This window comes from Pecten maximus, chromosome 5, assembly GCF_902652985.1.
Source record: "Pecten maximus chromosome 5, xPecMax1.1, whole genome shotgun sequence".
NCBI classification, from domain to species: Eukaryota; Metazoa; Mollusca; class Bivalvia; order Pectinida; family Pectinidae; genus Pecten; species Pecten maximus.
This window is the reverse complement of record NC_047019.1, coordinates 13,341,391-13,485,569: the sequence shown is the minus strand read 5'-3', so window position 1 is coordinate 13,485,569 and position 144,179 is coordinate 13,341,391. Positions and strand designations below refer to the sequence as shown.

The 144,179-nt window shown below is 35.6% G+C and overlaps 5 protein-coding genes across 8 annotated transcripts; 2 read left to right on the top strand and 3 right to left on the bottom strand.

Moving 5' to 3' along the window:
* Positions 1–24,133: 24,133 nt before the first annotated feature.
* LOC117328316 lies at positions 24,134–58,610 on the bottom strand. Its single transcript, XM_033885839.1, has 31 exons — positions 58,564–58,610; positions 57,765–57,913; positions 57,164–57,418; positions 56,110–56,328; positions 55,510–55,656; positions 55,243–55,341; positions 54,688–54,782; positions 54,029–54,214; positions 52,778–52,849; positions 52,419–52,533; positions 51,786–51,887; positions 51,138–51,213; positions 50,156–50,273; positions 48,303–48,349; positions 39,759–39,882; positions 39,244–39,347; positions 38,571–38,673; positions 38,000–38,150; positions 37,496–37,565; positions 36,876–36,948; positions 36,596–36,681; positions 36,004–36,130; positions 35,518–35,559; positions 34,962–35,054; positions 34,732–34,792; positions 34,073–34,419; positions 33,144–33,395; positions 32,575–32,664; positions 31,674–31,742; positions 27,083–27,091; positions 24,134–25,046 (listed from the first exon to the last, which is right to left on the bottom strand). Exons 1-31 carry the CDS (start codon positions 58,608–58,610, stop codon positions 24,672–24,674), a joined length of 3,903 nt encoding a protein of 1,300 aa, XP_033741730.1. The 3' UTR covers positions 24,134–24,671.
* Positions 46,116–49,730, top strand: LOC117327219. 2 transcript variants are annotated; one of them, XM_033884091.1, is made up of 2 exons: positions 46,116–48,209; positions 49,177–49,730. In XM_033884091.1, the coding sequence occupies exon 1, from the start codon at positions 46,121–46,123 to the stop codon at positions 47,807–47,809; it is 1,689 nt and encodes a 562-aa protein (XP_033739982.1). In that variant the 5' UTR covers positions 46,116–46,120; the 3' UTR covers positions 47,810–48,209; positions 49,177–49,730. The 2 variants fall into 2 exon arrangements, with proteins under 2 accessions (XP_033739982.1, XP_033739981.1); XM_033884090.1 differs by having other exon boundaries at positions 49,174–49,730.
* On the bottom strand, positions 58,563–89,030 carry LOC117327218 (protocadherin Fat 4-like). 2 transcript variants are annotated; one of them, XM_033884088.1, is made up of 28 exons: positions 88,783–89,030; positions 87,191–87,407; positions 82,802–82,923; positions 82,160–82,358; positions 81,581–81,721; positions 80,279–80,550; positions 78,891–79,101; positions 77,999–78,087; positions 77,148–77,370; positions 76,374–76,514; positions 74,186–74,433; positions 73,152–73,359; positions 72,263–72,369; positions 71,527–71,743; positions 70,471–70,632; positions 69,035–69,285; positions 68,365–68,575; positions 67,739–67,854; positions 67,219–67,423; positions 66,650–66,796; positions 65,891–66,117; positions 65,064–65,265; positions 64,610–64,725; positions 63,937–64,165; positions 60,631–60,792; positions 59,970–60,252; positions 59,063–59,184; positions 58,563–58,622 (listed from the first exon to the last, which is right to left on the bottom strand). In XM_033884088.1, the coding sequence occupies exons 1-27, from the start codon at positions 88,909–88,911 to the stop codon at positions 59,112–59,114; spliced, it is 4,908 nt and encodes a 1,635-aa protein (XP_033739979.1). In that variant the 5' UTR covers positions 88,912–89,030; the 3' UTR covers positions 58,563–58,622; positions 59,063–59,111. The 2 variants fall into 2 exon arrangements, with proteins under 2 accessions (XP_033739979.1, XP_033739980.1); XM_033884089.1 differs by lacking the exons at positions 87,191–87,407; positions 88,783–89,030 and adding an exon at positions 86,812–86,867.
* On the bottom strand, positions 88,940–111,913 carry LOC117328315 (protein jagged-1-like). The gene is made up of 4 exons (XM_033885838.1): positions 111,427–111,913; positions 92,160–92,661; positions 90,917–91,045; positions 88,940–89,037 (listed from the first exon to the last, which is right to left on the bottom strand). The coding sequence occupies exons 2-4, from the start codon at positions 92,593–92,595 to the stop codon at positions 88,940–88,942; spliced, it is 663 nt and encodes a 220-aa protein (XP_033741729.1). The 5' UTR covers positions 92,596–92,661; positions 111,427–111,913.
* A 9,981-nt stretch (positions 111,914–121,894) lies between these two features.
* On the top strand, positions 121,895–132,166 carry LOC117327217 (ubiquitin carboxyl-terminal hydrolase 16-like). Of its 2 annotated transcripts, none has more exons than XM_033884087.1 (17): positions 121,895–122,039; positions 122,165–122,206; positions 122,659–122,688; positions 123,062–123,103; positions 124,080–124,127; positions 124,353–124,409; positions 124,858–125,030; positions 125,237–125,333; positions 125,503–125,530; positions 125,816–125,904; positions 126,373–126,432; positions 126,720–126,758; positions 127,056–127,100; positions 127,244–127,808; positions 128,201–128,289; positions 129,164–129,250; positions 129,410–132,166. In XM_033884087.1, exons 1-17 carry the CDS (start codon positions 121,941–121,943, stop codon positions 130,901–130,903), a joined length of 3,084 nt encoding a protein of 1,027 aa, XP_033739978.1. In that variant the 5' UTR covers positions 121,895–121,940; the 3' UTR covers positions 130,904–132,166. The 2 variants fall into 2 exon arrangements, with proteins under 2 accessions (XP_033739978.1, XP_033739977.1); XM_033884086.1 differs by having other exon boundaries at positions 127,244–127,820.
* The last annotated feature ends 12,013 nt before the right edge of the window (positions 132,167–144,179 follow it).

The window sequence follows — 144,179 nt, the reverse complement described above, 5'->3', positions numbered from 1 at the left end:
TGAGGAGGCCGGATCCCGGACCGAATTCTGTAGAGGGGTAAACCAGAGGGCCGTATTCTGTAGAGGGGTAAACCAGAGGGCTGTATTCTGTAGAGGGTAAACCAGAGGGTTGTATTCTGTAGAGGGGTAAACCAGAGGGTCGTATTCTGTAGAGGGGTAAACCAGAGGGCCGTATTCTATAGAGGGGTAAACAAGAGGGCTTCTGTAGAGGGGTAAACAAGAGGACAGTATTCTGTAGAGGGTAAACCAGAGGGCCGTTTTCTGTAGAGGGGTAAACCAGAGGACCGTATTCTGTAGAGGGATAAACAAGAGGACAGTATTCTGTAGAGGGTAAACCAGAGGGCCGTTTTCTGTAGAGGGGTAAACCAGAGGACCGTATTCTGTAGAGGGGTAAACAAGAGGGCTTCTGTAGAGGGGTAAACCAGAGGGTCGTATTGTGTAGAGGGGTAAACAAGAGGGTTGTATTCTGTAGAGGGGTAAACCAGTGGGTAGTATTTTGTAGAGGGGTAAACAAGAGGACAGTATTCTGTAGAGGGGTAAACTAGAGGGTCATATACTGTAGAGGGGTAAACCAGAGAGCCGTATTCTGTAGAGGGGTAAACCAGAGAGCCGTATTCTGTAGAGGGGTAAACTAGAGGGTCATATACTGTAGAGGGGTAAACCAGAGAGCCGTATTCTGTAGAGGGGTAAACTAGAGGGTCGTATTCTGTAGAGGGGTAAACCAGAGAGCCGTATTCTGTAGAGGGGTAAACCAGAGGGTCGTATTCTGTAGAGGGGTAAACTAGAGGGTCGTATTCTGTAGAGGGGTAAACAAGAGGGCTTCTGTAGAGGGGTGAACCAGAGAGCCGTATTCTGTAGAGGGGTAAACCAGAGGGCCGTATTCTGTAGAGGGGTAAACCAGAGGGTCGTATTCTGTAGAGGGGTAAACCAGAGGGTCGTATTCTGTAGAGGGGTAAACCAGAGGGTCGTATTCTGTAGAGGGGTAAACCAGAGGGCCGTATTCTGTAGAGGGGTAAACCAGAGGACAGTATTATGTAGAGGGTAAACCAGAGGACAGTATTCTGTAGAGGGGTAAACAAGAGGACCGTATTCTGTAGAGGGGTTAACCAGAGGACCGTATTCTGTAGAGGGTAAACCAGAGGACAGTATTCTGTAGAGGGGTAAACCAGAGGGCCGTATTCTGTAGAGGGTAAACCAGAGGACAGTATTCTGTAGAGGGGTAAACCAGAGGGCCGTATTCTGTAGAGGGGTAAACCAGAGGGCCGTATTCTGTAGAGGGGTAAACCAGAGGACAGTATTCTGTAGATGGGTAAACTAGAGGGCCGTATTCTGTAGAGGGTAAACAAGAGAGCCGTATTCTGTAGAGGGTAAACAAGAGAGCCGTATTCTGTAGAGGGTAAACAAGAGAGCCGTATTCTGTAGAGGGTAAACAAGAGAGCCGTATTCTGTAGAGGGTAAACCAGAGGGCCGTATTCTGTAGATGGGTAAACCAGAGGGCCGTATTCTGTAGATGGGTAAACCAGAGGACAGTTTTCTGTATAGGGGTAAACCAGAGGGTCGTATTCTGTAGAGGGGTAAACCAGAGGGCCGTATTCTGTATAGGGGTAAACCAGAGGGTCGTATTCTGTAGAGGGGTAAATAAACAAGAGAAGATCCATATTTAGTCAATCTAGAAATAAACAAATTCATACAAATACTACCACGTTGATTCCTCATTTATTAAGCTACATTTGAGAATATTTAATAAAAGAAATGTTGGAGAACACATTATTTAATTTAGTTGTTTTCTGAAGACATCTTTACATTACTGAAAGAACTGCTCTCTCATCGCGTGAAATTGTTCGAAGAATCCAATCAATGTATTTTTGCCATGTTCTTTTTTATTCTCGCAGATGTTTATGTTTTCATACGAATATATATTATCACGGTTGACCGACTTCCGTTTACTCTCAGTCAAATGACATGCTGTAATGAAGCAGAGTGCAGAATTTAATTCTATCTCACAAACACTGTCTACCATAATATTATATATCCTACATCTAGTGCTGTCAGTTAAATCTTGATATTGCCTTTTCAATTTTGATATGGAAAATCTTTACACACAATCTGGTTTTTCCCCTCTTCGCGCGGTATTAACGATTTACACAACACGATATACAAACATTGGAATTACGTCGGTAACTCTGTTTGGTGTGAAATGTGACTGCGTTTTATACCGCACCAAACCCTACCTGATAATACTTAAGTGGGCAGCGATTAATGTCTAGATCGTCCTCTGTCATACTTTGATTTGTAGTAGGGACCTCAGATTTCATGCTGGGTAGATCATTAGTAGATATGAATATCAAACAAAATACATAAGCGATAAAAAGAAAATTAATAAAACTGCTGGAGAGAACCACGCCGACCTACATTTTATGTGTATTCCGGAGATTGCGGTTCCGTCAGCTGTTTGTATTATTAACGTAAGCTGACTTCCGTCATTATGGCGGAGATGAAAGAAGTAGTCGATAACACGGCTGTTTTTCTATGGTGTCATACATTTCCGGCCATGTACACATTTAACTGCGACCTCTGTATGGCTCGCCACGAGAGCCTCTTACCCTGACGATGTTGATGTGACGGACACTCAACTACTTTAGTTAGACATTTTGGCACCCGTGGAACCTCACCCCATATTTCCAATCTTCGAAATCGAAAGGTTCCAAGGTCCGCGATCTTTCGAATCTTGCATTTACAACATATCGATGTCGAACTAATGTTATTTCTGTGAAACGCACGAGGATAGAATTATATTCAAATGAAAACAATCTCCTATCCTTCGATACTTACATTTTATCTGAGAAACTAATAACTACAATTGCATCAACTGAATATTGAGAACACTTGCGTCAGGGCCCTCGGATCATCTGGCACTTTGTCCCGAATTTCACATTACAATAATGTAGGTCGTAGACTGGGTTACCTGCCGCAGTTCTATTTTTCTCCACTAGGTTGCGCTCAAGTCGTATTTTCGATGTGCTTGGTTTGGTTTGGTTTATTTTGTTTAACGTCCTATTAACAGCTCGGGTCATTTAAGGACGGCCTCCCGTGCGTGCGACATGCATGCGTGTGGCGAGTGCGTATGTGTGTTTTGGGAGGCTGCGGTATGTTCGTGCTAAGTCTTCCTGCGATAGGCCGGAACTTTTGCTGATTTGTAGTGCTACCTCACTGAAGTATACTGCCGAAGACACCCAGCCACACACCCCACCCGGTCACATTATACTGACAACGGGCGAACCAGTCGTCCCACTCCTAATATGCTGAGCGCTAAGCAGGAGCACCTACTACCATTTTTAAAGACTCTGGTATGTCTCGGCTAGGGGACAGAACCCAAAGCCTTCCTCACAGCGGCGAACGCTCAACTAAAGGCCAAAAGTGAGGTATTGTCAAGCGAGACATTAGGAAGAAGAAAGTTGTTCAGAAAGAAGAGAAAAGATAATATCCCAAATTTAGTCGCCTCTTACGATCATGCAATGGGGACAGCAGGTACAATTCGATGTGCAGACATGCGAAGAGTAAAGGAAAGTTGATGAAACCACCAGTCTAAAAAGATCAGTTTTCCAAATCAACAATTCTACACGAGGAACATTCCGTCGACTAGACTGGATTATCTGCGTTAGTGACATTTCCTTCCACTAGGCTACACTCACGAATACAATAATGTTAATAGTATTTTCTACGGCAGGTAACCAGTCTAACCGCCGATTTGACGAAGATTTTCGGAATGACGTCGCCTTGGATAAAAATTTTCAAATATTTTCAATTGTATCTTTTCAGAATAAAATTATCATTACCAAATGTTGTTTGTTTCAAATAGCATTTAATTGTGTGGACTGAATGGTAAGTTATGCTTTGGTGGTTATGTGCGTGTCCATTCCTGGGAACATCCTGTTGACCTCCGAATATAACAGCAATGATTTTTAAAATTTAAATTTCAAGATGATTTATTGCTGCATTTGTGCAAATTGAGAATGCTTAAAGCGGAAAATCTCACGGACATACTCACAGGTGCATGTCAACGCGCAAAAACGCATGTCCTGCATGTACACTATAAATAACTAGTGGGACGCTTCGCCGATAAATCATATCAACATGGGGCTGACAGGTTCTTGTTAAACGTCGGCCACGATGACAACTTTGTAGCACTTTAAGAAAAAGAAAAAAAAAAATCAGAAAAAAGGTGAAATGGCGGGAACAGGAAACATATATTTGAGACCCTCATAAATTATTCAAATTTCAATGGCCTTGTAGAGTATATTGTATTTTGATTGTAAGACGATCTATATGCAATATGGTCACACTGACATAAAGCACGCTCGGACAATACAGGCAAGTATTGGTCACTTAAGAGTGTCCAGTTTGAGCATACCTGTTGTACAGGTGTTCCCATAGGAGATGCTGACCAAAGGTGACAGTAACGAGCTACAGGTAAACTTTATCACCTCATCTTTGACAGGTACACAAAGATTCGCACCTGAGCCAAGACGTGTTGTGAAGTAACAATAGATTTTTGGTCATTTAAACTTTGATACTTATTACATACCCAGGGAACTATAAGCGGCCACTCCATTACCGCTAACGAACACCATAAATCTCACCTGTATAAATGGCCGACTTTCCTATGTACCTGCCTGACAACCTCTCATTACTGACTCCATTAAGCGAGCCATTCCTGTAATTTTCGACATGTAGCCAAATTAATTTGTCCTTGCCTGTGTTGGTGAAGGGGCCGTATAACAAGGTAATGGTCGGTTTGTGGGGGTCGGTTACATACCTAATGATCCCCGTGCTCGCTAATGTGTGTGAGAATGTGCACTCACCTTCACTTCTACCTACTTAAACATTATTGTGTTACCTTTGTCGAGATATTGACCGTTTACTCACCTAGTAAGCCAAGCGTATTGACTTTCACCTCGGGGATATACTTAATGTTTAATCATCGTTATCACTATGGCAATAATCAAAGTAATTACTATAAACACCATTATTTCCGTCCTTCGTCATCCTCTTCATCATGATAGCAGCATCATCATCAACACCCTATCTCTGGTCATTTTATTTCCTATTAATTCAGTAGAAAGAAGGAATAGATCGATGTGTGTATTTCTCTGGTAATATGTTACTTTCTGACCTGTCTTTGATTGTCCCTAATGAAAATACGTCATCGAATGCTTGAACAACACCTACAGAATACATCATAAACACGAGGTCCCTGATGTAGGATACATCAAAATATGTACGAGGCCAGCTGAAGTATAAATAGCCAACATACATGTAGCCACATACAGGCACACTAAATCAAAATCAAATCAATTTAAATCACATCACACACTCAAGTGATAGACTTGTGGCCCTTCTACAGCACACATCACCACATACATGTGGCCCTACTACATCATACATCACCACATACATCACCACATACATGTGGCCCTGCTACAGCATACATCACCACATACATGTGGCCCTACTACATCATACTTCACCACATACATGTGGCCCTACTACATCATACATCACCACATACATGTGGCCCTACTACATCATACTTCACCACATACATGTGGCCCTACTATATCATACATCACCACATACATGTGGCCCTACTACAGCATACATCACCACATACATGTGGCCCTACTACATCATACATCACCACATACATGTGGCCCTACTACAGCATACATTACCACATACATGTGACCCTTCTACATCATACATCACCACATATATGTGGCCCTACTACAACATACATCACCACATACATGTGGCCCTAATACAGCATACATCACCACATACAAAATGTACATATATGGCCCTGCTACATCATACATCACTACATACATGTGGCCCTTCTACAGCACACATCACCACATACATGTGGCCCTACTACAGCATACATCACCACATACATGTGGCCCAACTATATCATACATCACCACATACATGTGGCCCTTCTGCAGCATACATCACCACATACATGTGGCCCTACTACAGCATACATCACCACATACAGGTGGCCCTACTACATCATACATCACCACATACATGTGGCCCTACTACATCATACTTCACCACATACATGTGGCCCTACTACAGCATACATCACCACATACATGTGGCCCTACTACATCATACTTCACCACATACATGTGGCCCTACTATATCATACATCACCACATACATGTGGCCCTACTACAGCATACATCACCACATACATGTGGCCCTACTACAGCATACATCACCACATACATGTGGCCCTACTACAGCATACATCATCACATACATGTGGCCCTACTACATCATACATCACCACATACATGTGGCCCTGCTACATCATACATCACCACATACATGTGGCCCTGCTATATCATACATCACCACATACATGTGGTCCTACTATATCATACATCACCACATACATGTGGCCCTTCTACATCATACTTCACCACATACATGTGGCCCTACTACATCATACTTCACCACATACATGTGGCCCTACTATATCATACATCACCACATACATGTGGCCCTACTACAGCATACATCACCACATACATGTGGCCCTACTACAGCATACATCACCACATACATGTGGCCCTACTACAGCAGACATCACCACATACATGTGGCCCTACTACATCATACATCACCACATACATGTGGCCCTGCTACATCATACATCACCACATACATGTGGCCCTGCTACATCATACATCACCACATACATGTGGTCCTACTATATCATACATCACCACATACATGTGGCCCTTCTACATCATACATCACCACATACATGTGGTCCTACTATATCATACATCACCACATACATGTGGCCCTACTACATCATACTTCACCACATACATGTGGCCCTACTACAGCACACATCACCACATACATGTGGCCCTACTACAGCACACATCACCACATACATGTGGTCCTGCTACAGCGCACATCACCACATACATGTGGCCCTACTACAGCACACATCACCACATACATGTGGCCCTTCTACAGCACACATCACCACATACATGTGACCCTACTACATCAAACATCACCACATACATGTGGCCCTACTACAGCACACATCCCACATACATGTGACCCTACTACATCATACATCACCACATACATGTGGCCCTACTACAGCACACATCACCACATACATGTGGCCCTACTACAGCACACATCACCACATACATGTGGCCCTACTACAGCATACATCACCACATACATGTGGCCCTGCTACACAATACATCACCACATACATGTGGCCCTACTACATCATACATCACCACATACATGGGACCCTACTACATCATACATCACCACCTACATGTGACCCTTCTACAACACACATCACAACATACATGTGGCCCTGCTACAGCATACATCACCACATACATGTGGCCCTACTACATCATACATCACCACATACATGTGGCCCTACTACAGCATACATCACCACATACATGTGGCCCTGCTACAGCATACATCACCACATACATGTGGCCCTGCTACAGCATACATCACCACATACATGTGGCCCTACTACAGCATACATCACCACATACATGTGACCCTTCTACATCATACATCACCACATACATGTGGCCCTACTACGGCATACATCACCACATACATGTGGCCCTACTACATCATACACATCACCACATACATGTGGCCCTACTACAGCATACATCACCACATACATGTGGCCCTACTACAGCATACATCACCACATACATGTGGCCCTACTACAGCACACATCACCACATACATGTGGCCCTACTACAGCATACATCACCACATACATGTGGCCCTACTACAGCACACATCACCATATACATGTGGCCCTACTACAGCATACATCACCACATACATGTGGCCCTACTACAGCACACATCACCACATACATGTGGCCCTACTACAGCACACATCACCACATACATGTGGCCCTACTACAGTTTACATTGACACATACATGTGGCCCTTCTACAGTTTACATTGACACATACATGTGGCCCTTCTACAGTTTACATTTTCTACACCTAGTAATACCGATAGTACATATCATATTTCAACGTTATGTTTAACATTAACAAATCGTAGAAGCTTATTAGATTTGTTTACCAATACATGGAATTTACTATTCTCGCCTCACAGATAAGTATTCGGTAGTTAAGCCGATGTGAAATAACACAAACAAATAAAATGTCATTAAGGACGATGCATGCACATTCTGCCTCTTGAAATCATTTTTGTAACTTACTTAACCATATTTGCTATTCATTGTCAATAGGACGTTATAGCATTCCAAATCAATGAATGGATCGTATTAAAGTATAATTAACAACAAGAATCTGTAACATTTATAATCAGTTGTATCAGAAACATTTAATTGTAATCAATAATTCATTAGTCATTCAAACTGTTTCTAAATACGCTGAGACTAAGCGTATGTCTGTCTGATGTATTACGTAATGTACCATTCCAAAATTCCCGTTTTATCTCGGTCAACAAAAGTAGAACAATATTAACTCACGCGGGAACAATCCATTGTCACGTGTATGTAGTGTGTATGTCCTCATTCTCTGACATACATCATTATCCTGCTGCTGACGTACATGTCAACATTTCATATTTGGTCGTGGAGTGGTACAATTAACATTTAGATATTTTCATTGTTATATTGCGTAATTTCAAGCATCTATCGTTCACGTGCATCAGGACTAGCCAGAGATTTACTTGAATTTTAATGTTAGGGCTATAATACGCGAAGCATTTTTGAGAAAAAGTATTCTCCGTTTTGTGTGGTATTGCTACAACACATAAAATAATATATATATATATATACAAGTGAATCATTATCATTCATTCTTCTAAGGGCAATTTCGGTGAAAATCCACTCTTTAGGTGAGATATTTTCTCTTAGAAATGATTACGTCGCGGTATTACCCAAATAAAAGCGACGTTGCAAACGATGACTCATTTTTACGTTTATGGGCTGATAAAATAATTTTTTAAGCAATCGAAAATGTTTGTTTTAAAGAAAATTATTAACCAATAAGCTGGTTTCGCATTATTGATGTGAGTTTCCGTAGTTTCCGGCAGATGCCAATGAACCTACACCGTTCTTGTCTTGATAGCGTAAAAACACTAAATAATCCACGTCCAATTCAAGAGATTCGCTTGATTTTGAAATGAATCCTTCATTAGTCTATAAACAATAAACAACAACTGTTTAAAATGTATATAGTAAGGACCGTTTCAGATGTGTGATTTGGTAGCGTAGTACAACGATATTAGCCCGATATGCAGTATTTGTTATATTTATGTAGACAATGGTGCACCAAAGCGAAATCACATGTAATTTACACGGTTTTGACCATTCTTTTAACCTATTGATACCGGTGTTGATACACTCTATACTGTAAATCACTTATATTTTGCGTGGGATTTATTTTCGCGTTAATACGCGAGGAAAGCAATCGCGAATTCAACTCCTTCGCGATTATTTGTACGGAAATAACACCTTGGGATGGAGACCAAACTATCGGTTACCGATATCAGAATATTACAGAGTCCGTGGTTCTCATAACTACTACTAATCATTCGCGAATTAAAAGTCATTTCTAGATAAGCGTTCGCGAAAACATGCACTCGCGAAAAATATGATGAGGTAAGTTTGCGAAATAAAGTATTCGCGAAATCTAAGTGATTTACAGTAATGCAGCATTCCATTTTTAAGGAATATTCAAATTTGCCCCTGCAATCTCTGGAATATCAAAATTATAAATACAATTGAGCTGCTTCGTCATTTTGATTTCTAGGATATGTCTGATCCAATGTTTCAAACAAAGGGGAGATACTCTAGTATTTAATTCGGCAATGTCATTCTTTAAATGATCCTGTATATAGACTAATTCGGAACCCAATGTAACGTTACTGTGCTTGAATTGTATGCTGGGTATTTGTGGTCAAAGAACATCATTGAAATGCGCCAAAGAATAAGTCCATTTTGAGGCATCACAACCTTCTAATGGAGCAAAAAAAATAGCGCATGAATATGAAATCATAGACTAACACACACACCCCACGTCTCTAGAATATTGAAATTATGCTAAAATTGACCTTTATGATTTTTTTGTCTCTGCGATATATCTGGTCCTAAGATTCAAACTAGGGGGATGTAAGTTAGAATTAGAATTAAGCTGAGGCGATCATTAAGAAAAAAAAAGAAAAAGAAAAAAAAACTGCTGGCTTGCTCCTGTCCATTGCGAACAATGAATACGAAACTGCAACATAAGTTATCCGCAAGGGATTCATAAAGAAGGTTTAGAATTATCATTGCTTATTTAGTCAGTCCTTGATGTTCACTAGATTATAATATGATGTCGCTTGCTTAAAAGATGGTTTATTGGAATCGATGTTTTTATCATTAATGGGGAACTCTTAAGTAAGGACGCATATATACTTAGAATCGTTCTGATTCAAATACTTAGAGTTTTCCAACACCAGATCACGAGGAGTTTAACACGAGTATATCACATAAAATTTATTTCATCCAAAGTGAAATTTGACCAAGTATGTAGCCACTGATAGTGTGACAAATATAGATAATGATAAAAAAGATAATATCGCTTTAAAACCTGATCTCTTTCACAGCTATGAAATAGTTAAGAGCCATCCGGACGATTAGTAATCCTTTGAAAATTAGTCGTACGGACCAATAAAGCTATCGACTAAATGTAGTCGGTAGAGTTCCTCAATTTCACTGATTTGCCAAAATATAAGAAAGTCTTGTTTTCCTCAGTTGCCACAGTAATTTAATAACGAAAACCGATATGTATAAACAAAAGACATCGCCCGGTAAAATGACCTACTACTCTCGCCGAGTGCTCGCGGTATGTTATTTATTTTACGTTTTTGATTTAGCCGGCTTCTATACATTGGGTATACAGATATCTTCTTGCATGACACACACCCATAAAAAATTGTAAGTAAGCGTCACCGGACACGTGGTTCCGTTTTGATAGCAGCGTTTCAAGCCTCATTTGGTAGCCATCATGTTTCACAGGGTCGTGAACCTTATACTCTCCAAGTAAATCATGCCTTATTATTGCCATAAAACGGGAAGAAAATCCAATCATTGAGCCTTTTCCATCAAAGAGGGTCGACTGTGGGTGATCTCATAGATCATACTCGAGCAATCACCAGAGTGAATTTGTAGGTTCCATGGTGACAGAATGAGTATATTATTAGGTCCGGATACGAGGCCGTTTATTCCGGAAGTGAGAGAATAAGCAGCTGTCCTTGTACATACGCTTTGATACATTTGCCATTATGGCGACCTAAAGTCTTTTCCGTATTTATTTACATGCTAGTTCTCTTAACTACATTTTCCTTTACAACATTAAAAGATTTTTGTTGCTAGGGAAAATCAACTGTTTATTCTTACTGTAAGCGTTCAAATGATATCAAAGACGAAAAAAGTCGACAATGCTGAATCACCCCGACTTTTATGCAAGTATAGTTCCACTCTATCGCAACAATATCAAAAGTAGCTTCAACGTAGCTTAGCCTATTGTTCTTCAGTATATTGGGATGTCCTGGCGTCATTGACCTCCATGACCTTCCTATACAGCCGAGGCTCTGCTTTGGAAATGTGCAATTCGAGTGTTAGGTTCGAGTACTACAGATCAATTTCAGTACTGTAAATGGGGTAATTTCCGCGAGGATTTAATATCGCGATTTCCATAGGTAAACTATTTTGGCGATGGATTTACATGCACCTTAAATTATATTATAGGAAAATTTGTCAGTTCTATAAATACATGTACCATAACATCATGAAATGATACGCGAGGGGGCATTTTCGTAACCAAATGGCTTTCGTGTATTAAGCTTTAATTTCCCACTCGCGAAAAAGTCCAAGTTTACAGAAAGCGTATCATTCAAAAGGTATAATACGATTTGATGGATTCCAATTGAAATTGCAAGTTCAAAGAAATTAGAAAACATTCTGAAACGAGAATATAATGTAAGGTTGTTAAATGCCTAGTACATACATAACTCTGATATTAAACACGATCATTGACACTGTTCACATACAGTGTATGAATATCGGCAAGTCAAATAAGGCTATGAGGTTCACGTTCACTTCACATCCAGAATAGAGCGTAAACAATAAGGTTGAATCTGTTCAAAGGAAGAATCAGACCGACCGAATCCAGTAGTATCATTACTCTTTTGTATTTGAGTCCATCGCGATGACATTAACTCTCTCTGTATCTGGGTCCATCGCGGTGACATTAACTCTCTCTATAACTGGGATCATCGCGGTGACATAAAATCTCTCTGTATCTGGGTCCATCGCGGTGACATTAACTTTCTCTGTATCTGGGTCCATCGCGGTGACATTAACTCTCTCTATAACTGGGATCATCGCGGTGACATAAAATCTCTCTGTATCTGGGTCCATCGCGGTGACATTAACTCTCTCTGTATCTGGGTCCATCGCAGTGACATAAAATCTCTCTGTATCTGGGTCCATCGCGGTGACATTAACTCTCTCTGTATCTGGGTCCATCGCAGTGATATAAAATCTCTCTGTATCTGGGTCCATCACGGTGACATTAACTCTCTCTGTATCTGGGTCCATCGCGGTGACATTAACTCTCTCTCTCTGTATCTGGGTCGATCGCGGTGACATTAACTCTCTCTGTATCTGGGTCCATCGCAGTGACATTAACTTTCTCTGTATCTGGGTCCATCGCAGTGACATTAACTCTCTCTATAACTGGGATCATCGCGGTGACATAAAATCTCTCTGTATCTGGGTCCATCGCGGTGACATTAACTCTCTCTAACTGGGATCATCGCTGTGACATTCCACTCTCTCGGGATCTGTGTCCATCTCGGTGACACTAAAATCTCTCTGTATATGGGTCCATCACGGTGACATTAACTCTCTCTGTTATCTAGGGTCCATCACGGTGACATTAATTCTGTCTGTATCTGGGCCATCACGGTTTGACATAATTCCTCTCTGTATTCTGGGTCCATCCACGGTATGACATTGACTTCTGCTCTGTATCTTGGGGACCATCACGGTGACATTAACTCTCGCTGTATCTGGGACCATCACGGTGACATTTATTCTGTCTGTATCTAGGTCCACCGCGGTGATATTAACTCTCTCTGTATCTGGGTCCATCGCGGCGACATTAACTCTCTCTGTATCTGGGTCCATCGCGGTGACATAAAATCTCTCTGTATCTGGGTCCATCGCGGTGACATTAACTCTCTCTATAACTGGGATCATCGCGGTGACATAAAATCTCTCTGTATCTGGGTCCATCGCGGTGACATTAACTCTCTCTATAACTGGGATCATCGCGGTGACATAAAATCTCTCTGTATCTGGGTCCATCGCGGTGACATTAACTCTCTCTATAACTGGGATCATCACGGTGACATTAACTCTCTCTGTATCTGGGTCCATCGCGGTGACATAAAATCTCTCTGTATCTGGGTCCATCGCGGTGACATTAACTCTCTCTGTATCTGGGTCCATCACGGTGACATTAATTCTGTCTGTATCTGGGACCATCACGGTGACATTAATTCTCTCTGTATCTGGGTCCATCACGGTGACATTAATTCTGTCTGTATCTGGGACCATCACGGTGACATTAACTCTCGCTGTATCTGGGACCATCACGGTGACATTTATTCTGTCTGTATCTAGGTCCACCGCGGTGATATTAACTCTCTCTGTATCTGGGTCCATCGCGGTGATATTAACTCTCTCTGTATCTGGGTCCATCACGGTGACATTGACTCTCTCTGTATCTGGGTCCATCGCGGTGACATTAACTCTCTCTTTCTCATCCTCACCTTATTACTCTGTAAAAATTCTCAACATTCTCAACATTCTCTTTGCTGTAACGTATTCTTTTAATATTGCTCTCCCTTCTTTTACTTTTGAATTGTCTCTATGAAAATGAATACTTACTTTATACATAGTTTCCCATTGTTTTATTGACTGTGAGATCATATACAATACCTTTTAAGACCACTTAAACGATCTATTTACATTTCATGTTTCAAATCCCATTCGGCATTTCCCCCTTTTAATATTAATGTATTTAAGACGTTATCAGTTTTTTTCGCGATTCAAAACAATTGAAAACTCTTGTTGGACTTAAACCATTACAATGATATATTGTTATACTCTACATTTCATATTTTTAATCTCTTACCGTATTTGCTTATCACAATCTACGCTTATGTAATTTCACTTATATCAAGGGTCGTGGCTATTAACTTCAAGGTAAATGTCCTTAACCTAGATCTTTTCGACTTAATACCGACAGGATTCATAATTAAAACGCTGAGAGTGATATTAAATATTTTATAACATACGAAACTTATTTAGAAAGGGAAACGAATATAGATAAATGTCTATCGTGAAAAAAACCCAGAAAAGATTTAAATTCATAATACTGTATTATAAAAGCGAAAATGACTTAAGGGGCATATAAACAGCAAAGCCAGTAAAAACAGTGATAAGACTACAAGCCTATAAATTCCTACTACGATGCAATTTAACTTGATCAAAGTTTATTACGTATCATGGCAAACCTTTGGAAATGCTGTTGACATGAAAGTTGTTTGTAAATCAACAAAACATGCGAAAAGGGCATATTTCAGAGGGTAACAATTAGCTCATTTGTATCACATATATTGTACAAAATAGTCATGCCGTTTTGCTCACAAGTGTCTAAAGCACACAATAGGAGCATTGGTTTAACCATTTTTTGGTATAAACACTGATTCTATTTTGACCTTGAAATGCAAATGGCGGTTGTGAATAACATCGCACAAATATAACATAAAAGGAGGAATTTAAACATAGAAAATGATCTTATTAGGGATTGAAGAGAGATCAAATACTTATCATTTCGAGGTACAGACACGTGTTGCTTCACAAAACAATATCAAATTTCTCTGCTTAATATGATCAAATTACGACATGTTAAACGTTTTAGTGAGATAAAGTAAAATAGACTAATTTCCCGTGTTCGAGAACACTGAACAATGATCACAAATGACTTGAAGACAATAAGATTGAGACTTTTATTACGAATACATGTACAAGTATACGGCGACGTATTTATCAATATCGAGACAAGACCAGGTAGCATAGACGTTTGACGTGAAAGCTGACACTGTTTCAAGAGACATCCTAAACAAGTAAGCCGATGGTATGTCTACGTTGACCCATAAATTGGTCGTCTGTCTTATCGTCGTCTCTCCAGCATCTGTGATACCATCCAACTCCCGCCATCAAACAATTAAATGTCCATCAAATCCTCCAGTCATATAATTCGTCATTTCACACAGCTTTCATTGAAAAAGAGCCATATCCTATTTAAAAACCTAACAACACGACGTTTTATGTGCCTTTTCAGACAGCCATATCGTCTCTTATTTTATTATCTACATCAAAAAATGATTTTATCTTTTTCAGATCGCTAATAATCAAACTTGTGTCTTGTAATACAAGAATGATTAACATTTTAATCGGTGGTATTCTAAAAGCATTAAACGAGCTGTGGTGACATAAATGTCGGAGGTGGGGGTAATTAATGGTCCATCGACAGTACGGGGCATGGCCCTCTGCCGCCACAACTGAGGCCGAACATCACACGCCCACCGCCTTACTGAGATGTAGACTTTACTGGAAATGTATCATATATTTTGAGGAGAATCCTGAAAATGAATGAATTCTGAGAAAATGTCAATACTAGCAGCATGTACTGTAAAATTACCAACTAACTCTGAAACAGTGGTTATAGTGCAATGGCAGGGCCATATTTGTGTAAGGTTTGGTTTTGAGTAGGTTTAAAACATAAAAATAACTATGTCTGATACTCCTTGGAAGCTCCTTTATGTTAAACTACAATAAGATATGTTAGAAATATGAGAGTAGTAAATATTAAGTACTAACGAGCTTAATTTCGCAAACTTCACAAAAAATCCGAAAGATATGTGCTGGAATGACACCAAAATGCAATGTTTGCGGACAAATTCATAAAAAAAGACCATATTGTGTGTGTATATATAGAGAGAGAAATGAATACGGAATGTAATATATAGCAAACCACAACTGACATCCCATGTAAAATTAATTTCTAGGAAACATTTTGGATTCTTGCCGACACCACAAGAGATGAGACTGTCTTTGTGGTAATGATTAAGTGTTAATATATCATTCAGTTTGAAAATAAATCACAAATCATCGTAAACGTCGTGTATGCGACAAAATCTGAATACCAATTCACAACTCTTCAATGTGCATGTTATTGTCGCGAAAAAAGGTTTGTTTATATCGGACATACGCGTATAAAATACAGACAGAAGATTGCTGTTTTTAGATAAATAAGAATAATAATAAAAAAAATCTTAATAAATAAAAGCATGAATAAATAACTTAAATGATTGAATACATAGATATGATAGCTTCTCTATATTTGAATAAAACAATGTCAAAAACGAAATTGGCTCATCTCTATAAAGTGTCTGTAAACAATATAAACTTAATGCTATACCATGGCAAATCAAAGGTCACAACAGCGTTCATCCTGTGTAATGTTAAAAAATAAATCGAATTCAACGACACATTGACACTTCATATAAACCGCTTACCTCGATATTTACTTGCAATATTATTGGGGAATACACTTTTCCTTGTGCGATAGGAAATACCGTGTTCCGTGCTCATCAATATCAACAATGGTTCCGCAGTCACGATCTCATAACCCGGATTTGACGTAGATGTACATCATACATATATGACTGACGTCGTCGATGAAGCAGAGGACGTTATTCATTTAGGAACACTTTGTTTTATTCTAATTGTTCATTGTGAAGAGTATCAAAGTTGTATTATTTGAATGATTTCGAGTTATAATCTTGCATTTTGCATTCTCTTGTAAATAATAACTGAAATGCGAGACGTACCGAATGTGGATTAAGCTGTTGTATCACTATAAAGCTATGTTAAAGTGAACATGATTTAGTATTTTATAAAATAACAAACCATTATCTAAGCTATGTATCATTTTGTTTGTGCTAGAGGACCAGGTACATTTAAAAAAAATCCCACGTTTTGCTACATCGTATAAGTGGGATTTTTAAAATATATAAATCCAGCATAAAAACAACCACAAACAAACAATAAAAACATATACTCTGTTAGTTTTTCGTTACGTAAGATTTCATTGTTGTTTTATACCACAAAGTGTAGACTGTTTGGAATGAAATAAATATGAAATATATCAAAACGAAATTAAATTAATTAGATATGAGTAGGAAAACGTATCTTGGTTGTAAAGTTAATATTTTAGGAAAACATTTTCTCATCGTATCCACATTAATATCAATTAGTTTTTGCAGGAGGTTAATTGGTTTGCTTCATTAATCACGCTGAATATAAACACAAGTCGAACACCTGCCAATTAACGTTACGTACCGCTTGTCAGTCAGATCCAGCCTTGCAATACCGAACCATGCCAGGCTGTGATGGATGCTCCCTGCTACAGATGGACGTGTTTTGACATCAACAGGTGCCCGTCGTTCTTGTGTGAGAAAAATTAATTTGATATATCTGCACACATTGAGATGGAACTCTGACAAGGTAGATAGATGTGAGGCGTACACATGTACTATTAAAATATAAAGCAAATCCCGTTGAGTAAATATTGATTAATCGAGTTTTAATTACAAAATCAAATTTTCTTATACATATATAATATTATACTGTACATCAAACCTTGTCGTAAATCATTTTTTGATGTAAAAAAAATGGAGAATAAACCATATGTACTGTCACAATTAATATAATTATTACAAGCTTGTATTTAAAAAGTATGTACTCCGAGTGATTTTGTGTAGTGGCCCGCCTGGCTTCAGATAGAAGTGGATTAGATGCTTGATGAAATGTTGATCAGTTAGTTATTAAGGAGGATGTGGTGTTGTGTGTCTGTTTAATGTATAACATTTCATCGAGTTCTTCATATCCATATGTTGACTTTCGTTTTTATATCGGACCTCAGCAACTAACCAGTTGATCATTTACTGCTGTAATGATATGTCTGTATTATTATACCATGTAATATAATGTACCTGTATGTATACTATATGTAAAAGGATGAATAAAAAAGATTTCAAAACTAAAAAAACCCCAAAAAAACCAGTTGATCAAGTAAAATGGGTCAAGTTCGGACGTTACTCCATATTATTGCTATCAAAAGTACCATCAACTTTCGATCATATTACTATTTAAGATATCACCGAAAAGTACTTGTGCTATTTCCCCTATCGCCGTCAATTCACTTGAAAGTACGCGAAACGTAAGTTATAAGGATCATTTTTTGACACACATTCGCTAACAGAGTAAATACACGTACAGCCGTTAAAGTTTACGTTTATACAGGTCCATCACTAATCGGAAAATATTTTCAGTTCGGGACAAATTCTTACAAAAATACAAAATAAACTGATCCTCTGCCAATTTGGAAATGTATATGCTTGGAGTTAAATTGCATTATTTATCGAGTTTGCCCAGGTCTACGACTTTATAACAATTAATTATAGGTTCCTGGTACATATGTATAAAACTATACGAAAGTTTTAATTATTTAATAAGCGTATGTACAATTTAGCGACTTAATGCTAAAAACTAAGAACTACGCTATTCCAACAAGCAAAAAACAAAAATATAAAAGAAGTTTGTCAATAAAATGTCACAACGCCATCGCGTCGAATGTCTCCACTTATTTGATGTTTGAATCGGGTTATTTTTGTTTGTTTGTTGATTCTGTTATGTTGCTTGTTGTTTACATTTCGAGTTCAATTTAAGCCCTTGAGAGTTGTCGCTAAAGTAGATTTTTATTCATACATTATTTTCTTGTGTTGTATCTAATTTATCAAATAATTCTGGAAGTGTAATAGCATAAACTGCCCATTGATAACTTTTTTGTTAGACAGGTATAGCTTTTTTTATGGTAAACGACGGTTATAATGAATTAACAAAAAACAAAAAAAGCAACTAGGGCAACGGACACATGTCATGGTTATCCTTGACTATACTAAAAAGACATACCTATTATACAACTATCAGGAAGGTGTATTTTAGAAGAAGAAAAAACATTTTAAGGTAGCAACAGAAAGTGCGATTCTTCATAACTTCAACATAAGACGCCTCCAGACGATGGATAATATATCGCATTTTGTAACATAATTGCAAATGTCTGATCCTGCATGTTTAATTCATACGTATTTATATATGGAAGTGGGGGACGACTGCATGTCGTCGTTACCTCACCCCCCCCCCCCCCCCCCCCCCCCCCCCCCTAAAAAACCTCTTGGCAGTTATAATAGACAAAGGAATTTGATATAATACACACTGTGTTTTGTTACGTAAGTAACGGTTGGACGGATACCATACGTGTCTATATTTGGTGTTGGTGTCCTATACTGAACACAAATGTTTTAACTAGCATGAATATTAACATAATATCTAATTTATATGATGTCTCACAAACTGTGGCATTGACAAAATTCTATTAAAATATTCCTCTTACGAAGTAGACTATTCGCCACACTGCATATAAATTTCTTTTTAATTTCTGGCCAAATGAGTCCCGTTGTGTTTCAGCGTCTATCTAATTCAATTTGCATGACCCGAGTCACTGGAGCTTGGAGAGAAGAAACGCTTCGTAACCAAGCCATCTCATTTTATTGTTAGCGCAACATTTTAAGATGTATAACACTGACGCTCATAATTAATTTAGAATTGATAACGTCGATGTTTGCGTCAATCACGGGACTAACTGCCTGTACACACTTGATCATCAGCCTCGGTGACAAGGGATGTATCGGTAGTAAAAGAAACGAACGCTCATCTTTAATTCAAAATCAATTTTATGGTCATAAGCTACAAATGATCATAAAATCAATGCGTATGTAGCCGAGTGGATGTTTGATGTCTTTGTTGGTGGAACTTGTCAAATTGACAGACACTTCCTTTGTCTTTGTTAAGGCATTTACATGCTCACGGTAAGGATATATCTGACATTGGTTTCATGTTAACACACAAAGAAGGAGGGAGCACTGATCGAACATGACAGCTACGTCAGACCTGACAATAAAGCGTTACATTGTGATGAAAGCAAAACGGACATCATTTACGTATAGTAAAACTTAATGATTTTCATTGTCAAATAATGAATGTATCACTAAATGAACATAATCTTTTCTTAATTCACAATTTTAATACTTGATCTTGGATATATACATTTTATGTATATGTTAAAGGTAAAAAGGCTATTCTTGAAAAGAAACGTTTATCTTTCTATTTCGTCGGGATCGTTTTATTATAATACCTGTAAATGTGAAGGTTGTTTTGAAAAGACATTGTACAGACAGTGACCCTCGTAAAAAAGTACTTAATACATTTCTGTTTCGCTTCATAGCTAAACCTAATGTTAATATTATTTGAAGAGAGGGTCAATGGAATTATGTGATATTTCAAAAACGTACCTTCCCACTTTTGGATGTTTGAAGTTGTAAATGACATTCCAGCTTAAGCTGGAGTTTGCTCTCGACTAGACCCAAGACTAAGACATTTGACGGACAGATTACCAGATATTGCCCGTCAGAACGTCGAGCGATTTGTGGTGAAGGTAGATGACATTTGGTCTATCCAGTCTAAATGAAGCTATGATATATCACCGATCTATTACAAAAGTTATTCCGATATACAACTGTGATACGAGAGGAAAAATAGCAGTCACCATACCAGACTGAGATTTCAACCCGGAACGCTTGAACTCTGGAAGGATACTCTATTTGCCATACCTGGTCGAAGTGTTAAAACGCAAATTCGTCAAACAAGCTAGGATTCAGCGCTGAGGGGACATTTCTAATGTCACAGCCTACATTTCGCAAGATGACGACACCATTTAATAAATTGATTAATCATAAAAAAACTGTTTTATTTTACACCAGTTAAAAACAAAAGGTATTTGCATTTCAAAATCACAAGCCAAGAACAACAGTAGTGTTACCATCCTCCCAATAGTTCTGCTAACGGTACCGATATAAACGTAATCATTTTTGCGGGCTCAATTTGGTTAGCGCTTAACCGAATTTTAACAAATTATGGCAATTTTGAATTTGCGCACCACAATGTTTGCCGTAGACTGGGCACCACACCTTAGTTTTTTTTGTTGAGAATTGACAAGCTAAATAATCATATTAGTTTATCTGTCCCTAGTTTTTGTCTTAGAATTAGACATATCCTAGGGACCAAAATCATAAAGCTCAATTTATTTATAATTTTAATATTCTAGAGACAGTGGACCAGTCTATGTTTGCCGTATAACACCACCATGAAACTTCAGTGTTGTAAAGCGCATTAATAAATTAGCGCAAAGCTGCCAACGTGAAATCAAGATAACCACTAAAATATGTATATCTTTACGGTAATATGGTCACAGTATCCCGACTATTTGGAATAACTATCAATTTGTCTCGAGGAAGATTTGCATGACATGTGTCATTGATGAAGCAAGGACTCCTACCATTCCGAAACACCTGGTCTTGTCATCCTGGTACCTTTTCAATGGTATCTATGAAGCTGTATAATTTGCTAGTATTTGTTTATTTTGAGTATACGGTTTCGTTTTGATATCAATATTCTTTGTTATCCAAATTACGAAAGCCCCTAAAATCATCACTTTTCATCTATCATGCTAGATGTTTTAAACGTTTAAAAGGATATGTGAATAACATGACTAATTGAATGTGATTACGTATAATTTCATTGATGAATTACGAAATAGACAAATTACAAACGGTATTGTGAAAAAATATTTATTTTGCCAAACATTTAAACAATTTTCTGGAGACATTAAATGAATTTGATTATCTCAGACCAATCACATGCACACTTAAAAGCTAATTATATGCATAATGTTAATCAAAGTACAACAACGAATCGCTTAAATAAGTGTTATATTTCAGCAAATAATGACAAGTTTACATATACATATACCAGAAACTACAGTGAAATATTTTATGTACCCGAAATAGAATGTACAATGTATAACCAATATAGCGTAATGATCATTTGAAAATCATAAAAATTACAATCACAATACTGTACATATATTTGATATGTAAAGTGACGCTCGTTGAAAGTGTTAGAATGTGGAATTGTATAACCAAAGGTACTTTATAAGTCTATGATATCATCTATCGTGATATATCTCCCGAAACCTTTAGACCAGATCTCGACGAAGACAATTTTACCAGCATGTCGAGTGCCTGATCATATTATAAAAGACAATTTTCGCCTTAATCAGGGCTTCTAAAATATTAAGTTTTCGCTCAGTATTAAACATCAGGGCGCACTTGTTCAAAAAGTGATAAGCTTAATCACTTGATTAGTGAAAATCTTATTTCTCCTTTACTTCACAATCTGTGTATGTATATTCCTTAAAATGGACAGGCAGGAAGAGACTGATGAGCGCTATAGTTTTATAAACTTTTGTCAAATAAGTTTTTCAAGAAACGGTTTATTAAGGATTTCAAAATTGTTGTTAAACTGTGATAAGCTTAATCACCCTTGGAACAATTGGGCCCAGATCAACGTTTTGTTAACCCATACACATCACCGAATATTTGCTATACCATCCGTGGTCTAAAATTAATAAAAATTGAACCTACACCAAGTAATTTCCTTGTGGTAATATTGACTGTACCTAATGAAATATTCAGATTTTATTACAGAACAAAGGAATCAGCCATCATAATCACAGTGGTCGACAAGAAAACTCAGCCGTCTATGTTTTTCATTTAATTCCTTGTGCATACATGTGAATACATTTGGCACATTTAACAATTTTACACTTTGTTTTTGAGAGTCATGTCATTTGCTCCAGAGTAAATTAAATATACCGGTATATAATATATTGATATATATTGAATATATATAATTGTAAAATATAATTACGTTGATAATTTATAGACATTGATGAAATTTCTCGTCTGTGATAGCGAAACAAGAAATTCATGTATTCTTCGTCAACCAAATATGAATTGAAGATGTTCAGTTTCAATTGTTATAGCCGGAATACGCCACAAAAACTTCCATATCAACAGCAAAATAAATTTGTCCGGGAAATGTTGAGTGACTTCCTGTACACCTAACTGCAATAATTAAAACTACGAGAATGATTTACAAAGAGCAAATGTATTTCGCTAACTCACATGTTAAACATGCATTTCATGTTGTACGTTGTCACCTTTTAACGAACAAAATTCCAGAGAGGAACTGCTGGGCAAAAAAAAGCAACAATTTTCCACAGGTTTTTAAACATGGTAGTTAATCATGTCAGGCTTTCTACATCCTATCAAGGAGATTCTTATCAAACACATTCCGGCCGAAAAGACAATCCATACATCTTAACTAGTTTACCGTCCTAACATTTACGTTATCGGCAAATAAACATGTTGTATATTTCCTGTAACGTCAATAAAACGACACTTCCTCAAGCAAAGATCAATTATCACCTTGATGTGAAAACACCTTTATATGCTTAAGAAAGCTAACAGGCAATCCCAGAGGTAAGCGTACACATAACGCTACAGAAAAACCTATAAAATTCGTGTTTACGTATTAACCGAAAAAAATGTTCAGAATCAAGTATACGAAGCTATGAGGAGCGAGTGAAAAAGGTCATTAGAGATAATATCAGGAAATAACGAATGTATGAGTCAAAAAGAAGGAAGATGAATATCTCTTAATGTTTTGTTGTAAAACAAAACTAATGTTGCAAGGCGTTGGTTAATGTAATATCAGTATTGTTTCCCTGAACTGAACAGCAGTCGACATACATTACCATATTAGGAAATGTATTTGTGACATAGAACAAAGAGATAAGTATATGTTCTTGTTTTTAACACGTACACACATAGGATATAATATAACTCAGGGATAATACAAACAAAATTAATGCTCAGCAGTGATATATTGTTTATTGATAAACAACTATCCAATTTACAATACCTCGAATTTAATAATGAGGTTATAAAGTAATTTCAAATGGATTTTTTGGAACCCATACAAAAACACTTCATTCATTGCTTCGAGACAGGTTAACACTGTCTCCGTAAACATGCAGTATTTAGCTAAATGTATAAATATTGGGAGTAGAGGAAGAGACAGACAATATTTACTAAAGAAATGTTCACATCTTACATTTAATAGTTCGATAACTACATAAACATAGCACTATACGTTTATTACAAAATCAGTCGAAATATCTCAATAAATACAGAGACAGAATGATAAATTTGATATAGATATGTATTTATATTGTATAAGTTTAATTAATGCCAATGATTTAATTGGTTTATAGTCTCTTTCACATATGACATGTTATGATAATAAATTCTGAATTATACACTGACAGACAGAATACATTTACTCACACAAATACACATATTTGAGGTCGTATTAAACTGAACACAGACATAGGGGTAACACTTCACCAGTAATCAGCGTATGGTTCATGCCACGGAGTAGGGTAATCGTGTCTCTCGGCAGGTCGAATATTGTCGTAGGAACGTATACCTCCGAATGGTTGAATACCCATATACTGCATGTTGATATTCTCGAGGCTCTGGTGGCGCGACCCCCCGGACTGAGGGTGGGGTTGATACTGGGATTGTGATGTGCGGTAGACTTGGTGTGTGGGGGTGGAGGGGTAAGAAGAATCCACGGCATATGCCTGGGCACGATCTCGTTGTCGTTTACTCTGTTTGGACAGTGGCGGCTGTGCTTGACTTTGGCGAGAATAGGGATCGTCTGTGGAAGCCTTGGATTTCCCCCAGTGTGGGACAGGGAAGGCTCTCTTGTGTTTCTAGAAAAATTGAAGAAACACTATTAAGTCTAACTGAAATTAAATAAATAAATAAATAAATAACAATACATAAATAGTTGTATGTTTCTACAAGAAAGTATTGCTACAAACCGCAACATTAGATCATACAATTATAAATATTTGAGCATAGCTTTTCATGTTTAGAAATTTTGCCGATTTTGAAAACACGCTGAATATTTATATTGTTCAATTTAGAATCTTAGAAGTCCTGAAAACGGGAAGCAGCTTAAAACGAAAATTTGCGTTCGAATCACAATCACGACCAAATTTAAAAAAAGAAAAGAAAAATTAAAAGATTATTTTGTACGACCCGATGTACAAGGAAACATTCAGATAAAGTTGTTAGACAAGATATATCATTGTTCATGTGAGTAGAAAGGCTTCTATTCACGTTAACATGTGTTTTCCCCCCTACTAGAGGATAACACAGCCTGACAACCCCTACAACTGGAGAGGTCTGGGTGAGGGGTTAGTAGTGATGTATATCTCGTCCAGACAATACATCATACGACACTGCTAACTCAATACGTAACAATACTAGTGTCTCCGTGACACGACACCAACACTGGCCTCTTGTTAGCAATAATTACCTGCACACGTCACATTCGTTCAGAATTCAAACGCAAATGGAGGCACATGCAGGGTGTAAGTAAAAAATGCAGATCTAGTTTGATTAGAAAATAAGAATCGATTACTAGTATATCATATATCTAGACTCATTATTAATTACTTTAACACTTTATTTACATCAATAAGTTTTTTTTTTCAACAGTTCAGAGTACTGAGTTATGTATATGTTAATATCCGTCACGTTTTCCATTTTTCGTATTTTATGTTACTATGGTTAAAATTACGCAATTTGTTTTCTAAATGTAATTACATACAGTCGAACGTTAATATACCCCTAATCCAGCCCCAATCGATACATCAATGACAGTGTCGCCTACACAGACTGGTGTGTAGTGATGTTTTTGTTGGGGAAGTACAAACGACTGTTACACACCTACAGTTCTGTTCTTCAATATTTGATCTACCTCGCCATAACAAAATAAATTGCAAACCTACGACAATTACACCTATACCCACTCATTAATTCAGCTGTCTTATTAAGTAATTTTCTACTTCCAAAGAGGCATGTGGTCTCCCACTCGTTTTCAAACATAAATTGGCAATCACTTTTGGGGTTCATTCCAAAAGCATCATAAAATGATAGGTATAGTTTATCTTAAATGAAAGAAAGCTAATGCTATTTGTGTATAATGATTAAAATATCAATGCGACAGGTGTAAAAAACATCGACATCATTAATTATACACGACGTTCATCAATATCTGAGTGCCATACTACACAGCAACACACGTGCCAAGCAAGTTCTATCCATTCATTAATCAATTTATTCATTCATTATACTTTCAAATTTCGGATACGTAATATTATCAAAAAGGAAAACATCAAATATACGAGTACATGTGTTCACATAAAATTTTAGATAAATGAAGAAGTCGTTCATGACAATTGACTTTAAGTCGATTGTATTCGTCATAGATTATATTGTACCTCTCGTTTGAAAGCGTTTCCGACAAATCAAGTGGCCACTGTTAAAATCGAGTCTTATCGACATTTGACAAACAATGTAGGAATAGTCCTTGACGGAGATTAGGGAACATTTTAAGAAAATCTAATTCAAATCATTAAAAGCCGGAATTATTTACAGCAAAAATCTCAATGTAATCTGTTCAGATTTGAAATTATCTTACAACGATCAAGAGTTAGCGAATCTATCTATCAAAACTTATTAGTTTTGTACCATTTTCCTAAATCTAACATTCAGGTCAAAGTGACATCTTGACAATAGCTCGTCTTCATTTCCTGTTTGGTCTATGCACCATACAGTTAGTTCCGGCTTCTATCATGGCAGATATAGGACTGTTATCTGATTGACAGGAGACCACTTCATACACTCATTAAACAATGGATAATACAATTACTTGGAGTAACAACCACTCTCTACTTACCCACAACAGCTAGAAAAGGTCACATGACTTATAAGGAGCATTTCGAATAATCCACACAATTGTCTCTAATGATTATTAATTAAATATCATTTATAAAACCAGGCCTTCAGGTAGAGTAACAGAAATCAGTTAGAAATGGAACAAGTACAATATATTAAGTATATTTGTAGCTTATGCATCCAAACCATGTATAAGTATACGTTTTACGAAAATTGTTTTTATAGAAACAAAACTGGGTTTATCTTTGACGTGAATTATATATTGTTGTCAGTATGGGCGATACTACAAAAACAAAAGAAAAAAAAAAGAAAAAAAACAACATTATCGATCAATCTTTAGTTGGTATTTAATCGCCGCTTATTAAAAGTTACGTATAATATATATATTACTTACACATTAAGTTACCATCAGAGCATAAGCACGTACTTTATAGAGGAGAATATTGTAAAGTCATGCCAGTTAAGAGTCTACGCCGGAGTGTCTTTCAAAAACAGGTGACGTATAAAACTTCTGCTTAATTTTTGTATCCTCAAACTTCCCTTCAAGATTTCTAATTCATATTTATAAGGGTTTATTTACTTGTGTCTTTTGTAAATCCTTCATAACATACAAATACGTATAGACTCTATGCTGAAATACTTTTAAAGCTCAATTTTATAAAGACAAAATGCTATAATAAAAAAACACCCATCAAATGATATTGGCTATAAACCTGAATACACATTAAACTGTGGCAAACATATTCTCTAAAGCTCAATATCATAAAGGCAAAATACTTAAACAGAAAATAATAATAACGATTTATCAGGAAACATTCATCAAATGTTATTGTTTATAAAGCTGAATACACATCAGACTATACCAAAGTATTCTCTAAAGCTATTTTTTATTTTTGTCTTAATTAAATATAACACCTGTTTTTGTTTTTTGTCTTACATATGACACCTGTTTTTAGTCTTACTTACATTAACACCTGTTTTGTTTGTCTTACTTACATATAACACATGTTTTTTTGTCTTACATATAACACGTTTTTTTGCCTTAGTTACTTACATATAACACCTGTTTTTTGTCTTACTTTCATATAACACCTGTTTTTTTTGTCTTACTTCCATTAACAGCTGTTTTTGTCTTACTTATAACACCTGTTTTTTGTCTTACTTACATATAACACCTGTTTTTGTCTTACTTACATATAACACCTTTTTTGTCTTACTTACATATAACACAAGTTACACCTGTTTTTGTCTTACTTACATATAACACCTGTTTTACTCCATAAGCCACATGTTCACATACATTTAACATAAATATGTGAGTGTAGAGGAATAAGTTTAATTAATAATATATTCAGTAAGTATATAATTAAAGTGGGATTATCTATCCTTAAAATAAAGTGAAATACAAATGTACATTAATTGTATTTCTTTTTCTTTAAACCAAAGATTAAGAGCAATACAAGCTTACTATTGGTGACAGATATTGGATGGTTATATATTCAGAATGACCTAATCTGTATTAACACGAAATTAGGAACGTATTGCAAATAAATATCCGTAACGCATTCAGCATAATATTTCCTGTATATTATAGTGGATTACTAGTGTTACATAAACACTTGATATCTCGGTCTGACCTTCCCTGGTAAGTGTGACACTTGAATTCGAGGTCAGTGTGATACGGTGAACATATGTGTAATCATACTTTTACAGATGTGTTATTTGATTACCATTACATGGTACGCCTCAGAAACTAGAGTATTTATCATTTCGAAATATACTGGTAAAAGTAAATACAAGTATATTATAGTTTATAGTAGTTATAGTAGCATTTATTGTATGTGATTATATAAAGTATATTGCCAATATATTAATAAAATATATACATTATTACGTAACATATCATTTTACTTACAAATATTTATAAGAATGTCATAAAGTTAATACATATATTGTAGTATACATGCACATACATGTAAATATTATCACTATGATAATTTAGTATAATAATTATATGTGTAGTGAATACATTGTATATACTAGTATTGTGCACATGGTATAGCATAAAGCAATGATTATAATATATAATATTCATATATAATTATATTTAGAGATGAACAACATGTGTGTCTATGTTGCGGACACCAAACCGACCAGCAACTGGTAAGCAATATACCTAGCTAAAACATGCTACTGCTTTTTGCCCAGACTGACCACCATTTATTTGTAAAGAAGTGCTCAGCTAAACTCTAATTCTATATTATATTTATTTATAAAGAAGTGCTCAGCTAGACTCTAATACTAGATTATCTCTCTCTTATTTGAAAATTAGCAATTTCTAGAAATCTGAAATCAGACATATTGTATCAAACAAAATTATGAAGTTCAATTTTATTTATAATTTTGATATTCTAGAGACAGGGGGACCAGTCTTCCTTTCACCTTGCCCTATACTAGGATGCAGGCTGAGAATCTAAGAACAATTTAAACCTTTTGACATGTATTGATAAGTATATACATACAATCTATACAAACATGTAATAAAGAATTCTACCACGAAGCAGGTGCAGCCATCAATCACTGTGTAACATGCATCTAACTAGCATCACTATTCTGTAAACCACTTATATTTTGCAAAAATTGAGTTTTCTGTAGATTGTGTATAGAAAAGTGATAAATAAATAACACGAAATTAAGTGATTTACAAAATATTTAAATCACTACCACCACAACCCATTTTTTTTCTTCATTCTGGAGATAGGAATAACCATTTACCAACATTTAAAACAAATTTGATGAACTTCACTGCATCCAAAAAACTTTGATAAAATTCAACATGCTCGACTACAACCAGTGATAAACTCACACCATACCCCATATACCCTTATAAAGGCCTTACTCTGTATCAAGTCTATTGGAAAATATTCCTCATTATCTATGACAAAACATTAAGGCATTCATAGTTAGAATATGCAAATATTGGAAAAGTATCTGAAAAAATCTGAGTAGATATATAAAGATAATTATGGATATACATGTACAGTATAAAGATTGTTTTCGTAGAAATATTAAGTTAATATTTTTTCTTCAAAGTAACAGACCTGTGAAAAAGGACCAACCAAAGATTATTTTGTAGAAAGGGATAGTTTCTTGGTTGTTAAATCTGTAAACCAATCTTGTATGTTTAAAAGCAAATGCATCACTTTCAGGCCCAGAACAATAATTTCACATACTGTAAACAAACATATTTTTGAGGTAATCTTATTTTAGCGGTAATATTATATTAGCACCTTCTTCTCACACTGGAAGCATTGTGCTAGATTATGATTGTGCTAATTTACTTTCTTTATACTATTCTATCGCAAATAATGTTATAATTGTGCTTATTTACTTTCTTTATACTATTTTATCGCAAATAATGTAAGTATACCATAACATCATTGTGGTAATCTGTAAGCTATATTTTTTTTATTGTGCACTAAAATATGAGTACACCAAAATAACTGTGTGTGCGGTATGCTTCTAGAATGCCAGTTTAGAAATTGCATATGAATTAGATTACGTGTACTTGAATAGAAGTATAGAGTTGAATTGATCACTGATTAAAACATTTTTCATTAGCATCAGATTTTCACAGCCAAAACAATCCAGTATACTGTATATCCATGACACATGTGTATATGTATATAAATATATCTTAGCAGTCTCTACTCAAACTTACAAATGTAAGTCGACTACTGAAACAAATCGGTGTTAGTAAGCAAAGACAACATCACATATTATAATCGGTAGTGTCCTTTTATAAACTCGATTATCACATGACTAATGGATTAAAATGGTATGTCATTAGTAAAACAGCGAAACAAAGTGTTATGCTTAGATCAGAATTAAATGATAAGCTATATGTCACTAATAAATTAGTTACAGAATTATTAAATATTTGGTACAGTGTAAATAAAGAACAGATTTGAAATAATATGATTTCAAAAAGCACAGCTACAATATCAGAAAAGTTATTTTATTATTATTAAGTTAATTTATTATTATGCCCCTTAAAGCTTTGAATATTGAAATTTTTATGATATCCTAAATGAAAAATGACAATTAATAAAGTAGCAAAGATTTCCAGGCAGAATTTGTTTAATTCTTTGTTATTTGTAGAAATTACTGTTGTAACATATACATTACAGCACTAATGCATATTACGCCAATTACTTTAATTCATGAATGATTTCAATTTCGTTTTTCCCATACAAATAATTAGTCTTATTTTTCTTTTTTAAAAGAAACAGTTGTTTAGCAAAAACCATTCTTTACTGATGAGAACACTGAACCTTTGAAATGATTCAGCTCTACTAGATAAGTAGGCTTTAAATCATTCCAATTTGTCTTCGATTTTAAAAAGGCACAATAACAAACTAGGGGATATTACTTTGTTAATTGTTAGGGTCATAACATGCCAATATAAAGAAATTTTTTGACAGCTATTAAAAGCTATGTAATTTAAAATGCTAAATTTACAACAATATCAATCACTTATTAGAAGCTGAATATAGCACTGATATACCAAAACTCTGACTGGACCTACTGACCTCATGTGTTGGTTGAGGAAGACCATACAAGTCCTGGGTAATTCTACGTGCGTCTTGTACATCTTTACTCTGTAAACCAAGTCATTTAGTGCGTGCATTAAGGTGAGATAAAAAGGAAACGAAGTCTGATCAGAACACAATGTAAATAAAGAGTAATTATTTGGGTACGGACGAATGTGTGAACAACATGATGTGATTCCAAAGTATATTTGTAGATATACAAAATCAGTAAATAAATGTTGATATAAAACACAACATCAAGTAAACAAAGTGTGATTATGCGATATTTAATACCCTATAATAAACTATGTCCGACTGGGACAACTACAAAATATCAACCTTTTGAATATATAATAACTATATAGTATCTAAAGGTTTATAATCTCATAATTTCAGTTCTCTATTAGGCCACCCCTAAAAATATCTTGGGTTTGCTGTAACCCGACCAGGGGCCTTACATATGGGTAGGTAGGTAGGGCTGAATTTTTTTTTATTCAGTTCTGAAAACAGATTTTCAACCAATAATAGGAAAACAAACCAGAACTCTTAAACAAAAGAAATACAAACCAACTTTATTTGGGTTTGAGAGACATGGTTACAAACCTGCACAGCAACTTCCGGACATAAATATCCTGAACAGTCAAATCGTTAAAAAACAATGTTGTATTTATCACAATAACATTTTTTGAGTCGGTGCATTTTTTCTGGGTCGGGTGGGTTATGCCAAACCAACTATATTTTTATTTTGGCCTTATAGACTAGTTCACAATACATACTGTACAAATATCATAGACAGTCCTTAGATTCATAACCGTGGATCCACCAGGATGACTTAGTGTGTAAACTAAAATTGGGGTCTGTGTTACATGCAAGTGTATCTGCTAAGAGTAAAATCATGTACCTTCTTTTTCTGGACCTTTTTCTTGGAGTCTGCTCGAGTATCTTTCTTATAGATACTATCTATTCTCGTCACATATTGACTCTCTTGGAACTACAAGCAAAAATCATGACAAAATAAGTTATCTACTGATGTAAGGGAAATAACTCCATTTTTTTCTATTACATTTTATTGTACAAAGTCAAAAGATGACAATACTTGACATCTTTCATCATTCAGTATCTAGACACACTTTATGGACAGAACAGAACATTTTTTCTGTCTTATTTTTTTCCCCATCACATATAAATATCTAACTTTTTTCATCAATTCCATGCAAGATTTACAAATAAAGAATTCCAAACATTTGTTAATCAATATTGTGCACTATTTTTCCTTTACTGATCAAAATGATTGTTTAATTTTCCGTGCCTTATTTTATAAATTCAACCATTCATCCCCTCTAATTGAGCTAGAATTTTGAAATTTCAAGAATTCTACTACTTCTTGATTCAGATATACAAAATGTATAGTCTGACAGGAAAAAAAAGGGGAGAAGAACAGAGTTTTCTTCTGTTCTGAATTAATTTTACCTCCATATCAGAAGAGCTGTATGGATCTACAATGGTTGAGCGTGTAGGAGCGGAGGAGAATCTTGCCGAGGATGTAGCTGGAGAGATTTGCGGGTTATAGTATGAGCCACCTGGCAGTCGACTATACTGGCTATACTGCAAAGGCTGAGACATCTGACCAGAGACTGGTCGGTGTCGTTCACGATCCGATCCTTGATCCGATCCACGGTCAGAAGAACGGTTTGGTTCAATTTTCTCATACCTGTGATATGCCTGAAACATGATGTTGATTCATGAAACAAAAATGTTATTGTCAGATTGAAATAGGTTTGTGCAATTACAATAAATATTTAGAAACACTACTTCATATATGTCTTAAATTTCAAATGTCTGACGACTACATTAATCCTCAGCAGTATATAGTGTCTAAGGTTTACTGTTACTCACACCTATATATCAAAATATTTCCAATATCACTTTTAATCACATTATTTTAATTAATTATCTCTGAGCAGAAAATATGGTCAAATGATTTCTTTAAAATACACAGGCGATGATGATATATCTGAATGCCTCTTTTAGAAGGGACCTCTGATTGACTAGACTCAACCAAGCTAAAGAGAATTTCTGTCTACACAATCTGTACATTGTGGTTAGTATTTATCTGGGTTACATAACTCCCTCTAGAGAAAAGAACTCGAGTTTTGATTGGCTACAACAATTCTTGGTAAAGTAACCGTAAGCATGATTTCCTAATCCCTATATGGGTGCCATTGCAATGGAGGTCATGATGAATTATATTGACGATGGTGTCACTGCTAGGGATCGAACTTGGAACCACTGGCTTACTAGCCTTACACCCAACTGATCAAGGTTGAAGCGAAATTCACTCTAGCCGTGCCGTATAATGCGACCATAGTATCTACAAGGGTTAGATAAATATTACTTACAGAATCAGTTCTTTTAGGGCCCAGTTGATCATACGTTGGAGGTGTGGACCTGTTTCCTCCCGTAGGATCACTGCGAGTTTTACTGGCGGATACATGACGCTGGGATGTTGAAGATGATGATGCCACTCCCGATTTCTCACTTGATGACATCGCCCCGGACTGTTCTCCAGACGTGGTATCAGTGTCTTTAAATACGTTTGTGATTTTAACATCCTCTAAACTTACAATGATATCTTTGTCGGCATTTTTCTCCTTAGTCTCACCATCATAAGCATTTAAATTATCCACCGAGAGGAGCTTGTCAACAATCTGTTGTACTTGACGATCAGCCTCCAGGAATGGATTTTCTTCAATGAGATTAAAATTTTCATACAACACACCTAACTTACACACTATTTTGTATATACATTGCTTCTCCACAGTAAAAGTACATATGTATGTCTCTTCTGGTATAACAATTATAACAGCCTATTCTTTTTTTTCGATCGCAATTTCTTTTTGTCAGAGACACTGCATCTTTACCATATATCTAATGATCATAATTACTTTTTGTCAAAAGTGTAGCATTTATACTAAACCTTACCATCATAACTACTTTTTATCAAAGGCGTAGCATCTCTACCACATCTAATACATTATCACAACTGTACGTAATTTACCTTTTTTATCTACGTCCACATTATTTTGCTTCTGCTCATAGAAATCTTTCTGGGAAGATTTCTGAAAGTAAAATAAAAGGAAAAAGTGCTAATTTCAATAGTCAAACAATCACACATGATTATAAAAATGATAACTTATCAAGAGAATTACTGACCAGTTTAATTTGGCACACAATTGTGATTTTTACACTTTGTAAGGTACTCTTGGTGCCGATGTCGGCCATACTTACTGGATTGATATTAGCACTTTGTGAGGTACTCTTTGTGCCGATGTCGGCCATACTTCTTTTACGCCTTCTGGTATGATTGATAGCATCCTTTATCTATAAACAAGAATTATACCATGGTAGTCAAAAATATTAACCTAAATATTAAATATTAAATGGCTGAAATATTAATAGGACTTCAACATGGCTATACGACTTTTAACAAAAATGGTATTCTTGTAAGTTGCAGAATGACTTATTCAACATCTAAAATACCAATGATCAGTTTGATAAATGTAAAACGTTTTTGCCCTTTTCATAAACTGTAAAAGTCCTTTTCACAAACTATGATTATCATCCCTAAACTGGTAGTACTCTAATCAAAAGTCCTTCAGTTGTGATTACCCTATGAAATCCTCTGATGTACCTAATCATCGACTGCAAGCAGAGACATATCTTTAATGAGTAATGAGAGACAACATCAAGTATAAAGATGATAAGTTAACTTAAATATGGAAGTGTCATTATAATTTGACTCCTATTTATGAAATTTTACTAGTAAAAAGTTTGAATACCTTACCTGTCTATTTATAAGGCAATGGAACAGGAAAATCAAAAATCCCTGAAAAAGATTAGTTGTGAAATTAATAGTCTTTCTTAGGTAATACAGTGTATATTCTTAAGTTTATAAAATTCAGGATTTTATTTTTATATTTTATCTATTTACCGATTGAACTGTTACATCTGGACTGTGTAATATATAAATGTGGTTTAAATATACCATTTACTTACCTGTAGCAAGTTAAATATATTACCTGTTGAGAGTTAAATATACAATTTAGTTACCTGTAGCGAGTTAAATATACCATTTATTTACCTGTTGAGAGTTAAATTATCATTTACTTACCTGTAATGAGTTAAATATATTACCTATTGAGAGTTAATATATCATTTACTTACCTGTATAGTATTAAATATATTACCTATTGAGAGTTAATATATAATTTACTTACCTGTATAGTATTAAATATATTACCTATTGAGAGTTAATATATCATTTACTTACCTGTAATGAGTTAAATATAGCAAAGAGGTATTGAAATATAACCATGTCTTCATTAACAGAGAAAACCCCAAATATCCAGGCCACGCCCATCACAGGTAAGAGGACACATAGACTCCGCATCGCAGTCCTGTCAAATGTTAAACAACAAAAGAGCATGATACAGGTTCCTTGGAATTATAAAAACTTCTTCAAAAGTGATCTGAAAATTGTCTCAACGCAAATAGGTGGTCTAAGGGAGATAATTTACTTTAAATAAATCTGATGCATCAAAATTTCCAAGAGATATACTCAATTTGTTTTCATACATTATTATTAAACTATATATATCCATATCATTCAATATGCAGTGTTTCCATTGATTTTTACTTAAGTTTTTACCTTTAAAAATAAATTGAAGTGATATTACAGTACTTTAAACTGTATTTTTTGTGTACAAAGAGAAAAGGTAAAACCAGTCTAAGTGGAGATAACTCTATCTAGCAGTCAAGGCTGGATAGACAAATAATCTATTTTTGCTGCCTTGTTAGTTTCCTTTTCCATTTAATATTTTTTTTTATCAAAGCTAAATAGGATGTAGAGAGGGAAGTCCTACTTTGCCTGTTCACGAGCGGCCTTGGTCATCATTGTGTGGGTGTTAAATAGAGCCCGTATCACAAGGAATAATATCACAGCATTTATCTGGAAAATATCACCAAAAATGAATAATATCACAGCATTTATCTGGAAAATATCACCAAAAATAAATAAAATCATGGCATTTATCTAGAAAATATCACCAAAATAAATAAAATCACAAATTAAAAATTTATTTAACTAAATATTGGAATATATTTGATGTAGAATGTACAGAACAATGGGATGTAGATACTTACAACAATAATCACAAGAACAGGTGCAACAAATGCCCATAACACTCCTGTTGTACTGTACACAGACAACCAGCAACTGTAAACAGATCAAACAAAAGAACATTTTCATAGGAGTATTTCATACCACAGGTAATGTCACACATGTATTACTTATAAGGATAACGATAGCTCAGTTATTTAGAGTGCACCACATAGCCTCAGATGAAGATCGGAGGTGCGTGGTTCAACACTTATTACCTAAATTGGTTTGTGTTACTTGGGAAGCTAAAAATCGGGCTGGTCTGTGCTATCATGGTTGTAACACTTTACACTATTTACCCTTAATGGCATTCAATTGGCCTTCTATATGTTGTTCAGTGAGGTAGTCACCACCAACAAAAAAAGGGCACCTGTTTGTTCTGGGGTAATAAACACAGCAAAAGTATTTCTTATAAGGGATTCTGTCAATGGTTTTCAGGTGTAATCGACTTTGGTATATGTATTTTCCTGTAAAATCCATGTTAACCCTAGCTAGTCCTAATCTTATTTCACCTTTTACAAGAGAATGTATTATATACTCTTCACAAGATACTCATTCCTATTACGTAAAATTGATCCGTCCCAGTAGTTAATTGAACACTTACAACTGTGAGTTTCCGTATCCCTCCAGACTGGTCGCTCCCATAGACACAGCAACAATAACAGCAGGAATTACTGAAAATATCGCAAACATCACTCTGATCTATCCTACTTCATACTTACAAATATTATAGATACGCTCGTAAAAAGTCACAAGCATAGATAAAGATAAATTCTCACTAGTGTAGTACAACAATTTGAAATTGATTCGAAAATGACAATGACGTAGTTAGATATAAACTTTGATTAATACTTATTTGACTAACTTTAACTTGTTTTATCACAAATAAAATCTTACATATTTCCAAGAAAATCATGTTTTTGTAGAACCTTGAAAATCATAATATCAACTACACTTCAAATCCAAATCTTTGTTCACATTTAACAATCCTTTTAAAAATCAAACAAATTAATTACAATGTCCCCAACTTTTAAAATGGAGACTTTTTAATGTCAAGAACTAAAAGCTCTGTAAGTATTATCTTTGTTGTGTCAGTCCATTTACTTACACCAGGACAGAGGCAGGAGCCAGCGGATACGAGAACGGGTGGAAAACACGTATAGTACTGTAAATGCCACTTCAATGCCTTCCGCCAACATTAGGAAAAATACTACCAGGAAAATGTAGTGAAGTACTGCGGCAAAACCTGTACACACATCCTGTGGAAAATTGGAAAATCAAAACCTGTAAAAATATCCTGTGGAAAATTGGAAAATTAAAACTTGTACACATATCCTGTAGAAAATTATAATTGACCGGAGTGGTAACCTGGATTACCTCCCTTTTGATTCTGCTTGTTTTATTAGCAAATATAGTAAAAAATATGGTTATAACCAGCCTTAGATGACTCACTCAACTCGATGTAGGAAAAGCTTGCATATTTGATATAATTCTCACAAGACAAGAAATGAAGTTAAGTGTGAAAGTAATTTGGATTCAAAACTTAAAAATTTTCTACAATTTTGCCCATTTATGAATTAATTTTCCACAATTTTTTAATCTCAACATTTTTTAAAATACAGAAACTGTGATAGGATTTTTTCGTTTGAGATCTATACCAAATTTGTGTTGTACTCTACCTTATTTTCTGTCCTGTTAACACCAACCAGAAATAGAAGGTAAGCGGCAAACAAGGCGACACACAGGTGCATCAGGATGGTGGCTCGGTCACTCCGCACATACCTGTAATTAGCACAGGTAATTACATATAAAAAGTAACTTCAGACCTAGAAACCATCGACCAATACCCTCTCAACCAATGACAAGTGGAAGAGAGAACGTTATGTTAGACTTATTCATTTTGACTGTACTTGTGCATCAACGAATGAGAAAAGAATAGAAAATGATACAACGATGAATTGAAGAAAAAATTATCTTTTTTGTTGGTAAATACTGCTACAGGTTATTTGATATATATGTATTACCAAGGTAAGACAAACCTTTTCAGCTATTTTTCATTCAAAGTCTAATTTCAATCTGATCATTAATCTTCTTTAGTCATTATGCTGACTTTAATATAAGATCAACAGTCTGTCAAAAAAATTATACAACAGCTAAGGCCTGCCCTGAGTGCAGATATAAGTTCTCAATGTGTCATTATTTCTTCAATAATATTTTGAAGTTCAAATCATCAATCTGTACCTTTTAAAGTGAAATCAATAACTGTTGTAATTGTTTTAATTCCATGCATTCTTAAGATGGAAATAATAAACCTGAGACACTGTTTTTAATTCCAATTAACTGTTATCTTACCTCCAGTAACACAGGTACACTACAATGGTGATGAGTAAGAACAACATTGAGATGGCACACCCTACGGCAGAAATGATACTGAGGGCCAACACATGCTGGACGGGCTGCAACAGATAAAATCTAATCACAGCTAAAACAAAAACATTATGTTTTAATTTGTTTGTTTTTCAGAGACAATTGAAATTATTTCCCGATATAAATATCACAATTCCCTCAATAATGTATCTTGGATATTTACATAATTTACATTTATTACAGTGAATAATTTCATTTTCAAACACAATACATGGGATAATTTGAAGTAAGAGGAAAATTTAGATACAGTTAATTTTCATTTTTTTTTTCTTATAAATATGTCTAGAGTTATGGCCCTTTGCCATTAAGCTGGAACTCATGAGCATAACGTTGACAGTGATGTGATTAAAGCTACATTGGATAATCATAAAAAAAATTATGGTATAGTTTCCTGAGTTTTTTTTAACAGAATTTCTCTGTCTAGAGTTATGGCCCCTTACCGTTTTGCCTGGGCTCATGAGCAGAGCAAAGTTGGTGGTGTGATCACAGGTACATGTAGTACTTGTGTCCGATGTACTGACATATCTACAGCCTCTTGTCGACCAAGCTCCATTGGGGGTATTCCTGAGTAAATTTCATAACAATCAACTGATTAAATGCTCATTGATCAAATTTGAAAAAAGCTGATTAACCAAATCAGGGACGTGTAATAGATATATGTGTAATACAATATGTCACCGACCACGCCAAACCTTAGTTGGAATATCAAACATCAAGCCAGCACATAGGACAACTAGAAAACTTACAGGCAAGAAAGTTTACTGATGGTTATATTTACTTCACTCAAATTGAGACATCAAAACAATCAATTGTACTTGAGCTTTAGTGTGCACCCTAATGATTAACTCAAGTTGGAAGTTGGACAAGATTACATCCACAGTATTAGTTAGTTTGTTTGTTTATCTCTCTGTGAAAAAAAAGGGTCATATTGAGTTGGGGATATCTTGTAGTAGTTGGTGACTACCTTACTGAACAACATAATTATGGGAGGCACATGTCATCCAGACCAATTAAGGTAAAGTGTCTTGCCGAAAGACACAACCACAACATTACAGACCAGTCCGTTTCTCAGCTTCCCGAGAAACACAAACTGCCACGTGTAGGGATCTGGAGTCGAACTACGCTCCTCAGATCTTTACCTGAGGTTAACTGACCAGGACTCTAACTGACTGACCATATTTATAGTGGCTCCCATATTTAGATTATACAATGGTGACCATAACACTGTTATACCCACAATAAGTAGTACATTCTCATCTGTTATAGAATGGTGCTAGAATCATATGCTGGTTCCAATATATCGGTTATAGATATAAAGAGTAATCTCCCTTGTATATAATTCCCCTTGTCTTTTATATATTTTGATGATGTACATAAATTAACATGTAACTAATTGATACCATAAGTGTTTTGAAAGTGTTCTGTTTAACTGCATTTTTTTTTTAATTTCAGAAAGTTTTTCAAATATTTTAATCAGGAAAATCTATGATGACGTAACGCATCAATGCATTCTGTTTGTTTCCTACAGAAACTGTAACAATACGTGACGTAAAAACCCGTGGTCCACCGTGCGAGTTATCACTTCCTCTCTCCGACAGGCACAATAAGGAATATATACACGTAGAGAACTCTGTAATCTGTAGGATGTTTATGTAACTGTCCCCAATCATTCCCAAATTTATTGCTTATTTATCTGCTGGATACGTTTTGCCTCTATCATACATGTATTCTTGATTTATAGGGTGTGATTTGATGTAGTTCGGGAGGCAGAAAAAATTGTTACATCAAGTCTCATGTATCAAACATGGCTTGTTGGTTAAAGGAATTATTCTGTTTTGAGACTCGAGGAGTGGATAGAGAATATTTTAGCCTATCCGGCAGTTTCATTGCTGTTAAGTCAAATTTTAATTGCAGTGAAACCTCAAAGTTTTTAATGGAGGAAAAATGATTGTTTAGCAATTTTGTGAAATGGCTGTACAAGTGACCTGCTCGAGACCTTGAGTTTAAGTTTTACCGAGATAAAATGATGGTTGGTTAATGTATATCCCTAAAATAAAGTAGGCATTCAGAGATAACAGTCAGTTATTAAACGCCTTGCGGGGATATTTGTATCTGGAATATTGTTTTTATGATCTATCTGAGTGGTCTGCTGTCATATTCTCACCAGTTCTAATTACATTTTAAATAATTTTTTATGGAATCTTCGAGCAAATGTGGCAGTTGAAACCAGGAATTTGCTCAGTTGAAACCAGGACAAAAACTTGGCAACAGTCTGACAAACCTGGTGCCCCTACGGAGCATGCTGTGTGCCAAAATTATGTAAAGTGCTTATGCTACATAATGAACAAACCTACAACCGATCAATTCATGATGACGTCAATGGTTGTCAAATACACATATCATTTAATTTCAGGGTAACCTTCCAAATTATATTTTAAATTCTATACCTATAGGTTTCATATGAACAATGTTGATAACCTTGTAGTGTGAATCAGTGCTCTTAATTGTAATTCAATGATGCCTGAATTCTTGAACTCTTCCATTTCTGTTAACCAGCCTAGCTAGCTAATATGGCTCAAGTTAATTTACCAGTTATGTTTAAACAAAATTCTTAATTATTAGGGGGTGTTGGTGTTGGTTGGTTGGTGTTTAAAGAAAAAAACCACATTGTGCATGCTTTGTGAAATATGAAATTCACTGAATTTAGATAGATTTTGATTTAAAATGTACAAACACATCAATTCTTGTAATCTATATTTCTAGAAAACTTAATATACTACTTCATTGTCTTCAATGTTCGATAATTAACTTCAGGGGTCTGACTGTGGGAGGAAACCGGAGTTCCCGGAGAAAGCCCACACCATTTCACACCTGATTAGGGAATCGAACCCCAGTCGCCTAGTTGAAAGGCAAGTGTGCTAAATACCACTGTGCTACCCAGCCACCCATGAACCTTCTAGGAATGTCACTTAGTAATGAAACCAATTTTTCCTTTACTACCGTTTAAATCCTGCTTATATTTTGCTAATTTAATTCACTTAAAAGACTAGCTATACATTTCTTTTAATTCAATCTACATTAGTGAATATTCTGGAAATTGTTACCCTTTCCTATATATACATATACATAAGCATGCATGTACATTACACTTTCTTGAACAGTGTTTTCATTTTCAATATAATAACACTGTACCCTTGCTGTACATGTGTTCATTCCAAGTTTTCCTTGTTATAAACTACTTTTCCTCATCATAAACTACTAAGCTTCAACACTTTGATAAAACTGTGATAATCTTTTTAATAATTTCTACTAACATTTTTGTTGTCCATATCTAATGGTATGTATTCATGGCTGAGTTTTCATCATTTTATTTGTTGGAATACAACCTCTTATGAGCTTATGTTCTTTTGTTACCATACATTATAAAAATAATTTACCAGGATATTAAAACTACAGGTTTATCTAAATTCTGACACCATCTCTTCTTTAGATTCTCTATTTAGATTAACAAATTCCTTATTCACCTTTTCCTGTTAAACAGGCAAAAAAAACCTGATAAAGAGCGTTAAATATTTATGTCCCTATAGTAAGTAGCTGTCACTGGGCTGTACATAATCCCTCTACTCGCCTGATTGTGTGTGTTTACTGTATATCCTGATCATGGTACCTGCCAATAGCCAGTTGTAAATTTCCACATGGGGTTTTCCAATGTAAAACAAAAATATCTTAGCTAGAAATTTCCAGTACACATATACTCTGTATATCATTTCCTGTACTGAAAACAATGACTGTACTAGTCTAGCCAGCCCTGATGGTAAATATATTAAACAATCTGTAGGTCTGTGCGCCAGTGGGGCTGTCCCAATGTCACAAATCCTGCACAAGGTGGCGATTCCAGCATAAATATGAGCAGGTATTTAGTTATTTTCATATTTGCATTGTTAACTTTCTCTATTTTGGCCATGCAGAGAGTTTTTTATTTTCAATTAACTCCTCCCACCACCCCCATAACTACTGAATAACCTACCTGCTAACATAGTGTACAACAAATTAATCATTTTTTGTACATTTGCATAACAAATGTAAAGGTCACTCAGATTATATTTAGCCAATTTTAAAATTTGGTCACAGTTTTCAACTTTTATTACAAAGCATTCCAATTATTCCCTACACCTAACCAAAATATTTCATACTTTTACATCAAGGAGCTTGCAGGTTAATCTGATAGGGTTAGGCAGAGTTCTTAATTTTCAGCAGTCATAGCATGTGAAAAATCAAGATAATCATAAGATATGCTGTCTTTTTATGAAATTTAGATATGTTTTATGACTTCTTTGTGAATAAGAAAACAATAAAAATATCATTATTTAACCAAGAATTAGGTATAAGATTTAAAGTTTAACATGAACAATATACAGTAAAATGAACATAGGTATACCTAAGAGCCTCTTAATGAAAACACATATAAATGAATGTAGATTTGTCATGTTAATGACATACAGAATCATCAAATTCAGGATTATTCAGAGAAAGTGATGCACTCATTATGTGATTCACATTTGTTGTTATGTGATTCACATTTGTTGTTATGTGATTCACATTTGTGGCAATATGATTCACATCTGTGGTTATGTGAAATTAAAATTGTTGATTAATATTCTTATTAGCTATAACAACGTATATTGACAGTACAATAAAAAATCATTTAATCAGTTGCACATGCAAATTAGCAACAAATAACATTGATATAGGTTTTAAACGAGTACACAGTATAAAGTCATTTTGGACATTTGTGATTTTTTTTAGGAAAACATCATAATTGTCTGTGGTTTAAATCAACACCAAAGACAGGAATTTAAGGAATTTTCACAGCATTTAAATTGAATCTTCAGGTAATGACAGCAGATTTCAAGAATTTTTCTAGGTATTTTGATTGAAATTCAAGGAATACAGCTGTACTGAATTCTAAAACTGTCAAGGCATGGAGCTGAAGACATTTCCATACATGGGCTGCACTTCAAAAACTTTTGATAGTATAAAGTAGAGCTATGCATAATGTACGAATATCCAAAACCATACTGTGTTCCTCCAACTGGTGTTGATACCATACAAGCTCTTACATACATATGATTTGGTGACATAATGTGGATTGTTTGTATCCAACGTTTCTCAATGTTAATGCAATCATATTGGCATACTTGATTACCTCTGGAATGAAGGCTGAATAATCTATTGAAGAAATCTTTTTGTTGGGTTACAAGTCTTAATTGGAACACTGCACCTTTTTTAAAGTTCCGAGAGTATTTATACATTAAGTTAATTGCTCTGTCACTGATTTTACAGCATAACCACCAGTATAAACTGGTATTGAGGGGGGAGGGGGGGGGGGAGGATTTAAATTTTAAATGGACTTTCCCATTGAATATTGTATACATTCTGCCATATGACTGAAATGTTTGATAGTATTCAATAGAAAACCATTTTTTCATGTTTTATTTCAAGACAAAAAACTAAAAACAATACATTTAAAACAATACATCTAAAAACAATACATCTAACGACAATGAAATCAGAACAAGACTTTTGACCCAAACTCTTATTCAACCTAGAACTATATATATATGTGTAACACACATTTGGTTACTATCAATAGATATATCAGAAACAAGAGGCCCATAAGGCCTGCATTGCTCATCTGGATATGTCAGTAGTTAAGATAAGTTATCACAAAAACTTTTCCTATGTTGGTATCTGCTACACAGTACCACAAATAGCAGTCAACATTTTCCTTTAAACTAACATTTAGCTTTCTGGTTCCAAAGAAAATTCAAAACAAATTAAGTTGAAAAGCACTCAACATTAATAACCAATTAAGACTATTTATGCAATTTTTTTTTCACTTCCCCCATGGATGCTTCTGACTTAAGTTTGGTCTAAATCAATTCATTAGGTCATAACTAGTAGTGATTTAAAGGACTTAAATCTATTTCGATGCTGGGCCCTGTGGGAATTGAGTAGCGATTTAAAGAAAACGCTGCACCATGGCATAAACTCACTGGTCCTTCAGACCAGATGAGCTTATTGGAAAAAGAGAATGATCAGCTGTGAACAGATGAATATAGATATGAACATTATTTCCTCCAATACCCCACTGATCAACAGTACTATACTATACAATTTATCATGGAATTTAATACTTTGAACCTGTGATTTATATACAAACTATACAATTTATCTTGGAATTTAATACTTTGAACCCATGATTTATATACAAACTATACTATTTATCTTGGAATTTAATACTTTGAACCCGTGATTTATATACAAACTATACAATTTATCTTGGAATTTAATACTTTGAACCCGTGATTTATATACATACTAACATCATCATTTTTATTACAGACAACACTAGGTAATGACTATGGGAGGGTCCTCAGGCATCCAGGGCATTTCTGTGCTTCTGTCAAGATATATTGACAAAAATTTTACTGGGACAAAGGAGACAGCAGACAACAGGCGACGGGTCCTGCTCATACAAGAATCTTCACATAATTGTGTGGATAATCCCAGAAATGTATTCTATGGTGGAAGCCACTCTGAGGGGATCCACATGTCCGGATCTGCTATAGATACAATGTTTATAGACAACGATGTGTTAGTTATTTACCCCGGACAGAGAATTCCTCCGGACAGCACACACAAGCCAGTGTTGTACATAGGCAAGGCTCCAGAGGCTAACTGTAAACCTGGCTACGTCACCTTACAGCTCGGTGATTTAGGGGAAAAACGTAATGCTATCATGGTTAATTCGCTTAAAAAAATTGGGGAGAATACATTCGTCTCCGGTGACATCTTCAGAGAGCAAATAGTCAAACAACAGAGCGATGCTGCAGGTACTCCGAGAGCATCTCCTGGACTGAGTAGTACATACCAAACAGAGGGTTCTACAAGTGATTTGATTGTCAGCTTTGCCTGTAAAAGTTGGCCTCGAGATGCTGATGAGTGGGTAACGCGTACACGTTTGTTTGGATGGCCACCTCAAAAACTCATCGACCGGATAGTGCGCAATGGTTTTCACCTTGTGCCATTACGAGGGCGACACACAAAGGATGAAGAACTACAGTGGAGGATATCCCTGGCATCAGCTGAGAGATCTTTAGTTCATGCCTTCAGCCACAGCCAACTGAAGGTTTACTGCTTACTGAAGTATTTCTTTACTCAGTTGGACAAGACACAGTTGCAAGATGAATTTACTGGCTATGATGGAATCATCAGCTTATCTGTTCTGAAAATGCTGATGTTTTTCTCAGTGGAAAACTCTCACCCAAAGCTGTGGCAAGAACAGAACTTGTTCTACTGTTTTTGGTTTTGCTTCAACATTCTAATGACATGGGTCAAGAGAGGAACCTGTCCAAATTACTTCATATCGTCCGGTGAGTTATTCCAGCAAGAATTCCTGGGTAACGATCAACAAAGATTTCTCGATATTCTAACACATTTCCACTCAAAGAAACTACAGTGCATTTCACATGAAAGATTTTTGGGACCCAAAATATTGGAAAGTGTTTGTGATGCAAAAGTTCAAGCTGAACTTTTGTGCCCATACACTGAAATGGAAATGGAATATTACCAAGACATGGGACTATTTGTACAACTGGCAATGCCAAGTCGGACGAGTGGATTAAATTTTACCCGGAATCTGACAGGGGCACTGAGTTTACTGATGAACTCAAAGACAGAAGTGGATGATGTGATTACTTTTAGTCACGCGACTAGTTTACTAGCGCATATGACACAACATGATGCCAGTCCGTATATCATGGCTGGAACCACTGGCAACAAGACTCGGTACGCGAGCTTGAGGAAATGCAAAAATCATTTGACATGTACATCCTCAGTAAGTTCATCCGAACTGTGCTACTTAGCAAATTTTCACTTTTTGTCTGGAAACTACAATAAATCACTCGAGTTGTGTAGAACTGTAGTGTCTCAACCTTTATATCACATGAAAAGTCAAATGCTTCTTCCAACGGAACAAAAAGCAAGATACATCAAAGAATACTGTGGAAAGGGATACACTTTATTTTACAAGCTGAAGAAAACCTTCACCAAATCTCTATCTTTTGAGAAAGACTGCTTGTATCTTCCCCAGCTTCATCCGGAGGTATCGAAAAGCCCTGTTGGAGTAAGGATCCCGACGCTACCCTACGCAGTGTTCTTGTCCTTCCTGTGTTGTCATGAACTTGGTGACACTTTGGGACGTGACAACACACTACGTAACTTGATAGTAGTGAAGTACGATTACTTAGAGGGAGGACACACGAGTTGGATGGTGCACACACTCCTGGGTATCTGTTACGAAACTTTGGGGGATCATCACAGAGCCATCAGGTGTTACACGGACTCAAAAAAGTCTAAGACCGAGCTCCATGAATTCAACCCAGCCTCTGAGAGAATCGAGGCTTTAAAGAAATCAGAAACAAGATAATATTCCCTCATCCTACCCCTGTTGATTTTAAACTACTTTTTAACTTTGTGGTACAATAAGAAGAGATTCTCCAAGAACCAATTTCCTGCAACGTTTATATATGTTGTGGATCATCTACTAGGCTTCGGGAGGATTCCTAGTGGAATGCAGCCTAATTAATTATAAGGGTCCTCTTAGAAAGAAGTTAATAAATGGAAAAGAAGAGGAGTAACTCCTTCAGTTCAGTTTTCAAACAGTATGTTCTCATTTCTTCTTCTATAAACTGGTTGCCGACTTATTTCACCTTAGACAGGCATTAATCGGGGCGCAGTTCACATGGTGGACATGTAGTTAGAAGTGACAAAGGAGGTCATGACATCTCAAGTCAGGAGTGGTACCTCTTCTTATTCATCGCCTTGTGGTTAGTTAAATATTGAATTTATTGCAACAAAGCCAGTGAAATCTAAGGCCTTGATTAAATAATTGACTGATTAAAGTAAAACAAAATACTCACGGTACTGTGAAGTCCCAGAACACACAGGAGGGTGAGGAATAGTTTGTCTGAAAATATAAAATAAAATTTATATCATAGAAAATACAATGACTTGATACTGATTTAAAGTTCAACGCTTAATGAATTAAAAATCAGCTAATTTGATTTATTTGTTTTTTTGAATTTCAAGTTTCAATTCATTTAAAGACACATGCTTTTCTTATCCCAATATATAGGAGGTGTTACACCAAAGCCCTGAGCTGGTACATGGTTACCGTACATACATACGACTGTCATCATAGAAATCAGCACATAATATATACATATATATATAACAAGGAGCCACAAAGTATGGCATAATTCCTTGCACCCATCTAACTCCAAATACGATACATATATACCCACCTTATAAAAGAAGTTTATATCTTGATGTAGATTTTTTTTTTTTTTTTTCACTTGAAAAACAGCACAACTAGGTCACAAGCATCATATACATGTAGACAGAAAGTTTTATGGAGTTGAGTGGAACAGTGTTGATGTTTTAGGAATTAAGTAAACAGTAATTTTGTGCTTTTGACTTTGTTGCCATGGTAACAGATAATATATATAATTGAAAAGGCATAACTGTAACCTAATAAACCCAGAAAATTTTGTGGAGTTGAATGGTTTTTAGCCCCCTCGGAAGGACAGAGCCCGATGCAATATCCCCCGCAAACAGTTTCACGGGGGATGATGAAAATTGTCAAGTATGATCTCTACAGACGAATTATTCGTCTGTAGAGATCATACTTGACAATTTTCATTCCAAAAACGATCTCAAAACGTCCAATAATATAAATAATCTCAGAATCATTAAGCTTTTCAAAAATATTTATTTATTTATTACCACCAGCAGGAACGGGCTCTCTCAGAGGATTTTGAACTCTCTGATGATGGTGTCTACCCAGGGAGTTCCCTACAAGAAAGATGCTTCTCTCTGGAAGGGACTGTGCAACAGCAGAATTTCCATGTCATTTGGAGAGACAAAGTGTGTTTGGCTTCCATTGTACATAATGAAGACTATTTTCAGGAGAAAATTATAGTGACTGTGTTGAATTGATATCTTAATTGAAATTATATTGTGGCTTGTACATTGCTTTAAATACTTTAAATATTGTTGTACATTCTGATATTATGTCCAGTAAAAGTTGCTATTTAGTTTGATTTGTAGATGCTGTATCATAGATATAATAGTTGCTATTAATATGTTCACTGATAATATTATAGTGCAATTTATTAAATGTATAACTGAAATGTTTTAATTTATAATACTTGACATTGCACTATGATCTTGATGTGAATGTTTATCATATTTATAACAGTAAAAGATGCTATTTGAGTTTGTTACAGCAAGTTGGAGTTGAGGTTGAAATGGTTTTGTGAAAATAAATTGATGATTGTCAAAATGAGGAATGTATGTTTGTAGTTTTTTCAAGTAATGGTATAAGCTGTTATTTTGTTTTAATTTAAAAGATATATATGGCAGAGAGTGAGCAAATGATTAAAATGCATATCTAATTAGAAATAAATAAAACAACATAATTAAATCTCTATTCTTAATGTCATAATTGATGATGTTTCTCGAAACGTCGCACCGCGTTGCTGCATGACATCCACAAAAGTACATGTTCAGAAAAAAATTTCAAAAAAATTTCCTCCACCCATCATTTTGAAATTGTGGTGATCCCTGGAATAATACATAAGGAAAAGATCTTGTCAAGTTTTTCTTTATAATATGATATATTTTATTTATATACAATTATTCACCAAATAAATGAATTAGATTTCCCCTAAGAAAGGATCCAAAATAGTCATAACCAGTTGACTGGACTTACCAACGAGTGCTGGAATGTGAGTTCCACTAAATTACTGACTCCAGATATGGCAGGTACTACAGCAATTTCCAGGACATCAGAGTTAACATCGTACCTATCATCTGCATCCTCAACGTCACTGAAAACAGTATTTATACACATAATATGATATATATTATGTATACAGAACCCATGTCTGAAAATTACTGCTTAAAATGCAAAGTTATCTGGGGAAAAATAGAAAAAGGTTACCTGGCCTATATGTACATGTACAGTAATCTAGCAATGTGAAATCACTTTTAAAGATTCTACACTGTCAACAAAGTATGCATTGCTTGTCACAAAATAAATAAAATGGCACCCTGGGTATACTGGGTATACTGTATAAAATGTATCTAATCAACACTAACAGGAAAAAGAATAAAGGCAACCTAAACATGATTATACTACGGGGTCTCCTTGTAGTAGTTGGTGAATACCTCACTGAATAACATACAGGAGGCACCTAGTATGCCATCCAGACCATTTAGGGTAAAGTGTCTTGCCTAAGGACACAACAACGATGGCAAAGACTGGCCTGTTTCTCAGCTACCCGAGAAACACAAACCAACACGGATAGGGAGGGTTGAACCACACACCTCGGATATTCATCTGAGGTTTCAAAGCCTTGCATTGCTTATGAGACCAAAAGTTTTATAGAAAATATATATAGAGAACAATAGAATTTGTCAGAGTCAATTATTGATTATTCCTTCATTTTAAATTTATGAAAGGAGAAGCTAAAAATTTTAAAGTAACAGTGTAAAGTATGTAACCTTTGGTTAGAGCATATGTATCAAAATAAACAACAGCCTATTACTGTTTTCAATCTATCAGAGCTAAACTTTGAGATGTAGGACCATTACAGACATAAATCACAATGAAAACTGATCTGGACAGTGGTCACCTGGTTTGAGATTTAATTACCCGTGAATGATTTATACAATATTAACATGTAACTTACTTGTCAGTGATAAGGTAGGTGTGCATTAGATTAGAGATGTTCCGGTAGAAGATTCCACTGAAACCAATCTTCTGGGCTGCAATTTAAAAGTTAATCATTCAAAGTTCATGTTTGTAATCCCAATTCAACTTTGACCTTAACCTCTGACCTATCTAATGGAACACCAAGCAAACTTTAACTGCTATTTTATCTAAAATGATAGTGGCAATCATATAGAGCACAAATACCCAAATAAAGAAATAAAAGGAAATAAAAGGAAGTGACAAAAACATCTCTTTTTTGTGAACTTTCTTACCTGTTATTTCAGTATGACCTTGATATTGCATTTATTCAGATTAGTCCTGTGAATTTGTACTGAGCTATCTAATTTGTGGAAAACATATACCGAAGAACAAATTAAGTTATCGTATATTCATTGTTTTCCAAAGGTCATTATCAACTTTGACCTTCCTGATTAATCGTAGTTGCTGTTCGTTTTATTATTTGGCCCTGGGCTCTCCCGCTATGGTGTACGTTATAAACTGTTTCACATTATGAACTAATTTGATGTTGTATCTGATTGGTAACTCCAAACTTTATTCACAACATATATTTCCAGATTTACTGGATATTGAAAAAGGAGTGCATTGTGTATTAGAGGAACCTTACCTGTACCACCTCCCAGACTACTGGTGATCATATCCTTCTTAATGACCCCTCCGGTAGTCGATGTCTTCACCCAGTCTGGTAGTGGTCGGGGTGCACTTGGCACTCAAAGGCAGGGTTGGGCTTACTTATTGAAGGTCGCGCGATTTCCTGGGGTTTCTGGTCCCACCACAGTCACATCACTGAAACACAATTAGAGCAGTCAGAAACGAACGAACGAACGAACGAACGAAGAATGAATGAATGAAGTAAATATCATATAATGAATTTCCCTGTAAAAATTACATGTGTGAATTTACATCCTTTGTGAATATTGTTTCCAGAATAATCACAATTCAAAATTAAAACTTCTGTGAATACAATCAAGAACTTAAAATTCAATGTATTTTTTTGGATCTCACTAAAAGGAAGTGATCTTTATATTGAGAAATTAAATAATAATTAAACCCTTTATGGTTAGTGAAGTATTTTAAGCCCCTATATATACATTTTCATGCTTGAGATGTGAATCCTTCCTCAGGAAACCTAGGGAAACAGGGCTACAACTGAATCACTTCAGATTATACCATAGGTCTTGAAAACAATCAGTTTTCATCTATATACTTATATATACTTAGGTTATCTAGTCATGCTTACCAAGGTTAGGTCGCTCCACCTGTTGGTTGAAGTTCTGTGTGTTGTCTCCCATCTTGGTACCAACTTTACCAAACTCTGTAGCAACCTGCATTAGCCCTGATACGCCCTTCCCTCTCTACAGGAAAATCAAAGAAAGCATTAGAAAGAATTAGCATTGAAAAAACACTTACCTCTCTACAGAAAAATCAAAGAAAGCATTAGAAAGAATTAGCATTGAAAAAAAACAATGTTGATTAAATCATTTTTTTTACTCTCAGTATCAATATTTTAGATCTGTAAATATCATTCAATTAAACCCTGGAGCTGTGTTAAATTTTTCCTGATAATTCAAAGTAATTTGAATGGGAGACTGTTCTCACTCTTCGCTTCTGTAACTCCCAGGCCGGCTTGTTGACATCATCCAGTAGATTATTGGCCGAGTTCGCAAAGGCCTGAAAATGTAGATAAAGGAATAAGTCAAATTTTCATCATAATCCTAATAAATATCAAACATACTTTATATCAAAACCAGAAGCCTGTCATCAAGAAGTTGCAAAACGTCAACTAGCCTTTAATTTGAAGTAGCTTTTGAATCAGTTGATTTGTAGACGATATATACTGTGCATGTATTGCACAAAGCTAGGAAATGTCTATAACACATGATTGGCCCCTCCCCCCTCCAATTCAACAATTCATCTCATGCAAAAGAGGATCTAATTTGACCCTTGACCCTTTAACCTTGACCAAAGACAACCAGAATGTGATGTGGGATGCTCAGTCAAATATGAGCAATATCCATAGCTTGGTTTCTTCGGAGAAGTTGTTTACATCATTTAGCCAAAATGACCCCTTTTGACCCCGCCCCTCAGCCCTGTCATTTGTACAGTTTTGAATCTCTACCCTAAGGGGATGCTACCAGACAAATATGAGAGATATCCATTGCTTAGTTTCAAAGAAGAAGTTGTTTATATCAATTTAGCCAAATTTGCAAAAGATGTGGCGTTAGAACACGATATAATGATCGATACTAAATATAAAATATAAGCCAATCTGTTGAGGGATTCTCAAGATATAATGTCCTTGATGCAGAATGGGATGAGACACAACACGGAACAGAATGAAATGGATGGACATTGGTCGAACAGAATCTTTCCCTACCTTTGGGGTGTGACAAAGAAATCTCAACCCGAGTGGGAAATTCATGAATGTCCTACCCGAGGCTTGGACATTCATGAATTTTTAATAAATGCATATCCCATCGGTGATCAAGGTCTGTCTGTAGATATTGTCATTTGAAGAAGTACCCATCACAGCTCCCAAAAAATGCAAGCCTGGCAATGTCATTACACAAGAAAAATAGGTCTAAAAATATCTCACAATATCACTAAAACACGGTATCAGTGAAACTTTTCTGATTTTAAAAACAGTACAGCTTGTCATTTCATAAACTGTGTTTCTTATGCATATCTAACATTAAATAACAACGCGGGAACTATAGTGAAAGTAGTTCCAGAAGTACTTCCAGCTCAGATCTCTCATGTTTAAAACTGGAGGAAAATCTGTGAAATGTGGGAGAATATATGCTTTTATCCCCTGTCCCCGCCCATAAAATAGGAATATTGGATGTTTACCTCTATAGCGTTGACAGTGACAAAATTGTTATCACGGTCACTAACAGTGATGACGTTGCTCAGGATGTTTACACAAGCATCCATGTCACCACTGTTGAGTGAATGGCCTTGACCTGTGATGTCAGAGAGCAACACTAGAGAGTTCTCAGGGGAGGTAACCTCCACTCCCTCCTTCATCTTGACAGTCTAGAAAAGAAATGCATTATAAGTGATTGCTATCTAAAAATGTATCAGCTTCATGTACACATCATGAGTAATCAGAGTGTATAAAGACCAAGGATCCTAAAATACGTCCATTACTTTTGTATAAATATCCTTTATAACATATCAAGATCTTCTAAAGAAACAAAAAAGTATGAATATAAGTAGCAGGGTCTTAAACATACAAAAATTAATGCTTACAGTTAATCAATATATAGATTATTTTAAGACTTTTAAATTCTGGTGCCAGATGATCAGCTCATAGTAAAAGAAATGTCTGAATTTTCACTTTAAGTATGGTTCCTGTTGAGAAGTTAACATACTTGAGCTGAAAAAGTCTAAAATAAGTATTCAAGCTGAAAATTTGCATGCCTCTTATAAGATCAACATTTTCCATCAAATTGCTCACATACTTTAACAACATCATGTTAAATGTTTGCCTGTTTAACTACATGTACCTGAACCTCCAGTTCTGAGAGATCCACTCTGACACACCCACTGTAGTCGGGCGGCCCCCACACACCTATGGATGAGCAGTCACGTTCCACTGTACCTGTAAAAAGGTAAAAATGAGGTTAACAACATTTCGTCCAGATACTGGCCTGATCATTATCTATCTCTAACTCTAGAATTATATATAATCAGGAACCAAATTCATTCCTCAATTTGTGTATGAACATGGTACAACATACATAAAGGTTGTGAATCAGGCCTTATAAGGTCTCACCGATACTAAAAAAAAATATATTCTCACTTTCACCATCATCTGTGATTTTATCTCGTGCATATGAATGACAACAATTGCAAAGGGAGAGATTAATTCTGCCAATAACTGCAAGGAAGTTACAAAAACACCCAATAGAGTTAAATTTTCAGACTAACATATGATTGAGAAAGAACTAAAACCCTGTAAAGTGGAGTCAACATGAATTCAGGGATATAGTTAATTTAATGAGTTACTTTCTAACAGAGTAAATAAAATATAAAGTAAAAATTATATCAATCCTACTTACCATCCAGTTCAGCTGGGCATTCTTGTATTTCTTGTCCTCCGGCAATCGTCTCTGTCCACATCGTTCCTTGGGGGTCCATCTCCGGGGGACAAACAATAGCTATCCAACAACACAATCATTTGTTAAGTAGAATATCAAATCAATAATTAATCACATAATTAATTTTGATGTCGTAAATGCACAAAATATAGCTAAATACATCAATTTATCTTAGTAACTAATGATAATCATATTTTGAAAACACAATCAGCAGTCATTGATACATACCACCAGGTTGCCTGATGGTCAGCTTCATGGAGAGCCTGTGTCCAGTTCCAGCCACATTGGTAGCCTCACACGAGTACTGGGTATCTGCTGTGACCTCCCTGACCACCAACATTTCCGTGTAGGATGATAGGAGCAGGAACTGGACACCTGTAACGAACCAATACTTAACACAGCTCAAATCGCCTGGATGGGTTGGACCAAAGTTGTTGGTTTTTTATAAAGACCTTTATCCTGAGGATGGGCCTAGCTAGTGATCTTATTACAGTATCTTGTGGGCCGTGACAAAGACTAGGAAGTTATTGAATTAAAACAAGACTGGTTTTAATACCTGCAGGTCGTTTCTTAAAGATTTAAGTCCGAAAAAACATTAGAAAAGTCTGAAGCCATTCAGGATAGATTAAAGGGAAATAACCCAATAAATCGGCCAAACAGTAACATTACTTAAAACAACAATTTTGTGCGACGTACTTTTCAAAGCACATTTGAGAATATTTGTTTAATATTTATTCAGCATAAAATATTAATGAAATATAAGTTTTATCTGTATTGTACCAAAAAACTTAATGTGTCATATTAAAGATGTGACACAATATACTGTACCTGGAGAACTGGTGATGCGTGATCCATCTTTATACCAGGTGAAGAAAGCATGATAATTGTGAGGAGTGAGGATCTGACAGGTGACATTCATAGGCTGACCACTGACCACTGTCTGAGTCCGAGGATAGATGGTCAGCACTGGCTGGGGAATGACCTCTACCATCTGTGACCGCTGGCTGGACAGTCCAGTGTCATCGTATACTTGACACTCATATTTTCCTACAAAGGGAAAGAAGTGATGAAAGTTGTATATCAGTATATTTAGGAGAAAAGGGTTCTACACCATATGTATCCTATAATTTGCTCTTACCTACGGTAAAGTTCAGAATTAAGTTGGGGAAAGCTTACACATATATTGGTGAACCACTGATACAGCAACAATCTAATAGAGAAGAAATCTTATTTGTATAGAAACTGCATTTGAAATAGCTAAACATGTATGATCTTAACAGTTGTATAAGGCATATGTTGCTACACCACCGTAATTCTATAAGCTCAGTCATTTTTTCAAAAAGAGATTTCTACAATGTCTAAGACTTAAAAACACCTAGATTTATCTCCCTTTAACCGCAAATTATCAAGACAAAACAAGAGGTCCACAAGTCCTGTATCACTAATAATTCTGTTAAATTAATTGAAATCATATAAAGATTATGGTTGTAAATCTTGGTTCTGTATTGACCCAACAAACTAAAAAAAGTGATAAGATTAGAAACAATGTACCAATTAACTATCAATAAAACCAAATTCGCCATTTGAGGCAAGGCTGACTGAGTTTCAGATTTCATTTTGATCAACAATATGACAAACATTTGTATTGCACAATGAAGAAGACATTTGAGCCTTATGATAAAGGCAAAATGTGTCTCAGCCTTGGTGGCCATTGGATTTTGATGGAGAATTAGAAATAACAGCATGGGATTATGGCCAAGAAACAATGGATCACTCCACTAATTAAACTGAAGAGGGATTCTCCCCTGCCAACTCGGTAGGAAGATGTTTAATTTTACTAAGGTAACATTAACAACATTTTAACACGTCAAGCAATGTATACCTGTGTCATGTGCTACAATAGGACTGATGACCATTTTGTATGACTTCTGTGACGGTCTATTTGGATTAGCCGGTTCTTCCGAGATGTGCCATCGAGTTGAAGTATTGGGCCTGATGACCGATCCGTTGAATGTCCAGCGACTTTGGACAGTCCCCACAGCCCCTATAATGTCAGCTGTGCAGATGAAGGCCACGTCCATATTGTTATAGATGTCTGTCGTGTTCACAGAGATCTCCGTAATCCTGATGTAACCGTCTGTAATAGTCGCAACAGACAACGGGACAATAAGACAGACAGATTTTTTTTATATATCGCTAATTAATGAAGAACTTGTTCTCAATTTAATTCTGCTATCATTTTTACGCATAAAAATCTCAGCATAAAGCAGAGGCATGAAATTAAGAAATCAAGATGGTGAAACTATATATCTTAGAGGCTTTGTACAATGCATTCAAACATTTAATTTCTTCATAACATTTTCAATCAGTAAACTCAGCTAAATAGAACAAAAAATGTTTTAACAGAAACAAAGTTAAAATGAAATCTTTAAGACTACTTTAAAAGCAACAGAGTCATTAAATATTTTATATACATGTATTACCTCCTGAGCTTACGACAAAATACTGAGGGTCCACGGACATGTTGCCGACCCAGCCAGTCTGCATCTGTGACTTGAAGCTATTTGACACACTGTCAATGCTACCAGACTGGTTCAGGGTCACTAATGCATCCACAATCACACTGCCTTCCCTAGAGAACAAAAAACAAAATCAATAATCTTGAAAAAAAACATAAAAATATCTGTCCAAGTCTCAAGGAAGTGACCCTTAAGATACATATTAAATGAATTTTAAAAACACCTTACATTGTTTTATTTTCACTGTCACAGTCATAATTATAAGAGATAATAATGTATTGTTTTCGAACTCATCATTATCATACTGATAATAATTACCTCCCAATTATTCAACATACAACCATTGCATTTCTTGTGTAATATTCGAGGTAAAAGTAATTTTCTTATGTTTTTTCATTACACAGTATATACTTTGTAGATATATCAATTAAAATGGACAATACATTAATGATGAACTATCTTGATCTTATGCATTGGCACAAAAAAATCAAAGTTGCTCAGAATTACTTAACTTACAGACCTAACTATCCAAATATTTTGAAATATAACTGTGATTCATACCTCTCATTATTTACATGTAAATGGAAGGTCGTTAAATCCATTTATCAAGATTTTTATAAAAAGAACCTCTTTGGACATAATATAACTAGACCCTCTATTCTTCAAAGTTAACTAATACACCTGGTTCAAGTAACATGAACAATAATAGGGAAAACTATTCCAAAAATGCAAATTGATGTAGAGTTAACAATTGTTACCACACCTGAAGGAGACCACACCCACAGACAGGTAACCAGCGATTCTCTTCATGATACCATCCAACTGAAAATGATTAATAATTATATTTATTTTAATGCATGTCAAAGTTGTATGCACAATTTCCTTTTAATTAATTAGATGCATTACTTGATTATACTGGCTCAAAAGAAGTTTTTACTTCCTTATGAATTATTTTTTTATATATATGTTCAGTAATATCATTTTACTTTTTACATTTTTATGAAAGCAGAATTTTTTTTTAATTCAAATATTTTTCCACATAATCACATACATCTATACATCACATATGTAATTGGATATATTATTATTCACATTACAACTCAATATCGTTTTACTTTTTACATTTTTATGAAAGCAGTTTTTAAATTCATTAAAAACAATAGAACAGATCATTAAAACGGCATATTCCAACAGGACTCGGTCAGATGTAATAAAGTGAAATGACATGAGATTAAATATATGTAGATTAGAGACAAACTCACATTGTCCTCCACTGATCGTTTGAAAGTTACGAAATCATACGAGTTATCGTCAAGCAAAGTTTGAAGGAATTGTTGTCCTGGCAACCGCAGTGACATCATAAAACTGGACAGGATAGGTACAGCTAGGAAGAAAGATAATATTTATAATAAAAGATATAAATAACAATTAAATTAATCTTCAGTCTATCAACAAACAAAGAGAATCTATTGTGACAGTAAGACAGACATTTGTAGTTTCTGTTAAAAATTGTACATTTATCTAAATTAAAGTAAGCGGGTACATTTGTACAATCACTCATAACTGGGCGATGAAACAAGTAGACACACTAGTTCGTTGGGAAGATTAGCATATTAAATAGCCAATATATTTCACAGACATGTCATATATACAATATTTATGACCTGAACAGATTGCATGGAAAACATGAAACAGTACACTGGTTGCATCTTTACAAAATTAGCATTTGCATTATTTTTGTTTGCTTTGTTTATTGGCCTGTGAACAACCAGGGTCATTTTGAGGTTGGGTCTTCATGTAGTAGTTGGTGACTACATCAACGAACAACCTACAGAAGACCTGCTGCATGCCATCCACAGCAATTAGGGTAAAAGTGTCTTGCCCAAGTACAACTTCTTACTATGGCACAGACTGGCCCTTTTTCTCAGTTTTCTGAGAAACACAAACCGACAGAGGTAGGAAGCAACAAACCACGCACCTTTGATCTTCATCTGAGATTATGTGGCCAGCACTTATTTATTTTCCATAAAATTTATATTAATTTAGGTATATCTATATCAGAGATACAAAACCACTGAAAGTTTGACCCATTGGGATATAAGAAACATGAAAGACTAAAACAACAAAGGATGTGGATGGACACAATGCTTGGTTTTAAGGCTGAAATACCTGGCATCACCAATGTAACGGAGGGAGAGGAAACATTGCCGTAGTTTGTGATGGCTGTAAGCTCTACAAGGTACTCCTGTCTCCGGGATGAGCTTGGTGATGAGGCTTCCGGTTACACTGGGGTCAGGCGGGGTCATGAACGAGTGTCGGTCTGAACTGGACACAGCTGCCAGGACAAAGTTTGTTGTGACCGCGTAATAGTCAGCTCGTTCATACAGCCATTCCACCTGGACTACTGTACTGTTTATGGGGAAGGCATTAAACACAGGGGTAGGGGGCAGCACTGGAACAACAAAAAGAAACAGATTAGTCATAAAAGATGGGATCAAGGACGCAGCACTTGAAAACAGAGAATGACCAATCGGAGGCTTAGAAAGTGGTTACACACTGCGGTGTGTAAACAAAAACAATAACACACTGCTACAAATTCTATCACATGCCATATCAGTTGTAAAACAATCGTAGTTATGGGATAAACCCATTTGAAAGAACTTGTAAAGATACTGTGTCTACATTTCAGTCTTTTCAAGATAAAAAATTGTCAAGTTTTAGTAGCTGCAATAACAATGGCTTGAAATATTGAAATATCATTAAAACATATCTTGAAATGCATTGAACTAATAAATGAAGATCATGCCAACATTCTAATCATAGGACTTACAGTTGACTATAACCCGTCGTAATATTTGTACAGATAGGGGTGGTGTAGCTGAGTCAGAGATGACCAGTGTGAGGTCATAGGATCCTGTCTGGACAGGCAGAAGGTTCTTCGTCCTGATGGTGTAATCTCCACCTTGTTCCTCCAGCATGAACACATCCAATACTGGAATCAAAATGGAAACTTTATTAATGTTACAATAATGGCAAAACAAATTCTATCAACTTAATTGTATAATTCATTTTTGGCTGGACGGAAGTGTGCAAGGGGTCTTAGTGTGGGAAGAAAGAGTACACCCATGTGGATGGGCAGGTGACCCAAACCGTACACCCATGTGGGCAGGTGACCCAAACCATACACCCATGTGGGCAGGTGACCCCAACCGTACACCCCTGTGGATGGGCAGGTGACCCCAACCATACACCCATGTGGATGGGCAGGTGACCCAAACCGTACACCCATGTGGTTGGGCAGGTGACCCCAACCATACACCCATGTGGATGGGCAGGTGACTCAAACCGTACACCCATGTGGATGGGCAGGTGACTCAAACCGTACACCCATGTGGATGGGCAGGTGACTCAAACCGTACACCCATGTGGATGGGCAGGTGACCCAAACCGTACACCCATGTGGATGGGCAGGTGACCCAAACCGTACACCCATGTGGTTGGGCAGGTGACCCAAACCGTACACCCATGTGGATGGGCAGGTGACCCCAACCATACACCCATGTGGATGGGCAGGTGACCTAAACTGTACACCCATGTGGATGGGCAGGTGACCTAAACCTGTACACCCATGTGGATGGGCAGGTGACCCCAACTGTACACCCATGTGGATGGGCAGGTGACCCAAACCGTACACCCATGTGGATGGGCAGGTGACCCCAACTGTACACCCATGTGGATGGGCAGGTGACCCCAACCGTACACCCATGTGGATGGGCAGGTGACCTAAACTGTACACCCATGTGGATGGGCAGGTGACCCAAACCATACACCCATGTGGATGGGCAGGTGACCTAAACTGTACACCCATGTGGATGGGCAGGTGACCCAAACTGTACACCCATGTGGATGGGCAGGTGACCCCAACTGTACACCCATGTGGATGGGCAGGTGACCCCAACCGTACACCCATGTGGATGGGCAGGTGACCCAAACCGTAAACCCATGTGGATGGGCAGGTGACCCCAACTGTACACCCATGTGGATGGGCAGGTGACCCAAACTGTACACCCATGTGGATGGGCAGGTGACCCAAACCGTACACCCATGTGGATGGGCAGGTGACCCAAACCGTACACCCATGTGGATGGGCAGGTGACCCAAACTGTACACCCATGTGGATGGGCAGGTGACCCCAACTGTACACCCATGTGGATGGGCAGGTGACCCCAACCATACACCCATGTGGATGGGCAGGTGACCCAAACTGTACACCCATGTGGATGGGCAGGTGACCCCAACCATACACCCATGTGGATGGGCAGGTGACCCCAACCATACACCCATGTGGATGGGCAGGTGACCCCAACTGTACACCCATGTGGATGGGCAGGTGACCCAAACCATACACCCATGTGGATGGGCAGGTGACCCCAACTATTTCACATCAAATCAGGGAATAAAACCCAACAAACTTCCTAGGTAAAAGGCAAGTGTGGTACCACAGAGTCACCCAACCACCATAGTGTAGTTTACAGGTATCATAACAGATCATTTATTCCTAGACTTTTCAAAGTTATTGTAGTCCTGTGTTATTCTTAGATCAATCCGAGATTAAAGTGTGTTATGGACAAAAAGACAATAACTTAGCTTTCTAAGTCTTTTTTACCAGAAAAATGAAATAGACGTCATATACATCATGTACTAAAATTCCTAACAACAAGAAATATGCCCCTCTCCTGGCTGTGAGCTAACCTGAGGGAGTATAGGATTGCTGGGAGCTTACCTGAGGGAGTATAGGTAAGGATGGCTAAGAGCTTACCTGAGGGAGTATAGGTAAGGATGGCTAAGAGCTTACCTAGGGAGTATAGGTCAGGATGGCTGGGAGCTTACCTGAGGGAGTATAGGTAAGGATGGCTAAGAGATTACCTGAGGGAGTATAGGTAAGGATGGCTAAGAGATTACCTGAGGGAGTATAGGTAAGGATGGCTAAGAGCTTACCTCATGGAGTATAGGTAAGGATGGCTAAGAGCTTACCTGAGGGAGTATAGGTGAGGATGGCTGGGAGCTTACCTGAGGGAGTATAGGTAAGGATGGCTAAGAGATTACCTGAGGGAGTATAGGTAAGGATGGCTAAGAGATTACCTGAGGGAGTATAGGTAAGGATGGCTTAGAGCTTACCTCATGGAGTATAGGTGAGGATGGCTGGGAGCTTACCTGAGGGAGTATAGGTAAGGATGGCTAAGAGCTTACCTGAGGGAGTATAGGTAAGGATGGCTAAGAGATTACCTGAGGGAGTATAGGTAAGGATGGCTTAGAGCTTACCTCATGGAGTATAGGTGAGGATGGCTGGGAGCTTACCTGAGGGAGTATAGGTCAGGATAACTGGGAGCTTACCTGAGGGAGTATAGGTGAGGATGGCTGGGAGCTTACCTAGGGAGTATAGGTGAGGGTGGCTGGGAGCTTACCTGAGGGAGTATAGGTCAGGATGGCTGAGAGCTTACCTGAGGGAGTATAGGTAAGGATGGCTAAGAGCTTACCTGAGGGAGTATAGGTAAGGATGGCTAAGAGCTTACCTCATGGAGTATAGGTGAGGATGGCTGGGAGCTTACCTGAGGGAGTATAGGTCAGGATAACTGGGAGCTTACATGAGGGAATATAGGTGAGGATGGCTGGGAGCTTACCTAGGGAGTATAGGTTAGGGTGGCTGTGAGCTTACATGAGGGAGTATAGGTGAGGGTGGCTGGGAGCTTACCTGAGGGAGTATAGGTCAGGATAACTGGGAGATTACCTCAGGGAGTATAGGTGAGGATGACTGGGAGCTTACCTGAAGGAGTATAGGTGAGGATGGCTGGGAGCTTACCTGAGGGAGTATAGGTGAGGATGACTGGGAGCTTACCTGAAGGAGTATAGGTGAGGATGGCTGGGAGCTTACCTGAGGGAGTATAGGTGAGGATGGCTGGGAGCTTACCTGAGGGAGTATAGGTGAGGATGACTGGGAGCTTACCTGAGGGAGTATAGGTGAGGATGGCTGGGAGCTTACCTGAGGGAGTATAGGTGAGGATGGCTGGGAGCTTACCTGAGGGAGTATAGGTGAGGATGACTGGGAGCTTATAGGTCAGGATGGCTGAGAGCTTACCTGATGGAGTATAGGTGAGCACGGCTGAAAGCTCTTTGTTTTCTGGGGTGACATCATAATCTGTACACTGTATATGTAACAGGAGTGTTCCCACAGCATCATCTACACCTACTGTGACACTGTTACCGATTATCTCATCTTGATAAAAACAACTCGGTACCTCATTGATGTCAGTTACAGAAACCTCCACCCTTGCAGTAGACCGCAACAAGGAGAAGTCATTCAATGCCTGCAGAGGAAAAAAACTTCACCTGGTGTATTCAGCGAAATATTTACACTACTAAATTTTGTTCCACAAAAATAAAAGACTAAGATGGTATAATCAGTTTCCTCAAAATTACCAATCTACTAGTCAGAAGATTAGATAACACATCCAGAGTTTCCCCACATTGGAAGATACATATTCTGCTACTCACATAGAAAGTAAACATATACTCTGCTAAATAAATGTATTTTACAGCCCGATTATCTGAATTTTATTCCAGAGTTCACTTCAAATTGTAAACATTACATGTATCTCTTCATATGTCTTGATTAATCGTTTATCAAATAAATCTGAGGATCAAAAATCTAATTATTAAATGGACTTTTTTATAAATTACAGTTTAACTTCGTTTTTCTTAAATCATTGGACTGAGGTTTAGATTGGTTTCTCTCTGAGCAGGAGACAGACCTGAATGTCTAAAATGATCGTCTGTGCTGCATAACCCCGCATCGATACTCGGGTAGTGATGGCACCAGTTGAAGCATCAAGACGAAAGATATTGGTGACGTTAGACCAGGTCCCACCTGTTTAAAAACATGTTAAATGTAGATTAGTACAATACTACATGTAATAAGTACAAAGTAAGTAAGTACAGAGTAAAGCTGTATTACTAGGTATAAAAAGAAGGGCATGCCCCTGGGTCTCAGATTTTTTTTTTCGGGGGGAGGGGGCTCAAATATTCACACGTTGATTTGAACATTTTCAAAAATTGAAAAGTTGTGATTTGTTATGGAAGAACATGTAGTGATTGAGTATATTGCAGGCCATGTATTTGCAGAAAAGCAACTGAAAATTCTGATGAGGTAAAAATACAAGTACTACTACATTAAGAATTTACAGTGTGTGATTGGCTGACCCATACCTGTAATTGAATACACTATAGAACCACTGGTGGAGGCAGTGGTGGCGGTTACCGTGGTGACCAGCTGTCCAGTTATATGGGTTTCTGGGATACCAATATTGTAAGTGGTTCTGGTGAACACCGGATTGGATTGGTCATACTTCACGTCTAAAGGCTGGTGGTACATGTAGTACGCTAAACCATTAAACACTGACACTGTCATCTGTAAAGAGGAAAATGTATCATTAATTCTTTAGGTACTTATCTCATACATATCTACCAAGATAGACACCCTCACTCATAGATATAATAAGTATCTTAAGTTCTAAAGCAAATGTCAACCACATCATTTGAAATAAAGAAAAATAATGCAAAATTGATTTCCTTCTAGCGTCATACCAATTTCTTCCTCATTTCATACCCAGATTTTAAAATAAGCTTTTTTAATATATGCTACCGGTAATATTTGATAGGGCACCAAATACAGAGAATAGCCTGAGAAACTTTTCTTTGAAATAATAATAACTAATTGATTTTATTGTTTGTTGCTCCATGAACATCTTCCATGGTCGCTTTGAGGCAATATCTCCTTGTAGTAGCTGCTGCCTACCAGGGTCACTTTGAGGCAAAAATCTCCTTGTAGTAGCTGGTGGCTACCTCATCAAACAAACATAGCCACACACAGCACATGAAGATTGGTGATCTAATTTTCCTTGAGAAAAATTAAACTCCCCAGGTTGGGATTAAACACACAACTCAGATCTGATGATTTATTGGTTTACAAGTTTATCTTGGCTCCTTCTCTTAATTAGATATGACATGTAAGGACAATAGGAAATACTACTTACCCCAAAGCTGCCACTCTGGACAAGGTTGTAACAGAGCTGGTACTGTCCCTTAGGTGACTGGACCTTTGTGAAGCCAGCAGTATAGTTCCCGCTCTCTGTGTAACTAAGATGTGCGGTCTGCCCTGGCAAGGTCGGGTCAACACAGTTCATCGTCAAGGTAAGGCATTGATCTTTGACCCAGACATTTGGGTACTGCACCTCAGGCTGGCAAACAGCTTTAATAGCAACTAAAATCAAAATACAAACACTTGTTCTGAGTATTTACTATATATATGATTTGTATATATATAATTGAAAAACTTTTAAATTTCAAATTGAAATTGATTTCATCAAAATATTTTTGGCTAAAAAATTTGTCATTGATCAATTTCTTTATTTCTTGGACTTTGAAATGTAATTAATAAAGTTTGGATGAAGATAACGGAAAGGCTTACTAGTAATGATGAGAAAATATCTTCGTTCAGTGGAATATGCCACCTAATCATTATACTTCTGGCAATGAAATATCGACAACAATAAAATATCTATTTCATACTTTTCAAAACTGAAAACCAAAGCAAATTCTGCATTCAATAAATCAATGGTAACTTCAAAACCATTTACACATAGTGACTTATTAAAATGGTCATACAATTAAACAATTTTGGATAGAAGGTACTGTTAAATATACTAAACGAGGTTTTGCATCAGATACATCCAATTAGAATATATGTGAGATTGAGTTTGATGCCAGGAGATATATGTGATGTGTGTACTTACTATCAACATTAACTGTGATGGTCACTGAGGTGGACAGTGGTGGTGTACCTCCATCACGGACACTGACCAGTACTGTGTAACTTGGATCAAACCTGTCCAGTGACCTACTGATGGTCAACTCACCCTGGTCAGACACATTGAAATAATCTACAAGCAAACAAATAGAAGGCATTGTAAATCTCAAGTTAGGTGATTGAGGACTCGTATCCTTCTACTTAACCCAACTGGTCAAATGTAACACTTTAACACTGACTGACGAACAGTTGACAATGACGGGTGAACGTTTGACCATGATTGATGACCAGTCGTCCAAAAATCTAAACAAGTGTAGACTTTGATATCATTATACTATTAAGTAATTAATTATAATTAAAATTATTGGAAATGATAATAAAATCCTGTCAACTATAATAAAGAAAAGAAGTAAATGCTGCCATCAATACCAATTGCTAAAACATCTAAAATTTACTGACAAATTTTGAAAAATGAAATCCTAAACAAAGATATGTTTTCATTACATGTAATTAAGGAATAAGAAACTCTGAAGCACCATTATCTGAATCACTTACCTACATTAGACTGATAAACTAACTCCTTGTAATTAAGATCTTTGTCATAGTCGTAACAACTAAGTTGGCCTATGACATCGTTGACCTGGGCCAGGAGTGAAATTGATCTTGTCAGAGTTGCGGGGGAGCACACAGGAGCTTCGTTTGTGTCAGCGATCCAAACAGACACAATTCTGGCTTGGGATAGCCCACCCCCGTCTGTGAGCTAAACAGAGAAGGGAGATATAGCTCCTGTTATTTTGTTTTTGTACTCTTTCAGGAACTGAAACTGATCTTTGTGAGAATGTAAATATAACTGAATTATATACTTTGTACTGTTATCATTTTATGATAATTACAATTCTATGTCATTAATCAGAATTAAATTATAGCGACTCATTTCAACACGAGTAATTAACATACGTTGGTATAACCTGTTTCACAATTGTTGTAAAACAAATAAAGTTTACAAGGAGAGGGTCTGGGTTGAGAAATCTTTATTGACAATACAACATAGTTTATGATATTTCAGTTTACTTACTGTGACATTAAATAGGTACAGGTCTTGTTCCGAAGCATTTAGTTTACCCGTAACCAGGAAACAACAGTCAAGCAGGAAGCTGATTGGTACAGCTACATTGTCTGGGACATTGATCACTGAAACCACAAGTCTCATGTTAAGAAATTTAAAACTTACTGACAGTTGAAACAAAAATATATTTAAATGTCTTCCATCTATAAACGTCAATATATTGAACATCTTAATGGCAGAGTGCATACTGTAAACGTGATTATTTTCGCAGGGGGTTAATTTTGTGATTTCAATATGTAAACTAAACGCATAGGGTTAATTTTCATGATCGATCAACATTCGCTTGTAGTTCAAGATTACCCAAATTGACATCAAAATATTACGCGTGGGGAAAATTTTCGCGAACAAAGGGAGTCGCCGTAATTAGCATAAATTTCCCCCTCACGTAAATTTCAACATTTACAGTATTACAAAGTGTTACATATATTTACTGTTTTATTGATTTTCATCTAAAATTAAAAATATAATCTAAAGTATATCACTTGAACACACTGTAAAACATCCAGCTTTGAGTCAAAGTTTAAGCACTGGCTGTCTGGGTCTGTCACGATAAATACCGAATTTACTGGACTTACCATCATAAGAGACGGTGACATCTTTGAACACTGCATCAACATCAGAGTCTCCGGTCTCAAGAATTAACACAGTTGTACCAACAATGGAACTCTCCGATATGGTCATGTTGAACACGGAGTTGAGAAAAAATGGTGGTTCGTTTATATCTTCAACGTCGAATGTCCATGTAACAGTCTGGGTTCCAAAGCCATTACTGACTACTACAGATACCTGCAGATTATGTTATTGACACTCAACACATTAACATATATACGATAACTGTGTTACAATTACATATCAATCTTATATGAAGTGTCTCTCACAGGTAAATTTTTTTTTTCCTAATAATTTGGATTTTGCTTCCATGTTTTTAAAAATTAAAGTGATACAGAGTATTAAATGATTTATATGCTTAGATTATAGAAACAATATTTGTAGACAACATAACTACACATATAGACTTCAGTGAAACATTTTGATGATTGTCCGATGCATTTAAATTTATTATTTTCTTATATGTTATGTACAGGTATGCATAAATTGTTTTAAACCGAAGAGTTGTATGACTCAAGGTAATTAAGAACATGAACTTCAACTTATAGGAACATAGAATTTGCGCACTAAATATAGACATAATCTTGCCCTGAAATCCGTACATAGTAAACTATGGTAGTATAGATACAAATTTACCCTGAAATCCTGAATTCGGTTTTTGATGCTGGATGAAGTGCAGACATTTAGTGGAAGTATGCTGTTGCTGCTGCTGGCTCTGCTCTTTATCTCCGCCACATCCAGCCCCGTCCCCTGGGAGGAAAGAATGGTGACACTACCCCCTGTTGGGTCTTCACAGATCACTTCCTGGCCAACACATGTGCCCTGGGGATCCGTCTCCTGTAAGGTCGCCGTGGTGATGATGCGATCACAGACAGGAGGGATGCTGGCTGGAGACAAGCAAGGAGATGTCATATAGCTCTGATGCCATAGTGGATATGTTCATTAATTACAAAATATATTTTCACTTCCTTAATTACAAGTGTGAAAACAATAGGTCAGTCTGGCTTTTACATGGTGTTGAATGCAATCTCTCTCACTTACTGACAGGATACACATAAGCCTCTTTGGCTCTGTTAAGAGAGTCCAGAACTATCCTACCGGAGACACAGGTTAGATTCCTGTCCTAACAATTGGCAGGAATAGAGGATATCTAACAGTGTCTTCAGTAATAACAAATATATTTCATGAGTGGGGCTAATATTTTGATATTTTTCACAAGTGCGCAGCACGAGTGAAAAATATATCAAAATATTAGCCACACGAGTGAAATATATTTGGTATTACTGAAGACACTGTTAGATATTCTGTTTATTACATTTTTTATCAACGAAAAACCTACCCCGTATGCTAACAAGGCCTACAGCGAAAGTTTGCATACAAAAAAAGTTGTTCCCCCTGTCCAGGTGCTGACATATATGTCGGGCTTTCTGATTGGTCAATTATTTTGGTATTTTCTAATCATTAATTTGATTGGTCAAATCAGCAAAAGTGATATTTTTCACTAGTGAAAAATATGATATTTATAGAATGAATAATTTTTGATATTTCACTGGTAAAAATGTAATAAATGCCTTTCCCTTATTCTTTAATGTTAAGACCCAACTAAACATCATGGTGATGATTTCAGAGTTTCAAGCAGAGATTTGGTAATCTCAAGAAAAAAACAGGGAAAGTAGTTTAGAAAGAATGGGGTGGCCGGTGTAGCTTTTTGCTGAAAACTGTTTTTCCCTGTACTCTCAAACGAATGGGTAAGTGTGGTTTTTTCATATAGTGTTAAATACTGTCTCTGTCAATCTGCTGATGAAGTATGCTTCATTGGCTCAGCTAGTACAGGTACATACAAGGCAGCTTCAGCCAACAATTAAATCATGCTCGAAACCTGGATTCGAGATGTAATGTTGGGGTGCTTGCAAGATAACAGAATAGACAATTTTCAGGAAGAGGATTTTTAAATTGTATATTTAAATTGATATGGTCTTTTTACTTAGGAAGCTGTAACATTCTTTATTCAAGAAGCTGTGACAGTCTACAAATAATGTCAACAGTGGTTGCCATAGACAGGTAACACTTACTGTCAACCAAAACAGCAAGGGCAATGGTCAGATGTCCAGCCTGGGTGTTGTTGTTGATCATAAACTGGTCATAAACTTTCAGGGTCATAGAGTATGTCGTGGTTGAACTTCGGGGCAAACTTTGACTCAGTTCAATTGATCCATTGTCACGGACAACCAAATCTGCAGGCAATCAAGAGTTAACTGTATTCATATATTATTCTTTGTTAGTACGCATCAATTTTACAAAATGAAATAATTTGCCTTGCATTGTTTTTTATTTACTATTAATATGAACGTGCATTACCATATAAAAGAACTAACACAATAGATCAAGACTAACGTAATTAAACGTATTGTAGACCAACTTATTTTCACAGCAACTTAAATCTGTGTTTTCATGCCTAATGACCTTTTTTGCAGTGACTTAACTTCGCAATTTATAGTCATAAAAGGCCTAATATCCTGTGTAGACTGAAACGTTTCACTGCGATTAATTTTCACGGATTTTAATCACCCGCAAAATATGCGAAAATTAATCGCACTGGAAATAAGTTGCTTTATAGTTAACTGCAGTATACGTAGTTGCTGGTTTACTTTTTCAATTCAATAATATTAATAGGTACAACAGTATATATATTATATATCATCATCTGATTACAAGTGTGAACTTTAGACTATAAGTATATAAATGTCAATGGATACAATGTCATATAGAAGGTAAATTTTGTAGAACAGAATCTACTTCCAGTATACTAGTAATTTTTCAACTTGAGAATTATTTATCCTTCATCACTGAATCCAATGTCTGTCTATCCTCAATATCTGGATTCATCACATAATCAATGGAAACCCATGATGGCATTAACACTAACTATTCATAAATAGCATTGTATAACATGAGTCATCATGATTCACCTTCAAAAGGAAGCCAAGAGCAGCAAAATGCTGCAATGAACAGTTATAAACTTCTGTGGAGGTCAATACATGGTTTTATCTACCCAAGAAAAAAAGTTTATTAACCAAGGAGTTAACTCTTCCTAACTATCATGTGGAAATAATGACTTAGTGACTCACAAGATTCTAGGGGTCCACTAAGTATATAAACCAGCTTTTTGTTATCAGGTTGTATGTCGCTGTCCCAACAGTTGACCGCTCCGATGATGGTGCCTGGAGATGTAATAAGACTGGCCGCCACATTGACCACCAAATTCTCACACTGTGGAGGATCATTCTCGTCCAGTATGTCCACCACCACTGTCCTCTCATCACTAAGACCTTGTGGGTCCTCCACCTCGTAAAAAAAAAGCAAATATTTTATGAATATTTCAAATCTAGGAAACTATTAATTTCATAATGACTGGTTATTCAACTTTAAGTGCAATCTATTAACCATCTAAATACCCGTAAGAATAAAAATGCTAGTACACTGGTACTGTGAAGGAACAGAGAAAAACACATTACTGTCGAATTTGTGTCTCTGTCATGATAATCCCTGATTCAACCAACTGAACCAAAGCAGTATGCTCCACTGGCTGAGAGAGAGAGAGAGAGAGATCATTTACATATAACCAATGCTATGTACAAGCCACACTGACCAATTCCTTTAACACTTTTTAATTTTATTGGGATTTTTTACTTTTTACTCTACACCTCAAAAGATATTACAGCACAGCCGGCAAGAGGTCGAGCAACTATGCCACATGCACTTTAATTAGACCTGTCCTGCCTTTAATTTGACCACAAATGTGTTGAATTATAATCTATTTCACTAGCTTGTTCCCGATGGCATTAATAATTTAGAGTTACCTACCTTTGCAGAGAACTGGTATGTAGTCTGTATGGAGGCGTTGAATGTCCTGGTAGTACTGATCATTCCTGTGTCACTGGTGATAGCGAACCCATTAACATCACCAAGGTCTGTACACAAAACAAACAATGACAAACAGTCAATATTACTGTATAAGTAAACATGAAAATTGGGTAACATGCACGCACAAGTAAAAACATAAATTGTTCAGTCTTTGTCTTAGGAAAATATTAAAGTTTGCATCAGGTTAAAACTGTAAAAAATAAAAAAAAAAAAAATCTTAAAACAAGACAATTCTGCTAATATCAGTTCCCCACTAAATGTAGTTCAATGATCAAAATGTAGATCAGAGTGACCTTCTATTGATACATGACATAATACAACCACCTCACCCTGGTACGATTAGGTATTTCCCAATTATGAAGTGATCAAGATGAGCATCGCAGGTGACAGAGCCCATGCAGACAAGCTATGATGTAGGTTGAACATCAAAATATAAGTCAGAGGAACCTACTTTGGTACATGACACGTGGCATTGTTGGTGAACTAATGTCACAAATATGAAGTTACAGCTAAATAGTGTACAGCCTGGTCAAATTTTTGCTTTGATGTAGGTCAAAGGTCAAAATATAGGTCAGAGTGTCCTAATTTTGGTACACAACAACGCCAGGTGAAATGCCAAAGTATGAAGTCCCAATGACAGATATTTTACCAGATAGAGCTCAGACAAGTTAAAATTGACAGAAGGATGGATTAACACAACACAATCCTTTAGTCCCCTTCTTGCTGGTTGTGGATTGATAGCAATCATTCATGTTTATTAGTATGGCTAGCTATACACAATATATAAATATGTGTTGCCTCAGTAGCCAAATGTTGGCACAAGACTGACCTAAAGAGAAGGTGAGCTCGTTGTTGATAGCTAAGATGTCCGCATCCTGTGCTGTGGTCTGCAAGAAGATGTGGCCAACAGGAATTTTCTCTGAGATAGCGGCAACATATACTGGACCAGCAAAGACAGGTCGATCATTCTTCTCTTCCACGATCACATTAACCAGCACTGATGTTTGGTTGAACTGATTTCTCACCTCAACATTGACCTGGTGGAGGAGGAATACAACAGTGTATAGTCAATTCACATCATGGTACTTCATACTGTACTTGTATTAAGTTCAAATTCGGCAAATACATCTACATATGACATATATATATATATATTCTCTCTCCTTCCAAAAGTTTCTGTCCATAATCTAGGCTGTTGGCTGTTCAGTAGTATGAAAGGTTCAATTCTTGTTTTTAAACTTTATGACTATCAAGAAGTACATGTCAACTGCACTAGTGTCACATGAATGTTTTATATTTCAGAACTTAAACATACTGTGAGCTTATTTTAGCGTTCTCAAACTTTAGCATATAACAGAATTAAAACAGATAAATAGAGTAATGAATCGACAAACCTACAATGCTCTGTAAATAACTATATATAAGGAACTGCTATAGCGCAATCATAATTTAGCAGTATAAATTATAAGCAATACAATAAAATTACTACTTAAGTAAGATTACCACTAAAATAAGATAACTATCAAAATAAGTTTACTGCTAAAATAAGATTACCACTAAATCAATATTACCACTAAAATAATTTTACCACTAAAATAATTCTACTACTAAAATAAGATTACCACTAAATTAATATTACCACTAAAATAATTCTACTACTAAAATAAGATTATCACTCTAAGTTTACCACGGAAATAATTTACTGCTAAATTTAAATTACCACTAAATTAAGATTACTGCTGAAATAAGATCACCACTAAAATAAATTGACTACTAAAATAAGTTTACTGCTAAGATCAATATGTTTAGAGTAAATCACAGAAATTAAGATTTTATAAGGACATCACAATGTATTCACTCTACCTGCCAGGACCCGAGCTGGTTGGTCAGCATTGCTTGTGGACAGAGGGTCAAAGTAGACACAGAAAGTCCAGAGAGGTCAGGCTGGACAAGGAAGAGTTGAGACCCACTTCCACCAATAATGTTATAATACAGATTCCCAGACAGTGGGTCTGTACAGCCAGTGTTTACACTGAAGCATTGGGATGGACCAAAGTCATCCATAATCTTTGTCTCCACGAAACCCAGAGGACAAATGGGGGCGAAATACCCTGAAAAAGTATATTACTGGTTATTGTGAATTAAAGGAACACACAAAAAAAAAAAAAAAAACATTACACAACTTTAATTCACCATTATAATAAAAATCTTGTTTTTCTATTTCTGAACCTTAATAACAGCAGAAATACTTATAAAAATCAATGTACTGATCTATGTAAAGTACCTGTAATCTATGACAATTTTCCAAAAGCACAGAAATATTCCTATAAATGTTGAAATGCCATATATCTACCAGACATTACATTACAAGGTAGTTAACTCTATCATACCAAATCTATGGAAAGTCTGCTTCAACTTTTATAATCAACTTTTAAATGTTCAATTCCAATAATCTCTCTTAAGTCTAGATACATGTATCGATATGTTCAAATGCATGTGAGCTGAGCTTAATTTATGTGTGTGCGATTGTATGCGACGAATCATCGCCGGAGACCCACTACGTAGCGTAGTGCAATCAACCATGGGTCTCTGACGATGGTGATGAACTGACTTGTCTAAGTGAGGTGTTTGCATCAGCTTATCCTGAAGATGATACTTGGCTGTGTATAGCCAGAATCTGCATTGTCTGCACTCGTCCAAACACCTGTACGGATGTGTAAGCATATCTGATCCAGTGTGACTGTATAATATGGACCTGTCCATTATCGGCATACAATATATTTCGTATAACATGTATTATCGCCATCTAGTATGTCATTCCACCATATAACTATAATGTTGCTGAGACCGTCACTACAAAATGTACAATACGATATATTTCGTATAACATGTATTATCGCCATCTAGTATGTCATTCCACCATATAACTATAATGTTGCTGAGACTGTCACTACAAAATGTACAATACGATATATTTCGTATAACATGTATTATCGGCCATCTTGTATGTCATTCCACCATATAACTATAATGTTGCTGAGACCGTCACTACAAAATGTACAATACGATATATTTCGTATAACATGTATTATCGGCCATCTTGTATGTCATTCCACCATATAACTATAATGTTGCTGAGACCGTCACTACAAAATGTACAATACGATATATTTCGTATAACATGTATTATTGACCATCTTGTACATCATTCCACCATATAACTATAATGTTGCTGAGACCGTCACTACAAAATGTACAATACGATATATTTCGTATAACATGTATTATTGACCATCTTGTACATCATTCCACCATATAAGTATAATGTTGCTGAGACCGTCACTACAAAATGTACAATACGATATATCAGGTACTTACTGTTGACTATCATGGTATATATATACACATGTCTATCAGGTACTTACTGTTGACTATCATGGTATATACACATGTCTATCAGGTACTTACTGTTGACTATCATGGTATATATATACACACGTCTATCAGGTACTTACTGTTGACTATCATGGTATATACACATGTCTATCAGGTACTTACTGTTGACTATCATGGTATATACACATGTCTATCAGGTACTTACTGTTGACTATCATGGTATATATATACACACGTCTATCAGGTACTTACTGTTGACTATCATGGTATATACACACGTCTATCAGGTACTTACTGTTGACTATCATGGTATATACACATGTCTATCAGGTACTTACTGTTGACTATCATGGTATATATATACACACGTCTATCAGGTACTTACTGTTGACTATCATGGTATATATATACACACGTCTATCAGGTACTTACTGTTGACTATCATGGTATATACACACGTCTATCAGGTACTTACTGTTGACTATCATGGTATATACACACGTCTATCAGGTACTTACTGTTGACTATCATGGTATATATATACACACGTCTATCAGGTACTTACTGTTGACTATCATGGTATATACACATGTCTATCAGGTACTTACTGTTGACTATCATGGTATATATATACACACGTCTATCAGGTACTTACTGTTGACTATCATGGTGACCTGTATGGACGTATTGAGGCCTCCAAGGTCTCTGGCCAGGGCTGTGAATGTATAGGACTCTACATCGCCACTCATGTCCTGTAGCAAGGTGATTTGTCCATCTGAACTAACCATCACTAAGGCTGCAGAGAGAAAGAAATACACCTATATTGTATGCATTGCTTTACTGAAGTTCCATGTCAAATACTTTAAACTATAGCTTCTATTTTTTTCTTAAAAACAACATCGAAAACAAGGAAAATTTATGTTAAAATGTCATCAAAATTTGACTGGAATTCATCAATGACAAGTACCATTTTTTGTTCAGTGAAGAAAATGGTAATAGAAAATTGACATCTCAAAAATAATTTCTGATGACATATTCACAATATAATTAAATCAGTGAAATGGACTGTACGAATGTACTAAATCAGTATATATCAGTATATAGCTATTGATACCAAAATATTTAGCTTTAAAATAACAGGTACCTTATATTTATCCAGCAATAAGCCCATGTTTGGCATTAATTCCAACCCTTTCTACCGCACCAGTTCATCAAAATTGCAAACAAATGCCATATCACTAACCTCTTATAAGCCAATCACCCCATCTTTGAGTGAGCTGTTACGGTATGTATTGATCATGTGGGCTTATAGCAGGATAAATTTGGTGAAATATCAAATTAAGCTTGTTATGAAGTTTATCGTAACGACAACTGCTAATACACTGTAAGTGATTGTACTATTGATGTGAAGTTAAGTATCAGATCATACCAGAAATTGAGCTAGATTCGAATGGATCCAGGAGGTACATAAAGGTGCGGAAATTGTTCTGCTCATCTGTATCATAGCAACTCAACTGTGCCACAGTCTGGCCTCCGGTTGCCGTGGCATCAACTACGAAAAAGTACGGAGCGACACATATCGGCGGTTCGTTCACATCAGTGAGAGTGATAGATACTGGTGCAAAGGCCTCATGACCTACCAGGTCACTCACCTGAAACAGTTCCAATACCAATACAGTTTAAAAACTATAAATAGTTACGAAACAATTTGTATCAACTTATAATAATCCCTCTTGTTGGTGCAGATAAAAGCACCTGCAAGGGCCAGGTGTATTCCATACCTTTTCAAGTCCGGGGAATCAATCTGGTCGCCAAGGTGAAAGACACGATCTAGTGTGTTACCACTGCCCCACTCAACCACTCTAGATATAACTAACTGTTACTTACACAATCAGTACATTGTTTTTTGGATGGGTTAATACACCTAAAAACAGACAGTCGTATTAGGGTGGAGTCTCCCTGTAGTAGCTGGTGGCTACCTAACTGAAAAAAATATGGACCAGAGACAAATCCAGAACAGTACAGGATGGTTCATGATATCGGCTTCCATGAGAAATACGAACCACACTTGGTAGTGATCAAACATTCACCTCGGACCTTCAATTGAGGTCACATTGTCCGATACTCTACCGACTCCTGTTACATATACTGGTACCAATCTTAGATATCCATACCTGTTAATAGGATTTTAAACTATTCAAGACAATCATATGTTGGGGTGATGGGATAATTCACATCGCATTATCTATAATGTGAAAATGGATATCAGCATGTACTTACCTTGACTTGGAAACTGTAGGAATTACGAGAAGTAGCATTGAGTTTCCCATCCACCAATAGATTGTCCCCGAGTATAATGAATGGTAGACCTACAATAACAGAATAGTAACAATGCATCATTTAGTTGGTGATATCCCAAAGCTTTTACTGACTGTCCATCTTTTTTGTATTAAGCAAACAATTGAGAATGGAATTCTCTCAATACAAAGTAATCTTTTTAAATAGGTGAATTATATATCATTGGGTGGGGTATGTTGTTCTGGATTGTAGAACAACATGGTGGCGTTTTTTTATCCCCACCTAGGACCAAATATTTTTCTTGTAAATTCATATTTTCAAGTCCGTTGTTATATATAATAAACGGCCTGTTTCAATTTTAACTAGTCTCTGTGTTGTCTTTATCTTTGTTTGTATTTGGTCCAACAAGCTTGCCCTCACGACAGTCATGTATAAATGATAATTAAAATAATATTTTAATGTACTTTATACATGCTAGGAGTTTTGTTGTAAAGGATATTACTTGGGGTTAATATTTATTATGTTTTGTGCCATTTTAAATTTCGCGGACTTTGTAAGACGCGGAAGGGGGAAAAGGGTTATATGTGCATGCGCAACAAATCAGCTGCAGGAACACAAACAAAGGAGAACAGTTATATCAGGTCAGTCAGTAGATTCAACTTCTACTTTTGACATGTTATTGTCTGTAATATCATGATTCACATGTAAATAAAATGGATCAAAACAGTATAGGGGATGATGTCCACACAAACTTCAGGAATAGAATGGAAAGCCAAAAAAACGAGAGACTAATTAATTTTAACGGTCTCTTGTGAAAGTTCTATTAGGAGACTAATAACCAGATTGTGTGTATGTGTTGAAGAACAACCCTTACTTTGATCCGGAATACTGAAAGTCAGAACATCATTAACATCATTGTCAGTGGCCATCAGCTGGAACAAACTGGTCCCATTCGCCGTCATTTCCGAAATTTGTACAACATAATTCACAGTAGAGAAAACCGGAGCAAAGAAATTTCCAGGCAAGATGTCTACTTCAAAAGTTGATGTTGTTGTTCCGAAATTGTTAGAGACTTCTCCATGTACCTATTAAAAAAAGGAAAATAAATAAAATTTGGTATTGTACCACTATACAAGTTAGAAAATACCCCAAACCATACACCTTCAACAAATTTTATATAATAATTAAAACAAGAGGCCCATGAACCCTGAGTTTTGAATTTTTTTCAGTTAATCTGACCCTTTTTTGCCCTGCCTATAAGCCCTTGGGAGTCAGTCAAATCCAACATGTGCATACCCTCAAGCTGTTATTCCATGCTGATAATATATGTTAACCAAGTTAGAATGAATTCCAATATAAATCAAACAAATGACAGTTAAAATTGTGATTTCCATATATAAACTATAGTAAAGTATACCCCCTTCCCAGGGGCAAATGTGAGACCCCAGGGTCATGAAATTCAAAATTTTGGTAAAGTACCTTAAGACCCTTCCGTCTATGAAGAGTATTTGATTCTGCCTTATTTGGGTCTGGAGGAAAAGCTTTTTGAAATTTCAGTTAATTTGACCCTTTTTGGTCCCGTGCCTCATGTCCCTCATCCTGGGAGTTGGTCAATAACACTGATGTATTATTTCCAATGGCAATTGGAACAAATAATGCTCAAAATGTGTCTTCCCTATATAAATTATAGTAAACTTTACCCCCTCCCAAGAGGGTAATGTAAGATTCCAGGGTCACAAAATCAACAATTTTGGTAAAGAACCTTTAGTCTTTTCTATCATATCTGGGAGTTAAGAAGAAGATTTTTGAAATTTTAATCAGTTTGACCCTTTTTGGCCCCGCCCTTCAGGCCTCTGGGGGGTGGGGACCATATAATTCATAATTTTGGTTGACCTTTGGTCAGTAAAGCTTCCAGCCAAATTGCATTGAAGTTTGGTTCAACGGTTTTGGAGAAGGAGTAAACTGTTTAGGACAGATGACGCATGAAGCACATCGACGAACAATAGGCGATCACAATAGGTCAACTAAGATTTTCGACAGTTCATTGTACATACAGTGATGGATATATATTGCATATATTTCAGAACAGTAAATCTGTCTTAATTATTCCTCGTATTTCAAAATTTTATGATTACATTATTGTCTATAAAATAACAACCTTAGTCTAAATAAATTACATAAATTACGTATTTTTATATTTTATCATTAAGTAACACGAACAAAAAAGGAAAACATTTCAGTCCTAAGTTTACAGATATTTACCTGGTGTGTGCCTAGTTGATTCTGCTGGGCTATACTAGTATGAACACATATTGAGACATTGACCACATAGTAATTGAAGTTCGTGCTCATTGCCGTGCAGTCTAGCTCAAAAAAGCTGACTAAGGTATCAGTTGAAGATATTGCACAATCCATGGTGCCCCCAAACATTGGGGACCTACATTGGTACAGTTCATAACAAGTGTTTACTATATTTTCTTCCGAAATCATCAGGGCTAGATTTGGAGAAGGGAAACACTCTGGTGTGAAATTACCTGAAATTTTGTAAAAAACAAGAAAATATTAATTTCAAAATAAAAACAATAGTTATAAACAGCTTTTGTATAGATGTTATTGCTGTATACTGTAGAAATCTGACAATAAGTTTGAAATATTCAATGCGAGGAGAAACTGAAGTTGATTGTACAGTGAGACGCAGCATATCTTAAAACCACACCTCTGAACTTTCAATAACCTTAACTCCTGCTGTGTCCAGCAAATGAAAAATAAACCATTTATCAAATCACATATTCAAATATCTGTATAAATTGACCAAAGCATGTGTCCCCCAACTGATTCAGATATGCTGTGTTCATCTCTACATGGTCCATAGAGCATAGTTAATAGACAGTGTGATCCGTGAAAAGCAATATGTCCCCTTGTACAATAAAATCATTTATATTTCTGGAATTAGAATGGTCCACTACAGCAATAAAAGCAAAGTCAATGCGGATCACATACATATATAAACACCCACACCATCCTCTTAGTCTTAGCCGTGATGATGGCCAAGTGCAACCTTTGACCTTTCACCTTTACTAATGACCCCCAAAATCTAACCAGGTGCAGAACATGATAGTATATGATATTATGCATGGCCACCAATATTAACAAATTCTCTTGGTAGGTTCAGGAGATACAAGTATCTTGTATGCAAGCTTATCATGGATGGATCTGATGCTCACATGCACACGCTTATATATAGACAAAGTTGTCACTATAACTGCCCTCTTTACTAAGTCAGCCGTGTAAAAACCTAAATGGAAATCAAATCATGACTAATTTGAGATCATTAAAGGTAAGGCTGTGAAAATATTGGAAATATCTAACGTACTGAGAGAGTGATTTAATTTTTACTGTTACAACTTTTTGCAATTTCCTTACTACAGAACACAATAATGATTGGTTGTAACAAAGCCAAATCTATTCATCACCCATAATTTTTTTAACTGAAGTTGAACTCATATATACATTGTACATGTATGATTCTGTAAAATAAGTGCATAAAGGGCTGTTTTATCTTACCAATGATGATGCTGACATCCACCGACACACTGGGAAACGGAGGCTGATGGGCCATCACTTGCACAGTGTAGGTACCAGATGACAGGCTCTGCACTTGGCTCCCCAAAAACAGGTCTCCCTGAGAGTTTACAGCCAGCAAATCTACACAAGGAACATTTAATTGAAATCAAAGCACTAGAAAATCAACGTTTTTGTATTTTATCTGTGGCAAGCTTGAGACAAAAGTTATGGGCCTCACCGAGTACTGCAGAGCTTCTATTTCACGCAGCTCATTTGCATACAGGTATATACATACATTTACAGTTTGATTTACCAATGGATGACATTTTGAATAATTATCACTATATAACAGTTTGATGCTATTCAACAGGAACTGTGTCTTAAGGATAAATTGGTCAATGTAATTATCTAACATAAGAAAAACATATTTCAGATCCAAAACCAAGCACGACAGATGCAGATAATGTGACTTATTTTAGCTTGCTTACATGTTACTGATTACACACATACTTCTGTAACTTATAACCACCAGGGAAGTGATCATATTCAGTAAATTCTGTGTCTACAAATCTATTTTACCTTGTGATGGATCCTCTGTAAAGGTGAGAGAGCCATCAGCTACACCAGAGCACTGGACTGTCCCAAGGATCGTCTGACCATTAGGTAGGGCCCCTATACTGAGGTACACAGGCGGGGCTGTACATACTAGGGAACCATTGAGGACATACAGATGAACTACACTTGTATCAAACAAGGCAGGGATTCCACCATCTGTTACCTGTAACACAAGGAGACAAGTTAACCTCAAAATTTTCAATAGATGCCTCAATTTTTTGCAACCACCCTGAAAGAACAGAATATGTACGTTAGTATTTCTCAATACCATTAATCATAATGTCATCATTTATCTTAAGTTAATTAAGTTTAGTTTTCTTATCAAGGATCTTTTTTATCCTTTTCTCTCAACTCAAAAACATTTACAGGGGAATGTGCAAGTTCTTATGTAATATTACATGAAACATATTATTATTTATAAAAAAATGTATTACAGTTGATGCTTAGACTCAATCGAGTCATATTTTTTCTTTAGAAAAAAACATGACTAAATCTAGCCAATAAAACACCAAATAGGAAGTGAATATAGTTTTTGTACACATTTATTTTTTGCCCCTTCGACTTCTAAATATGACTTGATTATAACAAATGAGGTGCAATATCTACCGTAACATTGATTTCCACCATTTGATATTTGTAAACTGGTAAAAATATGTCAGCATCCAGTCCAATGACTCCTGTTGCAGTTTCAATACCAATGTAATTCCCCCATGGAGCAGGTTCCACGCCTGTAGAATAACAATAAACTCTACAAAATGTTTTCAAACTGTGTTGTTTTAAGGGGAGGACAGTTTTTATATTATATCCAGAAACTATCACCCACAAAAAGAGGTACCTAGAGTGCTTAAAAAATTTAGCAAAGCCTTCAAGCGTACCATCTAATCGAGGTAAGTGCTCGAGTCCATCTACTTGGATTGTAATCTGTATTCTAAGATAAGTGATTCGGCAATTCATTGTTCCACTAATGCTTTGCGTCATACATGAGCGTAAAAAAAGAAAATAAATGGATGGTGCATCAACATCTGATAATATCAGACACAATATGATGACATGCAGTCTAAAATCTATGCATTAAACATGGATTTAATTTACTGTTTACACTATACATACTCGACCATCTTATGCTTATATTTGTATGTTATAGTGCATTGATATTGGATTCAAACTTTCTAAAACTATGTTTAAACTCATTATATATTATAGGGGAGGTGGTTCCATAAGCCAGGGTAGCCCGAGTTTTCTCTGGCATGGTGACAGGGCCAGAGAAAACTCGGGCCAAAGCCAGGGATATCACCCGACAGGACAATAGCCGACTATCGATCATCAGTACGAAACCAAGAAATGGCAATTAATATGCAAATTTAGTCATGTAGACAGCAAATAAATAGCTATATAGGATTTTCACTCAGATTGTTTTAAAAATACACGACACAAATGCCTTTGCTGAATTTACACATGTAAAATCCTTATTCTATTATTATATGATACAGAATCCTTATATATATACTTTGGTATTATAGTCACACGCTCGGTTCAGTCTTCACTTGACGCCATATTAGAGAAATTGTGAAAACCACACACATAATTATCGATAATTTCTATTTTAAATCATCACCAAGATCCAATCGTGGAGCCGAAGAAATCTTACTCCAATAGGGAAAATAACTATTATAAAAACACTACTTATTTCACAATTCAATCATCTCTTTATAGCTCTCCCGAACCCAAACGAATCGTATATAAAAAAAGTCAACAATATATTATATGAATTTCTTTGGTGTGGTAAAACAGACAAAATTAAACGTGATGTTATAATTAAGTCATATATTGAAGGTGGTTTAAAGATGATTAATTTAAAATCTTTTATAACAGGTCTCAAGACAACATGGGTAAGGCGGATTTATAAAGATGATGCTAGTTGGATGTATATTACAGATAAATATATGGATACATTTGCTTTGGCAAATTGTGGACTTCAAAAACTCAAAATTACTTTGGAAGAATGTACAAATTTGTTTTGGAAAGATGTTCTGAAAGCTTGGTATATAACAATAGATGGGTCCAATACTTACAATGAAAAAATTTGGGAAAATCCTTTGTGGTATAATTATAACATCAAAATAAACAACAAACCTGCTTTCTGCAAAGAATGGTTCAGGAAAGGGGTAATGTATATATATGATATTGTTAAAAAAGATGGCTCATTTTATAATTTTGAAGAATTTCAACAAAAAGATGGTATAAGATCCAACATTTTAACATTTCATGGTATTATTAGAGCTGTAAAACATTTTATAAATAGTAAACAGGAAACTTTCTCTTCAGCAATCTGTTTACCAAACATACCTTTAAATTTGAAAGTTATACTAAGAAATAAAAAAGGGACACATGACATCTATAGAATCTTGTGCCATAATCACACAAAGCCTACATCACAAAGAAAATGGAGCTTAATTTTTAATATCCAGGAAAACCAATGGAAAGAAGTTTATACAAATGTTTTTAAAACCACTAATAGTACAAAACTAAGATGGCTTCAATACAGAATCAATCATAGAATTTTAACTACAAATACAATTCTACATAAAATGGGTATAAAACAAGATAATTTATGTACATTCTGTAGAAATTTTCCAGAAACCATTGAACACTTTTTTTGGGATTGTGATAAGGTTAGTGTTCTTTTACGTGAATTTAAACAATTACTTGCTGCTAACAACATTTTTGTCGATTTTATTAAACAGGAATTTATACTTGGAAAATTTAGTTTCAGTGATGCAGATTTGGTATTAGATAACCTTATTTTACTATTGATTAAACAATATTTGTTTAAAATGAAATGTTTAGAAAAAGATATCAATTTAATAAGTTTAAAGAACCATATACTGTTTGAACTGAAAGCTCATAAGCTGATGATAGTTAAGCATAAGGCATACCGAAACAACGTTGAGCTACAAAATAATCTTGAAAACTGGCTTAACATATGATTTTAATGATTTTAATATATCTATGATGTGGTTTTATTTAATGTAACAGTTTTGTGCTGACAATTTAAAGTTCAGGTATATACTTTTACGTGTACATTGTATACACTATTTACCATCTGTGTAATCAAACAATTATTAGTCTGAGGCTGCAAAAGAAAATCCCCCCCCCCCCCCCCCAGTATGTTTGTAATGTGTAAGTTTGATTTGGTGTCTTTATGTGTGTGAGTGAGTGAGTAAAGACATATTATAGAATGGTTACATGTATGAATATATATAACATTATATCTAAATGAATATGATGTATGCCTGTAAGTTGAATGGACATGAATTGTATTTGTAATGTGTTGTTGATAAAATTAAAATTGAATAAAAAATGTTAAAAAAAAAAAAAAAAAAAAAATCCAATTATGTGCTTTAATTTTATTAATATCAAAGTGCAGAAGTGTCATCAATATGAAATATATATCACAATTTGCTGTCCAAGTGTTCGTATTTTGAGTATGAAAGTCAAGCACACCGCAGGAAAGATCGGCGGGAATCTCCAATTTTCGAAAAGTCCCTATGGGGTTTTCGAGAATACGGATAAATGACAACAATGTGCATGATAAACAAGACCATATTCCATAAGTATGATAGTTTTTGGTTAATGTGGTAACTTTTGTAGTGGCCTAGATAAAACGATGTGCTTTTTGTGTGCGTTTAAAATTGACGATGTTTTGATCTGACGTAATGGCTGCTTAATTACAAAACTTGGACATGTCGATAGGACCCAGTGGATTTTCGAAAATACGGATAAATGACAACAATGTGCATGATCAATAAGACTATATCCCATAAGTATGATAGTTTTTGGTTAATGTGGTAACTTTTGTAGCGGCCTAAATAAAACGATGTGCTTTTTGTGTGTATTTAAAATTGACGATGTTTTGGTCTGACGTAATGGCGGATTAACCAGAACATGTCGAATAAGTTCCAGTACATTGATACACACATGCGCAAAGCCCGATTTACCTGTGCTCGCGTGTGTTTGATAGGGGACAAGGCACTCTCGATAAGGGATATGCTTGAGTGGTCACGAATAAAGGGAGCCACCACTTGTACGGGGAAATAGCGATGTTACTCATCTCTGTATATATGTCTCTGCACATATATAACATGGTTCTAATATAGTGCAGTGGAACTGGACCGGATTGAACATCGGCTACCTGCAGGTAGCTCAATCGGTACATCATCTGGCTAGTGGTCGGAGGTCCAAGGTTCGAACAGTTCCCAAGGGTCACATATATTATCAATTTATCATACAGGTGCCTGATTTCAAAACTACATCAATCTTAATCAAATCTTTTCAATAATGTCACTGACCACGCACGACAGACAATAAGTTATTCGATATCTACAGAGTCAGTGCCAGTGTGGATAACATGTAAAGTTAAAGCCCGAGTTTCCTCTGGTCCTGACACCATATCCGAACCAGACATGTGTCAGGGCAAGTGGAAACTTAACTACATGTATAACAATGTACATGTTCAGCAGAATACAAAACACACGTAATACCACATCTACATATGTAAGAGATTATCAAAATAGTTCTATCTTAATTTAACATCTATCTGTATAATAGAGGCGTACCATGATGTTTTCACTTCACAACACAACTGAACAGCACGCGGATGGATATCTTCCCGCGTACAAACAAATCTCGCTTGTAATTCTACTTCCGGAACGTCGCTTATAACGCGCTTCAAAAAAGAGGCCCAATAGGCTTGCTTCGCTCGCTTGGTTATTTCAGTGATTAATCTCATTTAGTGATACCACAAGTATTTTCGCATGGTTTCTGTATAACACTACCAGTTATGGAATCAATGATATTTATGCTGCATGAAATATAAGTCTGTTACATAAGCATAGTTTTAAATGAAATGATAATAAAATAATTCGTTAAAGATCATTATATGTTAGTCTCTATATAAAGAAAACGTATGCAAAACAAACATTTGCATTTACTTACTTGTGATGTAGAACTCAACATTCGGGAAAACGAAGTTGTCTGTATAGTTGAGGTCGACTAAAGCGATGCCCTGTCTGAGGTCAGTGACGTCAAGAGTCACGGAGTACGGCTCCCCTAACAATACTGGGGGTGAGTTGAAAACCACGCAGTGATTATAACTAGCGTTACGCCAAGGCCGGTACAACAAGTCGTCTGCCTCTGTTGCCCAAAGACGAACCTAAAAGAGAAACAATTAAGATTCTGAAATATCACTGACAGGTACAGTTTTTACAGTATTCAGCAAACACTAAAGCTTTTGATAAATCCACATTTAGAGGTATTCTTGGCTTTGTGCCATCCTTTCGGCTGTTGTTCACCGAGATGTTACGTGTATTAATGGGATTTTTTATGATGATTTCAGACTAACTTGTGTAAAAGTCAAGATCATCATTAAACTTAAAATCATGTTTCACAAAAACTGTAATGACAACCAAATTTATTATACGACAGGAAAAGGTCAACGTACAATGGTACATTGGGGCGAATGCTTGTTACCGTTCTTTCATTGCTGAACATAACAAGGAAAACAATTTCGTGCCAAATATACGTACATGTACCAGTGTGGGGAAAATGTAATCAACACCAGCGAAAACTAATGATATATTTGGCACTGAAGTATCCAACCAAAGCTACCACAGTCACGCAAGCACACATCAAAAACCGAGACTACTTTCGCTTTCGTATTAATACATGTTGTTTTGAGAAATGTTCTCATATGAACTAGGAGTTACTGAAGATAAGCGAATCAATTCCATGATATTTGTCATATTTTAACATTTATCAAAAATACGAACATCGGCTGAATCCCCATTTAGCCCAATATTGCAACGCCCTGTCTAAGCTACCGATTTCTGATATATAAATGTAACTAAGCCACAGACAATGTTAATTAAGATTTTTCAGTGTTAATATAAACAATGTATTTTTGAATTATTACAAATGTAAATCTTGATGATAGTATATCAAATCAATCACCAGAACTATACTCGTACGTCGAGAGCAATCCGATATCAATATTACTACGGTATGTTTGAAGACGTTTAGTGTTTATAATCATTTGAACATTTCTTTAATCATATTGCTCACTTATAGAGTATAATTGACAATTAAAAAGCAAAAAATGCACGTCTTCTCGCCTTTGCAAAATAGTCGTCATCTTGGACTCAGTTACTGGAATCCAGACAGGCGACAACAGTATATGTTTTAAATATGCTTCCGAAAGGGGGAGACAATGTTCAGCGATTTTAAAGTTTTGATATCAACGTAGTATACATAAAATACTGCAAATACTGCTAAAAAGAATAAGATGTAGTGCTCTTAGCTGTAAGATCAATTTTATTCGGATTGCGGATGGAAGGAATGTGTATCGTTTAGAAAGTATTGCAGTCGCCTTCTAGCCTCGGGCCCGGAGGATTTGCTCTTTAGGTGGATCGGTAGAGCGACGGACTGTCGAGCAGAGGGTCGCGGTTCGATCCCCGGTAAGGGCTCACAACTCACTTCCTTGTTATAATTGCAAGCTTATGTAGCATAATTCAATATTACCCATCACTTACACAATGAGTGTCTCCTTGTACCATAGAGGAATCGGCGTACAGACAAAAGCTGTCCATGAACGGGTTGTAGGTTATGTTGAAGGGCCCGGGGTTAGGATCTTGGATGGAATACACCAACGCGTCATCCATATCGAAACATTCATCTGATTGGGTGGTACTATTGGCGGGAAAACAGGCGATGGGCCCCGCCCCCTGTGCCGATATATCGTGAAAAGTCGGTGCAGTAGAAGCCTGAGCATTGGACAGGGAAGTCATCTGGAAGAGAAATTCAGAAAAACATTGTTCACATATACGAACAATGCAAGAGTCTAAGGCGTTGATGCAAACTGTAAAAAGAAGTATTTTTGACATGTAACTGGCACAGGTAGGAATACAATTTGACCGACAACACATTCTGAAGCATACCTTCAATGAATAGATGTTTATGAAAAACCTTGCAATTTTAATGCCAGAATGTTTACATTGTGTGTGGATGTGTGATTTTCTCTTGGTTCTTTTCGACATCTAAATACATGTATATCTAGTCTACGTCAACGTAGAAGTAGCGAATTTATTTCGGGTTGGTTTTGTTCCACCAAATGGCAAAACAGAAGGCAAAGAATGAAATTCTGGACAGAGAAAGGGGGTTGCATCTTTTATTTATTTATTTACTTTTTTTTATTCTGGCATGTATACCACACTGGTCACGTTTTACACAAAACTGTTTAATTTTTTTTTAAATTCAAAACATAGAGGTGTGATATTGTATATGTTTATTACTCACGATAGAATTCTATGAAATGTAAGTCATGGAACTTTCAATAGAACCCTAGCTTGTTGAGTATTATGTATATTACAATAGATAGAATCAATATGTCACAGGATGATACTCCAGGAAACTGAGATGTGTCCTCGTGTCTGTGAGGAGTTTGTCATTAGTAATGCTTTCTTCACTACCATGTCACGCCTCGTGTTTCAAGCCTTAACTTGCCTCAAGTTTCTCCTTAAAGAAATACGATCTGTACCTACTATCTATAGTTACTCTTTGATATCTTTACACTGTGACCATCTGGGGATGACTCGACACGCCTCTAATTGTGCTTTACACCCGTTTAAGGATGTCTCGTGATTGTTTTTCACTCCACATAAAAATACCAGGTGATTTAATCTCTGACGCTGTTCAACTTAAAATTAGTCATTACTGCTAGGATGTCCGGGTTGTCTGAAGTTATAAATTCACTAACAACAGCGTTTTCTGGAACGTTGAATAGTGTCAGGTTAATTTCGTTTGTTTTCGTTTTTTGTTTTGTTTTTGATTTTTGTTTTGATTTCTTTGTTTGTTTTTTGTTTGTTTTGTATTTTTTGTTTCTTTTCGCTTCTTTTCATCTCTTTTATCCTTTTCTCTCTGATTCGCCTACTGGGATATTTGTTGTATTTCCTACCTATAAACTTGTACCTATAACTTTACAACAGTCCTTTTTGTTGGATTTTGTCCAAAATAATTTTTTCTGTTGTAATAAAATTCATGTTCCTCCTCCTTGTAAAATATTTTTAGTGGACAATAATGAGTTCTTGCTGTGTCATGTAAGGGTTGTACGTGTACAAAGGCGTTGTCGTAAAACTATGTAGATCCGAGAAAAAATATCTGTGATACTTTTTAAAATGACGACGAATGAAAAACTATATCCGGAATATCTTATGCTTTGAAGATTGGCCAAGATTATTGCCATTTTTCATACGTGCATGTCCGCGGTAAGAGATATTGCTTTAACTCATTTGAATAGTAACACGATTAAGAAAATATGCACATGCACTTCGCGTATGTTTTGAAATCCAATATCAAAAATTATGAAAATTGAAAATGATGGGGGCTTTTTCACTTCTCCGTCCAGTCAAAAACCAGATTTTGACATTTTTTCCCTATCTAGAGTTTTCTCTGCAGATGCTTTTAAGTATCATCACTTTAGACCCTTTGAATCATTGAGGGGTCCTAGAAGGAAGAAACAGCTGTACGATGCACTGTAGTTCATTTAGCCTAACTGATTTTTTTTTATTAAGAAGTGTTAATATCTTGTGTTTCTTTGATACAATCCTTTGATATACAAAACTCGAGGTGATTAAGTTACGGTTTCAATGCTTATAGTTACATACTTACTTTGTTGACACAAGACTCCCTTGAAATCTCCCTGACACATACAGTATGGTCCCACGGGTGTGTCGACACACCCTACGTTTGTCCCGCACGTTCCAGGCTGACAGGCCACCAGACTCTCACAATACACACCTTCAACACAATGGACAGACAGACGATAAATATTGAATTATAAAAAAAAAGACACGTTATTTATCAAAAACAAAATTCTTGAAAGGATAATTGCATTCATGAAATTTTGATGTGGAGTATATACAAATGAAACGCATACAAGGTGAAGTTATATAAATTATTTTAGAATATTTTAATCTCATTTAAATTAATTATAGAACAAAACTGTGACGCATTAACAAGGTCCAATATATTAAAGGATTAGCTTGAATGTATATTTTATGTTATGGAGCTATATTACAAAAACGCGAAGCGGTTTATGATGATAATACACTCCGGCTTTTCGTGTTATAGCTCAATAATATAGAATGATATATTCAAGTTAATCCTTATGATTTAATATACTCTACACAATCAATATATATGTGTGAAAATTAACATTTAATGAGGAACTCTTTTCTCTTATTACCCTGCTGGATCAGCCAATCAAAAGCGACGTCATCTTTTACGTTATGGACTGATAACGTGGATTTTTTTAGCCAATGAAAATGCCTGTTACAAGCAGGATTGAACTACACATTATATACGACTACACTTTTATATATCAAACAATCTTTATTGTGAAATTTATTTTTTTAGATATCTGATTAGTAATTATCCGAAATATATATCTGCGTGTGATATCTATTGAATACTTTTTTTTTTAATGTTTTTGTTGTTGTTGTTTTTTTCAAGAAAAACGACCTTTTGTATGTACCCAGACAGTCTATAGGTTCCAGTTGTATCTTTGTGTACAGGTTAGTTGACTTTTTCATTTTCCATTAATTTTTCTTTAGTTCCCTGTTTCTTATTAAAACATCAATAACCCATACATCAAACTTTATTTATTTCGAATACTTTATATGATATAATATTATTAAACCAAACTAATGATAATCTGTATACCATTATGAACTTCCATCAGACTTTCAGGTGTCACACATGGAGGCCTATTTAGCCCACCAATATGTTTATAATTATGATATAACAACATCAGAAACTACGGTTCGGTCGAACTTTCTACCAAACACTTTAACACTAAAATGTGCGATCATTACATATTACTAGACATAAAGGTTGAAAATAATTTATTTACCTGTAAACTGATCCGGGCAAAAACACTGTATCCCTACAGCGCCTTCAGTGCAGCTTCCACCGTTCAGACAGGAAACAGGGGTACACGTGGTTGGCACAGTTGGGGATGTCCATAGTGACGTCGTAGAACCACGAGTGGACGTTGTACTCCCGGAAGTACTGTCTGACACCGCCGTGGACAATGCTGAACTCCATCTTGCCGGAGAAGTTGTAGGCGTTTCCAGTTCACCCGCCGTCTCAGTTGCAAGCGAAGATTGTAATCCATCTTGCGTTTGTCTCACTGCCGCCCAACCTCTTTCCTCTTCAACATCCTCCTCCTCGTCTAGGTCGTCTGTTTCATCGCTATCTTCCTCTAAATTTGCGCCTACATATGTTGGTTTACTGATGATGTGGATGACCACGATCAAAACTAAGGCGATTCTACAAGGGGACTTCATCAGGACTTGGTCGTCTCGTGTCGCATGTTTGCTCAACAAATCCTCGTACTTATGTATGAGTCACATCTGTAAAACAGGATATTATTCAATCAGTGATGGCAGCGAAAAACTAGACGTCTTACCCACATATGCATTACGCTATAGAGAGAGTTGCTTAAAACCTAGATAGGGTGTGAGACAATTTGCTTTTATTTGTGTTCATTCATAAAAATGATACACATTCCACAAAGAAATTATGAAATTGGATAAATTATTAAGTCAGTAACACTTTCTTACTATATAGTTGACTATTTGTTCAAGCTCATTTCGATTTCCTCGAATTCTCTTTTGTATTTTTAGATATTTGGCATCTACATGTAGCATCACTAACGTGTCCTCTAGATGACCAAAACAGATATATATATAGTGAAGTTATATATTCATTACAAGGAATATATTCTATGGTGGCACTAGATAAGCATATGTATATTCAAATGATCTTTTTGATATTGCTAAATGTTCAATTATATTAAATTGGTTATTATATCGAATCAGGACACATCCTTTTTAACGTGTGTCTTGCAGTTATGCTGGCCGTTTTCGATTCTCCTACATTGGCTTTTGGATGCCATTAACGTTTGGATCCTAGCATCAATAACAAGATTTACAATATCAAAGAATGAAATATCTTTGATAATCGTGATGATTTTAGTTTCACAAGTGTTAATTTTCCATTTCTAGATAGTAACATCCCTGCTTTCTCTACCTACAGTGTTTTCATGCCGAGTTGCCTCGATATTCAAGGGCTTGATCCAATTTCCGTGACATATGTACTGGCGAATGTAACAATTAAACGCTTGGATAGGTTGGTGAGGTGAAGGTTGGTGAGTGGTGAGGTGAAGGTTGGTGTGGTGAAGGTTGGTGAGTGGTGAGGTGAAGGTTGGTGAGGTGAAGGTCGGTGAGGTGAAGGTTGGTGAGGTGAAGGTTGGTGAGGTGAAGGTTGGTGAGTGGTGAGGTGAAGGTTGGAGAGGTGAATGTCGGTGAGGTGAAGGTTGGTGTGGTGAAGGTTGGTGAGTGGTGAGGTGAAGGTTGGTGAGTGGTGAGGTGAAGATTGGTGTGGTGAAGGTTGGTGAGTGGTGAGGTGAAGGTTGGTGAGGTGAAGGTTGGTGAGGTGAAGGTTGGTGAGGTGAAGGTTGGAGAGGTGAAGGTTGGTGAGGTGAAGGTTGGAGAGGTGAAGGTTGGTGAGGTGAAGGTTGGTGAGGTGAAGGTTGGTGAGGTGAAGGTTGGAGAGGTGAAGGTTGGTGAGGTGAAGGTTGGTGAGGTGAAGGTTGGAGAGGTGAAGGTTGGTGAGTGGTGAGGTGAAGGTTGGTGAGGTGAAGGTTGGTGAGGTGAAGGTTGGAGAGGTGAAGGTTGGAGAGGTGAAGGTTGGTGAGGTGAAGGTTGGAGAGGTGAAGGTTGGTGAGGTGAAGGTTGGAGAGGTGAAGGTTGGTGAGGTGAAGGTTGGTGAGGTGAAGGGTGTAGAGGTGAAGGTTGTAGAGGTGAAGGTTTGTGAAAACATGCGAAAGTTGTTTTGGCGACATCATGATTTCATTTGGAAATATTCTATTTCTGTATGCGATATGAAGTCATACATGTTTGATGCTTTTTGACATGCCTATTGGTTTCGTTGTCGTCTGCCTAATTCTCATTTTAATAAAGGGATGTAACCGTAATTTGACCTAGATTTGTATCACGCTTGTTGTTGAGGAAGGAGAAGACATTCGCCCTATCGAATCACTTGGTTTAACTATCCTGGTAATTTTCTTAGAGCTTCCATGTAAATCGTTTTTGTTCGCATTTTACCCTTATTCTATCAATTTTGAGTTGAAAGTCTGGTTTTGTTATCATGCTAATATTCTGGATTGTTTACATACAATGTATGGTGGTTTTATTTCTAGTTACCTGTGTTTGTTAAAGTGTGTTAAAGCTTTGTAAACATGACTCGACGGGCAGCTATAATTATTGATTCCAAATCATTTGACCTGAAAACAGAGACGCTATATACATGTACTATACTTTGTTTCGATATCAACATTTCACACTAAACCGCTACTCATTTTTTTTTTCATTTAAAAGTATTAATTTGTAATCAACAATGTACCACATACTAGAATCGGTTTATTTGATATTCAGAAAAATATCTATTTCCTTTTAAATTTTGATATGAAAAGAACTTACATTTGTTTAAAAAAATATCCTAAAAAAATCGTCTTAAATAATTACGAATATGATGCTGGTATCTAAATCTAATAAGTCTAAACAAATTTCACATACGTAATATACATGTATATCAAAGGATAAAAAAGACGTCAACTATTGTTATTTAAACAAATGATCACAACAATATAATTTCCATTCTTTGGCTAGTGCAACAAAGAAGTAATACATATTGTTCTTAAACATGGTATCCTCAGAAGTCACAAAGACATTCGTTTTTATGCAAAGAATTTGTTTTCACACACGTATACTATGACAGTTTCTTTTGCCAGCGGAAAGCGAACAAAAAGACGAAACATATTCTGATCGCAGTAAAAATATTAATAAAAAGTACATTCAGGTGGACAAGATAACAATAGAGTGGTTTTTGGCACACTGTCAGTGGGAACAGTCCTTTGTCACATGTATTGTCTAGTATTTAAAAAGAAATCAGATAGGATCTACTGTTGTAAGCTCCTTAACTGACCTAGCATACCTGTAAGATGAATGTTCTTTGTGCAGGTTATGAATAAGTTCTTTCTATTCTTCTACAGATCAGGATGAATATCTTCTTATCCCGCCCATAAAACAATAGCAAAAAAATGTTTGAAAATGCCTGTATTTGGAAGCCCGGGTGTAACATACGTTCATAAATAAAATGTGTTTGTGACAGACCGGAAGCGTTATCCAACGACTTATCAAATAAACCAGACCTTAACTGAAATTCACTTACTTTAAAAGTTTAGATTGACAGATTGATCTGAAATCAGAACATGACATTCACATTTTTCTAAGGACCAAGTTTGGACGCATGTGTTAACAATCTCTGTATAAAAATCTTTGACAGGATTGTGATTCATACTTAAAGAAATATTATAGTTATTCAAATTATAAGAGCAATGTTATGAAAATATATTTGAATGATTTTTCTTTGTACACGTCGTCAATAAAAAAAAGAATATACACACTGCTTTTTAGACGTTTTTTGATGTCTATAAAAGGCATCTATTCATATTCTGTTAGACTTATCCTTTATCCCAAAAGTACCGAACTGATTAAGTTTAGGGGGTGATGTATCTCCTGTCCTCTATTCCAGTATTTTGTTCAGGTCTATTTTATTTTTTAAAATAAAAATTCCTTCTGGATGTCCATTCTGTTCCTTTAGCATCACTGACAGGTCATAAAAGGTCAAGGCATCCCCTTTTATAAATTGTGCATGCCAATTATGAAACCTGATATCGTTTAAACTATTTTCTTTTACGTAGCAACATAATTTTGTGTGTGTGGTGTGTATGGTGGTGGTTGTGGTGGTGGTGATGGTGGTGGTGGGGAGGGGGATCTAATCTAGCACAAACTAAAAGAAATTTCTGATTAAATAAACATAACTGGGTTTTGTAAACCAGATTTCACTTTCGCATGCAGACTTGTTTATAATGATACCCGTATGATACTGCATTTAGAAATGAACGAAGGTCGACTATTAAATTGTATCTGTCATTAATGGGTCACGCCCAGACTCAGTTAAGTAAACACATACGAATACTTGTATGTCTCATTCAGTCGTAGATATAAATCCCCTTATTGTTGATATTTATCGTGACGCCAATGTATACAGATACAGAACACGAGACCAATTAGACCGGCGACACGGTTAAACCGGGTACCCTACAACACGCGGGGATTGGTAGTTATAGTAAAGCCTTGTAAAGAAGCTGTCAAGATGGGGGTGCAGTTTTATGATATCCTGGTGTCAATATTTGTTTCCATTCGTCGTGTAAATAGTATAAATAGACCCAGTGGAGCATGAATAACCTCGCTGTGCGACATTTACCTCCACCCTGAACCGGTTTACAAAGTCATGATAGTTCCTACACAAATTGACTTTTCTTGGTTCAACATTGCGGAAATATTTAGTCTAAAATCCATTATATATGTCATTGCCTTCATTGTACACGTGAAATGACAACAAACTGTTCTGTCACCTTTGTGTATTAGCAATGCAAACGAAGAGTTATATTGAGAGATAAGTCCAGTATTCCACGCCATTGATTGGAATTTGTTATAATCTAGATAAAGCAGACACTGATGGCTGTATATTCAATGGGAACTTTCTTGTTCCCATTATGTGAGACAAATATCTGAACAATTTAGTATCTTTAAAATCATATACTATAGTAGTTCTCATTGAACTCGCCTTTGTTTTGGTATGTGTTTTAGTTATGTGAATACAATATGACTTCACAGCTATTTCCATTTAGAACTATAACATCACCATATTTGGATTTAATCATTTTATACTTGGTACACATGTGATTCTTCAGTCAAATAACTCCTATGTTAGTATGTGACATTTCTCGGTGACCCAAAGATAATCGGTTTGTCTCTGGATTAGGAGCGAAGGGTTGATAATCCACTCTCGACCTTAACAATGAGGTTTTGACTAACATCAATACGGGTTTATTATGATTCATTCCTGAACTGAGTGGATTAACCATTTACTTTAAAAATCACTGCTTTCGTGGGAGTCACCGTAATACACAAATACATACTTTGTAGGTTACGCTTATGTTTTTATTTTGGACAACATTTTCCTGACTGGTTTACTGATACATTTGATTCTGAATATGCTCTCGTGTATCATTTTAAAATAACTCTATATTGAATTATATTTCCCGTGTATGCCTGGTGAGAGTTTATGTGTCAAAGTTTTGTGTTTTCGGGAGGCTGTGTTATTTGCCTTCTTTTGAGAATGTAGAACTGATGTTGACTTTATAGTGCTACCTCACTGAAATAATTCTGACGAAGACACCAATCAGGACACAGCACCAGGTCACATTATACTGACAAGTTTGAGTTTGTAATATGTACCCTGACTATATAATCAATTAAGCACTTTGACAGCTTAACATATCGTTAACGAATGCAAAATAAGTAAAATATTTTCGATATATTTTCCAATGGGCAAATTAAGGTTTATCTTCATATCATCGTATTCATTCGTAGGACGTTTGGCTTTATTTAACAAAGTATGTATAGTTACGATATATTTCTAGAGAGGGAATATCAGTAACTATGAGACAAACGTTGATTGAAGTATAATATTATATAATAATATGCGTTAATAACTGACGAAACATTACATTATTACACGGACCCGATAATGAGATAAACAAACAAAAAAGTAGCCAAAATCATAAAATCGTGTTTCAATATTAACAGGGTTTTAATGGTTCAGTGTCTACCATGTTTTTGTTGTTGTTCTGATTAAACTGTTTGATTATCCAACATTGCTCAATTTGATGGAGAATCATGTGTAAACACTTTTCCAGAGTCCAAGACCTTGGAGCAGAATAATATAACTTGTCGGTTTAGACTTGCTGTGCCTCGAACTTCGTTAACCATTGTCTATGGAATTGTTTGTAACATAACGAGTCGCTGGTGGTTAGCTTTTGTCAGTATAAAATAACGGGTGTGTGGTGCGATTCTACCGTGTACAGGTATAGCATTTCAGAGTGACAGTACTATAAAATGACTCTAGAAAGTTCTCTTCAACCGTGTACTTGCATGGTATTTTATCCTCGATAAACTTACGGTAATCTACACTCGATAAACTTATTCACGGTATTTTATACTCTATACACTTACAAACAGATATGTTATTTCATACTCGATAAACGTGTACGGTAATTTATACTCCATAAACTTACATACGGTATATTTTACTCGATAAACTTACATACGTTAATTTATACTCTATAAACTTACATACGGTAATTTATACTCCATAAACGTACATACGGTATTTTATACTCGATAAACTTACATACGGTAACTTATACTCGATAAACTTACATACGGTAATTTATACTCCATAAACGTACATACGGTATTTTATACTCGATAAACTTACATACGGTAATTTATACTCCATAAACGTACATACGGTATTTTTTAGTCGATAAACTTACATACAGTATGTAATATGTATTATAAATTTACGTACCGTATAAGCATACTCGATACCAACGTAAATGCCTTATAAATACCTTATGTAGTTGTTTGTATACATTATTTTCTTAAGATACATAAATTTCAATATCATTATAAGAACATTAAGGTTTACATTTAAGATCCCTCGAGACAACAACATTATCTGATCAAATGTTTTATATATAACACGGACCCTGTTCAGGAAATATCGACAGTATGAATGACAACGCAATTTACATTTCACACAGCTGACGCCCAGGATAACACATTGTGGTGACTATATCTATATATCTTATGTTTCCATCGGTCAGATTTTCATTTTAAGGAAAGAAGACTCCTACTTTATTGAATATGTGCTTATAATATGTAATTTGAATAACACAAGACATTTTTGACTCTGTGTTGACGCAGTATTGTAACTTAATACATACCATATAATGCGACCCGGTCTCTAGTTATCGGCTCCAAAAGTTTCGGGTTGTGTTGTTTACTTAGTTATTATTTGTAAGATAATCAATTTAGGCTGTAGATATAAGATATGGAACACATTTTCAAGTTGTTTGTCTGTTTGAATGCTATTGTAAGCGGTAAGCAATGTCAAAACATACATGTTGATGACCTAGATGAGAGAGATTTCCCACAGAAAAGCACATCAGTTATGTAAGTGATGTTGTCGTCAGAGATGCTAGGGAACACATACAGCTGTTTCGTCCTTCTGGGACTCGTCAGTTAATTATGTTAGGAGCATGCAGCTGTTTCGTCCTTCTGGGACTCGTCAGTTATGTTAGGAGCATGCAGCTGTTTCGTCCTTCTGGGACTCGTCAGTTATGTTAGGAGCATGCAGCTGTTTCGTACTTCTAGGTCTTGCCAGAGACATCATGCATCTTGGACTCGTTAGATAAATAAGGGGAAAATAGCTGTTTCGTTAATCTTGGACTCGTCAGTGGTGCTACGGACATCATGAAGCAGTTTCTTTCTCATAGAAGTCGTCAGGAATGCTTGGCAAATCTTACAGCTGTTTCGTCTTTCTGGGGGTCGTCAGTGATGTTAGGAGCATAAGCTATTTCGTTCTTCTAGGACTCGTCAGTGGTGCTAGGGGCATCATACAGCTGTTTCGTCTTTCTAGGACTCTTACGTCATGTAAGGGACTTACAGTTGTTTCGTCCTTCTAGAACTCGTCAGTGATGTCAAGGACATCATGCAGCTGTTTCGTCCTTCTGTAACTCTTTAGTGATTCTACGGACATCATAATGCGTAAGAGCTTAAACAAGCTCTAAAATATAGATCTTAAGTGCATTATTTAATCCATTTCGTATTTTTGGGTATTGTTTGATTTAAAAGATCATGAAATACACAGCATCCTCTGAGCCCGTCTCGTGCCCTGCAGGTAGGGCGTAAGAATTTTATCTGCTGCCCCCATTGCATGATCGTAAGAGGCGACTAAATTTGGGATCTTATCTTTTCTCTTCTTTCTTTACAACTTTCTTCTTCCTAATGTCTCGCTTGCCAATTGCCTCACTTTTGGCCTTTAGTTGAGCGTTCGCCCCTGTGAGGAAGGCTTTGGGTTCTGTCTCCTAGCCGAGACATACCAGAGTCTTTAAAAACGGTAGTTACTACTCCTGCTTAGCGCTCAGCATATTGGGAGTGGGACGACTGGTTCGCCCGTTGTCAGTATACTGTGACCGGGTGAGGTGTGCTGCTGGGTGTCTTCGGCAGTATGCTTCAGTGAGGTAGCACTATAAATCGGCAAAAGTTCCGGCCTATCATAAGGAGACTTAATACGAACATACCGCAGCCTCCCAAAACACACATACGCACTCACCACACTCATCCATATCGCACGCACAAGAGGCCGTCCTTAAATGACCTTAGCTGTTAATAGGACGTTAAACAAAATAAACTAAACCAAACCAAACTGATCCCGTCTCAACCGGTGATTTAAAAAAATACCCATTGATATCTTATTTTAGAATGTAATTCGTGACAACAAGAGAAAATGACAGCATATGTAGGTATAAAGTAATACATGGCATGTTACGTTTATGTCCTATTAATGCATGTTATGTGCACAGCTACCGATAACGCCGCGAAGAGGATCACGGGTATGTGACGTCACATCCGGCACGTTTGGATATCAGATCGTTTAATGTCTATAATGTTTCATCATAAAAACATACTTGCGAAAGTCATTAATGCATACCATTAAGCGTGTTTATGACTTCGAGTGTGATTTTATCATCCTGACAAACAGTTTTATTTAGATATCTTACTAGTGAAAGTGAAAGTAAAGTTTTATTTCAGGAAGTTTATGTCCTGTAGAACCTGTCCACCATATTGACGGGGGTGAAGGATATCTTAACACTTCCGTGGTCGGATAGAGGCGGTGGTACATGCTATTAAGACTTGTTAACTCACGGCCTTGATGTTACATTTGTTTTAAGTATACACTAGACTCCTTGTGTTAAATGTCAATTATAGATTCGTCATAATCATTAGAATGTTGCGCACGTCTATTTCAATAACAGTAATACATAATAGCAAATTAAACACTCATTCGTAAATAGAAATTATCTAGCGATTTCACCAAATGCTTAAGATAAACAAAGCAATAGTTTTGCCACGACTAGGAGTTTGCATATCAATAATGAAGTTTTGTCCTCCTTTAGAATAAATGATACCGAAAATACACAGAAATATTATTCAAACTAGATGGCATTGAACCGTTTGTATTTATGATTATATAAATACAATGATGTATATCGTATATTGCGATGTTGTATATGCAATTATCCATTACGTTTTGCCGCTTGGTTTCAGGACTTTCAAGAAAGTTATACATCCTGATATTTCACTCTGATAACACTATAAATGTCCATCACTTTATCCCATTATGTATGTCTTATATGTCCTTACAATGTGAGAGGACGCATAATCCTAAACAAATAGATAATTTCGTCTCGAGCATGACATCACCTTCCCATGCAAATGTAATGTCAGTGTACTGCGCATTATGATATACGATAGATTAATTGAGGTTTTGTTCCTCACCCCAGTCGAGGTCAATTTAGGACGGTGATCACGAGGATGGGCCAATTCCAAGGTCATTTTCCACTGCCATTACGCTGAAGTATCTCTACGCCTAACTAGTCACCACATTATAACAATGGGCTGACCGGTCCTTGCCTTTTCCTATTCAAAATGGAATGTCCAATATTTTGTTGTAAGTACATGTTTTAAAGACATATTTTCAAACGCTCAGTACTAAGGTGAAAAGCGAGGAATTAAAATGCATTATGATACAAGAGAAGATTTTCATTCCAATTTAATGGTCAGAAAATCACACCCTTCACAAATATTAGTATAGTACCCAATTTTTATTATCTACGCTATTATTCTTTTATCTATAAAAATCTCTGTTCTTTTATAAAGGGTTTCCGATGCAGTAACAAAGAGTTACGAAAATACACAGAATACATTCATTTTCTTTTACAAATCAATATTTGGCTGCACTTCGGTGATTCGAATCCAGGTTCGTTTCATTTAAAAAAATGAAAGTTGAATTTCACATCGCAATGCTAAACAATTTTCTATAGCATTGCAATGCCTAATTTCAAATTGATTTATGAATATGCATGAGAAACTAAAATGTAAATTTTAGGGAAATGACCCAATTACAACAGGAAAACGTAGTATATCCCTCGCCAGTGGAGGGTTAACTAAGCATTTGACGTTTATTATCAAGTAATCATTATAACATATGAGATACAGGTAATTTATAGTAAATGCATACCTTATATAAACATACGAAAAAAAGCAAAACGTGATTGAAATTAAACAATAATAAAAGTAGGGAAGGGAATTAATGGTGACTGATGTCATTAGCAGTCATCAATAATGGCCAGAAGGTCCCTTCGCTAAGACCATCCCCTTTTTATTGAAGCCGTAGGCCAAAGGGCCATATGTCTACGGTAAGTATCAACATATGTACCTGTCAACATCCATATCAATCAGTCAACAACAACATTCAGGTATTCAAGATAAAGGTAATCTGTCTTTGCATTTACAATGTAGTACAAACAATTATGAATTATGTGATGAATATATTGAAAAGTACAAAACGAATATATTCAGAAATTGGTTCTATGCAACACAAGGTAGCTGCAATAATATTAATTTACAGAATGTATTTTTCCATACGATATTTCAGTGGTGTTTAATCTATCGATACACAGATTAACACCTTGCGTCCATAATGATTAAATTATAGGCTTAAACACTTTGACAGATACCAAAACTGTGAGATGCTATGCTATGCGAGACCAGACTTTGGATGGACCAAACTCATTCTATTAATTGTTTTATGTTAAAAAAAAATCGTCTATAATAAGAATTAGTACATTTGTTCTCTTTATATTTACTGTATTGTTTTTTATACAAAGGACTGTCAGGTAAATTTCTTTTTTTGAAAAACATCTTGTCGTAATTAAAATGTCACTAGGCTATTTAGACAGTGTCATGAATGGTTGCCAGCCAGAATTCAGGAAAGCCGGGGATCAAGTTTAAAGACAGATGTAAGTAACACTGTGTGTTAATATCCAGCAGACCTCTTTAGTCTCTCTGCCAAGGGAGTTCCAGACATTTGATCTATAACTAATCTGGTCACGTCATCAGCTCGTTACTAAGTATTTATTTATTCTGTCATAGTCAAGTTTATTTTCATCGATTAAATGTTACCTACGGTGCATTGTAAGGAGTGATACCAAATGCCAACACGCGAAAATGTTATCGAAAAAATGAAAAAAGTGATGTATCATTATTTTATTTATCACCTATTCCATCAAACAGTACAGTATATAAATATCATCGTTAAATAACAAATATTGACATAACAGGTGATTTAATACCAAATTACTATAACTTTGCTCCATCCAAAGTGTTACCACGTTGTAATTCTTGCACATACCTTTTATACATTCAAATAATGAAACCACGGACAGAAAATTTCAATATGAACCATAAATGTCAAATGTAATTTTAAAATATATATACCAAGTTCGGGCTGCATTCAATTTTTTTTATAAGAATATTGATAATGCATCTGAAGTACATGAAATTATATATGTATAAATACACTTTGAAATTTACATTTTACATTTTCTATATAACTTACATTCAAGTCATCATGTTTTCATATCGTCTATATAGCCTAAAAGTACATTGTCAATCACACCGACAATAGTATGTTTACACCCTTTACGCCGGGATGTGGTGTCTCAAGTACATTTCGTATATATTTATCAACTTTTAAGTAAATTCAGTTCAAAAAGCTATATCATCACACAACATTTTGAAAAGGATACAGTTGCGATGTCACCAGAAGCCACACACATGACTTTTACTGGTTTCGCGGTATCAACCTATATTTACGGTATGTAATGAAATAAATGATCTAATATATATATATATATATAACAACAATGATACAATGCTACACATTTCTAATTGAGCATTTATTACTCCTATTTCAAGCTGCATAGCACAACCAGTTGCGATGGTTGAAAAGATAGAACTCATATCTGCTTTTTTTAATGCTTTAAGAAACGATTAAGCTTCATCACAATAAGTTCTTATATATATACCGCCATAAACAATGTTTATTCGTGTAAATAATCTGTCTTACAAGTGCTTACGAAAAGACATTTTCTTGTAAAAATAAAGATTTTCTAGACATTCGATAGTCTATATGGCCTATGAGTACGAGAGAGTCTTCAGTCCCCGAATGACCCTACCTAGCCCCAATCACAAAGTACCAAGCAGACCCCGTATAATGAAATCATTTCACGTATCAGATTTCGGCATTTATTCCCTCAGAGAGTCGAGTTACATATATCGCACGTCCGGATTTCTATAAAACACACACAAACACAGGTATAATACATTCTAAGAACATTGAGCACGCCTCCTATGTATTGGCCTCATGTCTGCTATCCAAATCAGTCACGGAGAGATAATGCATTATTTATAGATGACGTCGTTCTTTTAGGAATCGGCCTGAGGCACAGTGTTACTTTTATAGAGTAGGTACACGGACACCAAAGGAACCTGCTGACACTAAACAAGGTATCATGTATCAAAGATTTACACAGATATCTATGACATGGAAGCAATGAGGATGGTCAAAATTTTACACTAGAAACATGAATGTATATCGAATTATCAAACCAGGAACGCGTCTTCGTTTTTGAACTAAAAGATAAATACCATTAGGAACCTACTGTAATTCGACGTGCACACAAAACTCAAAATCGATGGAATGAGGGTAAAGCATGCTAAATAAGACCAAGCGTTCCGAAAGGGAAAGCGCCATACAAACCTGTGACTGATCCGTGTAAAGTTACCTCATTAAAATGATAACCAGGGTGACGTCAATGGAACTACCGGGTATAGCAATGAGGATCGACAACATCTGACGTCATACAGCACAAGGAAATATAATAGGAAGTCGAATAGGAAATAAGTCTAAGTTTCTCAATCAGTGCTGATAGAAGGTACTGTCATATTTTAACATTTATAAAAAATATAGTACATGTAATTACATGTACTCTAATTCACTTTGTCGAAAAAGCAAATTTACCTTCTTATTTATATTTTATATTCGTACTGGTTCCTTAAGACATTTATGTTTCACAAACAAAAATGAGATATCGTGTTGTTCATGCATTTGAAAATACAGCCACGTCATATCTATATACAAATCATTAGCCTATCATGTTGCTATGAAATATGCAATGTAATTTGGTATTATGAATCACACGATGTATGTGCCAGGGTTTTTATTAGCAAAGAATTAGTAATAATGATATAAATGCAAAAAATGCTCCACCAGATTTCTTGCTTTTCGTTACTTACATTTCATGGCACACATTTTGATTCTTTCATCAATTAGACGTGAAAGGAGAAGCTTGATTTAATATACACTGGTCGTACATACTCACGGAAATAGGGCAGTCGCAATAATCAAGTTGATTTCATAATCGGCTCTTTGCCTTTTGAAAGAAGAAACTTTGCTATTTATTATTAGTCATTGTTCTGACATTCATTTGTACGAATTATAGCTCTTCAACATCTTAGTTATAGGGATTGAAACCTTCTGATTATAATATTCGATAAAATAGGAGACGCTTACCCTTTCAGGACACCTGGTCTAAATATTTCGAGTGAACATAGCGGAAATAAAACGGGAAACTTAATATTCAATATCTTAATGCTTCCATACGATCGAAAATGTGGGGTAAACCATCCACACTATTAATAAGAGAATTATGTACAATTTAAAATGCTGCCAAGATCAAAATGTGTTAACTGTATTACACTTTTGGCTTTATGACAGATTGAAACCACAAGCAGATAAAGAATTCACCAATAAATAACCTTATAATAACAAAGATGCAGACATGTGGATGTGTGAAAGTATTGTAGAATTTTTCTAGATATTATCCAGGGGGTCAAACTGGATGTGAGAAGAAATCTGAACTCCATGTCCACCACCCTGTGACAAAAGACCCGTACACTTGGCACTGATGAACTGAAGTAGAATTTACCTTTTTATTACCTTTTAAATAAACCACTCATGCTGAGGAAAACTTTCTTTCTTATCGACATTTCACGTTTAAATCACACCAGCGAGTCGCGGGCTGTAAACGATCTTAACAATGTCTAATAATGCGCTAGAGCGTTTATGATATGTTACTGGGTTCAATTTGGATTCAGGTGACGAGAACGTAAAGTCAAATATACAGCAAAGGTATTCATGAATATGTACCATCTACGTATACCGGTATTCAGCGTAAAAAAGAGAAAATTGGGCTTTATTGTATCTCGTACCATATACTCGTGGAAAACACCTAGGATATGATGGCTTTTTTTCATGTTTTCTTAATTTTATTCTTCACCGAAGCCGATATCAAATGAATTCACAAAGTGCAAAATCTAATAAAAGAATATTTACAACACGAAATTAGGTTTGAGAACAAGATTAACCAAGTCATTGTAGTCATTGAAACCTGTTTGGGAACAATACTCGTATATTTAAAAGCAAGCTATATTAATGCATATAAAGTACTATCCTGCAACTACGTAAAGAAAAAAACAATAGATTATACATACCAGATTTATAGCTAACTTAACAAGTACAACATGTATACTTCATATAATTGGTGATTTACGCAAAAACAATTTCTTTATTATTAAGACAACAATGCGCAATTAAACGATTTTTCGTTAAAAACAAAAATACTTTAAAAAATTGTCTGCAAAGACCGCCGATCGGGGTTTCAATTGTTACCTAATTATTGCATATCAGCCCCTTTATGAAGGTCAACTGCCTATAAAGGTCATATTGTCATTGAATGGTCTTTATATAGAGGTTAAAATACATATGTAGGTTCAGAAATGATTATATTAAATAGAAATTAGTTGTTCAACGTTAATAAAATCCATAGTATATGTTTGTAAATATTTTTTTTATAATTAGAATATTCATAAAATGTTAGTATAAAATGCATGAAAATTTATTTTTCATAAACATTTATGCTTGATATTATATACTTTAGATAATGTTTATGAATGAAATCAATTTAAGATTGCATTTGGCAATTCAGCATTTTCTGTAAACATGGGGTGATTTTGTCAATGTACATGTATAATACGCTATGATTGAATTATTGGGCGTGTTTGGATCAGTCGAATGTGTTTGATAACTGATAATATGAGATAAACAAGGTAAATTATATGCTGCCTTTATCTGAGAATAATGTATTGGAGATATATCTGTTATCACTTCCACATTCACGTTAAATCTTATTTAATTTAAAAGCACTATACGAAATAGCAGCGAATCCGCTCTAACGACTATATGGAGGCATAATGTATTCATTACGTTCCACGGTCTGGAGATTACAGGTACGGGTACTTAGGTATGGACGAGGAATCCTATTGTGAAATCTACCTAGGTAATCTAGGGTCTTACCAAACCGGAGATAACACAGGGGAAGGGAATGTCGAAAATAGGTCATTTCATGCTGAGAAATGATTGCCAATTAAGTGTGGCGTTGTTCATTGCCTTGCCTTCACCTAGATCAATCGACCAGGTAGGGCAAGGAGTGCTACTGTTGTAATGAAATGGATAAGACAACCCTTCAGCTACAGACTGGCACATCAATCCACCCGGAATAAGATTACATACGGCAACAACGCAATAACACAGAAAATGTGGCCACACCCTGGCCCTTATAGGCTATTGTCCAGTCACACGGAATGACAAGCAAACACGTTCCCAGGTGATCACATTCAAGCAAGATGGACCGGTGTTTAACACATAATATGCCAAACACTCAGCAGACACTAGCTACCTGTGTCACATTCCATGTCTAACATTTCAGAGAGATTACCCACCCCGGACATTGTAGTGTGTTTGTACTTAACGTAGATACGTGATAAGTGAAAGTTTACTAAATAACACAATGTTACGGATATATCTGAGACACTACATGATATACATGTATAACTACAAAAGTTGTTATTTCCGAGAATGTTTTTCTTATTTTTTTTTTTTTTATAAAGTAAATCTCGAATAAAAATAATAGACAAAATTGTTTCCTTTCATTATGTTAAAGAAAAAAAAGACTTTTTGTTTCAGTTGTTTTGGTAAAAAAAGTAAAATTGTGACCATCATAAACATAAAAACAACATTTCATAATTGTTTTTTATCTGCTTATTAAAAGTTATTCACCTAGTAATCTGAAGTGTGTTTGTTATACAGTCGGTTGGTGTACTTTCTGAAACTATTGTGACCGATTTTTGCCTGTGAAGCCGGTATAGGTACAATTTGTGTAAGGCTGTACGTTCGGGTATTCTTAAACCAACAGTATCTACCTCTATCAGGGACTCTCTCGTTACATCTTTGTAGTCTGAGACATGTCTCGGTATATTCAATGTTGTTATGCAGATTTTGTGAAATTTGAAATTAGATATGACAAACTATTAACAAAGACCCCCAACCCAGCGAACACCATACTCCGCGTTTTCCACGGTTATCATATTAAGACATTACTCCCACTCTCATATCATCTTGTATCTCATCTTCAGTGTGCCGACGATCTCAGCTGTTGCGAGGGAATACAACCCCAAACAAAATCTTCATATATCTATTGGCATATCCTAATCTGTATATCCATCAAATTAAAATATCCACTTGTCTACATGTACATATCGAGGTTTATAAATTGTTTCCAATAAGGCTGCTGTCAACATGACATGGAAAGCCGTACTACTGAGAGATAGTGCGGATTTTCAGTATTGAATACTTCGTTTCTATGACAAGGTCATCAGTATGAGCCTCAGTACAGTATTGTTAATCGTCGTGTTTCTCCAGGTACATCAATGTATGTGTCCTGTTGTGGTACTGATAATACTCTGTAATCCGCCAGACATACCAAGAAGCTAAACAGCTCTATCCCTATAGGACATTTCCATTTCAATAATACGTACAAATTCCTAACCCAAGGTTCATATATATGGCCATGTACTTATCCCTCCCTCCCCCCACCCCTCCCTCAGATAAGTATTATATATATAAATAGCATAGTTTGTATCAAGCCTCGAAAGTCCCTATATAAAAAAGTAAGGGTCATATCGTCCAGTATAAATCATAGGACAGTGCCTGGCGTTCCTGGTGTATATTAACTGACATGCATTTTACACGTCATGAAAATGATCCCTCGACACTGCATTTTCATATTTATCTATTAGATATCCTATATGGCGCACCACTTTTGTTTTTCGTTCCCCTACAACGACGGTTTCACTTTCCATCGCGTTATCAATATATATTATATTATCACTATAACTCTAACACGGAAACAGAAGTTAAACTAGACGTTTAACACATATCATATTTTCACATTTTCTTTGTGAGGGAAAATACTGTGTAAACATATGTAATTACTTATATAAATATACAGTGCTGATTAGAACCGTTAGTATTAATTCCGATATATTTCCCCATGTCAAGCAGTATAATGAATGCCCAGCTACACACAGTTCATGTGATAAGTTCTAGTTTTAAGAGTGTCATGCTAGGAAACGAGGTTTAAAAAAAGACCGACTACACCTATTCAACACCGGAAGTGGCTGATATGTCATCCAGTCAGGAGAGTGTCGTAAAACGAGTCTTTAGAATAAGACTGACAAGAAAGGCCAGACTTAAAATACTACTGGTATTCATAGAGAAATACACTAATTAGTCACAAGAGGTAAATACTTCACAATACTTAAAAGGAAATTAGAGTGTATGGAAATACAAATTGTATACAACATCACTGAATATGTAAGAATGAATGACCAATTCATTCAAAAATTCAGAAATAGATTTTAATAAGGTAATTGATATTGGACATTTTATCCGGAGCATGTTTAGCTTTAATTTCTGTAAACGAAAAGCAATCATGTATTACTGTTGCCAAACCATTAACATTTGTCACAAAAATATATTCAATGGTGTAACAGGGATAATCTAAATAAAATAAAGATCTTCTGAACACCTATTTTAGTATCTTATGCAAAGTTATATTGCTAAGTATACTCGTTAAGAGGATGCCATAGCAGAAACTGGATTCTGAGAGTACAGGTATATTGTTTCTGCACACTCAGTACTTGTCCTATAATTTGAAACTATTGAGGACGCCTAATTGCTGACGTCTTGATTAATTTAACTCCTAATTAACATACAAGTAAATAAAACATGTTGTCATGATGAAAATTATATTTCATAATGAACACAGCATCGATTGATGACAGGAAAGTTGTCTTACTATTTTTAATGCACTAACTAGTGACAAAACACCAAACAGGGGTACATGATATACAACGCCCATGTTTCACTTGAAACATCAATAACTGGTAACATAATTTGTTTAAGTGACATGTAAACTGGACACTGCTAAATGATATTGCCTATACGTAAAAATTAAATTTTATGTAAACCTTTTATACAGTAAAATAACGAAGAAAGTGGAAAGCTTAACAATTAAATTCACTTATGTGGTGACTGAAGCGTTTCTTTTAATACGTTATAAATCTAGAATTACCATATGAAAACAGTGTATATAGATTTACGTTAACAGGAAAAATGTCATGTTTTGTATAAGATTACACGCGGAGCGGTAGGCCGACAGCAGTCGTTCACTTTGATCACACCTGTAAAACTGACATACCTTGTAGCATCCTCCATCATGGTTTATCGTATTAGAAAGGTAACATAATCGTAGGTATCTTTAACACAAACAAGTGGATATGTTCAGAAATCGAAGACTCTGATATAAATCATTTTCTTACTTGATTCACTATTCCCCGAAAACCTACCCTAATCATACTGCACATAGTACATTTGCTATTTAAATAATTATATGTACATTGACTATACTTATATAGTCACTTTCATTTTAACTTTAAGTATTGTATTAAAATCATTAAATATACATATGGGACAAATTAACACTTATAATTAAAATTACACTTTTTCAGTTAAATTATTTTTTGAATATTAGAATATCTAACTTTTATACATACCTTATGAGGATGCAAACTCCAATTTAATTTGAAACTTTATTCCCGAAATGATTTCACTAAATAATTCCAAAAGCTTAAGGAGTGGGAAAACAGGTAGCACGCATACACACAGGCGAGATATCGCAATTGAAGATGAAACACAATAAATCCAGGTAAGATCTTTTAGAAGGAAATCACGTGCGTCTTCACTTATCAGACAAATATCGTTGTTGATTAATCTTCACTATCTCTGTGATAGATGGCTTGATTTGGGTACAAGCTAGCATACAGATTAATGTCTTTTCGTCATTTCTGTACAAATTTAGCAAAATCTGTCGTCGAAAAAGCACGAGGAGACAGTTGACAGAAGGTCAGTGTTGTGTGAACTTGGACTCCGCCTCATACCAGGAGCTCTGACGTTTAAACATTTTGTCAATACACATGTACATAGAGGTATTGGGTATGTACACACCGGAGTGAAACAGGCCCAGAAACCTGTAGGCTTAAGTGTAAGGTATCACCTATTCTGTCACATTCTCCGCTGATCCTTAACATAGCACTAAGGGCCGGGTTCACTTTAAATATTAAAGGAAACAGCGGTGCAGAACGTCTTGTCCCTGAGAAATGATCCGATATACTGAACTGGCTATTTGTGACAGTGTTAAGTTCTGAACGATTAAGATACGGGCTTTATAAAACAACGGGGGCAGTGTTCTTTTATTGCAAGGTATATCATTGGCTTTTCTTAATGCATTCATTCATTTAAGGGATCAGGGTAGATTAAAGACGGTTGTATTTATATATCCTCATTGTTAGACAATGTTTTGTTAGTACTAGTGTACATTTATCCTTATTGTTAAATACATGTTTTGTTTTCGTTTTAGATATCTTCAGTAAATGGTTATAGTCGCTCTGTGTAAGTTTTTGCAGAAATCGCATTTACTACGTCTGCCTAAATAGCTCATACTTTTGAGCGTCATCTGTCAATTCAATGACTATATGGAGGATCACTTGTGGGGCTTAACCGGAAACCCTCCATTTGACGTCCTACAAATATTTCGTCCTTCTAGGAAACGTGTGCGATTCTAGTGACCAAAAGCGTAGGATTGTAGAAGGAGTGTTCTATACATTAATCGTCACTAGATATTGGGAAAATACAGGAAAGGTGCACTTACTGCAATTATATGTTCTGACTTCAAAAGAACATGAAAGTGCTGATATTCTGAACCATACCACTATTTCAAAGAATGGAAACTTTGGTTCCCAAACAGAGTTTATCGCACAAGCTCGTTCAAACGAAAGTACAAAATATGAAAACGTATACACATTAACAGCATTTTACAACAATTGAAAATAATTTATATCAACATAATTAAATCTTTCTTGTAACAAGCATTTTGATTGGCTTAAACATTTGGATTATCAGCCCTTATTATTTTAACAGAAAAGAGTTCATCAATAAAAACGAATTTCCTCATGTAGAGATTGTGCATACTAGAAAATTAAGTTACAAATAATGGAATATACCTTCATCAAAATCCGCTTCGCAGTTTATATAGTGTACACTCTCCTTTTATTAAGCTCAATAACACAACAAATATATATCTAATCCTTGATTATATTAATAGTTTATGTTAGGTCAGAAAGAAGTTCCTGAAGGTTCATTGTGGAAAGGAAATGCGGAGTACCCGGAGTAAAACTCGCGTGGTCGGACAGTTGCCCCCAACACCTCGAATCTGGGTTTCTTTTGTGAAATATGAGTGAGTTACCTCTGCACCTCCCGACCACCCAAAAAGTCAACACTTTCAATGACTGGTTTATAATCGACAACACTCGAGAATATTAAGATTTTTTTTTAGATTAACAGAAATATATATTTTGATTGGGGGAAAGGCATTTTTGAAAGGAACGAAGCAAGTTACGATAAAACCCAAAACTATATTTGTCATCTTTAAAAAGATTTTTAATGTTTTTTATATAGACTGTAAAGAACAATACACGGGATGAAAAGCTAGTTTGTGTCCGTATACCTGTATTGATACCTAATGGTGACTTGCATAATGCACTAACACGCAAACTCTGCCATATGATCGCTTAAAGCTACAGCAGTCTATCCTATGTCACTGACTTCATGGTTATTTTCTCGTAATGTTTTGTAGGGATATATTAAGATTTTTTACCGTTACATATTAATATAACCACGTTTGAAGGAGATCCGCTGAAAAACTGTTTTCCTTGAATATTATTTTACAGTGATACTGTAAATGTACATATTTTAGCGGTAATCATATTTAAGCAATTTTCGCGCCGGAAGAATTTCGCTAAATTTTGATTGCACTATCGGTAGTTATCTACATTGTTTACTATGGTAAGCATTGTTGGTTTGCTAATTTATCATTGCACCAATCCGTTTTAATTAGCTTTTGCGCTTAACCTTTAACACGCTAAGATAAGTAAATTTACAGTAAAACACAGCAAAGCCTAAACATACATAATATATACATACATACATGGTGACAATGAATCCACTAATGTATCAGTGTAGCATAAAGAGGAGTATTGTTGTTAAGATATTTACACATGGCAGTTGATACAAGCATCATACGACCAGACTATTCGGAAGGGAACGCGTCTTCTGCTTCACTGACAACACCCGATGTGTCGACCTAGGCTAATCATGCCACGTACTCCAAATCGACCTAGATTTTGTTTAAGACGGAAATGCACACACCAGCAAAATACCAGAAAATAGCCACCTTGGAAAAAACGTGTTTCAAACATAAGTTGGTTAAGGAGCAAAATCAAAAGAAACAATGATTCAGTCTGATATCCGTATAAGCTTTCACATGAGGTGAATTGGTTAAGGAGAATACATGTGGACTTGTTCATTGATTCTCCCCTCCCTATAAATCTAGATCATAGCCAGGTCATGTCATCAAAAGGTAGTTGAAAATACTATAACGAACACAGAAATAGATCTTTATACCACAAAAGCAAGGTATAGTTTCAAACCCGCTTCTCTCGAGCCCTTCGTCAATAACCGGCATCAAGGATAACGAGCTCCATCGTCTTGTTTTATTATTAAACGTATTTATTTGTTGACACCAGACAAAATGATTCTGCTTTTTAACCCTGATATACTCAAATCGATCTATGTACCATTAAATTAACCTCAGCCTTTTGATATTTTAAAGTTAACGTATTTCTTATCGTTATTTTGACATTTCAATAACACAGACTTTTGTGATGTCATCTTTATGACGTTCATTAATATCACTTTAATAGATATGTTTATGATTGACTAGGATCATATTACGTATAGAGATCCAGTATTTATAGAAATCATTGCACTTTTGAAGGATGGCTCTTTCTATATACGATGGCTGCGCTTAGGACTTTAAATATCGAAGGTCTCTTACATGAAAAATTATGCAATGCTCTAGACAAAAATGTAGTTTATCAAAATCATTTTGAAATGCCAGTGAAATGTCAACAATTATAAATTTGATAAGAACATACGTATCACCACTGCTTACATAATCACTAGCGATGACAGAAGATTTGAAGATTGTCCAATCAAACTGTTATTTTCAATTGACCGTATTGGTGAATTAAGTGGTTGCCTTGCTGCACCTTTGCAGTATAAATTCCAATTCTAAATGAAAAACATACATATAATAATAAATAATACAACAGAAAATCCTGAAATTGCTATGAGCAATCCATTTAAAATGGGATGTTTTTTCTCTGTCTTTTTGGTCTTATAGAATAATGTTAACAGAAACAGGATTGGTTTCCCGGTTAATACCACATGCAGTTTATTCAGTTTACAAAATACACATTCATATCTATTTAAGTACATTCAACGGAAACCCGCTAATCACAAACGTTTAAAAAAATCCATTTAGCTCCATTTATTTTTAAGATATCGTATTGAATAAAACCTGATATGACATCTCATTAAAATTGCAAATTTAACTGTATCATGCATACCGTTGAATCTTGAAAATAAGTCGGTCTCACAACAAGTTTTACAACATTGTAGATCTAGTTTAAACGATACACTATACAGTTGCTATGCGTCAGTCACTAGAATGATGTAAATGTAAATGTATATACTTTTTATCAGAAATACGTCATACTTGTAGCCAAAAGCACTTTGAAAATAACAGGCACATAAACATAAGTCAGTTACGAAAATAAGTCAATAAATAATTACAAAATATAAATAAGCCGTGGTTATCTTCAAAATTCCACAGCATGTCTTATTCATTGGAAGATATCATAAACATGTATATATATGTTACGTTACTTTGTGTCTTTGTATGCCATAATGATAGTCTGGCTCCCTGTCTCTAAAATAATAAAATTATAGAAAAGACTGAGCTTTATTATGTTGTCCCTAGGCTATGCCTGATCTTAACTTTCAAACGTGGGGGAGATAAGCTAGTATTATAATTTAGCATGGCAATTCTCACAAAAAAAACAAAAAAAAAAACAACACTTGTGGCCAGTCTAACCATTGTATATAGACCACCTATTGTCACTATTTCATCAATTCGCTTTACTCTTAACCATGTAAGTTAAAATAACAAACATTACCTGTGTTGCTGAATGTCTCTCCTTGTTGTTTAAGGTTGAAAGCTTCAAACCTTTGAACGTATTCCAAACCAGAAGGTAGCTAGTGTACCCGCGTGTTGCATCTGTGGGTGGATACAAAATAGGTCGATCTGATGTGATGTTCTTTACGGTTCCACATAGCATGTACTCGGTCGTTAGAGATTGATCTATTTTCTCGTGTCATGATCTGATAGAATTTAAACTATTGTTGCAGCCGCTGAGCGTTACTCACTAGGATGTACCCGTGCAGCGGTACAGAGGTGTTACATAAAATATTTATACAGAAATCGCCAGGGGAAGCAGAATCCAAGTCAGTGTTACATTTGTTTCTCCTGGTTTGTATCCATTGTTTATTTCTAGGGAAATAACGTTCCAAAAATACATCTGTTGATCTAGTAAACAGTAATAGAATATATTTTTTTTCTTTTTTTTTTAATCGTGAAATAACATTGACATTTGTTCATTGATTTTGTTTCCTTTTTTCACAACATCATTAAAAACTTTTAATGCATGTTTAATAAAACATGAATATAAACAAATTGTACGTGACCAGAGGCTGTAGGCCGTCATATGCAAATTTCTTCATCGAATCATAGAACAAATAAGATTAAGTCGAATTCGGAAATTTCAATTTACTTCAAAATAAACAGAAATTCGTACCACGCACATTCATTTTTACTGAACTTTCTTCTGATAATATCAACGAAATGCATAAATGAAGAATTCATTCTTAAAAAATGATATATAATCTTTTACTGTAAAAGTGGAAATTTACGCGAGGGGGAAATTTACGCTAATCACGCCGAGTCCTTTTGATTGCGAAGCTGCGTATCATTTTTATATCAATTTGCGTAATCACGAGCTACAAACCCAAATGGATCGATCGTAAAAATTACCACCACGTGTAAAGTTGATATATCTTAGTCGCAAAATAACCCCCCCCCCCCCCCCCCGCCCCCTCCCGATAATAATCACATTTACTGTAATCTAAGTTAAACACCAAAGTACGGTGAATTAGATTTCTCATTGTTTGGTGTTGACCACGTAACCATAGATTGGCATTATCAATTAATTTTGAGTGGTTGCCATGAAATTTTACAGCATCACTACTTGAATAATTTACCAGGACTGGCAATAAACGTTGATCAAAATCACGCAAAATATCGAGCTTAAAAGACATGCCTAGTTTTCCATCTAAATCTATAATGAACAAAGAACTATGTATTTCATATAGTATATACTCATGATAAATAAGCTGATAATGTGAATGCGACAATATGAATATTCCGCGAAAACATGAATGAGTTTCTACTAGAGATATAACAGATGGAAAGGGACTGTTTTTTTGTCTGACATCAAAAGGAAGCGATTTATCGGGGCATTAACTGATCAAAATTGATTCTGTGACGTCACAAAGCTATCGGAAGTACGCTATGAATCAAAGTAGTGTATTATTTATGGTAAGCTGCTTCTACATGAAATGACGATTTCTTATGTTGTTGTTCTCATTCCTCTTCTGTAACACGTGTTATACGCCTGGAAGGTACATACATTCGCTCAAAATACATTTCTCAAATATATTTCTACCGATATATATTCCCATTTTTGTGACAGACGTTACACATGCATAGGAATTCTCAATTAAAAACAAGACAGAACAAAAACAAGTGCAAATAGACGTAATTATGCGCAAGTATTGTTTTAAAGAATGAGGTTTTGGAAAATTAACGAACAAATAAAAAATTAAAGCAATGTGTAAAAAATCAGTACAATGTACAGGTAAAAACAAATTAAGGACCTCTTACATACGTTTATGAAAGAAAAAAATACAGGAAAAAGAAAATGTATGCCCTACGAGTTGCTTATGTTTCGTCGAATTACAAAATGTATTAAAAATAAATCACATTCACATGAACATCGTAACTAGACACGGAGTGTCTTAAAACAAGGAGACATATTCTAAAAATAGACATAAAATAAGCGGTCAAACAACTCAAGGAGAGGGATACACTTCATAAAAAATCCACCACCCTTTAAGTCAATACAGGTGTGGTTGTGATATATTGCCAGGTTAATGTACTGTTACACCACTACTCGCCGACTTTACTATTTTATGACCGTGAACACACGACATATTTCTTGGTTGAGTAAAGACACACACTTACAAAAATTTACGTAAAAGTTTTGAAAGTTTTTGTTATATATATTTATTATAGGTCAATATAAGTCAGGATTTAAACAGACACAGTGTTAATGTAATGCTATTTCTATGATTTAGGTACGTAACAATCACTAATTAAATACCTTTATCAATAAATATTCAGAGGCTTTGAGAGTCCCATCCATTAGAAATATCCAGTGTTAAGGTAATGAGGCTACCTTGTAGTAATACCTTCTATCAGCATTAAAGTTGTGGGGTATCCCTATAATAATACCTTTTATCTAGTATTAAAGTTGTGAGGGTACCCCTATAATAACAACTTCTATCAAGTATTAAAGTTGTGGGGGTACCCCTATAATAACAACTTCTATCAAGTATTAAAGTTGTGGGGGTACCCCTATAATAACACCTTCTATCTAGTATTAAGGTTGTGGGGGTACCCCTATAATAACACCTTCTATCTAGTATTAAAGTTGTGGGGGTACCCCCATAATAATACCTTCTATCCAGTATTAAAGTTGTGGGGTTCCCCCATAATAATACCTTCTATCCAGTATATAGGTTGTGGGGGTACCCCCATAATAATACCTTCTATCCAGTATTAAAGTTGTGGGGTTCCCCCATAATAATACCTTCTATCCAGTATATAGGTTGTGGGGGTACCCCAATAATAATACCTTCTATCTAGTATTAAAGTTGTGGGGGTACCCCTATAATAATATCTTCTATCTAGTTTTAAAGTTGTGGGGGTACCCCTATAATAATGCCTTCTGTCCAGTATTAAATCTGTGGGGGTACCCCTATAATAATACCTTCTAACCAGTATTAAAGTTGTGGTGGTACCCCTATAATAATGCCTTCTGTCCAGTATTAAAGTTGTGGGGGTACCCCTATAATAATACCTTCTATCCAGTATTAAAGTTGTGGGGGTACCCCCATAATAATACCTTCTATCCAGTATTAAATCTGTGGGGGTACCCCTATAATAATACCTTCTATCCAGTATTAAAGTTGTGGGGGTACCCCTATAATAATACCTTCTATCCAGTACTAAAGTTGTGGGGGTACCCCTATAATAATACCTTCTATCTAGTATTAAGGTTGTGGGGGTACCCCTATAATAATACCTTCTATCCAGTATAGTGTAAGACCCATCACAAACGTGAGACCAATCAGGTACAATGGTACGTACAGTTTTGTTTCTGTAAGTGATAATCTTATTTTACAGTGATGTATCCATGGTAAACTCAGTCAAAATAATATACCATCAGCTATTGGAAATACTTAAAATGATGATGCCAACACATTCAAACAAAAGTTGTGTAACAGCTACTACGGAGAACTTTATCTTCGACCAAGAATCTGATAATTATAACAAAGACTATATATACCGTCTTTACTTTCATTGTTTTGATCAGCGTAAATGAACATACTTTCTGAGAAATTATTTTTAAAGTCTCGGTAGCATCATTTGTTTGGCGCATGGGTGGTGGCGATTGACATCAAAAGAGTTAATTTCAGTTTTACAATCCACGTTTTTCAAATAAATTCAGTTTCTCTCAACTCTGATACAACGTTATGAGCAATAACATCCCGCTACCGACTTACACATACTCCTTTATAACACAACCTCGCATTTCATCTTTTTATTACCATCATAAATACTGTGTATAGGATATATTTTCTTTTCCAACAACAAAAACGTAGAAGCTGGTGAATTTCTTTATATTTATTTCAGCTGTGGTATATATATATATCCTTATTATTTCTCTCCTTTAATGAAATGATAAGGCAATAAAAAATTTCATATAGCCGCAACAGAGATTTAATAGCCAATTAAGAGAAAAAGTGTCTATGGTAAAGTTATGACCTGGTGTCATTTTTTATATACCGGATATATCTACATATCTTGTTTGGTATTTGTAAACCAACCTATGTCTAAGTTGTTTACAAAGTTTCCTATGTAAATATAACATGATGAATCAGGCTGGACCTGTATACTACGTACCTGATAAAATATTGCCTTGTCTGTCCGGACTGTTAAAATATGATAAATGTCTGGTAACCGAAATAAAACATATTGCATTCAATGTATTTCAAACCCAAGGAGAGGAAAAATATGCATAAAATTATAATCATTAAGACTACTGAATATCATTGTTATCGATTTTCTTTTCAATGATTGGGAGTCATATAATATACATATGTATGTATATAGGTTTTATTAAAGCATTGATTTATCAATCATATACATTATCCTTCACCTTCAGCTAAAGCATCAACAGAGATTTCAGATGTAGGAACAAAATTAAACGTGATAAACCGAGGGCAAAATATGATCACGATATAGATTTGATTGGAGACCAAGTACAGGGAGAATTAGACCATATGTTCAGACAGAGTAAGCGTCTTCTGCTTCACCGACAACACACGACATACAAATCTAGGTCAAACTTAAATAAGTCAGATTCTCAAACTGAGAACTAGGGTAGTGATAACAGAACCACTAGGCATATCAAAAAGCATCAAGCACGTCTGAATTCATATTGCGCACACAAAAGGATATATCCGTATGATATCATGATGTAGACCTCAAACCCTTCTACGTCAATCTGTATCTCCATGTTGTTAGTCAGGAGTCGTCTTTTGTCAGCGAAATAAAGAAAATGGGAACATCTCATTAAATATCGAATCAGGAGGGGTGGGGGTCGGGGTGAGTAAGGAGGTTACTATCTGAAAATAGAAAGTTAATAATTGAAAACTGAAATCGTCACACTTATCAAATCAGCTTTATTGTAATCTCTGCCAGCGAGGTTACGTTGTGCGCAGCATACACAAAATATTAAGGACCAGGTTAGTCTTTGCTACTTCAGTCTTGTGTGAAAACAGTAATACAAATTTGACATATCCCATGTGTTTTGTACTGGAAGAGATATTATATAGCCGAGAGCAGACTTTTTTGCATACATTTCCTCTTCGGACATACATTAGACATATTTACCTAACAAGACAAAGGATATACCTACATGTATATACCTGAATATCTCTTTACAGTTATTGACATACTGGTTTCGTGCCAGAGGTGTCTGTATTTATAAGTCTAAGAATTTATTTATTTACCACAGGGCGACACATCTGGTTGTCGTACCAATAACGACATGTTTGTAGATTGTAGTGTTCATTTGCTTATATATATCACAAAGCTTGACAAAATGAGATTATCTCAATACGATTTCGCCAGTTTTAGGATTTATACTGTATTGTTGAGTTTTGGAATTTCATTAGATTATCAATTACATTAATTGATTAATTGATTTAATTAATTGATTGATTTAATTAATTAATTGATTTAATGAATTACTTAAATTAATTAATTGGTTTATTGATTTATCATTGTTTATTCATTTATTTAATTCAGTTTATTCATCTGTTGTAAGTTCACAATGACATCTTTACATGAAATCAGACTTTATACGAAGGGGCACAACTCTTACAGATCAAGTCGATATTGCAATGTAAATGAATTTTTGAAACCTATTTGTCAATAAGCATGACGTATGAACGAAGAATTCAATTGCGTTTTATGTATCATCGTGCCGACAGCTACGCTAGTTAACATGTATATTTCCGATTGTTTGCACAAAGGTAGTTCCTCGAACACAAAATGAAAGTGAAACTAAGATTTCCGATGGGTTTTACATATGTTGGCCTACTTTCTTTTAATCAGTGACTTGTAAGCTGTATATGGATCTTGATGGAAATTTTGATTGTTTTGTTAACTTTAGAAATCTGTATTATATGCGTATTAGTCGCAGTGTGTCTATGCTGTAAGATGGGAAGAAGAAAAAGAAAGGTATCGTATTCATTCTAATAGAATCTTAAACTAATCTAATATGGTTATGTACATGTAGGTGATTTCTATGTGTCTTATTTACGTTTGATTTATGTAACAATTGAATTGTTGTTTTTCATTTTTAGATACAAGACGTGGAGACAGGTTCAAGTGAAAATGAACCATTGGTAAGAGACGTGTGGTAGATGGCTGTAAATGTTATACAATTTACATATATTATGTTAGATTATATATAGGTTAATCCGTATTAATAGTACTCTATAAACGTTTCCCCCTAATTACAATGGCAGTTTAAGTTATCCAATCATCACGAAGTTCATTAACAAATGTGTAAAAGCAATGTTTGAAAGCTCGAAAACGAAAGTAGAAACATAGTCGAAAACGAAAGTAGGAAAATATCTTAAAATGAAAGAAGAATGAGACTTTTAACACAATAAATGAATATGTGAGATATCATTATGAATCTAACAAATAATATTTACGAATATAAAGAAGGTAATATTTTGTATAATATTAATATCCAATACGTACAATATACCTAGCATGTAAACATTTTTAACAGTCTAATAATACAGAATATATTAGATCAAACTTTATCATCACAATTTTTCTCTTACAGGCCAAGAAACGAAAAACGTCACAGTCGGAGGTAATGCCGCTTTATTATCGGCTAATGCCCTAAATTTTTAATTACCAAGCACTGTTATTAGTTAATTACTATCATATTCAACAATCTGGTTGCATATAGATTTTTGTGTCATTTTTGAAGATAGATTGAAATAATCAGTGAAATACTTCACTAGTACTTCCATACTATTTAAAAATATACAGCATGCAATACTTGTGTAGTACAAAACGAAAGTAAGAATATACCTAAAAACGAAAGTAGAAAATGATGTATTCGATTAACTGATATCCAAGAGAATGTCATATAAACATATATGTATAACTTCACATTGTTTCAGTTTATCGCGTTATTTTATAGAATTTTACGTTTCAATATTATAACATTTTTGTTTCAGGTCATAAAATGGGACGCGGTAACTTATTCGCTCGAGCCAAAGGTAAGGCTATTTCATTATGTGTCGGAAAACCATAATATTTTATCAGTGTTATCAATAGCCTCTTTTTACATTCAATTGAGATTGCTGGGAAGAAAGTCATACTTAAGTCCCCAAGGTTTACCGTTACCCTGCTGGTGGACTTTACATCCCCAAGGTTTACCGTTACCCTCCTGGTGGACTTTACGTACCCAAGGTTTACCGTTACTCTTCTGGTGGACTTACATCCCCAAGGTTTACCGTTACCCTCCTGGTGGACTTTACATCCCCAAGGTTTACCGTTACCCTCCTGGTGGACTTTACATCCCCAAGGTTTACCGTTACCATGTTGGTGGACTTTACATCACTAAGGTTTACCGTTACACTGCTGGTGGAATTTAAGTCCCCAAGGTTTACCGTTACCCTCCTGGCGGACTTTACATCCCTAAGGTTTACCGTTACCCTCCTTGTGGACTTACATCCCCAAGGTTTACCGTTACCATGTTGGTGGACTTTACGTCCCTAAGGTTTACCGTTACACTGCTGGTGGAATTTAAGTCCCCAAGGTTTACCGTTACCCTCCTGGTGGACTTACATCCCCAAGGTTTACCGTTACCCTCCTGGTGGACTTACATCCCCAAGGTTTACCGTTACTCTGCTGGTGGACTTACATCCCTAAGGTTTACCGTTACTCTGCTGGTGGAATTTACGTCCCCAAGCTTTACCGTTACCATGTTGGTGGACTTTACGTCCCCAAGGTTTACCGTTACTCTGTTGGTGGACTTTACATCCCCAAGGTTTACCGTTACCCTGTTGGTGGACTTTACGTCACAAAGGTTTACCGTTACCCTCCTGATGGACTTTACATCCCCGAGGTTTAAAGTTACCCTGCTGGTGGAAGAAATATGATCAACTCCAAAATTGAATTTTCCTTTCGTTCAATAAACTCTGTGAATATGACATAAATAAATGTTAATTGTGTCATTTTATATTATTTTAGGGAATCCCAAACGTTGGTGCATCATGTTTCATGAATTCAATGCTACAGGTAAGTTGTTACCAGACTGTTTATTGTGCATCAATTGAATAGAACTGTTCTGATAATAGTTAGAAAACCAAAACAACCTACAAATGCAGTTTCAAAATGTTTTTTGATAAGGATGTTCTTTACTGTGGTACCAAATATAAATCAAATCTACAAATCTGACTTACATGACACATGGACATTTACATATTTTCAACTGATAAGTTTTATTTTTTTTATTCGTTGTAGTGCCTGTCATGGAGTCCGTGCTTTATCAACCAACTGCGACATCAGATAGCGAATGTGGTACATGTGTAATAGAAATATCATATGCTTCGAAAATTTGACATCTTTCCTTGTACACACTGTTGGAATTACTTCTTTGTCTCATATTAACACTTTAACTTTTTCGTATTCTGCAGACATACATTTGCAAGGTTCCAGTGCTAATCGGAAAATTACTGTTTCTATTATTTGTTTGACAAATATATATATATATATATATTCATAAATGAACTGAAAGTGAAATAAGGATTTCGGAATATTTGGCATTATTCAAATGAAGTGTTGTAAGAGCTTGCGTCATATTCTCTAGTTTTTAATTTATTAATGTTTTGGTGGTTTCATAGACATTTTCAAAAAAATTGATATTAGAGAGAACGGGTTGTAAAGTTATACAAGCATACCATCTATTCCGTAATACTCTTTTCCATTGATAAATTGTAGCACCCCTCTTTTTACTTATTACCTACAGAAATCTGGAAAATACCAGGGCAAACTGGCCACGACATTTCTGAAATTATTACAACTGAATCGCACAAAATATGATGTTAGGGTTGGACCAAAGAAGAAAAAGGACGCTGAGTATAGGGCACAGAAGAAACAGAAAGATATCGTGAAGAAGTTTTGCAAGGAAATGGCAAAAAAGTAAGTTTGTGTACATTCATATATGAACTCATGAATTGCAGTGAAAATAAAAAAAAAAAAATAAAAAAAAAAAAATAAATAAAAAAAAAATTCTTACTTATGGTGGGTTCGAAGAAAGTAACAATTAACAAATTATGTCATTTTTTTATCGTTATCATTATTCTTTTTTTTTTTTTATAATATTGATGTGATTTAATCTATTCTAGAAAAGACAATTTTGATGGTCGCACACAGCAAGACAGCTTTGAATGTTTCAACACCATAATAAGCGGTTTGGAAGAGGAAGCTCTTGAAAACTACCCGGTAACAATATTTTACATATTGTAGCAAAGCAAAACATATTTTCAAATATGCATTTTATTGTTTCATATAAACGTGTTAACGTTCATACCGCGTTGACTCACAAATACACTTAAATGTTTTTTTATTTTTTATTTTTGTAATGTATTCAAAGAAAATATCTTTATTTCAGTTCCGACCTAACAACGAATCCCCTACCTGTAAGTACCGGAGTAGCTGTGACACGAACCTGCGTCCCAACAAACTCAAAACTTTAAACGAGACAATCATAATTGTAACAAAAGATTTTGTGATGTATTAGTATGATTTATTAACAGCTTCCACCATCCATGCTTAATTCTAGAAACTTTATCTATCTACTTCATTCTGTAAATAATAAAAGAGTGGAAAGAGAGTCCCTTCTCCTACAGCTACAGGTTGATATCGTTTTGATGTTCCCAATTTGTCCATTTGTATAAACAATGTAGTAATTGTTTGTTTTTTAGTTAATGAACACATCATGCGTACCTGTGACGTCACAAGATTGTTTGGTGGCATGTTCATTACATCCTATTGCTACAAGGAATGTGGACATGTAAGTTGTTGTTTGCATTAATGTTGTGCTTACAATTTGGACATTGGTTGAAGATGCAATCAAGCACCATCTTGTATTATACAACATTTTTTTAAATTTCAAAAGCCACACCCCCACTGTCAGGTGTGTGATCAAACATATTACAAAGAAGTGATGTGTTTATTGTCATTTACCACGGTGCTATTATCTTTGAAGGAATTTGACCTGTAATAATTATTTATATAGTTCAAAAGAGGCATTTTTAAAACTATGATTTTGAGTGATATATGCTATTCATCTATCCATAGCTTTCTACTTTGAATTGAAACGGATACAAGATTTTTTAGCTTCATTTCATTCGCAATATGCTTAAATATTTATCAATGTATGAATTTTTCCATTTAGTATTTCAAATATTTAGATATACAGGTTATTTTGACAAAGATTTACATATTTGTTAAAGCATCTATACGGTATTTTTCTAATTAGGTTGAGTCTGTAATTCAGCGATTCACAAGTCTCAGTCTACCACCTGTCGCGAAGAAAAAGGTAATTCTTTTTATATTTCTTAAATTTATAAAACGTGTTTTCACACCTTTATTTTCAATAGAACATTTCATGTCTTTATGTATTAAAATATCTATATATTCACATTATGTATCCTGTTTTCAAAGAAAACTAAACTGGAATCAATTTCTCCATCAGTCTATCCGTTGTGCCACTTTTTATTATTTTCTTAGACTACAAATGCATGACAAAACATTATGAAAACTATACTAAAATCCTGTTATTGATGACCAAGTGATGATTATCTTTGGATACTGGTTGATTTGTAGGTTACGATAGAGAAAACAGACCCAACACTGACTACAAAGGTAATGGTTAATGGTTACGATTATTATTCAAAATAAAAATATATCATGTTACAATTCAGAAAAAATACTCTCAAGACGATATGAACATAATAAAACAATGTTATTTTGAAGGGTTCGATATTTCGCTATTTAGAAAGTAAAATTAAAGGAGGAAATTATTGTTCATATTTCCGTGAAATATTAAGAAAATTGGAATATTGGAAAAATACAGTATCTTAATCTTCTTTTGCGATATAATGGCCATGGTCATGGAGGATATAATCCGGTATTTAGAATAATATTTCGTTTGTTTTGCAGCAAAGAAGTCCTCACAAAACGTCTCCGTTATCTGTCAAACCTAAGGTACATTTTTATGTTATACATTTCAAAGCGAAACATGGATTTTTTTAAATGTCTTTCTCAAATAGAAGGAGTTTCGAAAATATATAATGCATAGATATAGCTATGGGTCCGATTATATGAACATATATTTCCAATTCATACAGAAAGAACAACCTTCAAAAAGAAATTTGGAGATGAAGAATTTTTCCGAGTCTGAAGATGACACAACCACTCCAGGGGTTTCCTTACGGCGATCAACCCGTTCTGACAATGAAAAAACTCCTCTTATAAAAACTAATAATGCGTACGGTTCAATACCAACCCCGCCGAAAAACCAAACAGAAAATGAGGCAAACCGGGATCTGACGCCAATTTCTTCAAAGACCGACTCTGCGTCAACCTCCAAATCGGAAAAGAATACCGCTGTGTATTCCTGTCACGAATCAGTACCACAGCTCCATCTCACACGGGCATGTTTGAGAAGTTCAAACGGAAATACGAAGGATGTCCCCAAGGATGACGTCACAGAATCGTACCAATCAGCAAAAGACAAGGACGACCAGAAATCTCTTTCTGAACAGTTCCCAGATGACGCTAGAAGACTTTTTAGCATGCGTCTTGGAAGGAATAAGAGAAAACCAAAGAAAAGATCTGGCCTAGAGCTCGGTCTTGACAAATGGTCAGAATTTGAAAAGATGATGGCTGTTGATCTCCCTTGTCGAACATGTGGTAATGAAAAATGTACTTGATATTAATAGATTTGATAGATGTTTTTGTGATAGTTTGGTTGTAAGAATGACATGATGTAGATATCTTGATACGAATAATCGTATACAAAAATAAAATAAAAAATAAATGAAATTATTTAATACATTATAGGGTTAATTCTCGCCTGCTATCAATTTCATTTGTTTGTGTATAATTCGACTTTCCCAACTCGCCTTTCTAGTGTCCAAACTATTACTGATTAGTCCTGGAACGACGAAACATTTCTATAATGCAATTTTATATTCCTCTTTCAGCATACACTATATCTGTCACTAAATCATATTGCAAAGTGTTATCTACTTATTTGTCGTTCTACAATTCTCTAACGTATGTTTTAATCCTTTTGAATACAGATAGTCCTCCTGGCGGTGTGCTATACAGACACACAAAACTCATGTCTCTACCTAATGTCCTAGTTCTTCATATCAACCGATTTGAACAGGTAAAACTACAATTAATCAAACAAGTACACTATATAAACTATAATTTACTTTAAAGATTAATTTCATGCAATGATAAGTCTATATCGATCCTATAACAAGACACTTTTTTATATTTTCATAACATAACATTCTGATGCGATATCAATATAAGCATCAAGTGTCAATGTTCTGTTATTTTCAATTTGTTACATCATTCCTTCGTTTGAATAAAGTTTAGGTCATCAAAATTAAACTTACTGAAAATATGTATTTTTCCCCAAGTAGTAAAAAGTGTACTATATACATCAATACGGCAGTTTTACTCTCAAGATAAACCATTGTTCTTCGAGTATTAAGTCTAAATTTATTAATTTGATCATACGGTATTGTTATAGGAAACGCTTGTTCCTGTACGTTTCGGCGTTATTTCATGACTTGTAGGCACCAACACTCATATAAACTTGTTTTCAAACAATTTTGTACAACGAAATTATCTATGTATCTTGAAACCACAAAAAAATGTTATACAATATGGAAGTTTCCCAAGAAAAATCTCAAACAGATGTTAATTGAATAATATTCCGAACATAAAAGCACATGGGTTAATCCATCATTTTTCGTGGCATTCATATGCGTCGTCAATCCATTATTTGTCATTATTGCCCTTAATTGAATATCATTGAGTGGAGCTCTTTTGAAAGATGCATGTTTGATCAGGAAAACATACATTCTTAAGTCATAATCTGGAAAATCGACCAACCACAACCGTTTTTTATCCAGTAGACTTCACTTAGCAAGCCAAATTTACTAACACCCATCAATAATAAGAGCAATATACTATTTTCGTTTATATTTTGATATTTCTAATGTTTTGGATTTTGATTTTTTTTACAGAAAGGAAGGAGTTTATTCAAGGTTGAAGACTTCATATCCTACCCAAAGGCGTTGGATATGACAAGCTACTGCTCCAAAACGTTGGAGGTAATCACTTAGTCCTCCGACATTTCAGCTCGGAATTGAATACATAATTGTCAAGATTAATTCCATCAACCTTTTTGATATGATCAGTTTGTCATTGATATAACTTAATGTATATAATATAGTTTGATATGTTTTATTCATGTTATTGACCTTCTGCAGAACCTTGAATCGGACCAAGATAACGTGACGCAAGGGCAGAAGAAATATTCCTTATTTAGCGTGGTGAACCATAACGGGACGATGAAGGGCGGACATTACTATGCCTATATAAAAACAAACCGGCGGGATGTAACTGTCATACAGAATCTACTACGGAACTCATGGAAGGACCCCGAAGACGTAGCGTCTTGTATACGATCAAAGTTAGAAGAAATATGGCAGGAGGGAAGGGTAAACGGTACTCCAACGAAGCGGAGGATACATGAAGATCTTGTCAATGAAACGAAAACAGGTCTTAGCGAAGAAGATCCCCAAGGAATTCAGGATGTTTCGAAAGAACAAGGACGTGGCGTACAAGGTTATGGTGTCTCGAAAGGATCATTTGACCAACAAGCTCCCGGTCGCCCGAAAGGACATGATCCACAGAGTAATTGTGGTCGGAACGAATCATTTGACCAACAGACTTCTGATGTCATGAAAGGACCAATTGACCAACGGGATTCTCATGATCTGAAAAGACCAGAAAATAAGAAGACAGATATTGCTTATAAAGGCAACAAACAAGACAAATATCCCGAAGTTCCGCCAACTGGTAGTATCCATCATAAAGATAAAACGTTTCTTCAAGGAAATCAGGAGGGCTGTTTTATCGAACCACAAGAAAACAAGGTGCCGTGCCGCAAGAAACGAAAGAAGGATGTCCAAGAGAACACTGACACTAGACAAGACGAAGAGCAGCTAGATAATGCTGATGAAGAAGGAGGCAAAGGTATATACCGCAAAGACAACATGCAGGATACTGGTGGAAACAAAGGTCACCAGGATACAGTTTCAGAAGAAAGCAAAACTGGTACTGGCCGCAAGAAAGGATACAAGGGTACCGTTTCTGATGAAGATAAGATTACTCCAGATGAGAAAGACACTGACATTGCAACTGACGGTGATGGGGACGATCCCGATCGACTTGAATGTAGTAAGGAAAGTGTAAGTTTCCTACACATGGATGAATCTGATAGAACAAAAGGACATGGGACAAAGTGGGATCAGAAAGGTAGTGAAGTGCAGAAAGATGAAGTAGAATCTGATAAGAAGATCAGAGAGGAGGACACTTCTGACGAAGGAAAGAAAAAAGGTGATATCCGGAAAAAAGACGATCTGGAGGATATTGAATTAAAAGGAGAGGCTGGCAATTTAGTCGAGAGTGGAGAGGAGAATAATGTTCAGAAAAGAAGAAAGAACAGATCTGGCGAGAAAAGCAAGGATATGAATTCCCATCAAGACGTCATAATGGATGAAAAACGAGATGATGACTTCTCGCATAAAGATATGGTCCTTGGAGATGAAGAAAATACATCCTCAGATGATTCTGAAAGACGTAAAAAAGAAACTCAGGATTTGTGGTATTACGTCAGTGATTCACTTGTACACATAGAGAAGGAAGATAAGGTGTTGTCGAGCGAGGCAGCTTATATACTTATGTACGAGAGAATCTGATCAGCATCATGTCATACAATCCAAATATACAATGATTTGTTCATGTAAGAAATCCAAGACGACTTTTAAAATCATAACTTGAAATGTTGTAGATATTTCGTTTTCAGTCGCACTCATATGGAACATTTGTGACTAGAATTTCTTAACATTTTTCTTGAGATTAATATTAAATTGAATCAGATATCAATACTTCAGTGCTATTCAAACGATAGAGATTACCGACATATCAATAAAATGGTAATTTTAATTCAATATCAATAATCGAAGGACGATATAGGAACAAAAAATAACAATTAGTATTGAGACTATTGGGAAAAGTACAAAGAGAACACGACAATGTGTTCCTGGGCGGTAAACGTCTTCCACTTCATCAACGACAACCGCCATTAAAACTTAATCTTGATAAAATCTCGGTGAAATCACATCCTAAGCGAGACTTAGGGCGGTGACAACGAAACCACCGGGCATATCCATCAGACATGTCTGACGTCATATCGTATAAGGATATAGAATATATTTCCAAATCTTTCTAATGTCCATCATCATCCTGCGTCTCTCGGAACCATGTGTTGTTAACTTCTCAATCAGTAGTTAATATATGTCCTGGAAATCTTGAAAATGGTAACATGAAAACCAAATCAACTGGCACATGTGAGCACTGTAGGAAGCAGGATAGTGATGTTAATAAATTAAATTCGTGCAGCATAACTGTAAATATTGTGCTCATATTATCGAATACGATTCACTTTCTAGTTGATAGGCGTTGTGCATTTATCATATTTTGTTGTGATAAAACAAATGGTAAAAGTAAAATGGAGATGGGAAATAATACTTTATTGATAGGCATTTGACGGATATGAAAGTTTATCAGCTGATTCACAGGTAAATCACGTCCTTCAACAGTCAGGCATAATCCTGGTACATGTGTGATGATAGAAAGGAGGTCGATTCCCGGCATCAGGGATACAGCGTAACTTGTAACGGATCCTTATAAAGAGTAGAAAAAATGTGTACATGTAATTTTTTCTTTTTAAATTGTGATAACCTTTGGTAAATAGCAGTCGGTAAATAATTGTACTCGAAATGCAAGTCAATGAAAACCGAATTATCAATAATATAAACATATTTTAGTTCAGTTACTGCTACTTGAACAAAACGTGCCGACCATTCAATGGGAGATAACTCGGATCGGATTACTCTAGAATACGTTGATATAACTCATTTCGGAATTGCTGTAAAATAAATAAGTTTACATTTTTAATATCAGTGCCTTTTTGTTTTTCTGGTTCTTTTGAAGACTTAGAAAGTGTGGGATTTAGCTTACATCTACATGTAGCAAAAACTTTTACAACTTCATAACTTGCCTTCATTTCTAGTCTTTGTTAAGTGCTTGTTGCCATTTCTACAGATTTACCATATTGCTTTGATTTTTGGCCGCAGTAGCCGAGTGGTTAAGGTATCCCGACACTTTAACACTAGCCCTCCACCTCTGGGTTGCGAGTTTGAAACCCACGTGTGGCAGTTGTCAGATACTGACTGTAGGCGAGTGGTATTTTTCTCCGAGTACTCCGGCTTTCCTCCACCTCGAAAACCTGGCACGTCCTTAAATGACACTGGCTGTTCATAGGACGTTAAACAAAAACAAACAAAGCATAAAATGTTGTACATGTCATATTAAAGGGACTAAATACTTCAGATTTCAACCTCAGGAATTGTAGAATTTGGCCTATGAATAATAAGATATATCAATAATTAAGCGATACACCCGCATACACCGTCAACTTTGTTGTTTTTATACTAATTTTCGTGGTCGGAACATTGTTTATCTTGAGTGTTGCTTGTAAACATGAGCACGCGGTAAGCCGAATAGGTCACATGGTCCGTCGCAGTGTTTAGTCTGTGTGAATAAGCATTATATTGATAGTATGCATAGAAAATGAATATCAAATTGATGATTCAGAAGTGTGAGTTTGTATCCTCATATACAAATGTACCTACATATGTACTTACTGTCGTGATTTTTTCACTACGGCACTTTGTCGGCAGAACAGAGCACAACCGAAACGTGAAGAGTACGTGGACAAACATGTATAATTGGGCTTGTTTAAGGTTTCTTGCGTGCGTCTAAAGGAGTAAGATAACATTTCCTGTATTAAATTTATTTACAAATAACTTCACGTCAATTAAGTACTAACATAGAAAATATTAATTCCTATTTTCTAACACATTATCAGGGCTCACTAACAAAATGGTAACCAATTGCAGTGACCGCCTATAATTTAAGACACAAAGTTGTGCCTAAATAATCAATTAATTGATTAATTAATTTATTGATTATTTAATTTCTTTATTCATTTACTTATCATATCTATTTATTAACATATTTTTTTGTTTATTTTTTTTTATCTTTTTGAATGCAAATTCATTTCATTTCTCATTTCAGAATATTTTATTGAAGATGTTAATTCAAAGGGAATTGGGCAACAGGCAATGCCTATATTAGCCCTCTCCCGATAATTACATTGATAACAGTACAATTCATAAAATCCACAACTAGAAAATATATGTAGTAAAGCAAAGATAATAATGATTAAACAGACAATTTCGGAGAGTCTCGCAAGTTGAATATAAATAAATCATGAAGCGTATGTTAGACATGTCAAAATGCCTCTTAGATTAATAATTTTTCACATCTTAATTAATAAATCTAAAATCAACTCAATTAATTATAATTAGTTATTAATATCTTATATAAAGCGTTTGGTATCTCTAATGTATTCCTGTACGATCTTCAATAACATATCATTTGAATTAAAAACATGACTATTATATCCATAGAGGAAAGTTTCGATAGAAAGAGGAATGTTAACATCTAATACAGCAATGGAGTTACTTAGGCGAATTCTTTGATTAGTATAGAGAGGACAATAAAGAAAATAGTGATAGGAATCTTCAATCGGAAAACCACACCGGCAGGCAGGACTATCACATAAGTGAGAATAAAATAAATCAGAGTTTAGATTACTAGCGGAATTTCTTAACTGGCATATTATAATATTGATTTTTATTTCGCCAGAATATTTAAATGTTTCAGAACACAGTGGGAAATTATGTGTAATACCAGCTTGTAAGCATTCCTTTTTTATTTCACGTACGGAAGACATAGAGGGAAACGGACAGGACGGACTGTTCCATTCAGACATCAAAGACGGAAAAAACCTATTGCTGTATAGTGGAGTTCTCAAGGCAGGAATATTAAACAATCTAGCATGGCGAAAATTATAGACATCATTGGTGTTAATAAAAGGTCGTAGTAAGTCAGTGATATGATGCGGACAGTTATTGTTAAAAATATTATAAAAAGTAATATTTTGATGTAGATGTCTTCTAGCAATGAGAGGTTCAATACCAGTTTCATAATATAATACTGAATGACTAGTTCCTTTTCTTAAGCCAGTAATAATTCATTTCTATGTAGGAACACTAAATTAGAGACTTTATATAAAATAAGGCTGAACTATGGAGGTCTACACCAATCGAACTGTATGGCTGTTTTTATTTCTGAGTATTTTGGATTTCAAGAGTCGTATCTTAACTCCATTTGCTCCAAAGGAAAGAATGAGCTATCAATAAGCTAACTCTACCGATCACAACGTGATGGGAGACAACTCGTGAGACAAGGACGTCATAGGATACTGATTAACTCCCTTGTGCTATTGCTTCAAAGGTGACACTTCTGACAAGAGTGTTTATTGAAAACATTTTATTTACCGACATAGTCACTCTGCACGCGACCCGTATGGAAAACCAGACAGCGATCACTTAAATACATTCCGCTGTTTTGGAGATATTTGCTACCTCAGTATGGTGATTTGAAAATCAATCGTTTAAATTCGAATATCAAAACTCAAATGTTCAATGATATAGTAAGGTAAAGAAAATAACATTTGATGCATTTTAATCATTTTATATTCACCCACTAGACCTATATACTTCAAAATATGTATTTGAAAATCAGTGTAAATTAAAAATCAGTCTATACTTTTGCGAACAGTTTTAAAAACTAAATTAAAAATAATGAAGTGTAACACAAATAATGTAAAAAAGATTTAATTTCTCGACAGTAACCCCGGTAGGGTAAAAGTGAATGGAAGATGAATTAGATATTTCATGCTATAGCCATCCCTATTAAATTAGTCCAGTCCAGTAAAATGACATCGATCTGACAGTATACAACATTTAGTATCCTGTCTTAATTCGCTGTACGACAGGAATTGTGTGAAACATATCCCTAGAGGTCCGATCGGCACAGCAGCCGTCCAGTATGGTGTTCCGTGGGCCTCCAGTATCGCTCCTTCGACCTAAACGCGAAAGAACGAAGGAGCGAAAACACGATGGCGAAGGAACGAAGAAGCGAATGAGCAAAGGAGCGGAGGAGCAAAAATACGATGTCGAAGGAGTGAAAACACGATGTCGAAGGAGCGATGGAACTTACCATTGTGTTTTCGATCCTTCACCATCGCATTTTCTCTCCTTCGCTCCTTCGCCATCGTATTTTCGCTCCTTCGCGTTTAGATCGAAAGAGCGAAGGAGCGATATTGGAAATTTGGCCCTAACGGAACACCATAGTCCAGGAACGGTTCTTGTTACTTGACATGACGTTAAGAATTGCAATCCAAAACAGAAATTATTTCATTAATCCACTCTTAAGACCAGATAATCGGCATTATGGTCATCTTAAATGCGGACGCCTTGACAAGCAAAGCGTCATCGGGTTGTACGTAACGCTCAACTTAACAACGACATAATTTGCGTCTGGGTTTGTTGCGATTCCTATATGACGGGAGGAGAATGGTCTGGAGGTCCGAAAGCTCACGGCTGTATCACGCAACATAGGCATATTGTTAGCTGGTCAGCCATCAGGTTTTGTCAGTAATGTCTGTTTCCTCGACCTTTACATCATAAGAATTGACTATCCACTACAGATGCTACATGATATCCGATAATCCGTTGTTAGACCGATTACTGGAGCCGTCCTATACCATTCATTCGGATTCTTAATATTGAATATCGAATGAATAACTGAATAACATTCCAAATCTTAATGTCGAATGTCGAACTACACAGCATTCCAAATCTTAATGTCGAACTACACACAATTCCAAATCTGAATGTCGAACTACACAACATTCCAAATCTTAATGTCGAACTACACACAATTCCAAATCTGAATGTCGAACTTCACAACATTCCAAATCTTAATGTCGAACTACACAACATTCAAATCTTAATGTCGAATGTCGAACTACACAACATTCCAAATCTGAATGTCGAATGTCGAACTACACAACATACAAATCTTAATGTCGAATGTCGAACTACACAACATTCCAAATCTTAATGTCGAACTACACAACATTCAAATCTTAATGTCGAACTACACAACATTCCAAATCTGAATGTCGAATGTCGAACTACACAACATTCCAAATCTTAATGTCGAACTACACAGCATTCAAATCTTAATGTCGAACTACACAGCATTCAAATCTTAATGTCGAACTACACAACATTCCAAATCTGAATGTCGAATTACACACAATTCCAAATCTTAATGTCGAACTACACAACATTCCAAATCTGAATGTCGAATGTCGAACTACACAACATACAAATCTTAATGTCGAATGTCGAACTACACAACATTCCAAATCTGAATGTCGAATGTCGAACTACACAACATTCAAATCTTAATGTCGAATGTCGAACTACACAACATTCCAAATCTGAATGTCGAATGTCGAACTACACAACATACAAATCTTAATGTCGAATGTCGAACTACACAACATTCCAAATCTTAATGTCGAACTACACAACATTCAAATCTTAATGTCGAACTACACAACATTCCAAATCTGAATGTCGAATGTCGAACTACACAACATTCCAAATCTTAATGTCGAACTACACAGCATTCAAATCTTAATGTCGAACTACACAGCATTCAAATCTTAATGTCGAACTACACAACATTCCAAATCTGAATGTCGAATTACACACAATTCCAAATCTTAATGTCGAACTACACAGCATTCAAATCTTAATGTCGAATGTCGAACTACACAACATTCCAAATCTTAATGTCGAACTACACAACATTCCAAATCTTAATGTCGAACTACACAGCATTCAAATCTTAATGTCGAACTACACAACATTCCAAATCTTAATGTCGAACTACACAACATTCCAAATCTTAATGTCGAACTACACAACATTCCAAATCTTAATGTCGAACTACACAGCATCCAAATCTTAATGTCGAACTACACAGCATCCAAATCTTAATGTCGAACTACACAGCATCCAAATCTTAATGTCGAACTACACAGCATCCAAATCTTAATGTCGAACTACACAGCATCCAAATCTTAATGTCGAACTACACAGCATCCAAATCTTAATGTCGAACTACACAACATTCCAAATCTTAATGTCGAACTACACAACATTCCAAATCTTAATGTCGAACTACACAGCATTCCAAATCTTAATGTCGAACTACACAACATTCCAAATCTTAATGTCGAACTACACAGCATTCAAATCTTAATGTCGAACTACACAACATTCCAAATCTGAATGTCGAACTACACAGCATTCCAAATCTGAATGTCGAATGTCGAACTACACACAATTCCAAATCTGAATGTCGAATGTCAAACTACACACAATTCCAAATCTTAATGTCGAACTACACAACATTCCAAATCTTAATGTCGAACTACACAGCATCCAAATCTTAATGTCGAACTACACAGCATCCAAATCTTAATGTCGAACTACACAGCATCCAAATCTTAATGTCGAACTACACAGCATCCAAATCTTAATGTCGAACTACACAGCATCCAAATCTTAATGTCGAACTACACAGCATCCAAATCTTAATGTCGAACTACACAACATTCCAAATCTTAATGTCGAACTACACAGCATTCAAATCTGAATGTCGAACTACACAACATTCCAAATCTTAATGTCGAACTACACAGCATCCAAATCTTAATGTCGAACTACACAACATTCCAAATCTTAATGTCGAACTACACAGCATTCAAATCGGAATGTCGAATGTCGAACTACACAACATTCCAAATCTGAATGTCGAATGTCAAACTACACACAATTCCAAATCTGAATGTCGAATGTCGAACTACACAACATTCCAAATCTGAATGTCGAACTACACAACATTCCAAATCTGAATGTCGAATGTCGAACTACACACAATTCCAAATCTTAATGTCGAACTACACAACATTCCAAATCTTAATGTCGAACTACACAACATTCAAATCTTAATGTCGAATGTGAACTACACACAATTCCAAATCTTAATGTCGAATGTCGAACTACACACAATTCCAAATCTTAATGTCGAACTACACAACATTCCAAATCTTAATGTCGAACTACACAACATTCCAAATCTTAATGTCGAACTACACAACATTCCAAATCTTAATGTCGAATGTCGAACTACACAACATACAAATCTTAATGTCGAGCTACACAACATTCCAAATCTTAATGTCGAACTACACAACATTCCAAATTTGAATGTCGAATGTCGAACTACACACAATTCTAAATCTTAATGTCGAACTACACAGCATTCAAATCTTAATGTCGAATGTCAAACTACACACAATTCCAAATCTTAATGTCGAATGTGAACTACACAACATTCCAAATCTGAATGTCGAATGTCGAACTACACAACATACAAATCTTAATGTCGAACTACACAGCATTCAAATCTTAATGTCGAATGTCGAACTACACAACATTCCAAATCTGAATGTCGAATGTCGAACTACACAACATACAAATCTTAATGTCGAGCTACACAACATTCCAAATCTTAATGTCGAACTACACAACATTCCAAATTTGAATGTCGAATGTCGAACTACACAACATTCCAAATCTTAATGTCGAACTACACAGCATTCAAATCTTAATGTCGAACTACACAACATTCCAAATCTGAATGTCGAATGTCGAACTACACACAATTCCAAATCTTAATGTCGAACTACACAGCATCCAAATCTTAATGTCGAACTACACAGCATCCAAATCTTAATGTCGAACTACACAGCATCCAAATCTTAATGTCGAACTACACAGCATCCAAATCTTAATGTCGAACTACACAGCATCCAAATCTTAATGTCGAACTACACAGCATCCAAATCTTAATGTCGAACTACACAGCATCCAAATCTTAATGTCGAACTACACAACATTCCAAATCTTAATGTCGAACTACACAGCATTCAAATCTGAATGTCGAACTACACAACATTCCAAATCTTAATGTCGAACTACACAGCATCCAAATCTTAATGTCGAACTACACAACATTCCAAATCTTAATGTCGAACTACACAGCATTCAAATCGGAATGTCGAATGTCGAACTACACAACATTCCAAATCTGAATGTCGAATGTCAAACTACACACAATTCCAAATCTGAATGTCGAATGTCGAACTACACAACATTCCAAATCTGAATGTCGAACTACACAACATTCCAAATCTGAATGTCGAATGTCGAACTACACACAATTCCAAATCTTAATGTCGAACTACACAACATTCCAAATCTTAATGTCGAACTACACAACATTCAAATCTTAATGTCGAATGTGAACTACACACAATTCCAAATCTTAATGTCGAATGTCGAACTACACACAATTCCAAATCTTAATGTCGAACTACACAACATTCCAAATCTTAATGTCGAACTACACAACATTCCAAATCTTAATGTCGAACTACACAACATTCCAAATCTTAATGTCGAATGTGAACTACACAACATTCCAAATCTGAATGTCGAATGTCGAACTACACAACATACAAATCTTAATGTCGAGCTACACAACATTCCAAATCTTAATGTCGAACTACACAACATTCCAAATTTGAATGTCGAATGTCGAACTACACACAATTCTAAATCTTAATGTCGAACTACACAGCATTCAAATCTTAATGTCGAATGTCAAACTACACACAATTCCAAATCTTAATGTCGAATGTGAACTACACAACATTCCAAATCTGAATGTCGAATGTCGAACTACACAACATACAAATCTTAATGTCGAACTACACAGCATTCAAATCTTAATGTCGAATGTCGAACTACACAACATTCCAAATCTTAATGTCGAACTACACAACATTCCAAATCTGAATGTCGAATGTCGAACTACACAACATACAAATCTTAATGTCGAGCTACACAACATTCCAAATCTTAATGTCGAACTACACAACATTCCAAATTTGAATGTCGAATGTCGAACTACACAACATTCCAAATCTTAATGTCGAACTACACAGCATTCAAATCTTAATGTCGAATGTCGAACTACACAACATTCCAAATCTTAATGTCGAACTACACAACATTCCAAATCTTAATGTCGAATGTGAACTACACAACATTCCAAATCTGAATGTCGAATGTCGAACTACACAACATACAAATCTTAATGTCGAGCTACACAACATTCCAAATCTTAATGTCGAACTACACAACATTCCAAATCTGAATGTCGAATGTCAAACTACACAACATTCCAATATTGATGTCGAATGTCAAACTACACAACATTCCAAATCTGAATGTCGAATGTCGAACTACACAACATACAAATCTTAATGTCGAGCTACACAACATTCCAAATCTTAATGTCGAACTACACAACATTCCAAATCTGAATGTCGAATGTCAAACTACACAACATTCCAATCTTGATGTCGAATGTCGAGCTACACAACATTTCAATCTTGATGTCGAATGTCGAGCTACACAACATTTCAATCTTGATGTCGAATGTCGAGCTACACAACATTTCAATCTTGATGTCGAATGTCGAGCTACACAACATTTCAAATGCTAAATCCTGAATACTGTACGTCGCGCTACACAATAAAGTTGAATGTTTAATATCGTGTGTCGAAATACACAATATTCAAACTCTTATTCTTCATTGACGAATGTCGAGATTTACAACATTCAAAATCAGAACGTTGAATACATATATGTCGAGATGTACAACATTAAAATTCTGAATGTAGAAGATCGTATTTCGAGCTGTAAAATGCAAGGATATTTTTTTTTATTTTTAAGTTCTTAATATAAACCATCAGAATTTATTTGGAAACTTAACTCTGGACTATTTCTTCTATTACCATGGCCATACATGTTGTTTTATACGTTTTTATAAAACAATTTATTTCCTAACATATTAATTACAATATAATATTATTTTACTTATCCAAGTCAAATTAAAATGCAATGATTGCTTAACATGTTTAATGTAAAAATATTCACAAAAGTTTGTAGATTTTTAGAAAAGCTTAACAAAGTATTAAGTTAATTTCTGTTCCAGGTTGCGCTCCTTCTCTATAAAACCATTTAACTATATACAGTTCCATGTAGCATATTTGTTAAAATATATAATACAACCAATGAAAAAAAAACCCAACTCGATACTTCTATTACGGTCAATATTTAACATTAGTCACAACTAACAACACATCCTAATATATAAACTGCAAGTCGTAGATGCAAATCACAACTCACTATATTTTACCTATACAAGATGACATGTCGGACAGATAAAATTCATACAGTTTTAAACATACAGTGAGCCTCGTTTAATATACATTTATTCCATTAGGCTTAAACACTCTTTGTCCCTATGTGCCCTGTCACGTGTTCTAGATTACCTTGAATGGTGACGTGTACAGTATAGATAATGGGAATATACATTTAATTTACAATTCACCGCAGTGGTGGTACAAGAGTTATGTTTTAACCGCTGTAGGTGACGCACATAAAGGTTAGGAATGAATTGTTTGAATGTATAAATCCAATATTGACGAAGTGTCGAGATGACTGTAACTATTGGAGACAGGTAAACATACAAGTCTGCTGTCTATAAAACTATTGTTCAAAAAATCTAAAAGCAGGAAGTCTACGTCTAGCAACTCAACACAGCAAACAGCAAACATCCATGTCGTACATGAATATCACATTGTACATCATATGTACAAACTATAAGAACGTGTATTGTTATTTGTTTGATTTCTGGGCTTGTTGAACGGCTGGAATCATTCACCATGTAGTAGTTAATGACTACCTCACTAAACAACACATCAACGTATGGGAGATCCGTCGCATGCACTCCTATACGGAAGCCGATTTGTGCAAATTATTAGAATGAATATTTGGTATAAGTGATTTTTTTGCTTTTTCTTTGTTTAGTTTTTGTTTTGTTGTGTTTTTTGTTTTGTTTTTGTTTTTGTTTTTTTTTGGGGGGGGGGGGGGGGGGGGGGGTGGTTTAGTTCAATTTTATGTATCTGTAGATATGGCTAGCAAATTCTCCCTGGTAGGGATTCAAACTCTCTCCGATCTTCACCTGACTAATTGCCCGACGCTCTACCGACTAAGCTTTAAATATATAATGGCATTTGTGTGATTTTTAACAGCGACACTATTGAAGGTAAACACTAACAACTACGTCCCCTCCACTGGCGATGATGTCATAGAGAATTAAATTCGATGGGGGAATGTCTATGCCCCGATACCGGACCACAAAGTTAATAAAGTTATCTTGAACAAACGTGGATATATTTTCCGGAACAGATAACTACAGTGCTAATTTTGGCTATCCATGACGCTGAATGGGTTGCGTCCCCTTAGTGATTATCAGGTGGTCGGCTATAGCAAACATATACAAACAGCTATACAGCTCCCCTTGAGCCTCCTCATCACTGCATGTATGTACCAGGATATATCATGTCACCTCCCAACCCTACCTGCGAACACTGGTGATGGTTTGGGCTTGAGATAAATCAAATAAAATATTTTCTTACTTCCATTCTACTCAAAGAAAACAACCGGACAATCTTTTTTGTCTATAAATGAAAACAGATTATATAACTTTCCGAAAAAAAAATCTGAATACTTTCATTTAAAGGTATATGCTATCTTCATGCTAAGTACAAGATGCACCCTTTGTTTAGCAAGTTAAAACAAGGAATTAGAAAGACATGTCCTTTCTCAGATGTTACATATAAATCATCTCCCTTGTTTGTGAGAGGGCTTGGCTTGGTTTGGTTTAGTATTATTCGTTGTCCTATCATCAGCTAAGTTCATTTAAGGGCGGCCTCTACTGTGAGTGAGATACGTGTTTGTAGTGTATACGTTTTTTTTGTTTTTTTTTTTTTTGGGGGGGGGGGGGGGGGGGGGGGGGGGAGTTGTGGTGTGTTTGCATAAGTCTCTTCGTGATAGCGCGAAATTGATGCCCACATTATAGTGCTACCTCACTGCATTCGTAACTACTCGGCCGATTCCGTAACTTCATAATCGGCCTCACTGAAGGTACACCTTCGGCACACCTCGGCAGATTCCGCTACCCTATATGTAGATTAACGGAATCTGTCGGGATGTGCCGAATAAGCAGGACACTTCACCAAGTCACATTAAACTGACAATGGGCGAACCAATCATCCAATTCCCAAAAATTCTGACCACAAAGCCTTCACCATAGGGGCGAACGGTCAACCAAAGACCATAATGAGGGAGTTTCAAGGGAGACAGTAGGAAGATTAAAGATGCCAAAAATAAGAGAAAATCATGTCTCAAAAGTCGCCTATTATGATCAACACGCCCTACCTGCAAGATAGTTATGAGAGCGTGAGATGGGCGTTTGGGATGAAGTTGTGTTCTTAACACCACATGTAACAAAACATACGCCTTAGAGAGTTTAAACAACTGTGGTATGCACAGGTGGGCTGAACTAATATCGGACGGACTGCTCCGGAAAAACAGGGACGTGGTGGAGTCGTTAGTTAGTTATCAACGTGATGCATGCCAAGGATCCCGTGTAGATTCAGGAATTTCGCTTAAGTTAACAGAATTTGTATTTTTTAACCTTTTTTAAATTTTGGCCATATCTTTACCTGTAACATTTAAACATACCCGGTGGTCTAACAAATTAATGATAATTTGAAATGTGCCTTTTAACCTATTTTTTTTTTTTTAATAAAAACAAAAACAAAACAAAATGTATATCTGTGAACAAAGTTATTTGGTAAATATAATCAACAAGTTTGTGAAGGAACTTTAGATCACAGGGACAAGGCACAAAACCACAACTCTCCAGTTGGTAATATAC

Coding starts and splice junctions, on each gene's coding strand:
- LOC117327219 (XM_033884091.1), top strand. CDS start 46,121: ATGGTTAATTCGCTTAAAAAAATTGGGGAGAATACATTCGTCTCCGGT.
- LOC117328316 (XM_033885839.1), bottom strand. CDS start 58,610: ATGAAGAGAATCGCTGGTTACCTGTCTGTGGGTGTGGTCTCCTTCAG. Junction 36,949..37,495: donor GGATACGGAAACTCACAGTT/GTAAGTGTTCAA, acceptor ATCTGTTTACAG/TTGCTGGTTGTCTGTGTACA. Junction 35,560..36,003: donor CTATATTTAACTCATTACAG/GTAAGTAAATGA, acceptor AATCTTTTTCAG/GGATTTTTGATTTTCCTGTT.
- LOC117327218 (XM_033884088.1), bottom strand. CDS start 88,911: ATGGATGACGCGTTGGTGTATTCCATCCAAGATCCTAACCCCGGGCCC. Junction 82,359..82,801: donor TGGTGGAAATCAATGTTACG/GTAGATATTGCA, acceptor CTTGTGTTACAG/GTAACAGATGGTGGAATCCC. Junction 81,722..82,159: donor TACAGAGGATCCATCACAAG/GTAAAATAGATT, acceptor TTCCTTGTGTAG/ATTTGCTGGCTGTAAACTCT.
- LOC117328315 (XM_033885838.1), bottom strand. CDS start 92,595: ATGAAGTCCCCTTGTAGAATCGCCTTAGTTTTGATCGTGGTCATCCAC. Junction 91,046..92,159: donor TTGCCCGGATCAGTTTACAG/GTAAATAAATTA, acceptor ATTGTGTTGAAG/GTGTGTATTGTGAGAGTCTG. Junction 89,038..90,916: donor GGGAGTCTTGTGTCAACAAA/GTAAGTATGTAA, acceptor TTTCTCTTCCAG/ATGACTTCCCTGTCCAATGC.
- LOC117327217 (XM_033884086.1), top strand. CDS start 121,941: ATGGAAATTTTGATTGTTTTGTTAACTTTAGAAATCTGTATTATATGC. Junction 122,040..122,164: donor TGGGAAGAAGAAAAAGAAAG/GTATCGTATTCA, acceptor TTTCATTTTTAG/ATACAAGACGTGGAGACAGG. Junction 128,290..129,163: donor ATATCAACCGATTTGAACAG/GTAAAACTACAA, acceptor TTTTTTTTACAG/AAAGGAAGGAGTTTATTCAA.